This window comes from Aricia agestis, chromosome 1 (assembly GCF_905147365.1).
Source record: "Aricia agestis chromosome 1, ilAriAges1.1, whole genome shotgun sequence".
Taxonomy (NCBI): domain Eukaryota; kingdom Metazoa; phylum Arthropoda; class Insecta; order Lepidoptera; family Lycaenidae; genus Aricia; species Aricia agestis.
Genome location: NC_056406.1, coordinates 21793518 through 21937696, shown reverse-complemented (window position 1 = coordinate 21937696; position 144179 = coordinate 21793518). Strand labels below are relative to the sequence as shown.

The 144179-nt window shown below is 37.1% G+C and overlaps 5 protein-coding genes, 1 long non-coding RNA gene and 3 other non-coding genes across 13 annotated transcripts; 6 read left to right on the top strand and 3 right to left on the bottom strand.

Annotated features, from left to right (window-relative positions):
* The first annotated feature begins 13297 nt into the window (after positions 1-13297).
* Trnai-uau lies at positions 13298-13389 on the top strand. The gene is given in 2 exon segments: positions 13298-13335; positions 13354-13389. It is a non-coding gene; the product is annotated as a tRNA-Ile (tRNA).
* Positions 13390-68448: 55059 nt separating this feature from the next.
* Positions 68449-72452, bottom strand: LOC121733034 (programmed cell death protein 10). The gene is made up of 5 exons (XM_042123123.1): positions 72220-72452; positions 71909-72086; positions 71528-71660; positions 69134-69295; positions 68449-68607 (listed from the first exon to the last, which is right to left on the bottom strand). The coding sequence occupies exons 1-5, from the start codon at positions 72289-72291 to the stop codon at positions 68523-68525; spliced, it is 630 nt and encodes a 209-aa protein (XP_041979057.1). The 5' UTR covers positions 72292-72452; the 3' UTR covers positions 68449-68522.
* Positions 72453-75923: 3471 nt separating this feature from the next.
* Positions 75924-78677, top strand: LOC121733083. Of its 3 annotated transcripts, none has more exons than XR_006036496.1 (4): positions 75924-76140; positions 76368-76644; positions 76735-76856; positions 78374-78677. It is a non-coding gene; the product is annotated as an uncharacterized LOC121733083 (long non-coding RNA). The 3 variants fall into 3 exon arrangements; XR_006036495.1 differs by lacking the exon at positions 78374-78677 and adding an exon at positions 77483-77777 and having other exon boundaries at positions 76735-76923; XR_006036494.1 differs by lacking the exon at positions 78374-78677 and having other exon boundaries at positions 76735-77137.
* Positions 78678-81327: 2650 nt separating this feature from the next.
* Positions 81328-83517, top strand: LOC121733041 (actin-related protein 2/3 complex subunit 5-B). The gene is made up of 3 exons (XM_042123136.1): positions 81328-81532; positions 83049-83121; positions 83203-83517. Exons 1-3 carry the CDS (start codon positions 81393-81395, stop codon positions 83440-83442), a joined length of 453 nt encoding a protein of 150 aa, XP_041979070.1. The 5' UTR covers positions 81328-81392; the 3' UTR covers positions 83443-83517.
* A 1327-nt stretch (positions 83518-84844) lies between these two features.
* Positions 84845-86065, top strand: LOC121733021. Its single transcript, XM_042123098.1, has 2 exons — positions 84845-85158; positions 85437-86065. Exons 1-2 carry the CDS (start codon positions 85000-85002, stop codon positions 86034-86036), a joined length of 759 nt encoding a protein of 252 aa, XP_041979032.1. The 5' UTR covers positions 84845-84999; the 3' UTR covers positions 86037-86065.
* Positions 86066-89479: 3414 nt separating this feature from the next.
* On the bottom strand, positions 89480-122555 carry LOC121732903 (protein timeless). 3 transcript variants are annotated; one of them, XM_042122936.1, is made up of 17 exons: positions 122471-122555; positions 112660-112764; positions 111088-111638; positions 110344-110497; positions 106918-107138; positions 105975-106222; positions 104680-105040; positions 103116-103307; positions 101384-101481; positions 100389-100587; positions 99472-99659; positions 97923-98374; positions 96365-96565; positions 95632-95806; positions 90962-91060; positions 90510-90671; positions 89480-89834 (listed from the first exon to the last, which is right to left on the bottom strand). In XM_042122936.1, the coding sequence occupies exons 2-17, from the start codon at positions 112754-112756 to the stop codon at positions 89648-89650; spliced, it is 3585 nt and encodes a 1194-aa protein (XP_041978870.1). In that variant the 5' UTR covers positions 112757-112764; positions 122471-122555; the 3' UTR covers positions 89480-89647. The 3 variants fall into 3 exon arrangements, with proteins under 3 accessions (XP_041978870.1, XP_041978865.1, XP_041978876.1); XM_042122931.1 differs by lacking the exon at positions 122471-122555 and adding an exon at positions 115098-115229; XM_042122942.1 differs by lacking the exons at positions 111088-111638; positions 112660-112764; positions 122471-122555 and adding an exon at positions 110790-111021.
* Positions 122556-124657: 2102 nt separating this feature from the next.
* Positions 124658-124779, top strand: LOC121734631. Its single transcript, XR_006036770.1, has one exon. It is a non-coding gene; the product is annotated as a 5S ribosomal RNA (ribosomal RNA).
* Positions 124780-124854: 75 nt separating this feature from the next.
* Positions 124855-124976, top strand: LOC121734591. Its single transcript, XR_006036760.1, has one exon. It is a non-coding gene; the product is annotated as a 5S ribosomal RNA (ribosomal RNA).
* A 3153-nt stretch (positions 124977-128129) lies between these two features.
* On the bottom strand, positions 128130-142586 carry LOC121732974 (WD repeat-containing protein 55 homolog). Its single transcript, XM_042123027.1, has 5 exons — positions 142304-142586; positions 141809-142158; positions 137928-138045; positions 135708-135876; positions 128130-128672 (listed from the first exon to the last, which is right to left on the bottom strand). The coding sequence occupies exons 1-5, from the start codon at positions 142401-142403 to the stop codon at positions 128174-128176; spliced, it is 1236 nt and encodes a 411-aa protein (XP_041978961.1). The 5' UTR covers positions 142404-142586; the 3' UTR covers positions 128130-128173.
* Between the last annotated feature and the right edge of the window lie 1593 nt (positions 142587-144179).

Sequence of the window (144179 nt, the reverse complement as noted above, 5' to 3'; positions counted from 1 at the left end):
GCAACATAAAGCTTATTGCCCTTATAAAGAACGAGATGAGGCATCGATACCGACACTCTCATTAATATTTTCAATTGAATTTAAAGTCACTCGCAACAATGCTAAATTTCCTTAATTTGGGTGTGAAACAGAAAAGGAACATTTATCATACGCGTGTAACAGGACAACGGCTGGCGAGGCGCGAAGCCCGAGGTTTTACATGAATGTGTAATCAGAGAGTTTATTGATCGCGGCGAGATTAACACCACTTCGCATTGTCTGACTTGGCACGTCTTAAATTTTCACTTTTTGTGCCAATAACTTAAGGAATTCACGAATTAATTTTTTTCCTCACGTTCATGAACGTCGCCGTATATCACAACAGAAAGAATTATTCCTCCTTGTGTTGCACTTTCGCAACCGATTTTACTTGTAAATTGTCATGTTTTATTACTGGCCCTCGTACGTCTGAATAGAATTTATTCGTCCGACCCGAGAAGTTACCGAAGGTTTACGCGCAAATTAGGCGGGGGAATTTTGAAGACTGGTAATGTACTAATAAATAATGTTTTAATACTTAAATAACAACGTCATTGCTTATAAAGTCGTCTGCTCGACCTCTCTAATCAATGCCGTTTCATGGGAGCGGAAGTCAACGAGTCGGGGATCGAAAAAGAGCGTCGCTACATAAATATAGTTTTTATTGTAATGAAAACATGTGATCCTTTTAGTGTAATTGCACGGTAGCAGGGTGCAAGGAGCAGGGAGCAGGGAGCAGGGTGCTCGTCGCTCGAGGGCGAGGCTCCTACATGCGCGGGCGCACGCGCCGCCACGCGGCCGGAAGCGCCCGCCGGCCCACTTATCGCGACCTTCGCGAATGTTTGTTAATGTATCATTATCTCGCTGTACTCACAATAAAGTACATAACATACGGTCCCTCGTATATAGGAGACATCCGTAGGGAAGTAGCCAGTTCCACTTTCAAAATGATTTATTCAGCGTGAATTTTTATGGACGTGATTTGTGTTGAAATAATAAAAGTAGATTTGTTGATTTAAACCATCTACAAGGAAAAAAGTAATCGATTTCCTTATTCTCAAATATTCAGTAGAGACTCCTGCTCGATTTGCCTATCGCTGTTGTCATCTCAGTTATCTACATGTTTTTACTTGTAAATATCCACACCTTGCTCTTTAGCTCTTGTACTCTAGTTACCATTTCGAGATGCCACCTTTGGACTTTTTTAGGATATTAAGAACTGGATGGAGTTTCTTCCAGTTTCTTCGTATTAGTAATATATAGATTATAGACCCTGTGTTTATATAGACTTTGTATTTACACAATTTATTTTCTATATCTCACACTTAGTGATCGAAGATCTCACATCAAAAAAATCGTAAACTGGGCCTAGCATAAAAAATTAGATGGGTGATATTTATTTAGTTGCAATACATTTGTGGGTTTCTGGACGTGTCGTATTTGCATAGGTACTGTTGACAGAGCTGATAGAGATAAGTGTGGACAGGTTGGTGGACGGTCGTATCTGCGGAACAACCGCGCGTCGCGGCGTGTCATGTGTGGGTCGGCCACGGGACGTGCGCTATCGCCCATACACTTCTCAATCTCTACGTACTCTATGCCAGGGGTTTCCAAAGTGTACGCCGCGGCGCCCTGGTGCGCCGTGCAAAGGCAAGAGGGGCGCCGTGAGTCGATCCTCCATCATTATCCAAAACCACAAATATTATAAAATAAAATAATAATATTAATAATGTAAAGCCGGTAGATGATTAAATATTTGTTTATTACCTACTTTATTACTATTTACCTGCTTAACCTAACTATATATAATCATTCAAGGTGTTATGTATCTTTTTGTAATAGCTAGGTAGAGTACGGCGCCGTGGCAAAATATTGCCGTGTAAATGCGCCGCAGGCTGAAAAAGATTGGGAACCCTTGCTCAATTAGCATAATTTACATGCTTTCATTTTAAAATCATTTGGTTCAGCATTATATTATAGTAAAGACTAGGGAGGATTACGATAAGAAATGAATCTAAGATTCTGCTAGTTTAGAATTACAAAAACTTTTAAGGAGAGTGTTAAAAATCATTAAACTGACCTCAAAAATATCTGATGATTTACTTCTAAATTCTAACACATATTATAAATTTTTCAAAAGAAAAGAATAGAAAGTGTCTAGAGTCTAGGCTGGTACTAATCAATTAATAAGTCAATGAGAACATGATGATATTTGAATATATTTTAGCAAAATTTAATTTTAAAAATACATAAAGCAGATCTTCCATGTCACCTGTACTGTTTTGCTACGTTGCAAAACGAAATTATGTTTGTGGGAGCACGTTTACAAACACGTGAATTTGTGGATCACCAGACGCAGGGAGTGTTGCGAAATATTAAGGTTGGGTTGCACCAGAGGCGTGGTCAAAGTTATGGTTAAAGTTACGATTATAGTTAAGGCTAAATTTAGCTTTAACTTTAACCTTATCTTTGACCAGAGAAATTGACAGATGACAACTGGTCCAACAAGGTTATAAATGAACTTGGGCGGGGGCGCTGCTGGTAAAGGAGAAGTGTCAAAAATGGCTTTTTGTATGATCATAGCGTTAGTTCCTTTTTTCGCCACGTGCATTTAAAACCTTGTCAAGCTCTATGGTTATGGTTAAATAATTATGGCGTCTTGATGGCGTCCATTTTTACTTTAACCAATGATTTGACATTTTGCATTGTAGTTAAAGTTATAGTTAAAGTTACAGTTATAGTTAAAGTTAGTTTATGCAACCCAACCTAAACTAAGTAAAAAACGTGATTGCACATATTAGTTCACTAGGACTTTGAACTCGACGTATGTTTTGTACCCAATAAGCATTTGTTACATATAAACTGCTGATCCATACATTAGACGAGGCGCCACAAGATAATATAAGAAGCTCATAATATTAGCCAAAAACGTAAAATCATCTTACTCGGAACCCTTACTTGTTAAATTAATACAACGAAGCTTAGTAAGTATTTATCCATAACAATTTCACAAACTGACTTACAATCATATTTTTAATCCTGAAAAATGTACGGTTCCAGGATATACGATAACCGGATTTTGTTATCATGAATTTCAGGCAATATCTAAACAACGGATAACTATACAAGGTTCGCTGTCTTTGGGCGTTATGTGCCTTTTTAATGCATCAGATTGTCGCTATCATACTAGCTGGCTTTTTGTGGTATAAAAGAGTTTATGCCCGCAAATAGACGTGGCAGAGCCATGCTTCGGCACGAATGGGCCGGCTCGACCGGAGAAATACCACGTTCTCACAGAAAACCGGCGTGAAACAGCGCTTGCGCTGTGTTTCGCCGAGTGAATGAGTTTATCGGAGGCCCAATCCCCTCCCCTATTCCCTTCCCTTTCCATCCCTACCCTGCCCCTATTACCCTATTCCCTCTTAAAAGGCTGGCAACGCACCTGCAGCTCTTCTGATGCTGCGAGTGTCCATGGGCGAGGGAAGTTGCTTTCCATCAGGTGACCCGTTTGCTCGTTTGCCGCATTATTTCATAAAAAAAAGGTAAGTCAAGTGATAGAATAAAATTTTAAAATTTTCAATCTTAAAGTAATACAGGTTTACTTGAATTTCATAAGGTTTACACGTTCAGGTGAGCCAAAAAAAGTTAAATCCACAGGTAGAGTCGCAGTTTGTCACGGTTAACTGGAAACACAACAGGCGGATTGTTCCTGCGGCCCAACAATAACCTGTTCGAGAGCGGCGTGTTTTTTCCAAAATGTTCCTTCATCGGCATTCAAAACGCTTAATGGAATTTCGCATTGCACCATTCAGCGTATTGTACAACAGTGTAGAATGTGGATAAAATCAACAACGCACTAAATCACACACACACCCGATTATTCGTCGACGCAGGCTTTGTTTCCTGACAGACCAGCGATTCGGAGAGATCTCCGAAAGCTTAATACTGAGATTCTCGAGATTTCATTGTTACACATTTCTTAATATTTCATAGGTTTTCAATGTCTTAATAGTCGAGTAAATTGAGTTACTATTAAACTTCATAGATTTTATGTACCCTGGTACCATCGAGGAAATTGGTTCCTAGGCAGTTGACAGACCTACGTCATGACGGCTTATGTCAATTCAATGTTAGCTGTGTTAGATCTGATGGGTTTGACTTAACGCGACCAAATTACTTAGGTCCGCTATCTGCCTGGGAATCAACTTCTCCGTTAGTACCATCGAGGAAGTTGATTCCTATGCAATTGATAGACCAACGTTATTTGGTTATCAATTCAATGTTAATTGTGATCTGTCAGTTGGGTTTGACGTAACGCAACCAAACTACTTAGGTCCCCGATTTGCATAGGAATCAACTTCTCTGATAGTACATGCGGCATGGGGATCGAGTCAAATATGATAAGTATAATTTGGACAGATACCTGCTTATAATAATCATTTCGAAGTAAAATCACTATATATTTACCTTTAGCAGGTAACGAGCTAGTATGTTAGATGTGAACACAGCTGTTTAGAGTACGAGCGGTCGTAAGTCCTAGGCGGAGGCGGAGAGCGGGCAGCCGGCGCCGCGCCCGCTTACTCTCCCAGCGTGTGCGCCGCTCGGATCACCACGTTCTTAGCATATCTGAATCTGTACACACGAGGCGGCTCACCGGCCCCACCCTATATGGGCAAAAATTGAAACACGGAAAGTACATATTTGAGTGGGCCTCTGCCTACACGGAGTCTTTCGTACTTTCTTTATGTCGCGCCCCCGTATGGTAAGGATAATAAAATCATGTGAACGATCTAAATTCCTCGTCGGCTGCTATATATTTTTCCCTTTGACATAAAAAGTGAAGTGTCGCGATTTTACCGCAACTTTCCTTGCATTGTGTAGCTGGAAATTGGTTAAATAAAACTTGTACTTGTATAAAATACACCTTCTATTGATGCGCTAAAGTAAATGGTACAAGAGAGTATCTAATAGCAGTAAAATTAAAAGTCCTAAAGCGAAAACCCTTCTCTCGCACTTACGTCTACGCGCGGCTACGAACACGTAGCTTAACAAATTAAGACATCTTAGATGATCTACGCCATCGCTACGCCACTTCTACGGAATAAATTAATATTTTATATGAAAACTTCAGCGTATGGTTTAAAATTTAAGATTGTTGTTTGCGATACGCTTTATATCTAGACTGGTTTGGCAATTTTAATCTGTCGAGTGTCCTGTGTTCGTAATGTGCAATAGACACTTGCGCTATTTTTTGCGTTACCTGCCGTAATCCCACGGCCTCGGCGCCTCAACAGGTGTACCTGAGCTGAGAGTAAAAGCGCTTTTTCATTAAGGACCGAGCAGTGGTATGTCTGTACATTCAAAACGATCGCTCACAAGAAATATGGCCGCTTCATTCATTGTCGCTCGAGGAATTCTTTTATGCACATTCGACGTATTTTATTCCTTTTTTTCTAAGCCGACCAGTATTTCGATATGGTTTCGACGAGTATAATATGAATCGCTTAGAATATATTTGGAATTCGGCATTTTAAAACACTAGGTAGGCGCCTCCGGCTTTTGGCATGTCTCTGCTTCTGCGTATTAGCTCTTCTCCTCTGCTTCTGACTTCTATTTTCTGGAATAATAATGACGTTAGAAAAAATACTACAATAGTTTTTATTATTCGTATATTACAACATTATTTTTGTTGGTGAGTAAAATTGTGGCGGCATTTTTTTAACTTCATAAAATAATCTATTACACAATATACAGCAGTACAAGCGTTGTACTCGTATGAAATTTGAGAATACAACAATTACGTTATTATGACATTTATATAATTATTTCAACACTATTATATCATGTTTGGACAAAATATACGAGTCAGCACACATGACATACGTTTATTATTTTCGTAGATCACGTGTCAGGCTGTCCTCGCTAATGAATGATATGAAACTATATTAGCCATGTAAGCGATTATGATTTATGTTACGTTTCACTATGAAATGCGTAATTGATAAATAACTCAAAATTAAAATGAGAAGTCAAGAAGGAAAGCAAGTGCAGTCAGCCCAAAAATCTATTTTTATTGACGATTAAATGTAAATAAGTTGTATTTTTTGTGCATTACTGAGAATGAGTTATCGAAGTGTGATGGATAACATTAACCTTGAGAATTTGGGTTAGATAGGTGTTGATGATACACAAGTATTGACATTTACACAGGGATCTGTGGAATATCTTGAACAAACACACCAACAAGTCTCACTGTTAGCTCTACAACATTTTATCGATGAATTTGGTCTTGATTTACTGTGACCGTAGAGATAGCGCGGCCGTAACCTTGATCTACACTCCACACCCCGATTCTGAACGATATTAATATTATAGCTTCTCAACTAAGTTCAGTCAGCGTCAACGCCTCCGTGGTCCAGTGGTTTATAGCGTGGCTCTTGACTCGGATCTCGTTTGTTAGATTCCCGCGTTGGAAACATGCTATTTCCACGTTTGGTTAGGGCAATGCAGGCTGATCATCTGATTGTCTGACAAGTAAGATGAGCATGTAAAAAGTTGGTCCTGCGCCTGATCTCTCGCCAGTGGTGTCGGTCTTCCGTCCCACTGGGTTATGAGAGTAAAGGAATAAAGAGTGCTCTTGTGTACTGCGCAGTGCGCACACACTTGGGCACTATATAATTACTCCTGCGTAACTGACATGGTTTCAATGAAACCGGCTACCGTCATCGAAACCGGTATGCGAGTTATTATAATATAGCTTAGATCCACTCCGGATACTGTTAAACACCAAAATAGTATTCTCATATAAACGACAATTTTTATGAGTTTTGACTAATAACAGCTTTACATTATTCCAATGCAATTATCCAATCCAGCACTGGATTGCTGGATGCATGGAATGATGTTAAAGGCCACTGAAATCCAGTAAACCGGCCATAAACAGAAATCAGAATGCGTTTGATGTCTATTTGACTCATTAGAATACATAATATTGTTATTTTACTACACCGAGGCTACTTCAAAACGATATCGAACAATCAGGGTAAGTATTTAACATAATCAACCCGTGGATATTCAAAGCGTGTGGAAATAAATGTGTGTACATGGCGAATTCCGGACTTCGTACGTCTCAACGCGAAGTACTCTACAATCTACATACCTTCACTAGCAAAAATTCAAACATAAAGTAGGTGTAATGAGCTGTCAAATTTATTCTAGAACTATTTCGTTTCACATATTATCTCCTAATAATATTGTAAATTGTTTAATAATAATAAATGAATGATGGGAGGTCGATTCTTGGGATTCGATGGCAATTATTATTACAACCAACGATTGTAAACCAGAGGGGTTAGTGCGAATTTTATTCGATCATACGCATCGAGCGCGTAAACGCGAATTTATATGGAATCAAAGCAGTATCTACGTTAGCCATTAGATGGCGCTGCTTTGATCCCATATAAATTCGCGTTTACGTGCTCGATGTGTATGATCGAATAAAACTCGCACTAACCCCTCAGATAACATTAACAAAATTAGGATATTTCGTACAAATTCATAATGTAATATAGGGCTACTTTTAAGAAGGTTAGATACATCAGGATTCAGGTGATGTGAAGTAAACCAGGCCAATTCATTTTTTTTTCGTGTGATAGTTGCGTTAAACCTTTTCCCAAAATCTCTCACGAGTTGGATTGCGAGTGCTAATAGTTTTGTAAATAGCATCTCATTGAATAATTCTACCTGACCATCATCAGCTGTTTCTAACAATGAGCACGTCAGCCCGAAGATGAAGTTTCAAGATTTTTTATACACCAGTAGGTAGGTAAGGTATGAGAAAGTTTCTTATCCATGATTGTTGTTTTAATAAAGGAACACGTGTTTTGTAAATACAAAAACGGCCACTCGTAGTTCAAACCTGTGCTTGACTATCGTGTGAACTAGTCACAGGATATTCAAGCATACTAGGATAAAATTAGGAATAAAATTAGTTTTAAACATTTTATAGGTATAATTACTGTCATGCAAGACCTGTAGCGGTAGCACGGCGACCAGCGGAAATGCGAAAGTATGGACAAACTGTGGAAATAAACCTAAGGTGCCGTTCCGATCTTTTTTCGTTCCGAAAAATTCAATTAAAATGCCACTTTATGACACACTATAGTATATGTCATAATGTAGGATATTATTTGAATTTTTAGAACTATAGTATATAAAGCAATGATATTCTAAAGTGGCTTTTTAATTGAATTATTCGGAACTAAAAAAGATCGGAACGGCACCTTAGGTTTATTTCCACAGTTTGTCCATACTTTCGCATTTCCGCTGGTCGCCGTGCTAGCACTACTGGTGAAACTAACAGCAATTTTGATAGAATACCCGCAGCTTGCTTCAATTTACAATAATTAACAAATGGCCGGAGAGCCAAACTTACCCGAACTTGATTAAATGAAATTCGAGTTGAAGGTGCAATCGACGTATTTTTAATTAACAGATTCATGTCGTAATGGGTGCGAGCGTGGCCCTTTAGCCAAGACGTTTTCTTTATCGCTTCTTTATAGAATCGCCGATCAAAATGAATGCAATTGACATAAGCGTTTGATAATACGAATGACGTTAGACTTATGTTATGTCAATTCCATACATTTTGATCGTTAATTCTATAAAGAAACGATAAAGAAAATGTGTTGGCTAAAGAGCGTGTGCTGCGGAGGGACACGCGGTGCGCGGGCGCGCGCGGCGGGCCGCTATCACGCGGGCCGATCGCGTCGTGTTAATTACTTTCATTAGGGCCAATTGTCCCGTTCAATCGCCCCGATCAGTCAGTTTGCCGCCAACTAATAAACCACTATAGGAAATAAGACGGCTTACACGTTACGCGGTACGATATCGCATGTCGCTGCAATAAAACACATATCCATGCGACCGTACAGGGATATGTTTTAGTTTAAGCGTATACCTGTATTCATCATTTTCTATGCGGTAAACTACTACGAAGGACTAAATTAATATATTGAAAAAGCCCTCTTATGTACATAATATAGCTTCCGATGTGTCGTATATCGCATAATGTACAAATGCTGTGAGGCGACGACGTGCGCGGTGCGCTACACCGCAGCGCGCGGGTCCAACGTAACCGCGATACCGTAACAATTTTCTCGACAGTTTTCCGGACTAGGTAGAAATTGTTGGTGCATAACCTGGTTAATGAAATCAATATGAAAGTAGAACGTAAAACTTTTGCTCAGTGTAAGACTAGTACAATTTAATAAGACTAGATGTTTGACCGAGCTTTGCACGGTATTCGATAAAACATGAATAAAATAACATTTTTTAAAAATGATTCCTAGCTAGATCGATTTATCGCCCCGTATCCCCGTATATATATATATATATATATATATATATATATATATATATATATATATATATATATATATATATATATATATATATATATATATATATATATATATATATGACATACACACATATTATATGATTTGAAAAGATTGGATCCGTCAATTATACATAATATTAAAAGTCATGAATATCATTTGAGTCCCCGGGAAGAACAAAAGGATAGTTTGTATCAAAATAAAATGTACTGCAGCTCATGATACACAAAATTCGAATTTGGAAACAACAAAGTTGCGAGTAACGTTTAGAAATTTAAGGGCTAGATAGGGTTCTAAATGAAAATAGCAATGATTTAAGGTTACTCATAATTTTCTTGGACGGTAATAGGAAATCTCGTCGGTCTGCTTAGGTAGTTGCTGGGCGCTGGCCGTAAGGTAGCAGAGCGCAGGTACGATAGTAATATATCTTCGCGGAGGCAAGAAGCACAGAACAATAAACTATATTCCCGATAGACCATTAACATATCATTTCGCTGTGCGCTAATCGAATGGCCGCGAGCGCCGCGCCGCGCCCGTCCACGTGGTGTGTCCTGTATCCATATTTTACTACATTGTAGGACAAACTTATTTATGTAACTTGTAAGTAATAAAAAATTACTGATAATATCATTAATTTTATATTTATGTCAAAAAAATATTTATGTAAAAAATATTTAGGTAAGTAAAATTAAAATAAATAATCGAACTCGCGCACGAAGGGTTCCGTACCGTTTTAGAGCAAAAATAGGCCAAAAATTGTGTTTTTGTATGGAACCCTTAAATTTTTATTTCATTTAAAGATTATTGTTAATTATTAAAGTATACTTACATATAATTAAGACCTTCAGGGTCCAAATGTGCAATGTGTGCAATGTACACGGGCGCCATCCTCTAGGGGCGCCAAATCGCCATCTTTAGGGGCGCCAAAACCAAGGACCCAAAAAATTTGCCTAAAGGTGCGCCAAAATCTTTTTTTTTTTGCACACAGGCGCCAGTAGCCCTTACGGGGGCCCTGAAAGCCTTAGTGAAAATTTCAATTGCCTACCTGTTGCCATTATTGATATCGAGAAAAAAAGGCCAAAATAAACACGTTTGTTGTATGGGAATTGGGAGCCCCCTTAAGTATTAATATTATTATTTTGTTTTTACTTTATAGTATTTGTTATTACGGTTTTTGCGGCAACAGATATACATAATCTGTAAAAACAGACGTCTGGCTACAGCGGTTCTTGAGTTACAGCCTGCCTGCCTAGCATACGCCAACGAGATATCACACTCTCGAGATAATTAAAAACTACTCGTCTCGTAATGTCAAAATCTCGACATTATCTCGACAAAACTCTATACAAATGTGTTATTTCGATGATAGATCTACGCGAGAAAAAATGTTTATCATGCTAGGGTCAATAAAGATGAAGAGACAAACCATCAAACATCGAGAAAACATGTAGAGTGAGATATCTCGTTGGCGTATGCTAGGCAGGCTGGAGACAGACAGACGGAGGGACGGACGGACGGACCGACAGACGGACAGACAACGAAGTCTTAGTAATAGGGTCCCGTTTTTACCCTTTGGGTACGGAACCCAAAAAATTAGATAATTACTTATACAGAATTGTATTCAGATTTTTCGACAAAGATTGTCAAGTAATTTTTTATTGCATGTTACAAAATATCACTACAATAAGTTTACAGCGACCTTCACATAAATTGACAGGGTGTTAGAAAATTGTCTTTTAACCCGACTACGGCATACCAAAATCAAGGGTTTTTAGATTTTAATTTATAATTTGGCAGCCTATAATAATATGTTAGTAGTAAGGTTTTTAGTTAGGTTTTTTTATTTGTAAGTATTTGTTAGGTGTTTGGGTTATAGTTTTTAAGCTCCTTGTTTGTTAATAAATTATTAAAATGTGATCGTTGATATGTCAGTGCGTTTTTTATATCGGTTCAAACGAATATGGCCACCCTATCGTCCCGTTTGTGCCCGTCCACCCACCCACAACACAGTGTTTGTATTTAATTATACAGCTACAAAAAGAACAATGCATTAATATGATAAGATATGTATTTTATTTGTTCTACCTTTGGTTATAACCTAAAATATATTGTATTGTGCATATGATTGATGTTCAAAATGTCCTCAATAATGGGAAATTGATCCGCTCTGTTCAGTTATGATCAATTTACTTATACAGGGTGTACCAAAACTACGTGATAATACTTTAGGTGTGTATGAGTTGTGTTATGTCGTAGAGTTCACTGTGAAAGTGGCAGTTCTAAGTTTTTAGGGTTCCGTACCTCAAAAGGAAAAAACGGAACCCTTATAGGATCACTTTGTTGTCCGTCTGTCCGTCTGTCAAGACCCTTTTTCTCGGGAACGCGTGGAGGTATGAAGCTGAAATTTATATCAATTACTCAAGTCTACTGTCCCTTGAAGCTGTGAAAAAATCAAACTTCTAAGCCAACGCAATCAAAAGATACAGCCGTTTATGCCGCAAATTTTCGACACTTGCAAGGGAATCAAAACCTACAGGGTGCTTCCCGTGAACTCAGAATCTTGAAATTTGGTACGAAGCAACGTCTTATAGCATAGATAAAGGAAAAATTACGAAAACCATAAATTTTTAGTTACATCACATAATATATATTTTTTTAATAATTTTAAACTTACTACCCATTTCCTCATAAACGCGTAGAGGTATTTGCAATAAAAATACCATAGTTATGACTCGATTGTCGTAATGAACGAACTTTGTAAACCTTGCAGGTTTGTACGGAACCCTCGGTGCGCGAGTCCGACTCGCACTTGGCCGGTTTTTTTCTTTTCACTTTTGTATGGGCCAAATCACGGAGCTGGGACGGTGGCCCATTACAAATCACACAAAAAATGTGCTTTTCAGAGCTGCTACTTTAACCGTAATTATAATGAACCTTGCTAGCACCAGCCGGCAGGCAACTTGTGCTTGGCCGATTTCCATTATTAGGTTCTAAGTTCTAAGTAAGTATTATTGGTTAAGTACTCTGAAATAGATTTAGAAAAAAACTATTTGAAGATTCATTAAGGATTCCGTAACGCATATTTTCCTTTTACTATAAAAAATTTTACTTTAAAATGTTAATTCTACCTAAATCTCGCTAATACATCGTGTCTTGGTATATCAAATATGGGAGCTTGGTATACCTTTTGTACTGGGTAACTACTGTGTTTAGACTTATCAAAAAATCAAAATCAAATCAAAATATTTTTTATTCAGAGTAATTTTTTTACAAAAATATTTCCGAACGTCGTTACTAAGGTGCCTACCACTGCACCGGTTCGAAAACTAACCCGGCGAGAACCGTCGTAAGAAACGGATTACTAAACTCTTTTACTAAAAAGATGGAAAATTACAATTTAAAACATATAAAGTGCACCAAGGCTTTAAATAAATATGTCAATGGGCGCTGCTTGTAAAGGAGAACTGTCAAAAATGACGTATTTGTATGAAAACCATTTGAAAACAGCATCAGTTCCTTTTCTCGCCACGTTCATTTAAAGCCTTATCGAACTGTAACAATATTATGACTTAGAAGTTAGAGCTATTTACAACAGAAATTATAAAAAATATTCTAGTAGCCTGTTAAAAAAAAAAAAAAAAAAAAAAGTAGCCTGTAAGAACCACCCTATTCCCAAGGTGTGTTGTTGATTTTATATATTAAGCTTCAGCACAAACGTTATTTTACTACTACTAATCAAGTAGAATATACAAATCATACACAAATCCAAACTTGAACTAAACCAAAACTAACTTAAATAAACTATGATGAGTCACAAGGTCAGTGGGAGGGGAAGGGAAGGCTAATATAATCTATTACATAATTTCGCTACTCGACTCATCGCTCCAGTGGCGCAATTGGTTAGCGCACGGTACTTATAAGACAGTGTTCGTGAGCAATGCCGGGGTTGTGAGTTCGAGCCTCACCTGGAGCATATTTTTTGTGAAATGTCCACTTTGCCTATTTTTAAGTCGATTAAAAAATGCAGATTAACATATTTACCATGACAAATCATAAAGGATACTTTTGTTTTTTTAACTAAAAAAATATTTTTTTCTTACCAAATATACATTAATTAAGTAATTTTATAAAATATTTTTAACACAAAACTATTTATTTTAATTACTAAAAAAAATCGATGACTTAAACTTTTGTTAGAAATCCTCACAGTTGAATAAAAAATTATCTCGTTGACCTTTGATTCTAACGTTCGTTTTATGTTGCGTAGTTAAAGTAAACATGTTAAAGCATTATGAACTTTAACTTCTATCAAATAAATACCCTTTCAGCTTGCATATCTTGTGGCTTATTTAGTAGTAATAAGAACAATATGGCCAACCAATTACCTTATAATTAGCTAGCAATTTTATTGTGTACTAGATGTCCCGCGCGGCTTCGCCCGCGTAAATTAGGAATTTCACAGAAACCGTACATTTTCGAATAAAAATAGCTATAAATACTCCTTTCACGTGGTCTACTATAAGTGCCAAATATTGCTATAAAAATTGCTCCAGTAGTTCGTGACTCGTGAGATAAGCCCTTTCTAATATATTCCCCGTTTTTACCACATTTTCCTGAGTTTCTTGCGTCGTATTAGTCTTAGCGTGATAATATAATATAATATAGCCTATAGCCTTACTCGATAAATGAGATATCTAACACTGAAATAAGTTTTTAAATCGGCCCAGTAGTTCCTGAGATTAGCGCATTCGAGCAAACATACTCTTCAGGTTTATAATATTAAGTATAGATTTTTTTAAATTATTGCTTGACAAACTCGAGCCTCGATCTAAAAGACTATGAAAAGGCTCATAATCGTGGGACGATGCATGATATAATATTTATTTATTTATTTATTTTATTAAAAACTTTATGCACATACAAGACGTACAAAGGTGGACTTAATGCCTTAAGGCATTATCTGCCAATCAACCTTTGGGCGATAGTCGATACAGAAACAAAATTGTATAGGTGCCAGTCAAGTTACAAGAATAAGAAAAAAGAACTAACTTACTAAAAATACATCATTATATTATATTAATTATACTAATAGAGTATATATTAAACTTTACTAATATCATAGATACACTGATATTATATAAGATAATATAATTATATAAATAATAAGACTATAAATATATTAAGTATATACTTAAATATAATATACTTTATTATATACTTACATCAATGAATATAGTAAAAATATTTGCCAAGATATTATGGGTATTAAATTATATTAGATGTGAATAATGAAATATGAATATACTTACTGTAGAATATCAAAACTAAGAGTCCGTTAACTGCTTCGAGTAGAAGTCACGTACTCTGCGCTTAAAAGTGTCTCTGGTTTTTGACCAGTACCACAGTAACCAGTGCAGCTTAGATTAAATATTATGGTAGTGATGATGATGATGATGAATGTAATTTGCATAGTAGCATATGCTTTCCCTTCTTAAAACAACGCCGAAACTCCCAAACTTGTATCTATAAAGAATCAGGAGTTCTCTCAGCACCTTCCGAACCACGGTATACCAGGTATACCTCGGTGCAAAATCTTACTCGTTGGTAGCATATGCTTAGAATACTTCTCACGAAACCGAAGTCACCACATGTTTCCCCATAAATTTTGAGGAGTTCCCTCGATTACTTATGGATCCTTCATCAGATCACCACTTTTGTGAATATAATACCAAATTGGGATGATACCCTAAATACCAAAAGAAAAATTTTGAAAATCGGTTAACAAACGGCGGAGTAATCGAACATAAGAAAACGAACATAACACCTCCCCCATTTTGAAAGTCGGTTAAATTTGAAGCCTATGTGTTATTCTGATGTATAAGCTATATTATTGTAAAGTTTCATTAAAATCCGTTCAGTAGTTTTTGCGTGAAAGAGTAACAAACATCCATACATCCACACATCCATACATCTATACATCCATACATCAAACAAACTTTCGCCTTTATAATATTAAGTAGGATAGGATTTACTATTTACTTAAATTTATAAAAATATATTATGAAATGAAAATTGTTGGCCCCATTCAATACCTATCCTAAATTGTTACTTTGTGAGAACTCATAGACGTAGACTACGATCGCTACGGAGTACGGACTACGGACTACCGCGTAGTTGTCGTATATCACGAATTTAAAGCCTAATAAAAACAATGCGTAAAATATGCGCATGATAAATTTAATTTCAAATCTCGATGCATTAAAACTCTGGCCAAGTGCGAGTCGGGCATTAACGTCAACCCAAAAATCTTTATGCTTCTAGTAGAGGTAAGGCCCCAATATCTGTGGTTAATATTAATACTGTCTACGAATTGTTTTGCTTACTTATTGTACTCGTTATATGCATAATTTTATTGTAATTCCAAGGATAATAACGCAAGTACCCATTAGGTAATGTATAATCACAAAATGAAGTATTGCCACAAAGACACTGATTATATGACCAGCGTCCTACGCTCCGAACTAATGAAAAGGAAACTGATACTTGATTGTAAATGATAAAATGATTTGATCGTAAAATAATGATACTGTTTGCAGTAAACCGACCACGGAGGTCGCCAACTACAATGGACATAAACTATAAATTAAGAAGTTTAAACACAACATAATCCCGAAAAAGGAGTGACGCAAGGATGCATTCCATCACCTATTCTATTCAACATATATGGCGAATATATTATGAGAAAGGCCTTATCAGATCGGGGTGGTGGAATCTCTATCTATACCTGAGATATCGGACGACACAACTCTCTTTGCGTCAACAGAACGCTGCTGAACTCTTTACAAGAGTGGAATATGAGAGTAGACTAGTTGGACTTACTATCAACCAAAACAAAACCAAGGTAATGCTCATTGACAGAACTGGTCAATACGGTAGAACCGGAGAACTTGCAGGTTTAGAGTTTGTTAATGAGTTATTATTTACCTAGGATCATTGCTCTCGAGCCAGGGTGGTAGCGATGGAGAAATCAAAAGAAGGACGCAAATGGCAAAATCAGCTATGAGCCGACTAACACGTATATGGCAAAACCGTAGAATATTATCAACAAATACGAAGAAAAGACTCGTCCAAACATCTTTTTCCGATCAACGGTTTTCTTTATATTTCTTTACGCTTCTGAGTTATGGACCATCCGGGCAGCAGACCGCAAAAAGATCGACGCATTTAAAGTGTGGTGTTTGAGAAGAATGCTTCGCATACCATGGACAGCCACACACAGGAGTAACAAATCTATTCTCGACCAGCTCAGCGCTAAAGTCGACCACATGTTACAGGAGAATTTTATCCTATTTTGGTTACATCGTTCGCCGGCACCAGACAACCTCGGAAAACTAATAGTCACGGGTAAAAATTGAAGGCAAGCGACCCAGAGGTCGATCACCTATCCGATAGTGTGACCAAATTACGGCACTCACTGGACTGAAAATAATAGCAGCCCTTAGAGAAGCAGAAGACCGAACTAAATGAAACAACCATAGTAGAGGAGTACTTTTCCAGGTGCGTCCTTCAGTAATGAAGAAAACGACAAAGAGAAAGAAGAAACACAAAAGAAGCTAAAACTTATATTACATTAATCTTCAGCACTTCTTACTATTAGCCGAGTATTAAATAAGGGAAAGCCGGCATCTTCATTCAGACAGATCAGACTGCAAGGGCGGGATCGTCAGACAGTAAGACTGGGTTGCACCAGAGGCGTGGGTAAAGTTAAATTTATGGTTATAGTTAAGGTAAATTTAACTTTAACTTTATCCTTAACTTTGCCAGGAGAAATTGACAGCTAATCCAACAAGGTTATAAATGCGCGTGGGCGGGGGCGCTTCTGGTAAAGAAGAACTGTCAAAAATGGCGGTTTTTGTATGATGACAGCGTTAGTTCCTTTTTTCGCCACATGCATTTAAAACCTTGTCGAGCTCTATGGTTATGGTTAAATATGGCGTCTTGATGGCGTCCATTTTTAACTATAACTAAAGATTTGACATTTTGCTTTGTAGTTAAAGTTAAAGCGAAAGTTAAATTTACAGTTAAAGTTAGTTGGTGCAACCCAGTCTAAGGTAGTTACTGTATCACAGTTATAATAACAAGTAGTGTAATAGAAGTCTTTTTAAACTTGTTTTCTTCCTAATTTTAGGATTCTGTTACCCGAAGATTAAAGGAGCCCGGATTTTTTTAAACCCTCCTATCGTTATATTTCTGTACCAAACCCCATACCAACGAATACTGGTAGTTCGTACTGAACGTCGGTTTTTTTCTTTTTTCTTGTAGGTTTTGTGGTCTGTAAGCAAGTTACTTAATAAGTCTACAGACTACACGAAATTGTTACCAACAACTCTGGTCGATAAAATAAATATGGAGCTCGCCAACGGTTCATGCCCATTATGGGAACAATATAAATTGTGTTAATTACAATCGGGCTGGCAAATGTGGTAGTGGGGTCTCGGCACGGGCGCTGGGCTGTCCCGCGCACGACCGGCGACTAATCTCCCGGCGACCTCGTGATCCCGACCCGGCCGCGGCTCCCGCGCATCGCACGCCCTCGCCCACCGGCTATTTGTTTCGCCCGCCCTGATCTGATTACCGCAGGAGAATGGTCCTCTCCGACACGCCGATCCCGTTACCTTTCACCCGCGTCGGCCTGAGGTAGCCCTACGTTTTTTACGAACTCTTTTTCAGCCACATATCTCGGCCGACTCCTGACCCGCCGCCGACGTATCACGATTCACGATCGTGAGGAATGTAAATCGCCGACCGTGCGCGAACATCCCTCTGACACAATTATACCCCGATATTTTTTCTCCTCCGCACGAGAATCCGTCGGATACATGTGAATGAGATCCGTGACCGATACGAGGAATTTATCTTCGACGTGCCCGGCGAAATAGTTCGAGCCGAACACGCAGGGAGGGACATCGGTCGGACGATATAAATATTAGATTCCCGTTCGATAGAGTAGAAAGCAAACAGAACGAACCTGAAAAGGCAATAAAGATAAAGACTCAGTCGAGATATCACATGATCAGCAATAAGGTAGTCTACGCCGGTGATATACTCCACTGTACTATTGTCAACGATAATTTATATCGAGCCGTTCATTTTATATTATTATAACTAAACTTTATTCTACAGCATTAATGTCATTCACGTGTTCAGTTAATTTATAAGTAAATCTAATATAGTTTCCTTGAATACGAAGTAGGTTTCGATCCGGAGCGGAGTTATTGATTCGGTATTTGACACCGAACTTAATCCAGCACAAGTAGATCACGAGTTGATCTCATTTGCTTTCTCGTGAAGAGGTCAGAGCTTTTGTACTAATACGCGTGGAGGTACTTAAGTATAGACATTAGAGTCAGACGATGTTTGTTTAACTTAAATTGACAATGATTGGTTTTGTAACTTTTAAAAAAAGCTAGTTCCTTATTTTCATGAAATAGGTAGGGTGGGTAGGCTCTAGGTAGATGGGTATACTACAGTTCTAACTTCTAAGGCACTAGGTTCCAGTACGTTCCAGTTCAGTGAAACTGCAAGAATCTTTGCGTACCGTATCAACTATCAATTACCTCGGGCCTCGTAATGAAGATGCTCGTAAGTCGTAACCTTTTAGAGACATTTTGTCAAGTCGCTCCCCGGCGTTCTTGCGACACGAGGCAATAAAATTTGAGTTAGGGGCTATTAACAGTACGAGCTAATAGGGCCTACATTGTCGTTCGCTCCGATATTTACGCGCCTAAATCAGCGTCGACGTTTATCGCCGAACCGTAAGTTCAAAGACAATGCGTTGGCAGATCATTTGGGCATAATGCTCCGGAGATAGTGCGGTGGTAGGCAGCGAACAGGAATCCACAGGCGTGAGTCAGCGCGGTGCGGCGCAGGGTCGGCGCCGGTGCTGGTGGCGCAAGCGCCCGCCGCCCCCCGCCCTCCGCCCGTCGCCCGCCGCTCGCACCTCGTCACATGGCATGTCGCCACGCCACCATGCCACCCGTTTGCTTCGATAAACACTATCTAAACTGTGCTGCACGACTGCCCACTTGCTCGCGAATATTGCATATTGTTCCCATATTTTGACCGACAACGTTTCACGTTAGATGCTTGTTAAAAACTACAATAGCACGTTATGTTCGTGTTGAGATGAGGAGGATTGTTATAATTTGATGAAATATTGCTAAGCACTGGTCGCCGTTAGCATGCCAAACTATTCAACCATATAAAATCTGAGCGCTCTAACCAACCATAATATGTACGTTTTAAAATGTATATCATCAAATTATATTCAAACCTATGTAGTCAACTGTCTACTTGTCCCTTTACATCCGGTTTCATGCCAACGTGTAAGCAGTAGCTAAAGCTCGATATTTGCTATTATTACAAAGCAATTGTAAAACCAACATCGAACACAAACTCCCAATCGCTCTCGTGTGACTGGCGACTGGGCAGCGGACCGTAATATGATCTTTATTGATTTCTGTCGGAGCATCGCCTAATGAATGCGGAGCACATCGGAGGTTTTCTCACGATACGTTTGGGAACCGCTCTCGACAAACAATACATCACCGAACGCGGATGGAGGGTTGGAAGTGCGCGGCGCTGCACTGTTGCGACCACTGCGCTACATACTGTCCGTTGTATGCATTGGCCGTTGCGGAAATTGGGAATGTAGAGTGGAAAATAGATCGTAATATTTAAAGCATTTTCACAACTTGGAATATATGCGCCTTAAAATTCCCTACAGATTTTTCTAGAGGTTCTGAATTTTTTTAGATACCATAACATCTGACAAGGCGACTTAATTAGGACTCAAACTAAGATGAATAAGTAAAATAAGCAATATCGAATAAATCCACCTACTAACTTCGTTATATCTTGTAATCCTCGAGCCAAAATGTCAAGTGCCAATCGTACTTGCAGCACTATACCGGGGTCCCGCGCTCCCCGGCGCGACTAACTTGTCGCGCACTGGTTCCACTCCACGTAACCTGTCAATTTACTTCCTCGTTTAATTATGCATTCAAAATCACGCTGCAATATTCTTTGTTGCGACGCTGAACTTATTTAGATTATGCGTATAATTTTGCATCGCTTAAACGCAAACTCGAATTATTTCTTTCATAATATGTAACTAATGCGGGATTAATATTCATGCGGGAAGCGAGGTACGAGGCGCTGAAGGGTTGTACCTGTCGGCTGTCGGGAGTGGCGGGCCTATTCACCTACATTGCGCGATTATCCCGGCTCGGAGACGGCGGAACTGCTACCTGTCTCGTGAGAAGCGACAGCGGATGTTGCAAAAGGTGTCCCGTTTTTTACGTGAGATTTGTATTGAAGAAAGTGGAATTTAAGGGTGATTCCGATTCCCGGCTCGAAAAAACAAATTTCACATTGTACCAGTTTTATTGTATCGATTTAAATGCTTTTATAGTGACTAAGCCCTTTAAATAAATAACCTACAATTTATTGTTCCATTGAAACTTAAAATTATGTAGGTACCGGATTATTGTGATGTTGTACTTTTAAAGATTTAAATTGTTTAGATACTTTATAAGTTATATATTTTTTTTTCTTAATAACAATTTTTTTTTTCTTTTTTCTTCTTTCAAAAATTCTTTATAACAAATAAATTAGTATATTTTAACTAACGATAAATAGCAGTATTATGGGTTTCCGATTGTCGGGGAACTGTGTTAATTACTTAACATTAACAACAATATTTTTACCCGAAACTTCTCGCCCACAAAAAAAAGTAACTTGGTCTTTACACACAAATAACAATTTTATCAAGTTTGTTACTTGTGTAAGTTTAAACAGTCAATCACTTTATCAATAGTAGAAACATTACCGTGAGAATATGTAACCCTGGCGTACACCTGCTACGCACCGAGTACATGTGCGATAAAAAACCCGCTGTAAAAACCACCGACTTTTTACCGACGTTTTTACTCGTCAAATCTGAAACTATCCCGCAGTATCTTTGGGAACAACACATTTGTGAGAAAACGGAAATACATTCTGAAACCCGATACGAAGATAAGCTACAAGTGTTTAATTGGATTTTTAGGATTTCCTTCTTAACTTTTTACATCTTTTACATGTGCTTACAGTGAGGTGGTAGCTATTTATTGTGTATGTGTGTAGTTGTCTTGTTGATGTTGTTGTTATGCAATGGAAGTTGATTCAATTTTAGGTCATGTCGGCTATTAGAGCTCAAGTCAAGCTTTCATGTTACGTGTAACTTGGATGAGCTTAACTAATTTTGTAAGGAGTCTGTGTACATAATACATAATATTGGAATGAACAAAAAGAATTGTGCCAAACCCCAGCCTTTACATCCACAAATACCGTTACAAAATTTTATGTAAAGAACATTCCAAACTACAAAGGTGCATCGACCCAAAAAGTACAAAGAAGTAATTAATAGTTGACTTTCATAATTCAAATCACAATGTGACTTAAAAAGTAGAGTTCGTTCCCACACTAATCGATCACGACGCTATCCGTAAACTATTATGAATCCTATCACTTAATGCGGTAGAAAGTTCAGCGACCTTGATATCGCTATCTGCATTATAGTAAAGCATTAAGAATATAAAAGCAATCTATCATTCGAAATTAATACGATCGGCGATCGGCACGGCGCGGCGGAGATATCCGCGCGCCGGCGAACTGACTAATCAGGTGGCCCGTTAGCTCACATTGTGCTGGAACAGGTTGCTCGATGACAAAGGAGTAGGTTCCGGCGGCCGGAGATTATAAATAGTCCGGAGCGCCGGAGACCCGTCGGCCCGTCACGCGGCGCCCACCAACGTCGCCGAGTAAACTGTAGCTTTTAATTTGTCTATCGCGGAGCCTACGTCCGCGGCACCATTATTAATTGTTCCCGACGATGTTGCATCCATTAGGCCGCGTTCGTTGATACTTTTTAACTCGGCTACAGTTTAACTGTTTAACTGTAGCCGAGATAAAAAGTATCAACTGTTGGGTTAAAACGGTTGAACTAACTTGCAGGAAATGATTACAATCAGTGAGCAATAAAGTTTTTGTAATGGTCGCAAATGACCAAGACTGGGCGCTGGTACAAGTGACTTTCATTCTCAACAAGGATCTGTGCGCCACCTGCGGGCGCGGCGGCGGCGGCGGCGGCGGCGCGCGGTGGAGCAACGATTGAAGTCGATACTTTACTGCCAGCCGGAACAATGGAGCGAAGGCCAGTAATAGTATTGTTGTAACAGCACGTGTCGGCAACGAGGTAGGCGTACTATCTCGTGGCAGCACCTGATTTAAATTACGTTACGCACACAAATTCCTAAAACTGCCCGAGGTATAACTTCAAACAATGTCAAATACGTTTCGGTCGATTATTACAATTCTGGTTTTTTTAATTTTAGTGAAGTGAAATGAATACTTTCAATTTTATCCATTGTTTAGGACTGACATTAGAGATTAGAATAACTAGTTTCTAAGTTACGGAACCTCTGCAATATATTATTAATAAATATAATAAATAATTTCGGACATCGGTGGAATTCTGATGACTGCTCTACGGTGTTCCTGCAGGGATTTCCAAAGCTATCGGTCTGTGAACTTTGGGAATTCCTGAATTAGACAACGGCACATCTTACAAGTAACAATTAACAACTGCGTTTAACAAAAACTAACAACTGTAAATTCGGATTAACGAGACACCAGGCAGCAGGCAGCAGACAGCAGGCACCAGCTGCTGCACCCGAGCATCACAAGACACAATATTACACAGCACATTAGAGCATAATCGCTCGTAACGCCCGCCTAAAAGGGTTAACCGCCGGAACGGAAATTGATTTAAATTACACTATTAATAATTTTCATATAAAACACGACCACTTTTTTGGGTCTGTTCTCGAATAATGAAATTATGCTAACGCCGTCGAGCACACAAAAAATTAATAAACACTCGGCGGCACCGAAACCCTTTTACGACGCGGCTACCGATACTGATATTGTAACTGCATAAATTTCCCCAAAACAAATAAACACGCCTTTTTCATTATTTTTGACATTCTATTAAAATTGGTGTATTTGATTTTCTGTTGGTGTAGTTTTTTTTATTGTTCTTCAAAATATTAAATTCTGCAAATACTGTTACATCATTTTCATTGGTATTTTTATAATTTTTATACTTGATTTCGTTTCATTTATGGTTTTAAATTTTATATCATGTATTTACTGTTATTAAAAATAGTAACTACCAGGGTTGCTGAAGATTCCTCTTCCGCTTCCTCACAATGAGGAAGTTACGCAATATTTTGGGTTCCTCAACCGTTACCGCATCCTCATAAATAAAAATAAAAAAATCCTCTTCCGCTATCGCTTCCTCAAAATTTAAGAGGAATTTATGAGGAATTGACTGCGCATGCGCGTCGCGTATCCAATCATGGCAACACACGCCAGAGCGCGAGAATTGTATCATTCACTCATCTTTTTAGGGTTCCGTACCCAAAGGGTAAAAACGGGACCCTATTACTGAGCCTTCGATGTCTGTCCGTCTGTCTATCTGTCTCCAGGCTGTATCTCAATAACTGCTATAGCTAGCCTTCTGAAATTTTCACATATTGTGTATTTTTGTTGCCGCAATTTATACTAAAAACAAAATTAAATTAATATTCAAGGGGGCTTCATTTTTTTGGCCTTTTTGCTCGTAATTAGGGAATGCAAATCTCGCGAGATTAGGGCTCAAGCGAGATCTCGCGAGTTTATGAATACAATACCGCGAGATCTCGCCAATTTCGAGATCTCCCGAGATTAGCAGTTTGGTGGTTTTTTTTTTTGCAAATAATTAAAATTATATTTGAATAAAAAGGGCATTCCACGCCGGCTTCCACGATAAAACGTTGGGTGTACGTTATACACCCAACGTTTGTCGTTTTATCGTGGAAGCCAGCGTCCACGATAACGTGACCTCCAGAATTATAAAAGCGCACTATCAAACACAAATCTTTTACTAATAAAATACTAAATAGTTATTTTATAACTAACAAAACAACGAGAAGTCAAAATTCAGAACCCAGTTGAGAATCACAGTGCACAGCTGCAGCTGCTGTTGCTTAGGCCAGCTCCTCTTTGTTTTGACTCCGTGATCGCATCTCCGTCCGTGTCAGTCCGCGCTTCAAATAAGACGTTTTTATACTCAAGCGCAATCCCGTCAAACTCGCGAGATCTCGCCTTTTTTTTCGTCCGAGATCAATCTCGCTAAAAAAGGCCGAGATCTCGCGAGAACGAGATTGCATTCCCTACTCGTAATCAATAATGGCAACAGGTACGCACTTGAAATTTTCACAAAGTCCTTAATTGTATGATTATTATTAAGCATTAAAGTACACATACAGTATGTGTACTTTAATGATTAATAATAATATTAAAATAAAATAAAAAATTAAGGGGGGCTCCCATACAGAAAACACAATTGGTGGCGTATTTTTTTTCTCTATAACGGTACGGAACCCTTCGTGCGCGAGTCCGACTCGCACTTGGCCGATTATTTTTGTGTGCGTGTGTTGTGTATGTTACTGAGCTCCTCCTTAACTGCTGGACCGATTTTGATGATTTTTTATTGTGTGTGTTTTGAGAATGGTTTAGATTCATAGTTTGGTCCACTGGAAAATGCCCTTTTAATTATTTTTTTGTGTAATGTATGTACCTAGTTATGTACAGACTGGACAAAGGCTTTTGGTTTGGGTCCGCTAGTATTTATAATTTCCTATTATCAAATTCCTCATCCGCATCCTCTTCCTCAAAAAATAACCTCTTCCTCATCCGCATCCTCTAAATTTGCGCGTGGCAATTCCTCTTCCTCCTCCTGTTCCTCATAATCACTTCCTCAACAACCCTAGTAACTACGCCTCCGCTAGGAGTGGGTTGATTCAGACCGCAACGCGACGCGTAGATGTATTTCTAAATTTATATGGATTTGACAGATCTTTAAACGAGCAATTCTTGTATGTATTGTATATATAGTAAATTTTTATATTCTTAGAAAATTTTTCGAACATTCCCTACAATTGGACTACACGGTTAAAAATGTTGTTTTTCGCTATTTTCGTGCGTCAAAAACCGACAATACGTGTATTTGGTACTGGTCATATTTGTCAGATAGGCAAAATAAGGCCAATACAAATAGCCATGTGAAGTGCCAGGAATAGAAACATGTTTGTTTGTTTGTTTGCGTGCGTGTGAGATATATGATATAGATATATATATTATGCCATAAATATATTATGCCATATTATATACCACCAACAAAGAAACACCTACAAACACTCATAACCACCCACAAACATACACGAACAGCCACAAACACCCACGAACGCCCACTAACATACATAAACAGCCACGAAAACTCACGAACATCCACAAATACCCATGAACATCCACGAACACCCACGAACATACACGGACACGCACAAACACCCACGAACACCCACAAACACCCACGAACACCCACAAACACCCACGAACACCCACAAACACCCACGAACACCCACAAACACCCACGAACATCCACGACTTTCTACAAACACCCACAAACGCCTACGAACATCCATGAACACACACAAACGACCACGAACTTCCACATGCACCCACGAACATCCATATACACCCACGAACATCCCTAACACCTACAAACGCCTACGAACATCCACAAATACTCACGAATATCTACAAACACCCACAAACGCCTACGAATATCCACGAACACACACAAACAGCCACGAACATCCACAAAGTCCTACTATCGCCCACTAACATCCACAAACACCCACGAACGTCCACAAACATCCACGAACATCCAAAAACACCGACGAAGGCCCACGAACATCCACAAACACCCACGAACATCCACAAACACACCTGAACATCCACAAACACCCACGAATTCCCACGAACACCCACGAATACTCACGTTCACTCACAAACTGCCACGAACATGGTCATCCACTAACGCCCACAAACACCCACGAACACACAAACACACACGTACGCACGCACACACAAACACATCACACTGGCACGGTGGCTGGTGTTGGTATCATAGATTAGATTTTTTTATCAGAGAGAATCTATTTGCTGCCATATAATTAAACCTTCAAAACCATAGACACTGCTAAAAACAAAATATTTCTGCAGTAACAACTGAAGAAGGACTAATTTTTAACTATTTTTAACTTAAAAGAAAAAAGGCTTTTTATGATTTTACCTCTTTACAGTGCCAGTGAACACACGTAGCGTGCTACGTAATTTCATCCTACAGTGCCAAGAGCACACCTTTTGCGTTTTTTATAGGGCGGCATCGCTGGGAACTACTAGAAAATCTTGGTAGCATTGAATGTGTTAATGTCATGATCTATGGCATATTTATCGACAAATTGGCTCTCAATTTTTTTTCTTTCTCACGGTTGTAAAATGGCAGCCATTTTAGTTTTTCTCGGGCTTTCACACTAATCTGACCAGTACTTCTCATGTCAATCCTATGAAGATAAAAAAGGTCTCATTTGATAGCTAAGCTTGAGGAATATGTTACACAAGCAATCTTAATATATATATTTCTTGTGTGCGTGTGTATGTGACTGAACTCCTCCTAAACGACTGGACCAATTTTGATGAAATTTTTTGTGTGTGTTCGTGGAGATTCGAGAATGGTTTAGATTTACAGTTTGGTCTACTGGAAAATGTTTTTTCAATTAATTTCTTATTTATAAGGAGTTGTTGATTTTGGAATGTTTTACATTAGATCCGGCGGACGGCGCTATCATCGCATTCAATATTATTCTATTTCAATTTTACTTTGTCCTGACAGATGGTGCTACGATTAATTTGAAAAAAATTTTGTTATTAAATTCATGTGCTGATTAAAATATTAAATAAATAACACATAGGCTACAATTTTAACCGACTTTCAAAATGGGGGAGGTGTTATGTTCGTTTTCTTATATTCAACGATTACTCCGCCGTTTGTTAACCGATTTTCAAAATTTTTCTTTTGGTATATAGGGTCCCAATTTGGTATTATATTCAGAAAAGTGGTGATCTGATGAAGGATCCATAAGTAATCGAGGGAACTCCTCAAAACTTATAGGGAAACATATGGTGACTTCGGTTTCGTGAGAAGTATTCTAAGCATATGCTACCAACAAGTAAGATTTTGCACCGAGATATACCTGGTATACCGTGGTTCGGAAGGTGCTGAGAGAATTCCTGATTCTTTATAGATACAAGTTTGGGAGTTTCGGCGTTGTTTTAAGAACAGAAAGCATATGCTACTATGCAAATTACATTCTTCATCATCATCATCATCATCATCATCACTACCATATTATACCATTTCATAGTCTTTTAGATCGAGACTCGAGTTTGTCAAGCGATAATTAAAAAAAATCTATATCTACCTAATATTATAAACCTGAAGAGTATGTTTGCTTGAACGCGTCAATCTCAGAAACTACAGGTCCGATTTAAAAACTTATCTCAGTGTTAGATAGATCATTTATCGAGTAAGACTCGTCATTTATCGAGAAGGTTATATTATATTATTACTCTAAGACTAATACGACAAAAGAAACTCAGGAAAATGTGGGAAAAACGGGGGAAATATTTTTTATGGGAAAATGTACCTACGGATTCTGTAAAATTTCTAATTTACGCGGGCGAAGCCGCGCGGGACATCTAGTATGTTATAAATTTCGTGAATTAAACATAGAAAAACCGGCCAAGTGCGAGTTGGACTCGCCTATGAAGGGTTCCGCAGCAGCAATAAGGTTTATTTTTATGAAATTAAAAGGTTTTTGAATTATTTTTAACCGACTTCCAAAAACGAGGAGGTTATACGTTCGGCTGTGGATATGTTTTTTTTTTATGTTTGTTCAACGATTACTGCGCCGTTTGTGAACTGATTTTCAAAATTTTTGTTTTGTTATATTAGGTTTCACTCCAATTTTGTCCCATTTTCATAAAAGTGGTGACCTGATGATGGGATCCATGAGTAATCGAGGGAATTCCTAAAAATTCAAATGGAAACATATAGTTTTTTTGGTTTCATATGAAGTATTCCAGGCATATATTACCAAAAAGTGGGATTTTGCACCAGGATACGCCATGGTTCGAAGGTGGTGAACAGAACTCCTTACTCCTTATAGATACATATTTGGGGGTTTCGGCGTTGTCTTAAGAACTGAAAGCATATGCTACTATGCAAGTTACATTCATCATCATCATTATCATTACTACCACCAGTCACCAGACCATGAATTATCTAATTATAACCCTATTATTGGTACTTTTAATCGTCTTTAAGATCGAAACCCGAATTTGTCGGACGATTTAAAAAATTATAATGTTAATTCAATGTAAATTATTGGTGTTTAGGTTACCAAGTTAGCAATTTGATCATGAGATCTTTGAGGTATGCTAATCTCCTAAAAATTTATACGGACGAATATAGTTATATTTGAGCATAATATTATATTATGTTGAGCTGATGATGTTTTTATTAGTGTAATGATAGAAAGAAAGTCACTGAACAGAACTTTAGAACCTTTAAAGACAGGCGTATGAACATAAATTTTATCATTGCTTGATTAACGCCAAGCAACAATATTATCTTCATTATTTTGAAGTCGATACCAGTTTTAAATACAGCAAATATTTTGACATAGAACTCAGTATAATTAGCTGGTACCGTCTTCAAAATAATGAAGATTGTGTACAGAAATAGTTGAGGTTTAGGAGAATTATGCCTAAGGCACGTCAAAGAGTAAGAATTATTTAATTATTTAATACTTTTTTGTTCATTAGAAATTATTATTGTTTTTACCCTGGAAGTTGGTTTTAATTTTTTATTAAAAATAATTATATTTCAGTTGATTTAATGAAAGTTAATTTAAGGTTTACCATTTATGACGTATAAAAAAACTACTTGCTCGTTCTCGTTCAAACTAATTTTCGTTGGTAGTTTTTATAGTAATATACATCATATATTTTTTTAGGCTTATGATGCGCCTACTTTAGAAGTTAGAGGGGGGGACACACATTTTACCACTTTGGAAGAGTCTCTCTTGCAAACTGTTCAGGTTAGAAAAAAATTATATTAGAAACATCAATATGATTTTTAAAGAGCTATTCATAGATACACCACACGCATAGGTTAGATGAAAAAAAAAATTGTTTCAGTTGTCCCCTAAAATTTTTAATAATTTTTCAATTTTTGTATCAAAATCTTAATGCGGTTCACAGACTACATGTACTTTATACTTACCAAGTTTCAATAGCTCTTATAGTTTCAGAGAGAAGTGGCTGTGACATACGAACGGACAGAACAGACATACATACAGACATACAGACAGACAGACATGACGAATCTTTAAGGGTTCCGTTTTTTGCCATTTGGTTACGGAACCCTAAAAACCAAAGTTTAAGCAAAAAATGTGTATTATTTAATAAATGGCTTTTTGTGAAAAACCTAGTACATAAAGTTTTATGTACTAGATTTTTCACAAAAATCTAGCACATATAAATCTTTATTTTAAAAAATTTTCTTTTCAATCTTTCTAAGATAATAATCTTTTTATTTTAAAAAGATAAAGGAGGTTTTCATCTTAAATTAATTCCTTCACCGCTATGCTCTAAGTCAGGTACTTTAGAAGTTATAACGATTTACTTAATATGAAGTATTGGTCAGATTAGTATGAAGCCAGAGTTTTTTTTTTTTTTTCAAAAGTTGGAGAAAAAAATTTTAAAGCCAATTTGCCACTAACATATGGCATACTTACATCTAAGGATCGGACACCGGTGTCGGGACACATTGTATGGATTGTTCTATCTGTAGGACAATATTACTGTTAAATTAAATAAATAATAACCTAATGCCATACAAAAAATCAGGTGGTTCCGTATTATGGTTTTATAAGTCCTCGTTGAATTCTAACGACTAAAACATGGTCAACGGCGACGATGAATAGTCGTATATTCATTTGTTAGCAAATAGATTTTTATATCATTAAAGATCTAAAAAAATAATAAATATTATTTTTCTAAAATAAACTTAATTATGTTATTAATCCATATTAATTTTATGTGGTAATAGCATTTTAATGAAAAATAAAATATTCGAATAAAGGAATATTCGAATATTTGAATAATATACCCTGAGCAATTGGCATATTATGCCAATAACACGTTTATTCGCATAATACTACATTCTACAAGATATCAAAATCAAATCAAGTGCAGCCAAAGTAGTAATTAAACAATCTTAACGAATCAAATGATCCAAATGTTTTTATGTTTATAAAACTGCTATCGTAGGAGCAAACAATCTATTGACCCATCTATAATAGACTACGAATGAAAAAAACTTTAATTTAGGAAACAGTATTTCGGCGGTCAATTACTGACCCAGCAGGCGTTATCCCGATTAGGGCACAACAGATGGTTATTTTTTAACACTCGGTCCGTGACGATGCGCGGGCGCAGGCGGGGGCGCGAGCGGGGGCAAGGGGTGCGGGGTGTGTCCTAATACCGTAATATAATCGTAGTTGCGCGCACGCCGCACGCTTTATTGGTCTAAAACTCTAAAGTCTAAACTATTAGTGTCACCGCAGACTTGGGTTGGGCAGCATTCAGGAAGTTAAGCCACATTCTCACGTCGCATATTCCGCAGAGCTTGAAGACGAAAGTCTTCGACCAATGCGTGCTTCCCGTTATGACCTACGGGGCGGAAACCTGGCCTTTTACAGCAGGGCTAGCTCGTAAGTTTTCCGTCGCTCAACGTGCTATGGAGCGCGCTATGCTCAGAGTTTCTTTGGCGGATAAGCTTCGAAATGAAACAATTCGTCAAAGAACTAAAGTCCAGAGAGCCAGTTCCACTTCAGCGTACTGATTCTCTCATAGTGTAGAGAATCAGTACGCTGAAGTGGAACTGGGCTGGTGACGTAGGTAGAAGAACAAACGATCGCTGGAGTAAACTTACTCTGGAATGGAGACCAAGGCTGGGAAATCGGGGTGTAGGTCGACCTCCAACTAGGTGGGACGACGATCTCCGCTTAGTTGCAGGCCCATGTTGGATGCGAGTAGCAGGAGATCGGTCATCTTGGCGTTCATTGAGAGAGGCCTATGTCCAGCAGTGGACGACTATAGGCTGATATGATGATAGCTATTAGCTTACACCAATTTCACTCCAAACATCTGAGAGATAATTAGCTACAAAAATTGACACTTTTCTCATTGATAAGTAAATAAATACCTTTGTAATTTCCATAATTACTTTTGTTTAATAAATATTTATTTATAAAGTGAGTGGACCGCCAGACTTCATTCCTTAAAATGGACCCCGAGTGAACTAATTCGTGACCCCTGATATAGAGAGTTCTATGCAAACGCTATTAGGTTAGGTTAGGTTGAACCGGAGTTCTTCGTAGAAACTGTTTTATGTACGCAAGTTTACAAATATTATTTCATCGACATTTCCTCTGAATCCGTTATTTTTTCAAAAAATAATAATAGTTGACGACGTGCAACACGTGCTAGTAACTTTTATAGTTACTAGCACGTGTTGTTTTGTCCCTATTTAGTTGATATTTTTCTAGGCTAAGCTCAACTTAAACTTAGAGAGTTTTTTACTTCTCCTAGTAAGAAAATCATAGTATTGCTGTTGATGAAAAAAGAATAGAACCTAAACAGTTTCAAACTGAAACACAAAGGCTCTACGTAGGAGCTACGAGCTCTATATAAGAGTTCAACGCGTAGTGTTCAGTATTTAAAACTATTACACATATATTTCCGCAGTCGCTTAATCAAACTTTTTATCGGATCATCGGTATAAACATACGTCAATTGAACGACTCACTAACTATCTATGTCATCTGTAGTTTACAGTTATCGTGCCAAATGCCAAGGGCTGAATCGATCAATCCAATGTTGTCGCAAGTGATTCTTAATCGACGGCCGCAGTCGAAAGTTGAGCAGTGACATCGTGATACTGAACTTAGCCTCCTTCGCCCCGACTAGCGCCGCGTTGTGAAAACGTCCACCGCGTCGGCATAACGAGCGCAGAGCATAAAAACAAATTATTAATCTCTCGATCGTGACTAACGTTTTTGGATCATCGTTTGCCGAAAGTGGGTCGAAATTTAAAGATTACTGGATCAATATTCGCAGTAATGCTTTCGAATGTCGCTGACAGTTGTCATCGGGCTCGGCGAAGATTTGACATGTCACGAGCGCGCCGCAATCCGCATTGCGTCCACTAATCAGCAGCCGCGCGGCGGCGGCGGCGCAAGTGACATGACGACAATCATATTTTGAAATTATCTCGTGAGTTCATGACTTGAAACATTTAAGCGGCGTAAATTACCTCATATTTCGAACGACTTTTTATTGAGCTCTTATCACAGTCGAGCGTAACCCATTAGGACTATTTCAAAGTATTTTTGAATGATGATAAGGTTATTTTATGAAAACGCCGGAACAGTTTACTATTTTTGCAGTTTGATAGTCTACTAAACAATATTTTTTTTTTAATTAAAACATATCTTCGAATTAGCTCAATATATCCGTAGAACATTCATCGTAGGAAAAAGTAGTAGCTTAAATAAAATAAATAAATAAATAAAAAATGTTTTATTTCTGAGTAAATTTGAATCAAATTTTTTCAGAATGTCTACCTGATGCCTACCACCGGTTCGGGAACTACCCCGGCGAGAAGAACCGGCGTAAGAAACTCGCCGGCGTAAGAAATACCATAAGACGTAGATGTTAGCATTAGTTTTCTTACAAAATCATAAGTTTTAGTTACTAGCTTTCTTTCTCGAATGAAGTCTCGAAATCTATGCTATGAATGCTACTGTAAGCGGTGAAGTATGATTTAAAAATTACACCTCGAGGCTTTTCAACTTACAGCCGAAGTAACAAATCGTTACAATAAAAGCGAAACAACAGCTCGTTGTATTAATAAAATAAACGGACAATAGCGATGATTTAACGATAATGCGGCGAACGGTCCAACACCTATGAGATTGGATAGCGTTTATCGATGGCAGGTGTCGATCGGCCCGAACGAAGAAAGCGAATAAATAACCCGTGGATGCGTACCGGGTCAAAAATGATGAGTCTACTTAGCACCTTGATGGATCGTTTTGACGGTTTAGATAGTTTACAAGGCTAATGAAACATAATAACGGCAGATAAGGATCACAATCGTATTAATCATAGAGCGGGGCTGCCGCGCCGATATAGTTCGTGATTTATTTCCACCTGTTATGTACTCGGCCCGTCGCCCGTCAGTCGGTGATCCAGCTCCGAACTTCTCACATTACCTAGCTTTTATTACGAAATACATAAATGCATTGCCTATATACGGAAATGGCCAAATATTACAATAATATTATTGAAGTACATTCAATATGAGTTTGACCTGATTCACTTAATATTAATTAAATACCTAATTCACAATTTTATTATTTACTTAATCATATTCTATTCATACCGAATTATAAAACTGAAAACATAATATTTTCTATCTATTTATATTTACTCATAGACTCTATCATTTTATTATAAACTAGCAAAATAAAATTTTACCTATGTTACTCGTGGATAATGTAGCTTACAAATGGTGAAAGAATTTTTAAAATCGGTCCAGTAGTTTTTGAGCCTATTTATTACAATTAAACAAACAAACAAACAAAGTTTTCCTCTTTATAATATTAGTGTACATAGTGTGATATTAGTGTATATACGGTTTTATCAAATGAAGCGAGCAAAGTCAAATTAGTTTTGGTTCGACAGCGTTACAGACTACAGTTCGTCCTTAGCCACGAAAAGAAAAGCGATCGTACCTCATTCATCGAATAAGGTCACATCGAATACCAGAGCTCAATTAATTCCATTAATATTTTAATTGATTGCAGGGTTTAAGGTCGAATATCAACAAAAGCGAAGATTTAGATCTCCACGACTCATTGGAGAGCCGAAAGCCCCCGACGTTACACAACGTCATTGAATCGCGGAGTCGCGGGGAGCGCACTCTATTAGAGCTCATTGTTTCAAGAGCGTATTGCCCCATACGTTATAGAATACGTCAGTATCTGGGCTAGCGAGATAATGATAGATACGGCACAATGCAGCACGCGCCGCACTCCACACCGGTTCGTTAGTGTAACTGTTGAGTCACGGCCCGCGGCCCGGAGATCACCTGACGGGCGCCTGCGTGGCCCGCGACTTGCGCCAGCGACGGTGACCTGAACAGTGACCTAGCAGCCTCACGTCCCACCACATTTCACTGAAACCATCCCGCTATTGATGCACGCATCGATTTTCATAAATTAGGAAATAACAAATTTTCCACAGAATAACTAAAATTGGTCCCCAAAGCTATCAACAAATTCGGTTAACAAATGTGACCATTTTAATTTCAATATTAAGTATAGTGATAATAATCTGTTTTTGCGTTTTTCGTTTATCTGAAGTATAATAATAATAGCTGAATAAATTATTGCGCCACTTTAAATCCATAACTTAAGAATAAGAAGACCAGGGACTAGAGAAATTAAAAAAAAAGTACGTGTAATATCTATAGCTGTCTCCCTTACCTCAAGCCTATACCGCAGAACGCGATAGAGACAACTGCAGAAAATCAACGATTCGTTGTCCCCTGATTCCTTCTCCAAAACTTAACCGATTTAAGTACTTTTTTCATTAAAAATTAAAGAAAGGTTTGAGCTGTGTTCCTATGTTTTATTTTTTTTGTATAATCTAGCCAAATCTGTTTTCTGGATGTTTGAACACAGCGGAAAATCTGGCTATTTTTTTTGGGTTTTTGAACGTTCATATCTTATTTAAAAATTAAATTAAGTATGAAAAAGAAGAAAACATAGGGATATTGTCTTAGTGGCCGTAGATACTCAGGAAAAAAATTATAACTCTACTAGCATTATCCAGGGAGGAAACAGGGGACAACGTTTGTATGGAAAAAAGGGCGGTGTGGACTCCTCTTAAAGATATAACTCATACATAATTCATAAAATACTTTATAAACACTTAAATATACTGTATTAACAGTAACTAAGATGCCCACTTCTAACAAATGGGCAAGTTTAGCGGGAACCCTATAATAGCATAAATCCATCTCGCTGATGAAAGGGTGTTGCTCGCTAACAAGGGTAGCAATTTAAAAGGAGCGCTTCTACATCGATAGCCCCGGGATTGTAATCATTAAAATCTAATAGGTTAAGTATATCACGTAACAAATTATAGGTTCCATGAATGAAAGTTTATAAATCCAAAGTTATACAAAGAAACTCCTTGACTTATTCCGTTTGATCGAAAAGATTGCGGGTTAGAAACAAACAAATGAAATATTATACGGAAAATAAGAAATATTGTCGTGGACCCCGGTAATAATAGAGCAAAGGGTGGATTTAGAATCACGCTTTATTTATAGTGGCTGTTAAAAATAATTGTAATATACATACCAACAATATGAAACTTATAAGAAAGAATCGAACAAAGTTAAATTACAAGCAGCTTTGTACGCTAGATCAATAGCGTCTAATGAAGCAAATTAATTCGCTCAACATTGGAAGCTCATAAAGATCATGGGCTAAAATAGTCGTTGAAATTGTGAGCGAATATCTCAAGAATTCTCGTCTATTATGAGACTGCGACCTTCGGCCGCGTGCGGTAACTTCACGACTTCACACAAAGACTGTCAGGAATAATTAAAGTAATTACTGTTTACAGTAATTAATGGCCCACATAACGTGATACGGTTTGATTGATCTCGCGCTGACGGGATAATGGAGCCCGCTGGACCCTGTTGCCACACGCCGCTGTCACTTTTCAATTGCTGACATCGCGAGCGGCCAAACTTTGACATTCCTCCTATTGTGGCGCGCTACGAATGACAATCTGAGGAGTCGATTTAGCAGTTAGCACTATGCCTATAATTTGAATTAATTCTTTTCGTAATGGCGATATTTATGGTCTCCAGCTCGAGAGCATCGTTTAGGAATCGAATTATGCAAAGTAGAAATGGCCGGCGATAGAATATATCGCTACAGTTAAACTCGCACCCACTCCTCTCCTTAGTTAAAACGTCGAATGAGACAAACTAATCAATTGTCACTCGAAGCGAGTGCTAACACCGGCTCGGAGCAGGCGGTGACTTATAGGTCGCCCGGAGCTGTCCTCGACGCGGCCCTACGTTCGGGATCGGGCGCCCACGCCGGCGGTGTCTTTACATTAAAAGCGCCTCAGAAATCTCACTCGGACCACTTCCTCCTCGAGATATCGCCTCGGATTTGATCCTTTTATTCGAGCATTCGCTTCGGTCGCTTTCCTTTAATTGCCCCATAAATATCGAGCAGATATAGAACAATGTACCTAGACTGTGGAGGCAGATAAAACTTAATTCGATTCGATTATATAGTTACAGCTTTTCTCGCTTTATCGCCGTAAAGATTAACCGGTAATAGCCTGGACATTATTATTGCCTTTAATCGTCGGAGACTGGAGTACGTCTCTTTTTGATGTCATAAATGTTCATTCAACTGGATTTATCTAAAAACTATCGCTTCTACATTATTATTATTTAATTGTAGATCCATCTCTACATCCACTTAAAGATTTATAATATTAGCATTTAGCAATCAATAAACACTATAGATACTAAATCGAGCAAACGGCGCTGAGCATCGACCTAATGCATTCGGTTTAATATATTCTGTTATCTCAGCATTATTCAAAACACCTTACGGATGCCTAAGCGAGTATAATGAACTACCATTTGAGGATGTTCAGCGGTAAATCACGGCTCATTCGATAATATATCGCCGGCGACCGCTACCGGCCTACCGCGCGCCGAGTGCCGACACAGGGCGCCCGCTTAGTATTCCACGCAAAATTTTATTGCACCAACAATTATTGCCATTTAAATCAAACCGACTCGTTACTCCTTAATGAAATTTAGCATTTACATTTTACGTAACTGTATTCTGGGGTACAGTTATACAGTTTGAAATTTTTAGTATGTAATCTTTAAAACTATAACTTGCGCAGTAACCTGATGTGCCTCCCCGGCTATTTCTATTTAAACAAAGTAACATAAAAACACTATAAACTTTTAACATAAAAATAATCTTATCTTTAGGATAAGTAATTTATTTATGCACTCCAACATCAACAAGTAGACCGGATAGACAATAAAACAAGTACTTTTCATAATACGAATAACATAATGTGGAGCAGCAACATCTTATTATAATATTTTTTTAATCTTCAAATTATAATTTTCCATTGCACTTAATAGATCAAAAGAATCTTTTCAATACATGTAGATATTGACATGTTACCGCAAATGTGATGAGGAACTCGAAAGGAATCTCTGATTTTCCATAAATTAGAAATATCACATCTCTACATTCGCTCCTCTAACTCCTACTCTACCACCAAATGTTTATTTTGTCCTAAGCTACTATAACTTCGAGTATACGTCCAAAGAAGTATTTAAAGCAGCTAATGAATGAATTCAACATGTGTAATGTTAGTGAGGCAGCGAGATGGTATAGAAAGCACATCTGTACGTGGGCGCGGGTGTTACGACTTACGATTGACTTGTCGGGATATCAAGCTACACGCCGCCCTATGTCACTGTGACTGTACATTTTGTTTTAATTGGTTTCATCTATCCGATTCAAATGCGTATTCAAAAAAATGAATTATTCTCGTCTAAGCGGGCCCTCTAGACGATCAATTTTATGTGCAATATTATTGATCGTCTAGACTCTAGGGTTAATATTGAACCCTTTCAATCTTATTGTCAAATAAATTGTTCAATAATATTGCACAATAAAATTGACCATCTAGGGGCCCGCTAACATACACCAAGAGTTAGTTAGACAATAAAAATCTAAAATAACAGAGTATGTAAATTAGATATTGCTCTGAAATTTTGAAAATACATATTTTATAATATTAAAACTCTAATATGTATAAAGGCTCTCCTTCACATACACGTTAACTTATTCTTATAGCTTCCTTAATAGAAATTATTATTTCCAAACAATCGTAAATCCAATATATATACAGTACTCCCAAATTAATAATGGGCATGAATGACCGTGAATAATGACCGTATTACCAAAGCTACAGGAATATCACGACGAACTTTGACTAATACATGTATCTTAAACGCAATGCAATTAGAAAATGCAATATCGTCTACCGTCACTCGGGAAATACGACCATTGTCGTAAAATTTCGAAAATTTCTATGCGCATTATCACTTTGGGAGCACTGTACTATTAGTTACCGTGTGGGAAAATCGTGCTTAGTGTAATTGGAATATTAAGTGGCTCACCAGCCACTAAAGGGGTACAAACTGTACAATAACAGGGTAGCACTTACAATACGGTCGCTACAACAATCGGCCTCCAATATAATGTAGGCGATTAACGACTCTCTCAGTTTAGTGCTCTAATAATGGTATTTTAATGTAACGTACACCGACTTCCGTCACAAAGGCGATCATCGAGAACAATAACATAACACAAACGAATAGGTGGGAACTCAGATTTTGTACTCTTTACCATTTTGTTCTCGGTTAAACTAACAATAATGATTATTCCAGACTCAAAGGACTTTTGTTTAGGGAACTTCTAAGTTCTAACTTTCACAAACAGAATATTTTAACATTATAACGGTCATTTTATGTATATGTAGAGTCAGTTCGATTCAATTTTCTTTCTTCTATCGTTTTCCTTGCAACTTTTCGAATACGCAATATTATCCTTAAATTATATGAGTTAGAACTTAGAACTTACACAGAAACGACAAACTTAAACAAATTAATCAGTCTGAAACTAATAATATTAATTAATACTTAATTTCAAATATTCGTAGTTTTATTAGAAAACTATAAAATTATACAGTATCATCCTACATTTATTAGAGTTTAATTAAAATTAATCATGTTACGTGTATCGAAGGGGTGGTCGCGATGTGATGAGCCTGCGCAGGTATACTGGCGCACCCGCCGGGTGAAGCTCACTCACTCACCCACTCATTCACTCACTCACCCGCAATACCACACGCGGAACTCATTACCGCATCCCTCCAATCAATTTGATGATTCACAAAATAAGATATCAGCCGCGTTATCATTAATAATCCTTTGCGTGTGTGTTTGTAGAATAATGGAATCGTATCGAACTTTTTCAACCAAAATTGCCTCTAATGTGTTTGTCTAACATTAATAGTAAGTCTTCTCAGTTATTTTAACAGGTAAGTGGGAATATTCGCATGTCCATATCTATTTCAAAACTAAAACGTATCATCTTTTCACAAAGACGCTCATAATGTTAACATGAGCGATAAGAAAATCACTTATTATAACAACAGGCCGCTTGTAATATTGTGGTGCACCTGAAAGCAGGGCTAAAAGGTACGGTCGAGGCCTTCGATAAGTGGGTCGCAACGGTATACGGCTGTACGGCACAGTCGTAATGTATTCAGGGGTACCGACCGTGCATTTCAAAACTGCTGGTAGATAAACAGATATCCGCTGACCGGTCGGGGCTTACTCACCGCGCGCACGTGCGCGGCGGCGGCGGCGCGCGGTAGGGACGCGGCCGCTAATCGCAGACCTAGTGATTTGCCCTTAATCATATCGATACAACTTATTGCACAACCGCTTGAAGTGTATTTCATAATGACATAATTTATTAGCTCCGAAAATCATGCTGCGTGTCGGCCGGCTCCCCGTCAGTAAAATATGGACTGCTAGTAGGGAAAGCTCTACGTGGCTCTATAATGAAAGCCTAGTAGTTTCCTGCAGTCATTACGTGCTTCTCGTAGTTCTTATCTAAAATCTCGTTTTTATGGCGATCGTAAGCTTGTCGCTTGATATGACTAAAATCAAGACTAAAAAAAAATTTCAATGATTTATTTTGAATACTCTTTTGAAGGTATTGTAGTAAAATATATTATGTACTATCAGCAACTATGTACCATCGAAGAAATTGATTCATGACGGATCTACGACATTTGGAAGTGATCTAGTTGTTGGGTTTGACGTAACGCGACCAAACTACGTAGGTGCACCTCTGCCTATGGATCAACTTCTCTGCTAGTACTTTGGTCCAAACTGAGAGACGACTGACGAGTCAGTTTAATGAATTGTAGAAATTATCTCATGTATAGGACATCCCTAATTTATATTATTCCAAGTTTAAATTACTATCAACTGGCCGTAACAACTTTATGTTGTAAAATTAAGTTGTGATTAATGACATAAATTCCGCGCTATCGTCGAGGCCCGCCGGCCGGCACCGCACTAGCCAGTGGTCGTAAATATCGGACATTTAACACACAGTGGTCGTTATAAACAGATATTGCGATACGGCGACGTGTTTACAGGCACTTGCTGTCCGACGTCACGTCAGACAATTAACTCGACAAATAAGCTTAAATAACACCAAATCCAGATTTGCAAAAACTTTGAATTATATAAAAAGTTGAAATCATATCCCCTATTGTTGTTAGTGACACAGCAGACGATTCCACTGGGTTTAACTAATAAAATAACCGGTAAAATTGTAAATAACGCTAGGTGTGTCATTTTCAAATTACAATATTTATTTAATTACAATACGTTTTCACGTACTTACTCGCTTTATAGACGAGTGTCTACTACGGTATCTATATTATACGTGGGAGAGCCATGCTTCGGCACGAATGGGCCGGCTCGACCGGATAAATACCACGTTTTCACAGAAAACCGGCGTGAAACAGCGCTTGCGCTGTGTTTCGCCGAGTGAGTGAGTTTACCGGAGGCCCAATCCCCTACCCTATTCCCTCCCCTACCCTCCCCTATTCCCTTCCCCTCCCATCCCTACCCTCCCCTATTACCCTATTCCCTCTTAAAAGGCCGGCAACGCACCTGCAGCTCTTCTGATCCTGCGAGTGTCCCTGGGCGACGGAAGTTGCTTTCCATCAGGTGACCCGTTTGCTCGTTTGCCCCCTTATTTCATAAAAAAAAAGCTGGGTGACTCCCACAAAACCCTCACACATGAAAACAACACTTATATCTTTCAAGATATTACGTAATTAATTCCCAAGCTCGTTCGCAACTGCAGTTACCACTAATGGAATGTAACGCAGCCAATATCCTGTAAACAAGTGCAGGAACATACGCCGTTAGAAAATGCTCTCATAAATCTAATATACACCAATTAATTAGCAAAAAAGGCTAAAAGGCGACGTACCTTCACAATAATCCTGGTAACGAGATATCTTCACTTAGTTATTTGTACTGTCGGCCGCTAGAAATAACGATGTAGGAAGAACATGGCACTGTTGCGTGTACAAAACGATTGTAACAAATACCGTGACATTTCGTGTGTGGTCCAAATTACGAAAGGTACTTGCCAATTTTTAGACCGCTATTTTTGGTTGTTGTTTATTGTCGTAACTTAAAAAAAGTATTTGTTATCATCATTAATTATTATTTATTATAATTTATAATAGAACTTACATTTTGATAAATATAAATTATCTCATGCCCATTTTGGAGTTTCGTTGCCAAATGGCAAAAATCGGAACCCTTGTAGTATGCGTCATGTTATGCATCATGTTTGTCTGTCAGTCGCTCCGTCCTTATGTCACAACTCGCAGCTCCTTTTTTTCCAAATCTAGTACCGCCACAAGAAGTATTCAGAGTATACTGTTAAAACTTGATAAGCAGACAGTCTGTGAACCTCATTAAGATTGCACACAATAATAGAAAAACTTTTTTAAAATTTTTGCTGTTTACTTGCAAATAAATAGCATAACTTTTAAAGATTAACAATAATCTTTATTAATATAAATTATTACCAATCTCTATCCGCTTATCACTTGCGTCCTATAATCCAGATCAAACAGTACGGGCCGGGCGCCACTTGCCGATTGTTCTGCCGACTGCCGGCCGCGGCCCTTCGGACCTTCTACATCACCACAATTATAGCTAAATCGCAGTAATAAGACAGCCCTTTAATATTTATGTTATCAAACGGTTACTTCTTATAAAAGAATCTCGACTGCAACGTAAACACTACTTTATAATATAACGATACAACTATTATATGGCGTAAAAATTGACATTTGTAAAACTGTATTTTGTGATTTCATGATTTCAATTCTGCTACTACTTTTATTTCCTAACTTTCTTTTCAAATATATTTGAAGTATAACTGCGAACCTCGTAAACCGATATTAATTTTATTAGAGGCATTTTGCCACAATGTAGAGTTCTAGGTGTCGCATAGAAGTCCGGCAAAGCATTAGATTACTTTAATTGTTAAGTAAATCAGTGGAGTAGGCCAGGCGGGGCTTGTAATTTCTTTGTTATCGTATAATTATTGACCGGGCGTTATATACGAGGCGGGCAACGTCAACTGTAACGAGTCGGTGTTATTTACACCTCTGTTGCACCGCCGCGCCTGCGCCACTTGTCCCATTGTTGCCAATCTCATTTTATACTATCGGCCTAACTACACAACTGTTTACTACTAAATGTAAATTCTAAAATCGTTGCCCGCTACAATTCTCTAGCGCTGTTGTAAACTGATATCTCGTGACAGTATGTTTATTATAACAATTAAGTATTTTGATGATGATCAAATCAAATTGATGAAGCATTACGTCGGGTCTAAAATCTGTTAATTCAGTACAAATCTAGAAATGCATTGCGTCGCTTTGCGGTCTGAATTGACCCTTATAAGTTATGACTTATGACAGTTGGACTAAACTGAATAAGTTATAAGTATACCAACTAAGGAGAGCTATTCACATGTGACGTAAGCCCGCTGCGGCTAATACGTGATGCCGTATCAGCGGTGCAGCCAAATTGATAGACAATGTGAGGCATGCGAGCCAGCGGCTTGTCAATTACGTCCCAGCCGCGGCCGAACCGCCGTTGTTATCAGCTCTATCGTCGCTGCGCTAACGTTAACAAGAGAAACCGACCAGATAAGGGATTTGCATTTAGGGTCCGATTCTGGTAGCTCTGATATAAATATGTAAGCGAGTTATAAGCGGACCACACATGAAGGGATCGGTGCCTTACGTTCGTCATTTGCCCACTCAAAATGCGCATCGTAAATAACGATACATAAAACATACAGTGAGAGCAAACCTCGATTATTATTATTTGTTTAACGGTTTTAGGATTTTTAATGCTGAGTACCTATTGCAATTTTTTCTTTGATTCATGAAACGTACGTATAGTAATATTTTATATTATTATTACTAGCTGTCCCGTCAAACGTTTCTTTGCCATAAGTATAAAGTATTTCACTCATATTATTTTATTGACGTGACTAAATAAGTATGTCACCATGGCAACGTCCATCGCTATCCCGTCGCACAAACAATGGTCGCCGTCAGTCTCGAGTTGTAATAATTTACTATTATTTATTCAACAAATGCACTTGTCAATATAAAAAGTACCCAGTAGCCGATTCTTAGACTCACTGAATATGCATATAAAATTTGGTTAAAATCAGTAAAGCCGTTTCGGAGGAGTAGGTATGCGGCCTAACATTGTGACACGAGAATTTTATATTATACTAGCTGTTGCCCGCGACTTCGTCCGCGTGGACTTTAGTTTATAGTTGTTCCCGTACATCGATTGAATCGTTTACGCGCAAATCAGAAAAGTATATTATGTGGGAACCGCACATTTTTCCGGGACAAAAACATTCCTTGTCCCAGATTCAAATTAGTATCTCCAATCTCCATGCCAAATTTCATCAAAATTGATTAAATAGTTTAGGCCAGGGCTTCCCTAACTTAACCATATAAATGTCCAAATAGTGTTTTATGATAACCTATGTTGGGTAGCTAAAATTAGAAAGTATTTTTGGGGGCTGGGTTGAGGGGCGTCGTAAAGAAATGGCAAAGTCCCAAGGGCGTCACAGTACAAATAGTTTGGGAAGCCCTGGTTTAGGCGATAATCACAAAAGTTTATTGTGCGGGAACCGTACGTTTTCCGGGACAAAATTAGTATTCCTTGTCCTTTCCCGAGACTCAAAGTACATCCATACCAAATTGCATCAAAATAGATTGAATAGTTTACGCGAAAATCATAAAAGTATATTGTGCAGTAACCGTACATTTTTCCAGGACAAAATGTATCCTATGTTCTTTTTTGGGACTCAAAGTATCTTTATACTAAATTTCAGCAAAATGGGTCCAGACGTTTACGCGTGATGTCGTGACCACGCGAAATATAACATTCTGCGCGGCTTCGCCCGCGTAAATTAGATATTTCACAGACAAATTAGTCCACAAAAAATAACCTATGATTCTTCACGTGGTCTACTTCATATCGTAGTAGTTCATGAGATAAGCCCTTTCAAATAATTTCCCCCGTTTTTCCACACTTTCCTAGCGAAGGAATAGTTCCTTCGCTCTTATTAGTCTTTGCGTGATAAGATATAGCCTATAGCCTTTCTCAATATTTAGCCTTTCAAATAATTTCCCCCGTTTTTTCCACTTTTTCCTATATTTCTTCGCTCCTATTAGACTTAGCGTGATAAAATATAGCCTTTAACCTTCCTCAATAAATAGGATATCTAACATTGAAACAATTTTTTAAATTGTACCAGTAGTTCCTGAGATTTGCGCGTTCAAACAAACAAACTAACAAACTCTTCCGCTTTATATTATTAGTATAGATAAGATTTTAGATGCATAAGTAGATAACGTAACCGAGCGCGGGAAACACTGCCTTCTATAATAGTTAGACAAACTTGAGAGCAATTACATAATAGATTTTTACTAAAAACTACCTAACTCCGGTAGATATTGTACTGTTTTGTTAAAATGTATATGTTACGCTCAAAGACCGAAATCGCTCAATGAGCGAAAAAATGGCTCACAACGCGTTGTGTTCACAGTGAAACAGCCACGACGCGAAATTCGCGTCGTGGCTCTAATGAAAACGGCCACGACGCGTTCTGGCAATCACAAAAAGACCATAACGCGAAATTCGTGTCGTGGCTGATTGCTATTCATTTGTTCTTGATTGATTAATCGTCCATAGGTATGAAAGATTATACAGTGGATTTCGTTAGTAACGACCTCGGTTGTAACGACATTTTGGTTATAGCGACGCCAAACTTACGCCCCTTGAGTTTAAAGCATACTTTCGTAAGAAATTCTTTCGGTAATAGCGACTTCGGATGTAGCGACGATTTCGGGTGTAGCGACTTTTTTTATGACCCCTTTGTGACCGGTTCCTAGAAATCCCATGCGGATATTGTGACTCAGTTGACAAAGGCAAAGACTCGTTTATAAAACTATTAAGCTTTCTTATTCTTTGTTTACGTTCACAGATGTTCAAACAAATGCTTTGCTTGTTACATGTAGGAATGCTAAGCATGCATTTTGTTAAAAAAATTAATCAGTAAGACAACAAATTCCAATGAGTAAACAGTGTTTCTTAAACTTGTAAATATGGCTCCTAGACGTAAATTTACAACCAATTACAATTATTATCAGCGGAAGCGATAAAAATAAATAAAGACTCTCAAACAGTTCTGTTTATTTGGTGAAGGCTAAAATAATTTAGATTTAGAAGGAATTATGACAATGGAATACACCTTACAGCGTGCACTGAAAACTAAACTTAAACAGTGCACTATAACACGTTTTTCAATAAGACCCATGTATAATATTATAATTGAATAATTAATAAGTAAACACATAATATGCATCTGTTTTTTTTTATTATTTCGTATATTGCGACCTCCGGATATAGCGACGACATTTACATGGTCCCTTCGGCGTCGTTACAACCGAAATATACTGTATTTAAATTACCACGCGTACTACAAAATATTTTTTCTGTTACTACAAACGTGTTTTTCATTATTATTTGAAAATATCCATAGTTCCATAATATCCGTGCTAATATTATTGCTGTCTGTCTGTCTGGCGCTGGTTATGGATATTACTGTGACCACAACGCATTGCGAGCCATTTTTTCGCTCATTGAGCGATTTCGATCTTTGAACGTAACATATACATACGACAAAGCAATCTAAATAAGCGATCATTGCGTCTTGACTTTCTGCGCGTGGCTCCGGCAGCTGCTACGGAGTCGGCATTCACAATGGACCATTAGAAGGTTCTGCTGGGCCAAAGGACTCCTCATAAAAAGAATTCACGGCCTTTGCCAGTAACCCCATTGTATGTATAGAAATATCGCTATACCTTTTACACGATTATAAGACGTAAACAAATAATGCAAATAATACGCCAGTTTCTGTTAGCAATACAAATAATCGACCAAACGTCATCTACAGTCTTCATACTATAGCGACGACCTCTATGGCTCAGTGGTGAGCGCGTTCGTAGCTCAAGCCGGGGATCGTGGGTTCGAATCCCGCCGACGGAACAAAAAAGTTTTCAATGTTCCCGGGTCTGGATGTGTATTAAATATGTGTATGATATAATAAAAATCTTAAATATATGTATAGTATAAAAGTATTAAATATATTTCCGTTGTCAGGTACCCGTAACACAAGTCCTTTAGGTACTTAGCACGGGGCCAGACCGACGTGGTGTGAAGCATCCATAGATATTATTATTATTATAGGAAAAAAAAACGCATATACGCTGTAAGAATACTCAATCAAATGTAATATCGTGAATGGAGCGATTACGGTTTACCGCGATGGAGAAAGTGCTATAAAATATCGCCCTACATGAACTGTACTTGTGCTGAGCCAATATTGTATAGTGTTATGAAATTATACACGCTCGTATCTAGATTATTTAAAAATCATTTTGAAAATTGCAATTATTTAAATTGCAATTGCAATTACTCATAAATTAGAAATAAAGTAATAGATAAGAAAGCGTCAACACTAATTTGTATACTAACCTTTATCAGTCACTATTAAAGAGACAATGATATCCCACCAAAAACATTTCTTGTAAAATGTTGCCGAGACGACCACATAAGGTTTACCCTGTGAAAAAGATATCATGTAGAGCCAAGCTTCTGAATCTACACGGCCTTTTTTACCATGGGGAAATGCTTTACGCATCTCCGGCAAATTGGGGATATCGGCCGGGGTATGTGGGACTCCAGCGTAGTCTGCCCACTAAAACCCCATGGTGCTCCACTCATCGCTTAAGGCAGAGTTGCGGGTACGATAGAACCTACCGCAACAAATCTTCACGGCCTAACAGCGAACTTAAACAAATTCTACATACCAGTAAATATGTATGACTTCGCCGTTTCGCTACCATCGCAAAGGTGATGCGAATATTTAGTTTCTGATCTGAAGTTAGTAACGAAACAGACAAGTTATACATATTTACCAATATCTAGAATTCATTTAAGTTAGTCACTGAATATTCTATGGAAGTAAGAACATTACATTCAGATTTCAGACGTACAGCAAACACGAACTAATTAGGGTACAAACAAAAATTAGAGTGTTGGTTTCCTAGGATAACTACAAACTTATAAATGTTGCGCAACATCACAAAACATACAGTAGCGTGTCTTTGCCTTGTATTTATAAAAAAATAAAATATCTTTTTACTCAAAATAGGTATCATGAATATACTTTTTGAACGTCGTAGAGAGAACGTAGAAATTAAGATGCCTACCACCGATTTCATTTTAAAAAATCGTGCAACACAGAGCACGCGTGATACCGCCTCGTTCTCTCTCAGGTTTTTTTAAATCGAACTCGGTTCAAGCGCGATTCTGGCAGTATGAAAATGGTCCTACTGTATATAATGTATAGTGTGATAAAGCTGTGCGGAGAGCTGTGGGACAGCTGTGCGTCCCCCTCACCTGAGTACTGAGCACGTGTTGTGAGTCGCTTCTTGGACAAATATGACTTAGTCCTCACTTCCGGAGTGGTCGGGGGACGGACTTGGTCACTTCCATGTGTGTACTAGAAACACAAATAGCATAACACTTCGCATACAATATATTTTTTTACACAAAACTTTATAAATGTTTTTTTTTATTATGAAATAAGGGGGCAAACGAGCAAACGGGTCACCTGATGGAAAGCAACTTCCGTCGCCCATGGACACTCGCAGCATCAGAAGAGCTGCAGGTGCGTTGCCGGCCTTTAAGGGGTAACAGGGGAGGGTAGGGAAGGGAATTACAGGGGAGGGTGAGGAAGGAAATAGGGGAGGGTAGGGAAGAGAAAAGGGTAGGGGATTGGGCCTCCGGTAAACTCACTCACTCGGCGAAACACAGCGCAAGCGCTGTTTCACGCCGGTTTTCTGTGAGGACGTGGTATTTCTCCGGTCGAGCCGGCCCATTCGTGCCGAAGCATGGCTCTCCCAAAACTTAACTGTAATTCGTAGTTCAATATTAATTTGATTACATAAATCAGCTGCGCCTGTCGTGTTCGTCGTGAAAAGTAATATGCTACCTAGAATCTAGAAAAACGTCCTTATAACCTGCGCCTGAAAAAAGGTCCTTATATAAAGGTGTACAGTAAATTTTTACTGACAATCTTAATAAACTGATTATTCTAGCTACTAATATCTAGTCTTAGTATTTTGTTAGTCTTTACTTACAACCTATGATTTATTATTTTTTCAACACATTAAATCATTTGTACAAAATCAAACTTAATTTACCAGGGTGCATGTGCTGCTCACATTGTTAGAACAGTCAGCTAAGTGGGAAGGGCTGAATTTCATCACACCTGCTCACTATTTCCGTAAACTTACTTCTTTGTTATGTTTTTATACTCACCCTATGTGATTTACTGTCAGTGAGTGAGCAGCTTTGCTGAAAGTTGAAATATTTTATTATGACGTTTTAGTTTGTAATGTAATATTTTGTAAAGTATGAACCAAAAAAGTAATCCCTATTTTCTCGACTTTTTAAGGGTATAAGTTTACTCCATTAAAAAAAAAGCCACAACTTAGGATTTGATCTCAGGAGTCGGGACAATAAATATTAAATCACATAAGAACTTTTTAACACTTTCTATAACTTTTACTACTTTTGAGCTTTAGAAGCAAACGGTTTTAGCTATGATAACTGCCTGATATTTAGTCATTGTTTACAATCGCTAACAGATTTTGAAATCTGAACTGTATTTCCTAGCAATAGGATCGGGAGATTATTTCTGTGGCCGTTACTATCTCACAGTATTAATTAAAACTCGTTCGGTAGTCGGAACACCTGGTGGTGGTGGAACAGTAGCCGATGTAAACAAAACCAGAACTCTCACTGATAAACGATGTGAACTCCAACGGCCTACCTTTAACAATCGAATCATACAAAAAACCGATCATCTCATTTAAATAAAAAAAAGAAACTGTTACCGTCACCTTAATTTGCATTATCATACTCGTTAAAATAGATCCATACATATTAATGAATCAATACTCCTGTTAATCACGCATCCGATCCGACAAAAGGAACCGGATCAAAAACTAGTGCATATTTATAATGAATAATTATAACAAGTTTTCGATTGTGTCTCGTCTTTGTATCTGTGGCAGCGGCTCCCTTTACAGAGTCAACGGGCGATCGGAAGCCGGCGCAGGTGTGTTTAATCCGTTTCCCATGTCTATTGGTTTCCAGCAATGCCTTACTCGCTTCTAGTGTCGATTACCATAATTTTTAATAAATCACCAGTATCAGGTTTACTTTCTCATGGTGCAATCGGACTATGAGAAAGTAATCCATCTGAGGGATCAAAATGTTATAATAACTCCCACACCGGTTTCGGTGACGGTGGCCGGTTTTATTGAAACCAGGCCAGTTACGCAGGAGTAATTTTATAGTGCCCAAGTATGTGCGCTACACACAAGAGCACTCTCTATTCCTTTTACTCTCATAACCCAGTGGGACGGAAGACCGACACGACTGGCGAGAGATCAGGCGCAGGACCGACTTTTTACATGCCCATCCGACGCATGGATCATCTTACTTGTCAGACAATCAGGTGATCCGCCTGCATTGTTCTAACCAAACTTGGAAATAACATGTTTCCAACGCGGGAATCGAACCCACGACCTCCGAGTCAAGAGCCATGCTCTGTACCACTGGACCAAGGAGGCGTCAAAATGTACCTAAGTATCGACTCTCGAATTTTCCAATTTCTTCCTTAGGGTCTTTGAAATGCCTCAGTCGTGACCGTCACAAAATTTTAAAACTATCGAGCTCTACATTACCGAATAACTTATCCTGAATTATAATCTCTGAGAAATTATTTTCCGTCTAACTAGGTATACAATGACCGGAACAATTACAAGGTTCGAAAATAGTTATACAGTCCATTTCGAAGTCTATTTTATGCATTAGAAATAATTAATAGCCGCAAGTTTATGTGGATCGTAAATTACAGAGATTGCGGGGCGCGAGATATGGCCGCCATAAGTACGCACGTGCGCCGTCAAGTGTCGCTCAAGATGTATGGTAATTGTCGTATTGTCATAATTTCCTCTATCGAGAACACTAAAAACCACGTCTTTATCGAGTCGATAAGGAATCACCAAGATCAGCAATATCGTCCAAAAGATTTATTTTCAGGTTTCATCTATTATAAGATTATGTAGTATGTACTGTTTCTTAAAAGTAGCTACTAAACTTATATACCGCAGCGGCAGTCTTGTAACATTCGACAAAGAACTCCTCTACGACTGTACACCTATCGTAACGGTATCTTAGATTACCATAAAATTTTGACCTCAATCCGGTGAACTCCTTGCATTTCACACCCCTTATCTAATCAGGTTCTGAAAGGAGCCGGTGTGAGGAGCACATGTGTTCGTCGCACGTGCACGATCGGAGGGACCGCAGGAGTAGCGACATTCAGCGAGCTCTAAGTAAACACTCTGCCCCTTCGCGCATAAAGAAAATCCTTATGAGCTGTCCCCGATTCTGAAATTATAAACACGTGAGGCACAGTTACATACGCTATCATTTATTTTATTGCAAAATATTGAAGTAAAAAGTTAATAGAAGACACGAAACTACCGACACTTCTGTAAGCTTAGCATGAGTTGAAATACCAAAGAGTAGAGAATACAAATTTCGCGAGATTAGGCTTTAGGCGAGATCTCGAGACTTAATAAATCATTCTCGCTAAAAAGGCCGAGATCTCGCGAAAACGATATCTTGCGAGAACGTGATTGCATTCCCTACCAAAGAATATAATTAATTATAATATTCTCTAATGACAGATTTTATGTGCTGCCTATGGGCCTGTCCACATCTCCACGTCACGAGTCACGACGCGACGTCGTCAACGACGTCGAGATCCGAGATGTGGACAGGCCCTGATTTATTTTATCAATCTGTCACTATGTCTACAGTTCCGTAGAAGGAAACCTCCCCCTCTAAGGTGGTGGGTAATGCTGCGACTTGCGAGGTTGAGTAATGTACCTACTTGTTATTACTTGAGTAACATGCATTATGTAGCCTAGAGTGGTATCGCTTTGTCCATTTTACATCATAAATATTTTATGATCGGTGAATCAACCTATCTATTACATAATAATTAACATAATGGAGTATAATATACATACTCAGCGAAACGAAGCGTAAATCCGATAACTCAGGTAGAGCGGCAGCAGGTAACATTAAACGTAATTTATTTGCGGCTGGACGAGGGCACACAAACACACGAATTTTATAATTGTTCGTTTTTCGTCGGTCATCCCCATCAATATGGCACAACAGTCGTTAATTTCATTAAGAGCTTATTAAGCGGGCACGCGACCGCCGACAGTTGGCCTGTACGCCGGCGCTGCGCACGCGCGCCCACGCCCGTCACCCGCCGCGCCGCCCGCCCGACGCTCGCGTACGATACAATCGAGAAACTTATGGACCGGAACGACTCTACCATCATACCCGCTGCACTAGACATGTTTATTCTGCTCATCAAATTAACTTTATATTTACTTACTTAAAATGGGTGCTACTTTAAATTGTGTTAAAAATTCTTCGATTCTCTCCCTTAGCAAAAAATTATACAGAGCTATAAAATATATGAAATAACTGAATTTAACACAGTACTTTTATTGTTTTTAAATTTTAGTTTTCGTTAAACTTTTTTCAGCTTTTGCTTTTATGTTAAGAAATCGTTGCTATCTAGTAGCGCCTTGCAGCTACCACCGCGCCGGCTACTTCGAATCTAATAAGATTTTGTGGCACAAAACTTGTTTTTAAACTGTTAATGTAAAAGTTATATGCAAATGTTCGAAAACATATCTGTAACATCTAATAGCTGATGAGCACGGTACCCGCAGCGGTCACGCAGACCGGTCGCGACTCCCGGCGTCAGGTGGTGCGGGACCCCTCGTTTGTTTCAATTGAAATATAGACCCGTCATCGTGCTAAAATGTATCGAATTAGATCTACTCGTCTCCCTAACCCCACAACATGTTGTTCTAATGATGATTATAATTAAAATAGAAAAAAAAGCTTACAACGATTTGAAACAAAAAGTTTTATATTCGTTTATTTAGAATGCATGCGTAAATAAATTATTTTTTAAATACTGCATTAATTTTATTCAACATTTTCATTCAACCTCATTTGCATGCTTTATAAGAAGTGTTGTTCTTAGATTGAAGAATGTGTAAGTCGCAAAGGTGCCAAACTCGTATCGAGTTTGGCAGCCTAGATTTTCCGCCACTGTTCAAATTAGGAATTTCAATTGCAGAAACTCTATTTTAAGTGATAATTTTATAATAATATACTAATTACATCACTACAAACAACATTAAGTATTAGACGTTTGAAAATCATCACTCATGAGCACTCGATTTCGTATGGGCAATGTAATAAAATTAAAATGATAAATAGCACAAAAGCATGGGAAAGTAATGAATGAACAATGAAATGCACTCGAAGCGTTTCGCGACGTGTAGGCGATCTCATATTCGTATTGTAATAGGGATTAGTTTTGTTATTAATCGGGCGGGTCGGTTCCCGGTTCCCACAGCTTCCGAGGGGTCCGGGGGACCTGTCAGGGACGTCTGCGTTATTGTTTAGTGCTGCGTGCGATCGGTTACCGCGCCCGCCACTCCCACGACAGCAGATGGGTCACCCTGCAACGCGGACAATATTGTATCACTCACCCTCGCACTCTTGTGGGAATATCGGGCCCTGGGAATTAGATTTATTATAAACAACAATAACATAAAAGGTCCGCTACAATTTATTATCTTATCGTGTTGCATACATTGGTAACTGTTAACCATGCAATCAGATAGAAATTTAACTGATGTGAGTTTAAAGACTACCACGGTAATACAAACTATCCAATCAGATACTTACTATATAAGTAGTAGCCAGTAGGTATTATCGTGGTGCTACGTACCTAGCTGTAGAAACAAAAATATAATAATTTCAGGCACCTACTGAAATGAAGATCTTTTTCTTAAGTTTTTTTTATAAAAAAATATACAATATTATGTACAAACATGCTGATTTTAAACAGATAACTTTTTATTTTTCTTGAGGTTAACGCTAAATTACCTACTTCGGTGTCACAAAAAATTTTCAATCGATCTACTTATCTATCTTCTCTTAATTTTTAGTTTTTATCGTGTAAATTGCGAGATGTATATTCTACATGATCAAAAGAAAATTGTTTATGTCGCTGTCTTATGAGAGCATTCGATTCCAATGACCAGTGGATTTTTCCACGTATACATGATCGAACGTTCTAGCTGTGATCGATGTCGGAGTATGTCAGTCACACAGTCACTTGCTGTCGACAACCACCAACTCTATTACAAATTGATTATGGGCATTGTTTTTAACCGACTTCCAAAAATGAGGTTTCTTTTTTAGACCGTACCCACATAATAATATGTTTTTTAGGGTTCCGTAGCCAAATGGCAAAAAACGCATAGGTTAGATGATATTTTTTTTCATCTAACCTATGCCAGTGGGGTATCTATGGATAGGTCTTCAAAAATCATATTGAGGTTACTTATATCTTTTTTTTCTAACCTGAATAGTTTGCGAGAGAGAATCTTCCAAAGTGGTAAAATGTGTGTGTCCCCCCTCTAACTTCTAAAGTAGGGCGTGATAAGTGTAAAAAAATATATGATGTTTATTACTATAAAAACTACCGACGAAAATTGGTTTGAACGAGATCTAACAAGTATTTTTTTTATACTTACGTCTTAAATGGTAAACCTTAAATTAATTTTACATAAAATCAACTTAGTTATAAAAATAAATCAAAAACCTTTTAATTTCATAAAAATAAACATGTTTTGTTCAAGTAACTTATATCCGTAGTGTACAAAGTAATATTATAAACGCAAAAGTGTATACATATTTGTCTGTATATATATATATATATATATATATATATATATATATATATATATATATATATATATATATATATATATATATATATATATATATATATATATATATATATATATATATATATATATATATATATATATATATATATATATATATTAGTATTTTAGTATTTATACATATTATAAGTATTTTGTGTTATCTTTGACAAAAACAATATTAAAATATATAATATAAGGGGAACAGTAACCGGAATTTGCAACAATAGGAGACTTCGAAAGCGCTGAAAGGGGTTGCGAGATTTTTTCATAAAAACTAAACTGCGTTACCGACCTTGTTTACCAAGTAACCGACAAACAATCAAGAAATTATTTTAAGAACGACCTTTATCCTTGATATTGAAGTGATATGATTCCGATGAGCGAGGTTGCCCAAGTCGCTTCTTGGCTTTTAATTCGTCTGAAGCGATCAATTGTTTTGATGTTTTAATGCAGAGAATTTATTATTCTGAAGCAACAAACAGACACTTGACCCGTCAAAATAAGTGATTATTCACCGTCAGCAGGATTTGCATCGATTACCCGCGGCCGGCGCGAGGAGCCGACATTGGAGTAATTCGGTCGGTCGTCCCACAAGATCTTGTCCTAGTAGGACGAGTTCCATTCAATTAATCATTTATTTTCAAATAGAATGGAAATATGCAAAATCGGTCAAGTGCGAGTCGGACTCGCGCACGAAGGGTTCCGTGCCGATATAGAGCGCAAATAGGGAAAAAATTGTGTTTTTTGTATAGGAGCCCCCCTTTATTATTTACTAGATTTCCCGCGCGGCTTCGTCTGCGTAATTTAGAAATGTCACGGAAAGCGTACATTTTTCCGCAAAAAAGAAACCTATGTCCTTTCACGTGGTCTATTCTTCATGTGTGCCAAATAACATTTTTTTTTAACAATTATTATATTAAGATACTAAATATTTTAAATAATTGCCTCCGTTCTTTCCATATTTTCCTCTATTTCTTCGCTCCTATTAGTATAAGTGTGACAAAATAGAGCTTTCCTCGATAAATGGACTATCTAACACTGAAAGATTTTTCCAAATCGGACCAGTAGTTCCTGAAATTAGCGCGTTCAAACAAACAAACTAACAAACTCTTCCGTTTATAATATTAGTATTGATTTTATCGAAATTTTATTATTTTATATTAAATTACACATACAACTGAGGATTTTGTGAAAATTTCAAGTGTCTAAATATTGCCATTATGGATTACGAGCCAAAAAGACCAAAAAAAATAACGTTTGTTATATGGGAATTTAACTCTATTAACTTTACTTTGTTTTTAGTATTTGTTGTTATAGCGGCACTAGAAATACATAATCTGTGAAAATTTCAGAAGTCTAGCTATAGCGGTTCTTCAGTTACAGCAGGACAGACGGACAGACGTCGAAGTCTCACTAATAGGGTCCCGTTTTTACCCTTTGGGTACGGAACCCTAAAACTATGTTAAGTTGCATGTAGCCCACGACTTTATTGCACCGAATCATACGTATCGCGATTCCCACGTAACTCGTAAATATTTTTGGTATGAATACTATTCTAATATAATAATTAATATTCTTTTCCGAGACACAAAGTATATACCAAAGCTTATGACTTACGAACGTAAGAGACAGACGAACGGACAAATACACAAAAAGACAGACAGGCCAACACTCCTTCACATTTATTTAGATAATACAAGTACAGATTAACGTTTGGAAAGTCGTCCTACTGGGACAAAATTTTGTAGGACGAACAAACTACTGCAACATTGCATATGCTAACGCCCGCCGATCGCCCGTCTTCAGCTAGCAGATGCTCCATTAATATTTTATGACGAATCCCATTTCGGACGCGTTGCTATACAGTCAAACTTTTCATCCACATCTGTCTGCTGAAACATGGTAATTCATCACCTCGGAAAACATTTACGGTAATATATGTGACCGCCTAGCCGCGTCTATCAACATTTCGATAAAAATTATTCGTCTGCGGCAGGAAATCTAGTGGTGTGAATTAATCACTCGAACACCTGGATCAGTATTTGTTATTTTTATTGAAAATCATCTTAACTTGGTGTATTTAAGATATTACTAGCTGTCCCGACAAATGTTGTTTTGCAATAAAATGATTTTCCCAGTGTTCCTGCTTTTCTCTTGAAGATTTTTCTAAATTTTTTTTCTATAGACCTCACGGAACCCGAGACCTTTTCAGCGGATGTAAAACCGTGGAAATCGGTTCGTGCGTTCTGGAGTTATAGCGTCAGGAAGGAAAACCCGACTTATTTTTATATATTAGTTAATAGATTATGTATTAAGTTCTAGTGTTAATGTTGGTAGATTCAATCAAAATTCAATCAATTTAAATATCTGTTTGCCTTGTTTGCGGCACTACATGTGCATGTACCTTACATGCACATGTATACGTACCCAATGGCGTACAATGGGACAATCGAATTTGCCACTAATTATCCTCAGAGTGATTTTGTGTATGCGTTACAAGTTAGCTGATTGGGATGGGATGCGGTCGTTTTTTGCATCCTATCCTTGGGGGCACGTGTGCTTCTCGCCGGATGATCCCGACAACACTGCCAACTCTGTTGCCAATGTGGTGATGCAATTGGGATAGAATTTTCATTCCGACCTCTGTAGTGCCAACTGGCGGCAGATTTCGTCCCTGGTTTGGTTCAACTTCCAAAAAAGCTTCTCGCCAGTAGCAGGAGGCTTACCAATCCTGGGCCAATGCAGTGTCTGCTCGGGATTTAAATACCACCACATACAAAATGGAGTACAATCTTGCCTCTAGGTCCCTCAAGAAAGAGATCACTCGGGCAAAGAAACAGCACGTCAATAAAATTGGTAAGAGACTCGAGCGCCTCCCCTCGGGAGGTCCCCCGTGCATTCTGGTCTCTGGCCAAGGCTATTGAAGGGAATTTCTGCAAGCCAACCCTACCATCCCTATTCCCTACACGTAAGAAATGGATCATTAGTCCAGGACGCAAAAAACAAACGCGACCTTCTGGGCAAGCTTTTTGCGTCAAACTCGACCCTAGATGACGGGGGGCAGTAACCGCCGACCATACCGCGATGTTCGAGCATCATGTCGGATGTTCGGTTTCATCAGCGCTCAGTGCGAAAAGCCCTCCGTTCCCTTGAAATCCAAAAGTCGAGTGGGCCTAACGGAATCCCTCCTATTGTGTTGAAAAAGTGTGCTCAAGAGTTGGCTGCGGTCTTGACGCGTCTTTTTCGGCTCTCCTAACATTAGACTCCTGACATTAGACAGCCTTGGTGCACCCGATCCCCAAAAAAGGTGATCGCTTAAATCCTTCTAACTACAGACCAATCGCTATAACCTCTCTCTTCTCGAAGATAATGGAATCCATTATCAATAGCCAGCTTCTTTGATACTTGGACGGCCAGGGATTACTAAGCGACAAACAGTACGGGTTCCGTAAGGTTATCTCTTGGCGTACCTAACTCAACGTTGGCTCGGGCAATAGAGTCGAAGGGAGAAGCATTGGCTATTAGTTTGGATATTGCGAAGGCATTTGATCGGGTTTGGCATAAAACGCTGCTATCAAAGCTTCCATCATACGCGCTACCCGAGAAATTATGCAAGTGAGTCACAAGTTTCTTAGCAGACAGAAGCATAAAGATCGTAGTTGACGGAGAATGCTCGGAAACTCAATCTGTTGATGCTGGTGTCTCTCAGGGCTGTGTGCTATCGCCTACCCTATTCATACTGCATATCAGTGACATGTTACAGACCAACGGCATTCATTGCTATGCGGATGATAATACAAGTGATGCTGTATATACCGGCTACCCCAATATTTCTCGGCAAAATGTCACTGAGAGTCGAAACGAACTTGTTTCTAAAATAGAGAATTCGTTTGAGAAAGTCTCTGAATGGGGTAGACGTAACTTAGTCCAATTCAACCCCGCCAAGACACAACTGATTTTAGATTTAAGACACAATTTATACGTGGGAGAGCCATGCTTCGGCATGAATGGGCCGGCTCGACCGGATAAATACCACGTTCTCACAGAAAACCGGCGTGAAACAGCGCTTGTGCTGTGTTTCGCCGAGTGAGTGAGTTTACCGGAGGCCAAATCCCCTAACCCCTACCCTATTCCCTTCCCGACCCTCAACTATTCCCTTCCCTTCCCTTCCCTACCCTCAACTATTCCCTTCCCTTCCCTTCCCTACCCTCCCCTATTACCCTATTCCCTCTTAAAAGGTCGGCAACGCACTTGCAGCTCTTCTGATGCTGCAAATGTCCATGGGCGATGGAAGTTGCTTTCCATCAGGTGACCCGTTTGTTCGTTTGCCCCCTTATTTCATAAAAAAAAAAGTCTGCGCGATCACCACTAAAAAGTCACCAATGGTCCTATATCCTCGTTTTGAGGGCACATTTTTAACCATCTTCCATAGCATTGAAATACTTGGCGTAAACATATCAAGCAAAGTCTAGTTTCGATATCATCTAGAGGGTAAGGCCAAGTTAGCCTCGAAGAAGCTTAGTGTTCTGAACAGAGCGAGACAGTACTTCAATCCGTACCAACGCCTACAACTCTACAAGGCGCAGGTTCGGCCTCATATGGAAATTGGAATATTGTTCTCATCTCTGTAACTCTACCATGAGTTTAAAGCTATAGTATTTTTCGATACTCGATACCGACTACCGTAAATTTTACAGCGCCTCTAGCGGTTACTTGCGGAACTAAAATCACCATACTAAATATTTACGTAGTCGGTATCGAGTATCGATAAAACTGTAGCTTTAAACTCATGGTCCGTACAGTACTTGACGAAATGCTTGAGAGACAAAATCGCACACTATAGCATAGCCATACAACAAACATGATTTTTTTTGCTCCTCCCATACAAAAAACGTGACTTTTTTGCCGTATACACACGTTTTCCGTATTCGTATTCCGAATTCGTATTCCGTATTTGGACATAAGAATGCATGGAATGAGTAGAAAGTGCATTAAGTAACCGCTTTTTTCCAAACGGAACGAATTCCGCACGTTAGTACGTTTCGAGTGCAAGCCGGCGCGTTCATGAGTCAAGAAAATCGGCCAATTGCGCGCGAATGGGGCTCGCGCACGAAGTATTCCGTAAAATTATATTAATTTTTATGGGAGTCCCCTCCCCCTAAAAGATTTAATTTTATTTATTATTAATTATTACAGTACAGATACAACTGAGTATATGTGATGCCGTTATTGATATCGAGCAAAAGATAGCAAAAAAAAAACACGATTGTTTTATCATTGGGGGGTATGATACAGCAAACGTGTTTTTTTTTGCGCGATATCAATAATGGCAACAAGTACGGAACCCTGCGAATCCGACTCGCACTTGCTTTCGACGATAGCAAAAAAAATACTTATTGGTTGTGTCTTTTCGTTTAAGGAGTTCCTACTTCCAGCACTATATTTACATCGATGCTTCCAGCCTATACATTTCAACTACATCGTTAGAAATTATCTGAAGACAAAGTACTCTTCAAAACGATTCAAATGAGCCCTAACTCGATGGGGTGCTGCAAAATTTTATTATAGACTAGCGACCCGCCCCGGCGTCGCACGTCGCATGATCCTTCACGTGGTCTACTTCTTATCTGTGCCAAATAACATAAAAATTGCTCCAGTAGTTCGCGCGATAAGCCGTTTCAAATAATTTCCTCCGTTTTTTTTCACATTCTCCTATTAGTCTTAGCGTGATAAAATATAGCCTATAGCCTTCCTCAATAAATGGGCTATCTAACACTGAAAGAATCATCAAAATCCGTTGCGTAGTTTTAGAGATTAGGGAACAAAGGCATATGAGGGAAATAAGCGACTTTTTTATATAAGTGACAAGGGAAAAATATACACGACTTTTTTTAAGTCGGTTAAAAACTAACTTGGAAATATATTATGCTCCAAAAAATTAAGTGAGTTTTTCGACGAACGCGAACACTACTTGAAATTCAGTGATATTTGGCTGGACCGGAAGGAAATAGTATTCCAAAAACGTTTTAAAAGGCCGAAAAAAATACATCAAATCAAAACTTATGATAATGATCAGTGATCACCTTACCGACCCGTGGACCGTGGTACTAGTAACGAGCCGCACACGACCTAAGGAGTGTTCTGCAAAAATGCAAGGGGAAGGTCCAATGTTTCATTTTTAACTCCTTTGACGTTCCAGCATCCGTGTAATTCCAGTCCCAATAAGTAGATCAGTGATCGCACTAAGAATTAGACTATAAATCTGTGAGGGTTTATGCAGATGCGTCGATCACTCCCTCCAGTTTGACTGAACGATCATAAAGTTTTGCGGGCCCATGACAGTACCGCCGATACACATCCATCTTGGCACGAAATTCATCGTTGAACTTTCATGCATCTGTATTATGTTAAACTCGGAATGGGCCGTATAAATCAAGTTAGCGCGAGCGTCCTCTGTTATCGAATGATAATATCTTCAATAACAAATGCTTTGTTTTTGCAACTAGAAGCGGAGATTGATGTGCAGCAATCAGGGATGCTCCTCGCCTCCCATACATAAGAATGTGTTGCATCAACAACTAGCTTTTTTGAAGTCTGTAATGCTAATTTTAAATGGATACAAATGATACTTCAACGTCCCATTTATCCTTATCACATATCTATGTATTTTGGGTTTCGTATATTATATACGCACGAATTTGAAGATATTTTTGTATAAGTAGTCAGTAGACGTTTTTACTTACCCACATTATATTGGTAAGATATACCTACTCAAATTAAAGTAAAATTTTTAACGTGTAACATATTATAATTGTAACATATTCAAATTAAATCTGGCAGACTAATTTCTATAAAGACACCAGCAACATGAATTCCCTACAAGCTTATTTTGAAATCTTTGTGGTCGGCCGTTGGAGAAATGGAGATCCTATAAACGATCACTTAGGTAGTAGGTACTCACACACTTGCAACTCATATGGGTAAGGTAAAAGCAGGGCTCGAAAACCTGACTGAACCTGTTCATCAGATACCTATAATAGTCCTATACATTTCAAAAGGAGCATTTTTATAGCAATTCCGATCGAACAGAAACAGAATCGATATCGCGAATATGTTTGCCTCGCCTACTGCGACCCTCACCCATCTCTTTTAGAATCATCTTTCTTCAATCTTTACTTTCCTAAAAACTAACTCTTTATAGGTCTACCAAAATCTGATGGCAAAAAGTGAGAAATGAAATTGACTCTAGCAATACCGGGCCGGGGTTATTGGAATAAAACATTTTGATCCATTTTTTCCTTATAGCGACTTATTCTGTGTACGTGAAACATGCGAATATAAAAATGTATCCAATGATAAAGGATATTTTTTGAAAATCTGCCGTCAAAATTTGCGATCGGATTCTGGTAGAACTAAGTTACATTTAAGTTACTTACTACTACTTTACTGAAAGTCTTGCTGGATTTTAAATTTTAAAATAGGAATAGTCGTATCATCTAGATTTCGGTTTTGATTTAGATTTAAAAGCTAGTTTTCTTGAACGGGGGGGGCTTACGTACCTACACGTTGTCTTTTAAATCTATTCTTCAAAGAATCGCCGATCGACACAAATTAATGGAATCGACAAAGGTACGCGTTCGATAATATTAAGACCAGACGCATACCTACACACGTTTTTCGTATGTGATTTCTGAATTCCTTTTCCGTATTAGAAATCGGTATGTATGGAATCAGTATAAAATAATAATTAATACATTACGTTTTTAGGGTTCCGTAATCACCAAGGAACCCTTATAGTTTTGGTCTGTCCGTCTGTGTCCGCAGTTTTGCTCAGAGACTATAGGAGTTAGGAGTTAGGACCTAACGAACGTGGTATTTCGTGGGAGAGCCATGCTTCGGCACGAATGGGCCGGCTCGACCGGAGAAATACCACGTTCTTGGTTTTTGTTTTGATTTGGATTGAGTTTGCATGACAAAAAAAAAATCAGCGACACAATTCCTTCAAGCATATCATCAGTCGATCCCACAGATGTAGAAACCCTTGTGGTACAGTAAATTTTGGCTTGCAATTTTGATTTCTTAATTATTGTGCTGCCACATTCATGGTACACGTAAAGCTCTAGCAACTTGGCAAACACTTTGTAATAGGTAGTTCTTCATTTTCTTTAAAAGATAGCAAGATGAAGTGTGTGCGCCGCACATTGAACAGTAATAATGTTTGTCAAACTTGTATTTGTTTCAGCGGGGATAAAATGGTCGCTTTGGAGAATCATATTATGAATCATAATATCAATTCATATTTTTTTAATCGCAAAATGCAAGTCTGCTTGCAATTCATGTCTAGTAATTCGTACTAATTTGACATAATATTTTGTCAGTTTGACAGTTTTGACAATTCATTTGCTGAATTGATTGAGAGGAATTGCTAAATGTCATCATTTTAGCCCCGCAGAACGTTGTCTAGGAATTTCATCGAACTGTGAAACGTATTATGTGTTGATAAAATAATAATACCTAATAAATTATTTATTTGCACAAATAAAACATAAATCAATTAATAAGTAATACACCAGCCGCGTGCGTATCGGGCAACGTGCATTACTTATATAGGGTTCCGTAGTATCTACCGTACCGCTCGTTTTGATAATTTTTGTATGGTCAATGAATGTACATTTATATGTACCTAGCGTGTTTCACACTACTAACATCATCTCAGTTACGTTCACGTACGGTTGAGACTTGAGAAGCTAATAATCAGCCATAAACATCGGTTACGGTGACCGGTGACGGTCGCCCGCCATTCGCCAAAAGTATTAGTGCTCGTGTATGCTGTCAGTACATACATGTCAGTACTAAAGGTACAAGTTGCAAGCCGGCTACATGAAGTTGCATGTATTTCAATTTTCAATAGCTTTCTCCACACTGTGCCTTTTACTGTTCGTCAAGGGCATGCGTTATAGCACAGTCAACAGCGAACGTGAGGCATGCCCGCGACGCATGCCCTCTGGCCGTATCCAAAACTTCAAAAATGACAATATTGGCATTGCGTTCCTTGACGCACTCAATTATTGAATGCGCCAATATGAAAGTTGATGACGAAAATTGAAGATGAAAGTGCACAGTGTGGACATAGCTAAGCATGATCTTGTAGATCTCTTCTAGACTAGGGAGCATACAGATTACAGGCCGTCTAAAAAGAAGAGCGATTGGTGCGGTTACAGACGACGCGATTGGACACATTTTTTAAATACTGACTTCGTATTTGTATACCTTACCTACTTACTTTTTCTGGGGTTTACGCCATTCAAATGGATTCCACATACAAAAATTGGTTCGGAAGAGGTAAAAAATGTGTACGCGGAAATATGTCAGGTCGTGGATCACCGGTCGCGGTGTGTCAAGTGTCACCGGCAGCGGGCGGCGGGGGCGGGGGGGGGCACACGCGGCACGACACCGCGCCATTGTCCGCGCCGCACGAACTGACGAATCACAACGCAGCCTTTATGACCCATGCACCAGGGTCACGAAAACCATTTTTCAACGCTTTTTCTTCGATAATAAAAAGCGAGGCAAAAACAAAATATTGTAGGGTTCACTGAGTTTACCACAGAATTCCTCGACTCACTCGCGGGGAAAGAGTGACAATATAAAATGCTTAACCTTTCGACTGACATTTCTGATGGAAACTAAAAATTTTAGAACCTTTTAAGGCTTTTTTGCATTTTGCCAATGATATTCTACTTATACAGATATGTTACGTCCATACTATTTTACGGCTTAAATCTCTTCCGAACAATTTTCAAATTCAAAATTGCAGACATTGACAAATTTGACAGATAAGTGAAACAAAAGATACGAAAAACCATTTACATAAAAGAGACAGTTCTATTTCGATATACGTCGAATCGTATCGCTGTCTCTTTCTTCGCCTGAGCTATGACAAAAATTCGATTTTTCGAGATTGTTCGAAAAAATAATTGAAAATGTAAATAATCGAGGTATTTATTGCAATCAAGACATGTGGTAAGAGATTCCATGTGTTTTGTTTACTTTCGAGTCATAATTGGTACATTTTCAAAACACGCACGACGTCATTTTCAATTTATTTAGGTAAGACAAGACGCGGCACGTTCGTGACTGCGCTCGATGCAGACTAAACAACAGACGGCCCAATTGGGCCGTATTTGAAGCTTCACAACGCGCGCGGTGGTAACATATCTGGTTTGAGTATTTCATCAGTGCATTTTGCAACCTAGATGGTATGGTGGAGGATGTGCCTGAAATATGTAATATATAGATAATTAATAAAAAATAAACAATATTTTTATGTGTTTATTAGTAAAATTAACAACTCTTTAATAATAATATGTACTACTAATAAAAATACGACAATACACTTCTTTGTTTACAAGTTTATATTAGCAGTAGAAACCTAAAAGGATACTATAGTCTGGTCCACAAATGCCATTTTCCTCAAAACCTGATCACATGCACCGAAAATTATGATTTTGGTCTCATTCGACTCGGAATACTATCTAGAACATTCTATCAAAATTCCAAGCGGAGCTGAAAAAAATGCAAAAGTTATAAACAATTAAGTAAACAAAAAGAAGGATTTGTTTTTTTTATATATTTCGAAAACTATTTTGAGATAAGTAATCAAAAATTGGAAAATAGATCCGCTAAATTAAAGTCATAAGTATTGTTGATAAGGTTCCAGGATCTTGGACTTTTTTTTAGGAAATTTCCTGATCTTTATGGATCTATTTTCCAATTTTGATTATCTCAAATAGTTTTCGAAATATTAAAAAAAACCAATGGAATTTTGATAGAATAATCCAGATGGTATTCCGAATCGAATAAGACCAAAATCATAATTTTCGGTGCATGAGATCAGGTTTTGAGGAAAATGGCAAGTGCCATCGTATTAGTACCTACTCTGGTTCACAAGTGTGAACCAGAGTAGGTACTAATACGATAATAATATACCTACTAGGCGTAACTGCAGCCGCAGAACGACGAAGCGACACTTTACATCCTATAGTATCTACTAATGCCCGGGCCGCACCTGCGTAGTGCTTCGTGCTTATAAGTTAATACGATACAATTGGACGATCTGCGTGTATCGTTCAATGGCATCGTCTCATAGCACGAAGCTTAACAAGAACAATATCTAGTAAAACTAAATGTATAAAGTTTACTTTGCCCAATGTTAGGCAAGTCCAAACCAATGTAGTATTAAATGATGAGAAGATGAATTTGGTAGACAACACTGTATTCTTAGGTATTACACTTGATAGTAAATTACAGTGGGGTCCTCACATTGTTAATCTTGCAGGTAGGCTCAGTTCTGCAGCATATGCAGTCAGAAAAATTAGGGAAATTTCTGACGAAGACACGGCACGATTAGTATATTTTAATTATTTTCATAGTAGGATGTCGTATGGAATCCTTTTATGGGGAAACGCTGCCGACATTAATACAATATTTGTGCTGCAGAAGCGAGCCATACGTTCTATTTATAAAATGTCTGCTTTAGAATCTCTGAGAGATAAATTTAAAGAAATTGGTATTCTAACTGTTGCTTCTCAATACATTTTGGATAATGTAATATATGTTAGAAAAAATATAAGTAAATTTAAAGTTAAAAGTGACATTCACTCTAGGAATACTAGAAATAAGCACAAGCTAGATATGCCGGTGATCAGACTTAGTAAAGTCAGTAAATCTTTTAAAGGTCAATGTATACGCCTTTACAACAAAATCCCAGAAAACGTTCAAAATCTTTCCATTAATAAATTTAAAAAAGTAGTTAAAGAACGTTTGTGTGCCAAAGCCTATTATAAGGTCAATGATTTCATAAACGATGGCACACCTTGGGAGTAGGATGGCTTCTTGCAAGGCTACTTCTTCATTATTATAGGACTTACAATTATGTATGTGGATATTGTATATAATATTTAGTTACAAAATTGTAAACTTTATTTTAAAAGATTAATTTTTTCTCACTTTTTTTGGTAAAAAAAGTGGGCCCCGTGCGAGTTTCTTACGCCGGTTCTTCTCGCCGGGTTAGTTCCCGAACCGGTGGTATGTATCATGTAGGACATTCTGAAAACATTTATTTAAAATTTATTCAGGAATAAAACAATTTTGATTTTGATTTTTTATTTTGCTTCGTACGATAGGCGCATGTGCGGCCGCGGCATTAGGCTAAGGACTGAACTGATCGTTTAAGCGCCAGTCTTGCGATTTTCAACCGCCAAGTTTGAGTGTGATAATGGCAACCGCGACGGCTGTGTAACTTTTTTGAAAATAAAACTTCAATACTCCTTAGCCCATTAGAGCGGCGTATCGCATAGCTCCGATGCAGTGTAGTTAGTTTTATTTAACATGTCATATTAAGAGGATTCCACACCACCCTTTTTTCCATACAAAAGTTGTCCCCTGTTTCCTCCCTGGATAATGCTGGTAGAGTTATAATTTTTTTCCTGAATATCTACGGCCACTAATACAATGTCCCTATGTTTTCTTTTTTTTTCATAATTTAATTATTAAATAAGATATGAACGTTCAAAAACCCAAAAAAAGGTCAGATTTTCCGCTGTGTTCAAACGTCCAGAAAACAGATTTGGCTAGATTATACAAAAAAAGCAAAACATAGGAACACAGCTCAAGCCTTTTTTTAATCTTTAATGAAAAAAGTACTTAAATCGGTTAAGTTTTGGAGAAGGAATCAGGGGACAACGAATCGTTGATTTTCTGGATTTTCTGCAGTTGTCTCTATCGCGTTCTGCGGTATAGGCTTGAGGTAAAGGAGACAGCTATAGATATTACACGTACTTTTTTTTCATTTCTCTAGCCCCTGGTGTATCCTCTTAAATAACTTTTAAAACCTATCTCCAGTTGTCATATTTTCAGTATATTGAATAAACTAGTGTTAAGTATGCTAACATTATATTTTAAAATTTAAATGTGTGTAGATTCTCATGAAGCACTTCTATTATAGGCATAATTATTTACGAAACATAATGTAAGAGTACTTTTCACACTACAGTCACACCAGACCACACAGACTATGCTATGAGTCTATGCAGATTGATTTATAAAGTAATATGAACCACTAAACACCTTCCTGGCTGTGCCTATGATAGCATAACTAATTAATAAATGTTTTAAACATAAGTCGTAACTCATAACTTCTATATTATGGATTCTAAAAATTGAATTTAATTTATTAAAATTTATCTTGCTATGTATAGTTCCAAAGACAATACCTAATTGTATTTTATTTTACAACTTCAGAACTAATTAGAATAGTCGTAATATAGAATTAATTAAAATATAATATGTATATTGCAATTAACCCATCAATCCCCAAGCTGCAGCCGGCTGCCGTATAACAATTGAAAATCTATTGTGTCTGCGATACCCACAATGGAGGTATTAAGTTGATAAAAAATGTATACCATAATGCATACTCCTATTAATACCTTTTATTTACCATACCACATTAACAAAAACTTTTTACTAAGTTATATTTAACTATTTTATACAATAATTATTATTACCAATATATATATATAATATATAATTCTTAGGAATTTCCTTCATAATACTTAACATTGTTTTTAATTTGCAAAACTCCCTCAGTGGACTTTATTCTGATTTATTCTTCACAGTGTAGAGGATTTGATTTGTTTGATGGATCAAATAAAGTGCACTCACAAACACTGCATTTGCTCTGAAAAAAAATATATTTTATTAGCTTTAATTTGAAAATGTTCATTCTCTTGAAAAAAATATTTGAAATAAAAAAATTGGGTTTTTATGTATAATTAAAGGAAAAAAATTAGTAATAGCCCTTATGTTATAAAATGTTAGTTATTGACTACAAATAATAAAAACTAAGAAAGAGTAACTGTGTCAAAAAATTTGTTCCGATTCTACAAAATGTGACCCGAATACATGCATACTTTATGCAAAAACAGGCCCGAATATGTGCAAAAATTTTGTGTAATTATTATAGAAGTGGCAATTATTGTCAACGGCTTTAATTTGTCAATTTGAATGTAGTGTTTTGTAGCTATATTTCCTTATTTTAGTGTGTGAAAAGGAACCAAATTCAAAACGATTGAAGTACGGGAGTTATGTTTCCTTAGTTTTTAATATTCGTAGGTTATTCACTTCATCCAATTACGTCCTCAATTATTTATGTCAATAAGTGAAGGGAATTGAATCCCAAAAAATAATTGTTTTTAAAGACTTACTGTCCCTCTTTAAAATACTCCTTCAAAGTATTTGAAAACCGCTTAGAGTATTTAACAAATTCTCTCTTTCTCTGCTCCAGTGCTTGTTTCCCTGGTCCTGGAGTATAAGTTGACACCTCATTGACGGCATCAAGTAACTTCTTGATTGCAGATGCAATTTCTCTGAAAATTTATTACAGAATTTATCATGGACATTATAAATGATTATCTTCAAGTAATAGAGATTGCACGGGTCTGTACACCTTACACGCTGATAATGATGATTGATTATCGAAACAGCCATAAAATGATAACTGTTTATTGATACACTAACAAAGGTACAGTGATATAAGAGTAATGATATAAGATTAATGATATAAGAATAAGTGCTATAAGTATAAGTGATATAAGTATAAGTGCTCGCGTATTATAGCAGACACATTTTATATACACAAAGATAATGATGAGTATAGCAAAAATTAAAACTTTACGAAATCGTTCAAATATTGAGATATTTACAAAATTGATAAACTAATTATTATGCTGACCTAGGAATGTGCGATGCTTGCATCGTACAGAGATTTAATGATGAGAAATAAATAAAACATGTACCATAAAAGAACTTTATTCATAGGCAGTTGACGCACCTACACCAACCAAGTGGTGGTTGGAATTATGGCCAATCAATATTAGTCATTAACTGTTGGCCAAGTTTGACAAAATGCTTACAAATTACGAAGGTCCACAATCTGCCTGTAAATCAACTTCTCTGATAGTAGGTACATACTGTTTTACATTATTATAATAAACAATGATATAAGGTCAATGTGTCGAAGTCCGTCTGGGAGGTAAGTCCGTCTAGCGGCAATAACTTCCACATTTGAACGACTAGTTTCATATGGCTCAGTGGGTAAAACGATATTGCAAAGTTAGTTTGACCTAAGAAACAGACATGTCGCTACTAACTACCTGTTACGAAAATAATGATCTCAAAATTTTTTCCCGTTTTGTACTCGCAGTCGGAGTCTCTGCCAAAAAAATTAAAAAAAGTGGCAATACGAAGGAGTTTTTGGGATTTCTTGGATTACATAAGTAACTTAGTGATCCTTTTACTTATTACTAGTGTTCGATTCGTTAATATCCCTTTAATTTCGTTATTATCGCCTGCAACATGTGTCTAACCTAAAATTGCAATAATTGGGAGTTTTTGTAAGGAAAGGCCGTCATATGCCGGTCTTGCCTCGAATCAGATATTGTCCACCTTTTCAAATATACATGTCTTTATTGTTAATTTGCATCTAAACTTAGGACTACTAAATCATAGCATTGCCCAAATTTTACTGCACGAAAAGAGCATACAAGAGGGGCTGATAAAAATTGCAAAAGTTATAAACAATAAAGTAAAAAAAGAAGGGTTTGGTTTTTTTAATATTCCAAAAACAAAAATTATTTGAGATAATCAAAATTTGAAAAAAGATCCATAAGAGCAGGAAATTTCCTTAAAAAAATCCTATCTCCCGGACCAACAACCCTTATAATTTTAATTGAGCGGCGAAAATAATGGTAAAAACGCGTAACTTTCGCGTGCATGGCCCCAATCTGCCACGTAAACTAAAAAGTTATTTTAACTAACTAAATATTAATATGACTGAATAAAAAAAATTGGTACTAAGTATACATATCTATAACAATACTTAATCAAATCAAAATTAAGTAGGGGAGTATGTTGAAAAATATCTTATCCCATAAATGATGATGAAGTAAAGTTGTAGATTTTACCGGCACTAGTTATTATAATTTTGTTGTAATAAGCATTTATGTTTATACTTAGTATTTAATTTTTCAAAAAAATCACTACAATTTTAATGAAAATGTTTGCAACCACTTAGACTCACGATATGCCGGATTTGCCTTAAAATGATATAAAATTAATTTTCTCTGGAATGCGAACCTTATTACTGACACCCTAAACACATATTTGAATGGCCGTTTTGCGGCTTTGCTAGAAACCATTGCCATGCATTTTACTTCACAAGTTAGGGCTATACTGCTGCTAGACGGACTTACCTCAAACTATAAGGGAAGTCCGTCTACACGCCGAGATTTACCACGTAAGTAAAAAAATACGGCAACTAAGATTATTTTTAGATCATTATAGGTCTAATTAATATTATATAGTCTATAATTTCCGATGACACGAGTTACTTTAAAAAGCGAATTTCGTAACAATAAATTATGTTAAACTTTAATTTTAGAAAAGTATGCCGGACTTCGACACATTGACCTTAATATAATTATTGTATTTATTTTAAAACAAAATTTGAGCACCACTGGCTAAAGGATTAATTTCAAACATACCATTTGTTGTATGTTTGATTCTTATTCTGACAAATAAATTGTAACTAATAAACTTACTTGATTGTTTCAAGGAATGTTTTTCTGTCAGTTATTTCATCAGGAATTCTGCTTAAAATTTTTTTTAAAGATGCTGACTTTTTGTTTAATTCTTGGAATGCTTCCTCTGACCGATTTAAGCGTAAGTCGGCACCTGTAAACAAAGTCATTTGAATAAAAATTTTGTGACATGCAGAAACTTTCACATAATTCCAGTTTAAATTTTTTAAAACAATATATATAATACAAGTACCGTACCTAACAACATTAATAATAATTTTATTCAATTACCACCTTATTTTTAAAACAACTAACTGTTTCAATCTTAGTGAAAAATATGTTTAGTCTTATTAATTCTGAAATATGAATCTTAAACCATAATAATACATGTTATAATTTTACATTCAGCTTCAGAAAGTGTTCCCTGCAGCCGAAGCAAGCTCTCATTCATGTTCACAGGTATATCAGCTCTTCGCATAATACCAGCAACAAGATCATAGTTTAGTCCTGGCACTGCCGCTTCCGCCTTGGTGAGTGCAGCTCGTAAAGTTTGTGACGCTCCCAAATGATATTTTTCCAGCTGTAACATACGTTATTGCGTAAATTGATTGTGACATCAATACACATGATTGGATTTAGGTTTCTCACATTACGAAAGTTCATATAGTATGAAAAATTATACACATAATTACACAAATAATCGAATTGTTTACCTGGGATAAAACAGGACGAATGAGAACAGGTAAAACTAAAGAGGTAACAGGCAGTTCATCGCCCATGGTCATTATGGCTAAACAAAAGTAAATTGAAAACACTAAACGATTTTTTTCAGATGAAAGCTGTAAAATTCAGCCTTGAGGTATTGCGAGAAATTGAATATTAACAATAGATAATTTACAAGATATGAAACAAACACAAATTATTTTGAGAAACTACAAATTACAAATTTTTTTTTTTTTTTTTTTTTTTGGTGTTTTTGGCACTGACACTGGCGGTGTACTTTGCCATATACAAAGGTAGGGAATAGGCGGTGGAAAAGCAAAATAAGTACGGAATTCAGGATTTCGGATCTAGTTAGGAAGTTTCACTACAAGGTATAATAATATACTAAAGGTTAATGGAGTTGCTACGTAAATATTGAGATAAACATGAATAAACTAATTTGTTACATGAATTTAATAAAGTTGGTACGGAAGTAGGAAAGGGTATAGACATAGAGGAGAGACTATCATAAAGGTAGGAGTGGTCATACAGAGGACAGGAAAGAATAATATGATTCAAATCTCCCACTTCCAAACCGCAATCGCAAGCATCATTGTTGCGAATTCGTATCCTTTTTAGGTGGGCCGGAGTCAGGACATGTCCTAACCTCATTCTTATTAAAGAAGAAGTTGTGCTTTTTGATAATTTAATTTTGAAAAACCAAGGTCTGAATTGAATCTCAGGTTGTATTAGCCTATATTGTACACCTTTTTTATGACTCGTTCGTGCCCAGTCCTTACTCCAATCCTGTTGGAGAAAGTTCTTAGCAAGGGAAGGCAAGTCATGACAGTAATTCATATACGGAAAAACATCTCCACTAAAAGCAGCATCTTTGGCCAAAGCATCCGCTTTTTCATTTCCAAGAATGCCGCAATGACTCGGTATCCAGACAAACGTAACAGATAAGTTAGCAACAATACATTTCTGCAAAAGGTTTCTAATTTGAATTATTATGGGAAAACATTTTGACTTAAACGTAAATCCATTTAATGCTTGAAGGGCACATAAAGAATCTGTAAAAATGACAGTTTTATTAAGTTTCGCTAGTAAAATGTAGTCGACCGCTTTAAATAGGCCATAACATTCCCCAGTGAATACAGAAGTTTGCGGCGGAAATTTGACTTTTTGGACTATGTTGTATTGGAGATGGTATATACCAACTCCAACACAATTATTATTAACGATTGATATTTTAGAGGCATCTGTGTAAATGTGATGCCAGCCTTCCCAATTATTGGTTGTTAAATAATTGAAAAATGGTTTTGCATAATACTTATCTGATTTTTTTATACCTATGTCGTAACGGATATCCGGATCCAAAATAAGGGAATCAAAGGAAGATTGAAACAAAGGATACACCGGTAATCTAAGTGTAGGGGCGTCAAAAAATGAGTATCGCACATAACTATTTACTAAGCAAGGGCGAGATTTGTGTAGCCAAAAATTATCCTTGTTTACTAAATCTAACAGTTTTTTCAGTTTCGGAATAAGAGGATGGTTTGAAAATTGCAAACAGCGAATGAAAAACTTGTCAGCCAGATATTGTCGCCTGAGGTAGAGCGGTGGTTCACCACATTCTACCTGTAATGCATTTATTGGGGAGGAAGCCATGGCTCCACAAATGATTCTCATAGCTTTTGCTTGAATCTTATCTAACTGTTTGAAACCAGCTACATTACAGGGTTCAAGAAGGAATGTTCCATAATCTAACACACTTCTAATCAATGCGTTATACAGTAATTTTAAGTTAAACGGATGAGAACCCCACCACACTCCTGATAGGCACCTTATTATGTTTAAAGTGCGTTCACACTTAGACGCAACATACTCATTATGAGCATTACCATTGAGTTTTGAGTCTAAAATTACCCCTAAAAACTTTGCCTCCTTGTCGACTGGAATTTGCATTCCATTATATTTTACCACCACAGGCGGAGGTAAGCGCATACGGGTAAATAGAACAGCGGTACTTTTATTAACTGAAAGATCTAATCCATTTGCATCTAACCATATTTTTAGTCTTGCTAGACAGCGCGATAATCGAATAGAGGCTCTTTCAATGGATTGGTCTATGATATAAATTGCTAAATCATCGGCGTATTGCAAAAGATATAATTCATCATCTACATACTCTATATCTGTTTCCAAATCTGAAGTCTCGCCAATAACTGCTTCCTCTAAATCTGATGTATAAATATTGTACAAAGGTGGACTTATTACTGCGCCTTGGGGAAGCCCTTTATCTACAACCCGCAATTCTGTTGACGTTTCATTTTGCAAAGGCAGAGCAATAAATCTTTCAAGTAATATGTTTATGATAAAATTACTTAATGTTATGGGAACACCTAATAAATGTAGCTTTCGTCGGAGTATATCTATTCTTACGTTATCATATGCTGCATTTACATCTAAAAAAACAGCTAAAACAGATTTGTTTTCTGTAAAAGCGATACGAATATCTGTGGTAAGAAGTGCGATATTATCTATAGTACCTTTTCCTTTGCGGAATCCATATTGACTTTTCGATATGAGGTTATATTTTTCAACATACCATTCTAAGCGATTCTTTACAAGATGTTCTGAAATTTTTAGTAACACTGACGATAGAACTATGGGACGATAGGAGGAAGCAGAAGAGGGAGATTTACCGGGTTTTAAAATGGGAATAACCTTCTGGGTTTTCCATGAATCTGGGATATTGCCTGTCAACAACATAGAATTAACTAAATCCAAATAATAACATAAAACTTCGTCGGAAGCGTGTTTAAAAAAGGAATATGGAATTCCGTCCATGCCAGGAGCCGAATCATTTAAGTTTGAGACAACACCTTTTAGCTCTTGAAGTGAAAAGAGCGCATTAAGGTCTTTAAGGTTAACTTCGCCTAAAGGTGATGGACGGAGAAGTGACACAGAGGGAGGTGCTAATCTCTTTAAAAAATCATTGGCTAGAGAGTCTGGCATAGGGTGAAAAGGGGGCTTGTATGCAGACCTATACCTTCTAATGCCGGCTCTTGATATAGGCGAACGCGTTGGCCAACGCGTCTGCAGACGCGTTGGCAGTGCGCTTGCAACGGCGTTTGTGAGTAATCCACACATAGGAAGGTCGTTCAGTATGCTTTGGATCGCGCCAATGTGCGGACGGATTCAAAATGGATGTTTAGTCGCTAACAGCTGCAGCTGTTTATTTATTCACAGCTTATAATTACTTTGTAAATGTGGACAAGAAAAAGTTTTTAAAGAGTATTCTGGAAATAAATAAATAAAAAGCGAGAAAACGTAACAAACAAAGAAATAAACTCACTTTTACATAATATTTTATAATATTAAAATAATATAAGTAATTATTTTATTACCTACTTATTATTTATTAAATTATTACATACAAAAATTATTACATATTATAATAATTATCATAATTATAACTCCGGGCAAACTGATCGCGCGGCCTATGTGTGGATGGAGCGCGAAGCTTGCGACAAATGTCCTTTGATCTTTTGCCGACATTTCCGACCCGCGCGGCAAGCTCGCAGATGCGTCGGCCAACGTCTAAATACCTACGGCCAACGCGCGAACGCCCGTTCTACACATTGGGCCAACGCGTCCGCAGACGCGTTGGCCAACGCGTTCGCCTATGTCGAGAGCCGCCATAATATTGTTCCAAACTATGGAAGCATGTGTGTCCGGGCTAATAGATTCGCAAAACTTTTTCCAGCTTGCGGACTTCTTTTTCTTAAATAATTTTTTCGCGTCGTTAACAGATTTACAATATATAGTGTAGTTTTCATATGTAGAATTATTGTTATAATTTCTTTCAGCCTGTTTTCTTTTATTTATAGCGGCTGAACAGTCAATGTCCCACCAAGGAGGTGATGGTATGTATTGCTTAGATGTCTTCTTAATAGGAAGAGTTTCATCTGCAGATTTGATTAAAGCAGATGCTAAAGCAGCAGCACAAACAGACTCATTTCCTGGTGATATACTAGGAAGAAGAGACAGTTTATTTTCTAGAGCATGATGAAACTTTTTCCATTCTGCATTTTTTAAATTATATTTTAATGATGAAGAATTAGTAGGATGATTCTGATTTTTATTTTTACAGGGGAGAGAAATGAGAATGGGAAAGTGATCACTACCGTGACTATATGATAAAACTGACCAATGTAAAAGAGATGATAGATTTGAAGTACAAATAGATAAATCGGGAGCACTATAACCCTCATTGGGTGCAGTATGCCTCGTTGGAAACCCTGTATTGAGAATGCATAACTTGTGGAAATCTAATAAATCTAATATTTCGAAACCCCATTGATTATTATTACTGCTACCCCAAGACAAGTGTTGAGCATTAAAATCACCAAGAATTATAAAAGGTTTTGGTAAATTGCTTATTAAATTTCTAATTTCTAAAAATATAGAATAGGATGGATGAGGAATATACAATGACACAAAACAGATGTTATTTACAGATGCAGCAATTATAGAGACATTGGGATTATGTAATGGAAGTGAAATATGTACATATGAATGATGATGGTTGATGAGTAAAGCGGTACCGCCAAACCCATCGGATCTGTCCTCTCTTATACAGGTATAGCCAGGAATCTTAAAAAGAGAATCTGGCTTGAGCCATGTTTCTTGAAGAGCAAAGACAATTGGTTTATATTTGTTTATTAAATGAGTAATTTCACTTTTTTTGCTCGCTGCACTGCGACAGTTCCATTGGATCAGATAATCCATAATGGGAGATGGTTTTAGGCTTGGTACTATTAATAGAGGCTACGTTGGACGGTGTGACTGATGTAGATATAATATTTGATTGAGTTAAGTAACTTAATATAGCTGATATCAATTCCGGTACTGAAATATTATTGTCGCTGTTTGCTATTAATGCTGAACCATTTGAACCCATTGGTGGATTATAGTCTTTAATTAAATTAAAATGGGCTGTTTTATCATATCCACTTATTGTCTTAGGTGGTGTCCTAGGTTGTCTAAACACAGTTTTCTTGTATGATTCTGTGGTTGTTTTATTTACAGAGTTATTTCTGGGTAAATTTTGTTTTTGTTGGTTTATGAAAGCTGGTGGAGAACTAGGAGAAGATAAAACAGTTGAATACAGTTTTGAGATAGGAGGGTGGAGTTTTGAAGCTTCAGCATATGATAAATTTTTGTGAGCCATGGATTCTTTAATTGATTTTTGTCTGTGAAACTCAGGGCAATTCTTACTAGTAGCTATATGGGAAGCTTGGCATAAACAACAAAACACAGAATCCTCATCTACTGAACATTTGTCACCCGAGTGACTCTGACCACAACGAAAACATCTGGGAGTCGATCTGCACTGTGACTTAACATGCCCATACCTACAGCAATTGTAACACTGTATGGTAGGGTAAATGTATAAGTCAACAGGCAAAGAGTTATAGCATATAAAAATTCTTTTAGGTAATGTTTGGCCATCAAATGTAAAAACTACTGACTCAGTATTAACAAACTGTGCAGTATTATTTACAACGCTTTTTTTCTTTAAACGTCTTAATTTTAAAATTTCCCCACAACCATAAGGCAGAGTAACGTTAGCCAGAATGTCATCCTCAGTCCAATCTGCTGGTATACCTCGAACCAAGCCTACTCGACAAACTTGGAAAGAAGGAAGGAAAACCTTGTAATTATTCTGCTTTAAATTTTCATTATTAATAAAATTATTGGCATCAGAAAACACTGAGAAGGATAATGATAATCTATTTCTGCCAATCCTTTTAAGGCTGCCGTTCTCCACATTTTTTATATTATTATTTTTAAGAAAACGACCAAATTCTACAGGATGTAAGGAGCAATTTCCGTTAGAAGTTGAAATCTCCTTTTGAATATGTACTATGTAGGGTGTAGAGTCAGTGTCTGTGTACAATAAACGACTAACACGGAGATTAGTCAAGCCCTGATGTTTCTCTATAATACCAACTCCTTGTGTTTCTTGGATATTATTTAAGCTTTCTTTGTTTTCTGTATCACTTAAACACAGGCAGTTGATATCTGGTTTAGTTTTATTAGGATTTTTCTTAATTTTCTTATTACATTTTCTGCAAATTCGTCTGGATGTTGCAGGGCGTTTGCGGTTTGAAGATGAATTATTATTAATCGAAGAGTCAGTGTCCATAGAAGAATCATTAATTTCTGTTGTCTGAACAGTTATAAATTGGCCAGCAGGGGGGCACTCCGGCCCCCCCGGGTCCACATCCATATTTACAAAATACTATATACAAGAGACTTACCAAAATGCGCAGAAAACAATAAAAACTAAAAGAAACTAAATAAATATAAAAAGAAAACTAACTAACTAAGATATTTACAATGAATAATTCGAAAAATTAAATTTTTCCAGAAAAAACACGACCGCCCTTTTTGGAGATTCCCGCGCTTTTTTCCAAATTACAAATTGAAATTATTGACATTTGACATCCTAAATTTGACAACCTCAGTTATGACTACTATTACTTATTCTATGGTTATGACAACGTGACAATGGCGTCTACTGTCATATTAAAAAAAAAACATTTTTTTATGGCAACTGGGTCTAAAGTTTAGACCCAGTTGCCATCAGCACGTAGCATCGGCCCCGCACGTCAGCTTATCCGACTCACTGGATCCCGTGCAGCAGCTTACAGTTCCGACTCACTGAGACTCACTGCAACAGTTCCGACTCACTAGAACTCACTGGCACTGGCGACTCAAGCGACAAGACTTCAAGATTCGACCTCCGGTCTTCGGGGGGGAAGTGATGTGGGCTGTGGCGGTACCCACAATTCGCCTAACATTCCTGCATCGCGCTATCCAAGTTTTCTGAGCGCGTCGGTATATATACGACAGCTGAATTGTAACCACGTGGGCTCCGGCCTGACCAACCTCGCTCGGTCGGATGATTTTCCTTTGTTTGGCCACCACATATCCCCACAATAATAATATTATTATTAATTATTGAAATTAAATAAAAATTTAAACTCATACAAAAACACAATTTTAGGTCTAATTTTGCTCTATAACGGTACGGAACTCTCCATGTCCGACTCACACTTGGCCGATTATTTTGTTATTAATATGCTTACATTTTTTGTCAATCGTAGTGATTTATTTGGACAGAAATATCGCATTGATTTGCTCACAAGGATTTGGTGATATTTACTATATTTGGTGATCATTTAATTTATTTGGTGTTAATTTACTATATTTGGTGGTAATTTACTATATTTGGTGGTAATTTACTATATTTGGTGATCACTTATACCTTCATGGGTGATCACTGATCAGTTACTTTATTTGACATTTGATTACAATTTGAAGTGTTATCATGACTAAAATATACTGGTATTATTGCAATTTTAGACTTTATTTTTTTGGTGTTAATTATCTTTTTTTGGTAAACAAGTTTAGGTGCATTTTTTGGTGGTCATTATATTAATTGTTCCCTTTAATTACACTAGCCAAAAACCACATGAACAACAGATGGCATTGGTTTGGGTTAAAACTAGCGAAATTAAGGGGAAACACTATTTTGGAATTCAGAACACAATGACACCAATTAGGCCATGGTTTTTTAAATTCAAACAGGCAAGTGAATGAGACTGGGACACTGTTGCATGCCAGTTTTCTTGGCCAAGATTAGGGTGAGAGATCACTCCTTATGTGAATGCGGCCTAGACGAGGGCACTCTAGACCACATTTTCTTCTCATAACCAAGGAACCAACCTTCCCTGTATGATATCCTCCTCCCTACCATTCCTCGCCCTATCAATCTATAATAAAATCTGTTTTGTCCTTTGTAAATACTTCATTTGTTGAAATATAATCAATGTTCATAATATAATCATACTAACAAAATAAAACTGTGAGGTGTATAGTACTAACTACTAACCCTAAATGTTTGTGCTTGTTTTAGATTTTCCAACATCCGTATTCCGTACGCGTCTCAAATTAATATGTACACACTTTGACATTGGCAACTCACTACGGGGCCATTTTTAAAAAGAAGAAGAACTGACAAGTGACAACTGACAACTCAATACTCACAAGTGACCAGTGTTGCCAACTTAGTGGAATTTCCACTAGATCTGGCGGTTTGGACGTACCTTTCGGCGGGAAAAATTTGGTTTTAGTGGCTAGTGGATTTCTTAGTGGATTAGATTATTAATTAAGTTAGTGGTAGCTTCGAAGTTAAACCACTAGTTTTTTTTATTATGTTTCTAACCCTTGAAAACGCACACTGGAAACTTAATTATATTATTATTATCTTTATTCGTTTTGCCGCATTCTAACGCTGATATAGAGCGATTATTTAGCATGATGAATGTTGTCAAGACTTTACAGAGAAACCGGATGAAGTTTGATCGCCTTTCTTTCGTGCAAGGTTGTAATAAGAACATAATACCAAATACCGTATTACAAAAATTAGAACTAAAGAAATTTATTCTTCACAAACTGAACAAGTAAATGACAATGATTCCTCTAAAGACGTTCATCTTTACTCTTTAGGAACCTACTTATACATAGGTACATAGGTAACTAAAGCTTTCTTTTTTGTAGTAACAAAAATAATTAATTCATAATAATATTGTATTATTTTCAAATTATATTCAGATAGGTTGTTGTTGTCTTTACGTTATTTAGTGGAATTCTGGTGGTTTGAGAGGTCATTACTGAGCCACAGAGGACGACCTCTGTGGCTCAGTAGTGAGCGCGTTGGTAGCTCAAGCCGGAGGTCGCGGGTTCGAGTCCAGCCGACGGAACAAAAAGTTTTCAAAGTTCCTGGGTCATGGATGTGTATTAAATTTGTGTATCATATAATAAAAATCTTAAATATATGTATAGTATAAAATTATTAAATATATTTCCGTTGTCTGGTACCTGTAACACAAGTCCTTCAGGGCCAGACTGACGTGGTGTGAAGCGTCCATAGATATTATATTATTATATTTAGGTTTTAGCGGTTTCTGGTGGTTTACGCTGCTTAATTTGGTGGGTTATTAAAAAAAAAGTTGGCAGCACTGCAACTTGCAAGTGACAAGTCACAACAAAAAAATTTTAGTGAAACCGAACCAAAATTAGTAAAATATTGTTTTTTATATTGATAATGGCCAAAAATACTTCCAGTTCTGCTTTTCGTAAAATCGATATCGATCAATACAATGAAGACAATTTCCGAGAAGATGAAGCAGAGCAATCTATACCAACTGGACCCGATGAAGCCGAAGTTTGCGCTTTACTCAATCAATATCCTTTTATAACGCACAAGTATTTTGTCACTTTACCGTAAATGTGTTTATTTATTTTCGAAAAACTCTAATTACACAATATTATTATGTTCATGTCAATTAGTTGAACTATATTTGACTAGGTACTTTATGACTCAGTAATGATGTGATAAAAGTAACCAATTATTATTAGTCATCGCGAAAATGTTGCCTTAACATGTATCATAACAGCCTGCCTGCCAAATTTGAAGGAAAAATAAAAAATAAAAACATCTAAACACTTAATTCAGGGGTTCCCAATATTTTTCAGGCTGCGGCGCACTTACAAGTCAATTTTTGTTACGGCGCCCGTCTTTATTACAAAAATATACATAAATAAACACCTTTAATAATGATTATAGTTAGGTTAAGCTAGTAAATAATTTTAAAAAAGTAATAAAACAAATATGTTAATCATCTGCCCGCTTTGTATAATTCATATTTAATTAATATTATAATTTTATTATATAATATTTGTATTTTGTGGTTATGGCGAATCGACTCACGGCGCCCCTCTTGCTTTTCCTTCAGCCCTGGTGCAGCGCACAGTTTGGGAACCCCTGGCTTAATTCATTCATTCAAATTTCGGCACTTCGTACGTGCATATAATCCGATGTCTAATAATAACTTAGGAATTCGTAGACATGTGAACACATCTTTATGATTATGAGATGTTGTCCCTCTAATTAATGAAGTTAAATCTATGAAATCAAAGAATTTTTTACTTTTATAAGTAGTGCAACAATAAAAATGTTTAAATAAAAGGTTTTTGTGTTATAAAAACTTCTTTAAATATGTTAAATATTACTTACTCATGTAAAAAAATGAAAAATAACCTAGTTGGTTGGTCACATAGTCACACTATGGATTGAAAATAATTGCTACTCTTGTTAATCCTTGAAATTATCTATATTTTTTAAATAAACAATTAAATATGCATTTCACTAGATTAAATAAACGAAGAAATCCATTTACTGCTGTATTTTTTTGTATTAAATTATACTTTACATTTAGTCGCACAACGGAATCTGTTTCGTCGAAAATTCGATTTTGTTTCAATAATATCAGAATAATATAACGTTTTCGGCGTTCTTTTTAACTTATTCCATTAGTTTAATATTTTTCCTTGTAGGTATATGACATTCAATTAAAGGTAAATAAATGACCTTAAAAAATATAGACATATTTTTGCAAGGGTACACGTTTTTTTGAAAATGCCCAAGTATTTTATTTAATTTTAATTCTATAATATTATGAACTATGCAATTGCGTCCATATTTTTTTTTATTAATGGGCAGTCAGTGTCTTACATCTCGCAACGAGTTGTAGGTAACTGTTGGACCTGCCATGAACCCTACGCATACTTTACTCACTACACACTTCAAGTCATTCAGCATAATATTCAATTTGCAATTATGTGTAGCAATTTTTAAAATAACAAATTTTAGGTTTGATGTTGGTATACAGTAATCTTTATTTCCTTACAAATAATATACAGGACGATACATTGATGCCCTCAAAAATGTACTCAACAATGCTCCACTTGGCTCTTCCAATCAAGTAGTCAAAGTATGTACTTATTATAATTTATATTTTCGCATCGATTTTGGAATTTTCAAACCCCTTATTTTAAATCTCCTTTTTTCACAGGATAGTGCACTGACACTTACATTAAAAGTCCTTCTTGCTATAAAATCTGCCCAAATAGAAGAAGCTGTGGGTAGTCTCTCCTTGGACGACATCGATATTCTCATGAAGTATATTTATAGAGGCTTTGAATACCCAACCGAAGGTTCCAGCGGACATCTTTTACTGTGGCATGAAAAAGCTTTTAATGTTGGTGGATCGGGTTCTATTGTAAGAGTACTTTCCGATAGATTGAAAGTATAAATATATCAATTAAATACACAAATATAACTGTTTTTTAAATAATTTTAATGTATTATAATATTTTAATCTTTACCATTCATGTTTTTTTATTTTATTCACCCATAACCCTTTTAAAAGTATGTGTCTGTCGACTGTAACATGTTAAGAAAGCTTTATTTTTATGTGACACCAAAAATTAATTCATATTTCTCTGATTATAATACATAAATTATAATATACTTACTGCGATTAAAATGAACATGCCTGCTTGACAAATTTAATTAGATAGTAATAACATAGACTAAGGAAAATATACGTAATAATAAGTCTCCTATTATTTCGCAAGACGCAGCCACAGTAAATATAAAGTTATAGCTTGCATCGTGCTGCCGACTATGTACCATCGAGGAAACGCCTCCGTGGTCTAGTGGTACAGAGCGCGGCTCTTGACTCGGAGGTCGTGGGTTCGAATCCCGCGTTGGAAACATGTTATTTCCAAGTTTGGTAAGGACAATGCAGGCTGATCACCTGATTGTCTGACAAGTAAGATGATCCATGCGTCGGATGGGCATGTAAAAAGTCGGTCCTGCGCCTGATCTCTCGCCGGTCGTGTCGGTCTTCCGTCCCACTGGGTTATGAGAGTAAAGGAATAGAGAGTGCTCTTGTGTACTGCGCACACACTTGGGCACTATAAAATTACTCCTGCGTAGCTGGCCTAGTATCAATGAAACCGGCCACCGTCACCGAAATCGGTGTGGGAGCTAGTAGTACCATCGAGGAAATTGATTCCTAGGCAGTTGACGGACCTACGTCATGTTACGTCGGCTTATGTCAATTCAATGTTAGCTGTGATTTGTGATCGGTCGGGTCACAGGCAGACAGGTGTTTGACTCGCGAGTCGCGACCGAATTACTTAGGATCGCCATCTGCCTCGGAATCAACTTCTCTGAGACTCTGATAGTACTTTTTGGTGTACATGTACTATCAGAGAAGTTGATTCCTATGCAAATCGGGGACCTAAGTAGTTTGGTTGCGTTACGTCAAACCCAGCTGACAGATCACAATTAACATTGAATTGACATATTCGACCAAATAACGTTGGTCTGTCAATTGCATAGGAATCAACTTCCTCGATGGTACCTACATATTATATATACTAAGCATAGTACTTATAGTAATTACTATATGTATACATGTACTCTGTACCATCAGGCGAACCGTTTGCTTGTTACCTAATTTTGCATCGCAAAAATGTTTACAATCACTGCATTTTTGTGAGTTGCAATCAGTTGCAAGTAGTTAGTGTGTAACTTATACAATAGTTATTATTACCTACTTATTAATCTCGTTTTTTAGTGTAAAAATCTTCTTTAGGTAAGCATTAACTTGTTATTATTTTCCTTTGACTATAGGCAACTAAGGCAACCACCAACCAGTTTCGGTTTTCGTCTAAATCAGTAATCTTTATTTAAAAAATTCACCTTCACCTATCCAATCTGGAGAGAACAACACTTCCTAGGAAGTAATCAGGGGTTACCCAATTAAGTCCAAGCCCCACTTCTGTCCTAACAATGGTGAATGTTTCGCACCTGCACTTCATCTAGGTACCTAATGTCGAGTAACCGAGCCTCTCTGAGCCGTAGAAAGGTGCCGTATAAAACTACCAGGTACAACCACACCGCGACAGTGCAATTTGATAGCTCGGTCCCCGCTCACTGTAAAGCAATGGATTCGCCGGTCAGTATCTGTTTATTTTTTGTTGTCTTCGGCGGTAACCGTAGTGAATGCTTCTGTATTGGGTTATATAAATTATTGCATAAAGAATTTTTTTGTTTTTAATATTACATAACAGCGTGCAGCGGCGATTATGTAAATGATACGAGATAAAAGTAAGACATAGTCGGGATAGGAAAGTACCGTCTAAAATCTAAACACTTGGCTTTCACTTTATTAGATCGAATGTTATGTGGTATCTGGACCCTGATTCAAAACTGATAACTCCATCATTTTTCCAGATTCTCATATTAGCAGTGTTCAGTCTGAGCATATGTTTAGGACTGACCGAGCATGGCTCCTATACTATTCCCGTGGAGGGATACGACTCGGAGCTGCAGGACCTCGGCGAGCACGTGGACGTGCCGGAGACCCCCGTGCGGGTCATCAAGATCACCAAGACCATCGCCGTCAAGGTGCCCGTGCCGTACCCGGTCAAGGTCATAGAGAAAGTGCCATATCCTGTCCACGTGAACAGGCCTTACCCCGTCCCCGTGCCGCAGATCGTCAGAGTGCCCCAGCAGGCGCCGAACCCGCACCACGAACAGCAGATCCAGCAGCACCAGGCTCTGGACGTCGCTCACGCCCCGTTCCAGAACATTCACGCCGGCGGGAACTCGTACCGGGTGCAGGAGGGGTCCCCGCACGATAGCCCGCAAACTGACGATCACTACGAGGTGAACACGGGCGACGGAGAGGGGTATAGCGGAGCGCTGCACGCGGACTACTCGGCCGACGGCTCGCCCGGCAGCTACTACGGCGGCTCCGATGACTACTCCGGTGACCAGGACGGTCATAACTCCAACGTCGCCTTTAAACAATTATTCAACTCGAAAAAATAAGTTTGGTAAACACTACCGTACACTTAATAGTAAAAAGGACAGTAACCTCGTAGAAGTTATTTTGTGTGTTAATATCAGATAGAAAGCTAATTATAAAAAACATAATTCTTTCTATTTGATAATGAAAATTATAACAAAATTTTAACATAGTTACTAACTAGTAACTACTCAGTAAAATGATACTAAGTAGGTAGTAAGTGTGTTCAATTTGTTGTTACAACTTTTTATTGTAAGCAGTATATTTTGTTGAAGCTATTGAATACTCTGGTTTATTTAGTTATTAGTGGTGTAAGTATTCTTTAATTGTTGTTATGTGTTGCTATATTGTTGTAGGTATACTCTAATAAATTATTGTTGTTGTTGTTGTTGTTACCTCGTTACCATTTACTTGTTTTATTGTGTACTTGAATAGCGCATAAAATGGTCTCAACCTCCAACCGATTTCCTATTATAGTCTGGCAAAAAACTGAAGAAATTAAAAAGTGGCAGCATCGTAGTGGCATCCTTTTTTCCGATTGATTTGAAAGGGATGCCACTACGATGTTGCCACTTTTTAATTTCTTCACTTTTTTCATCGAACCTTTTTTCCCAGGCTATTAATAATTAACGAAAAATTAGTCACGAATAATTAACGAAAAAAATGTATGCAACCAAACCAATATTTATTATTTGAAATACCCACAATAAGTATTGGCATCTTCAAAATAAGCTATTATTAATTAAGGTGCCAGCGAGCGACATGAAGCAACCGCGACGACGTGTCGTAGCGACACTACTATTTTCTATGTATTTCTATGAAAATGAAATACCCTCCGCAGCTAGCGACACTTTTCATAGAAATACATAGAAACCAGTAGTGTCGCGACGACACGTCGTCTGCTGCCGCTTCATGTAGCCATGTAGCCGCCTTCCAACTTGTACCTTAAAGTTTAAGTAAAAAAAAACATTGTTATTCGGCACATTTCTTTTAATTATAATAAAATCTGTAATAATAATAATTATCCAAACTAAATTTATCAAACTTTTTAAATAATATCTTAAAAATAACAACATATTATATGTAGAGAGGTAAATAATTACTATTGTTATAAGTACTTTGAACTTTGTTCGTTAGTACCTTTAGGAGATTTTATTGGAAACAACAGCTAAAAATGCCCTAAAATTGTTTCTTTAGAATATTTATTTATGTAACTCTTAAAATTGCAGGAAACTGTTACCAGAGACCAGATATGTTACCCAAATAAGACATAATAATATTATGTAACAAAAACGTATACATGTTATATTAGACTACAATTAACCGTTTGTAAGTTGTAAGACATTATCAATTATGATTAGCAACATAGACATAATATCATCTGGTCCATAATCTTAATCTATCAATCCCCAAGCGGCAGCCGACTGCCGCATAACAATTGAAAATCTATTGTGTCTGCAATACCCACGATGGAGGTGTTAATAAACCAACTATTGTTTTTTTACTAAGACTGAGTTGCACCAGAGGTTTTTTTTTTTTATTAAATAAGGGCGCAGACGAGCAAACGGGTCACCTGATGGTAAGCAACTACCGTCGCCCATGGACACTCGCAAAATCAGAAGAGCTGCAGGTGCGTTGCCGGCCTTTTAAGAGGGAATACGCTCTTTTCTTGAAGGTTTGCAGGTCGTATCGGTCCGGAAATACTGCTGGTGACAGTTCATTCCAGAGTTTTACAATGCGCGGCAGAAAGTTACGCGAAAAACGCACTGTGGAAGACTGCCACTCATCAAGGTGATGAGGATGGTATGTTTTTCGCGTGGGACGATAGCGAAAAGTTGCAGGTGGTATGATTCCGAACAATTCCTCAGAGCACTCCCCGTGATACAACCCATAGAGGATGCAGAGTGAAGCTACATCTCGGCGTAATTCCAGGGGTTCCAAGCTGTTTGAAACACTAAGGTGTGGTTAAAGTTAAATTTGAAGTTAAATTTATGGTTATAGTTAAGGTAAATTTAACTTTATCCTTAACTTTGCCCGGAAAAATTGACAGATGACAGCTGATTCAACAAAGTTATAAATGCACGTAGGCGGAGGCGCTGCTGGTAAAGGAGAACTATCAAAAATGGCGGTTTTTGTATGAAGACAGCGTTAGTTCCTTTTTTCGCCACATGCATTTAAAACCTTGTCGAGCTCTATGGTTATTGTTAAATATAGCGTCTTGATGGCGTCCACTTTTAACTTTAAGATTTGACATTTTGCATTGTAGTTAAAGTAAAAAATTAAATTAAATTTACAGCTAAAGCTTTAAAGTTAAAGTTGGTGCAACCCAGTCTAAGTATAGTAGAGCAAACCATCCTTGTCATTACTGTAATCGTTGGCATTTCTCCCAATTATAACTGGGACCATAAAATTTAATTTCCTATTAGTGTAAGTATGTACGTAAATCTTTTGATACTAATTTGAAAATACTTTGTAAATAAATCTGTCTAAAATAGTACTCACATACATAGCTTTTTATAGATTTTTTATCGTATATTATGTATAAAAATATAAATTAATGTTTTAATCTCTCAACAGATATTCTTAATTTTTTCCTGGTAAGTAATTACATTTTTTTACCAGATTTTTTAATACATAATAAATTGTATTTAATAACATTTTATGTGTTTTGTGATAGGCGCAAAATTTTACGAATAACAATTACATACCTACTTAATTTGTAGATTTTATGATTAGGATGTAAATATTTGTACATTTTGTAATTCTACGGCCAGACCAAGGCCAGGCCGTGCCTAAACTAAACAAGTAAGTTCTTGTGATTTATTATTACTGTTGGTAACAAATAATTACTTTTGGTAGTAGGTACATCATATGCGATAAACTAGTTATTTTCAAGAAATAAAATCTTTTAAAGTAAAAAATTAATCATAATCATAGTCATCTCGACACGTAGTAAACGATTGAGATATATTATTACGTCGTTTGATCTTATGAAATCGATTTTATTTTAATAAAATCACTGCTCATATCTACAACTTTGCGATAAATGCATTATCTAATTCTAACATTACACTTATAATCAAACTATAAAAACTAATGTCGGTTGGAGACTATCTGACTCCAACCGCGCTTACATGTTAAATTCGACTACATTATTGGCAACTATTACACTAAAATACCCTAACATCGTTAAAAAAGAACGCGATTTCGTAGCAGATTACCTACAGGAAATACGCGCGCACAATACGTCATGTTGTAGCTAAGTAAGATTCTAGATATCAGTTATCACTAAAACAACAAAGATATGAACGTCCAATGTAGTCAAAGAGAGATCTGATATGTATCAACTTTATATTAAACACACTTCATAGCAAAATTATACTTAATAAGTCTTGTTAAAAATAAGTGGATAGCTAACGTTTTACTTTGCTTTGCGATTTTTACATAAAATATTTTATGTATTTTTATTCCTAATTTATCGATATTCCAGGATCATATAACGCTTGTGGACAAATTATCTCCTAGTAATTCGATAGCTATAGTAGCAATGTTTTTATCATCTCTCTCATTTAGGTCTCTGTCAGTATCTGTGAGCCATCGGACAAAAATAATTCTCTTATTCGCGTAGTAGTTCCTACAGCGGCCTCACGAACTGGACGCGCGGGCGCTTGGGCGCGAAGCACTCGAGGTCACTGCAGCTGCGGTCGTCATCCTGCAGCTTCATGGGCGAGCCGGGCCGCGACGCGATATCCGACTTGTCGTCCTCGTCGGACACGTACATGCGCGTCAGGTCCGACGCCACCGACGCCGTCTCGCACACGCTGAAATTGCGTTATGGAAAATAATTTATTAAAAACTATACCAGCGCCCCCCCGCTCTGGTGCGTTTCGTCGTCGGAGAGAAGTAGCAGATTGTCAAAACAATGCATCCGACCCGACGACGCAACGCATCAATACGCATATCATGTTTGTTTGACATGCGAAGGCAACGATTTGACTCGTTGCGTCGCTCTAACCTGCTTCCGAAAATGCCAACGATCAGCAGGCCCGGATCTAGGGGGGGGGCGAGAGGGTGCACGTGCCCCGGGCGGCAAAGATCCCGGGCGGCAAAGATTGGGGGGCGGCCGGAGGCCACCTCCCAATCTTTTGCTGCTTTCTTCACCGCCGCGTGCGCTACCGGTGGCCCACCGCGCTACTCCGTCAATGTTGTTTCTCAGAATTCTATCTGTTGTTAAAAGACTTGGAGGCGTCCCTTGTCACCAGGGACCTCGGCCTGACTTCTCATCACCACCACTTCAATTCAACAAAGTTCCGTAGAACTCGTTCTGCGGTTAAAACCTATGTGACCATGAAAATTATTACCTATTTTTGCTTGGAGGGCGGCAAATTGAGAAATTGAGATTGCAGGCCCGGATCTACGTTTTAAAAAGGGGGGACCTTTTTAAAACGTAGATCCGGGCCTGCAACGATGCCATAAATAGGACATTGTTATGATACCTGTTGTTGTTACATTCGAAGTCAGTCTGCACGTCGAGTTTATCGTCAGGAGGCGGGTCCTCGTCGGCCTCGCCCAGCGAGCTCCCCGCCCGCGAGCTGCTCGACCGCACGCACTTGCTCGACTTCGCCTGCTCCAGATTTATGTTTGTCTCAACGATCGACCTACAAATAATTATTCTATAAGTTACAATAATGTTTACTTTGGTTCAGTTACGTACACTTTTTCTATTGTTTTAAAAATACATCTTTATATCAAAGCGTTCGACTATGGTGGGTGCTTATAGATTACTGGTGAAAATGGCGATAACGGGGGTTATAAACAGCAACTAAGATACCTAGACAACATCGTAACGACACTTTTTGTGTCTGGGGTTAAAATAAATATGCTATCATCACTAGATTGAAAATGAAAATTTTTGAGACATAATTTGTGAGTTTTGCAAGCGACTCACGTTTCTAAATCCAGCGTAATTGTATACTCTTGAGCTTTTTTGACCAAATCCAGCCAGTTAGGTTTACTTGCTTGAACCGGGTTGAAGGATGATCCAGGCCTATAAAAAATGTTTATGTAATAAGTTGCTATGGCAACTATTATGACATAGTATTATGTATATTTACTAGTTTTGCATAAAATATTAACACACATGCCTACAAAGTTTCCCGTCTATAACCTTTCTTGCATCGTAATACCTCTTACCCTACGAATAATAAAAACTAAGGAAAAGTAACTCCGTCAAAAAACATGCTCTACAATACTTGTCAACCAACCAGGAGGCTTTGCTGACAGACTTAGACGTGGGAAACCTGCCCGAGACAACCGGCGAGAACACCGTGCACACGGTCACCGTGCTGGCCACAAAATTAGGCGTGCAACTGAGTAGTGCCGACATCGTATTCGCCGAGCGGGTCGGCGCAGTAGAGCGGTCCCCGACGGGTGACGTCACCGCGGCGGAGGAGCGGCGTGCGCGGCGCATCGTGGTGCGGCTGGCGCGTCGCGACCTACGCGACGAGCTGCTACAAGCCGCCCGTGTGCGCCGCACGCTCAGCAGCACCGACCTGGGCGCGCCCGGGGCGCCACGCCGCGTGTATGTCAACGAGCGGCTGACGCGCGCTAACCGCGCGTTGTTTCACCAGGCTCGCGAGGAGTGTCGACGGCTGCAGTGGCGGTACTCGTGGACAAAACGGGGTCGCATCTTCGTGCGCCTAGCTGACGGGAAGCCGGTACATGCAATTCGAACCGAGGCGGACTTGACTCGTGTTTTTAATTCAGCTAACGTTGGCTAAAAATATGTCCCCTCTATATTATCTCTATCTACATATCATAAATACTATTTTATTATTTTTTTATTTACTGCTTTACTCACGAACTTTTTATTCTTCTGTTATTCTTTCACCTGCAATATATAAACTCTGTCGGCGACATGCAACTTTATTAACTAGGTACATTTTAAATTCTAAGTTCATATCAATATTTATAGCTTTTACAATAAGATTTTTGCAATATAAAAATATAAAATTAGGTCTACTAAACCCGGGATCACTCTGTAACAAACATGACGAGTTCATCGCTGCATTAGATCGCCACCATGTTGACATCCTCGCCATCAACGAGACCTGGCTTCGGGCGGGTGAGGAGCTCCGGGCGCCGGCTCCTGCGGGCTACACGCTCCGCCACAGGCCGAGGCCGGCCGGCACGGGACGCGCGCGGGGAGGCGGGGTGGGCTTTTACATTCGCCGCGGAATTACTATTAAAGTGCTCGATCACCCGCAAGATCAAATAGTAGAGCAAATGTGGCTTTCCACAAAACTAAATAATATTAAATTTATTATAGGTACCGCCTATCGTCCCCCGTGGCTTAACGTTGACAGTTTTCTACATGCTATTACCGATTCAGTAAGCTCATTTTCCGGATACGATCACTTGGTACTCCTTGGTGATCTGAATATCAACTTATTAGCGGTGCAAGATCTGAACACCAAAAAATTCACTGATTTCCTAAACTGCCTATCTCTTCATCAATTTGTTAACGTCCCAACCCATTTTACAGACCATTCAGAATCACTAATTGACACCATCTCCTCGGACTACAATTTGAACAACATACTCGTGAATCATATCCCTGCTTTAAGTAATCATGCACTAATTACTTGTGAACTAAATTGCAAAAGGAGTAAAATAGACAAGAAATGGATCTGTTACCGACCAATGAAAGATATTAATGAACAAAACTTTGATAAAGATGTGAAAGATATCAACTGGGAAGGATTAATAGAATTTAACACGGACATTGACAGTCTTGTCACTAGCTTTAACGCATATCTTACCATCCTATTCGACCGTCACGCGCCATATAAATATACTTACATTCATCAACGGAATTACCCGTGGATAACAAATACTATCAAAGAAATGATGAGGATTCGTGACAAAGCCAGGTCCACATATCAGAGAACTAAAAAGGAAGCCCACTTATCATTCTATAAAGAAATGAAATCCTTGGTATCCTCAGCACTATATAACGAAAAGGTAGCATACTTCGATAAATATATTAACAACAATTCTAACAAACCGCGTACACTGTGGAAACATATCAAAGAAAATATTGTAGACTTTAAAAATAAAAATCACACTCTACCAACCTGCTTAAATGACCCCATATCAATCAACAACCATTTCACAAACATACCACAGTTACAAAACAAAAACCTATCAACTCTCACATATTACGAGTTTCACAGGTTTAATGACAAGACATTTTCCTTACAGACAGTTAGTGAAAATGCCGTCCTTAATGCTATCCGCTCAATAAACAACAACGCAAAGGGTATAGATGATATTAGTTCAGAAATGATACTATTAACACTTCCACATACTCTGAAAACTATAACACATATGATCAATAAATCCATAGAATCCTCTACTTTCCCCGAATTATGGAAGACAGCAATCGTTAGACCTTTACCAAAAAAACCAGATCCAACTTCACTTTCCGACCTTAGACCGATTAGCATTCTCCCTTTTTTATCTAAGGTACTCGAGAGAATAGTCAGCAAGCAATTGGTAGAGTTCCTTGAATCCAATGACATACTTCCTAAAAAACAATCGGGGTTCCGCAGGCAACATAGCACTACCACTGCACTTTTTGATGTAATCGATGATATTCTGAAAGCATCGGATGAAGGAAAAGGAACTCTTTTAGTCCTGTTGGATTTCTCTCGTGCTTTCGACACCATAAACATCAATTTACTCCTCTCTAAATTAGCTTATTACGGTTTTGACCCTGATACAATTAAATGGTTTGAGAGTTATCTGGTCGGTAGGTTGCAGAAAGTACTCACTCAAAATTCCAACGGTTCCACTAACTTTTCAGATCCTATTGCGCTAGAATGTGGAGTTCCACAAGGCTCCATACTGGCCCCAATCCTCTTTATCCTATATGTTGCAGATATGACTGATAGTATTAAAAACTCAAAATTTCACATGTACGCTGATGATCTACAAGTATATATTAATTTTAAACCACAGAATACGCAAGAAGCTGTCCAATTGCTAAATGATGATCTTAAAAACCTGGTAAAAAAATCAAGAAACCACGGCCTCATCCTAAACCCTCTCAAATCCAAACTTCAAATTCTAGGTACAAAACAACAAATAAAGCTTACACAACAACACCAACCAGTAATAAAAATACAAAACAATATCCTGGAACATGTCACTATTACTCGAAACCTAGGACTCCTAGTAGATAGTGAATTAAATTTTGAAGAACATGCATTGCATATAGCCCGAAATTGTTTTTACAGACTAAAGGTGATTTACGAAATACGTCAATTCATTTCCACAGAAGTCAGGGTAAAGCTCTGTGAAGCATTGATTCTATCAAAATTAAATTATGCCGATACAGTCTCTGCAGGCTGCCTCTTGAACCGTAGCAAAAGAATACTACAACGAGTACAAAACGCTTGCATCCGCTTCTGCTTCCCTGTCCCACCTAGAGGTCACGTAACTCCCTTCATAAATAACGCCAATCTGTTAAAAATGGAAATACGTCGGCACTTTCATCTCGCTACACTAATGTTTGGCATCATTAAATCTCGCCATCCCTCATACCTATACGAAAAACTCGTATTCTCCAAGCGAGATGCTAGAAACCCCGACTTACTCATATTCCCCACTTACACGAAGTCAGCTTTTCGTGGCAGTTTCAGATACTCTGCTACAAAATGTTGGAATAATATCCCACCACCCCTTAAAACTTGCATCACCATTGGAGTTTTCAAACGTAAATTAAAGGAATATCTTTTAAATGAACAAAAAAATTCTGCATAATTTGAAATAACCTCCCACAGCTTCCTGCCACTAACTTATATTTTTACTTACCAAAATAAGAAAAAAAATTATCACGATGTAGAAAACTTAAATAACCTAGCATTTAGTGTGTCGCACCTATTCTATATTATAATATTTTATCTATGTTGTTAGTTTGCTAATTATTAATAAATAACCAAAATATTATACCTAAGATGCTGTATACTGTACTTAGATAACTTTTATAATTATGTTAATGTCACCAATGCCTTCAAGAGTTGTTTTATTATAAACTTATATACATACTTATTTTTTAAAGTAGCTTTAAATACAATAATATTTTGTTACATTATGATTAGTAAGGATTTTTATAATTTTTATGTTTTTAAGTAAAAGTAAGGTGTCCATTGAAAATCAGCGTTGCGGATCCGTTCGCAACATTGCTGAATGGGAACCAATTTGGTATTACATAGGATAGTATTAGTAGTTAAGAATTATTTTTGTAAGATGCTAAATACCAAATAAATTTATTTTTCTTTCTTTCTTTCTTTCTTTCAAAAATGTGTACCAGGTACACATTTCAATATATTTGCAATATTTAGGTGGCCTTGAGCGGTATTAAAGTAATAGTATGGGAATTACGTTTCCTTAGTTTTTATTATTCGTAGTTACTACCCCTTACTAATTAACAAACTGTGACAACGAATAAGCTGCACCATTGGACCAACCATCTGACAAGGAAAAATCTTTGTACAACTTTAGCGCTTACACAGCTATCAAACACATATTTTGGTTATTATTTTAAGATCTTACATGGGAGTGAAGTTGAGTATGTTGGCGAGATGTTTCTCCTTGTGTACTTGGTAGTGGTTGTCTACGGCGGGCAGCATGTCCGCGGCCTTGCTCGCGCCCACCGCCGGCGAGTAGCCGCGCCTCGACTTCTGAATACTGCTCTGTGATATGTCGCTCAGGGAGAATTTCAGCGTTGCTAAACCGAACGAGATAACAACATCAAATTATAAAAATCGGTCCACAAACGGCGGAGTAAGGGCTCCCCCACACAGGCACGTTATTATCGGTCGATAATATCGTATGCGTTATTAAGATATCTGTTTTCAGTATATTTTGTATTAGGATGGTCAGTTAGTTACACACTGCTGAGATAAAAACGCCGCAAATCGCAATGGAAGTAGCAACAGATATCGCAATAACGCATGCGATATTATCGACAATAATAACGCGCCTGTGTGGGGGAAGCTTAATCGTTCACAAAAAATATATCCACAGCTGAACATCGAACCTCTTCCTTTTTTTAGAAACCGGTTAAAATAGGTTAGCAAATAATAATTATTATTATTTTTCCGAAGACCATCATAGAACTAGTATAAGTTAATTAACTTGAAAATGTAACTTAACGGACTAGGCAACAAGCTCGTAATCTTCTGTAAATATATTGATTACTTGCCTACATTACTATAGGTATTATTATATATCACATTTATTATTACTAAAAGTAAAAACTTAAATATCCATCTGATATACTCACAGGGGTCTATGGGCGTGATTTTTCCAGCGACTTCATACAAGACGTCGGCCGTCCAGAAGTTGGGTATCCGTATGAACAATTTCCCGGTGTCGACCGGCATGAAGAAGCCCAGCTTGTGTATCAGCTGCAGGAACTTGAGGTCCCTGCAGATCGCCGCCTGCTGACAGTTCCACGGCACCAGCGGCACGGACTGATTGAAAACTAAACACGACATACACTCCAATTAGTATCTAATATATAAAATTCTCTGAAACGGCTCGACCGATTTTCGTGAATCTTAGCGAGCATATCGGCTAGGGTTGAGTATCGGACAACATCTACTTTTTATATTTGTAAGTGCATTTGTTGAATAAATAATAGTAAATTATTACAACTCGAGACTGACGGCGACCATTGTTTGTGTGACGGCATAGCGATGGACGTTGCCATGGTGACACACTTATTTAGTCACTTGAATAAAATAATGGCAAAACAACATTTGCCGGGACAGCTAGTTAATACTAACATTAAAAGTATATTCAGAGTTGTTGTTGTGTGTGAGTGCTGTGAGTCAAAGTCGATACCTAGGCAGATGCCGGACCTACATACTTTGGTCGCGTTACGTCAAACGGCTAGCGTTGGATCGCGATTAATATTGAATTGACATGAACCGACCAAATGATGTAGGTCCGTCAACTGCCTAGGAATCAATTTCTTCGATAGTACAATTCACAAAAAATAATATTAAAGGAATGTGCGTACGTAATTCGATTAACTGGGAAGCGGCAATATTACCTACTTCCCTTCAATACAGGGTGCAATTAAACCTTCCTGCCATTTTTTTTTCAGGGCTTAGGTATCATTAGGAAAAAATTGAGTGTTATTTTTTTTCATTGACATATTTTATCCCATTTAAAATCGTTGCAGAACGGTCACTCGCGGCGCGGGGGAATGAGCGGGGGTGGACGGAGGAACGCGCGCGCGGGGGCACGTCACGCGCGGCTGACGCATCGTGTCCATTAATTTTAGTGTTTTTTAGGATAACTTTCGGAAGCTATTTCTCAACATTTTAGTACTGAGTGATTATGAAAGAAAAATAGCGTGTACTTTTATTTTTAATAAGGATCAAAATATCAAAATTTGGCAGGAAGGTTTAATTGTACCCTGTATAAATATTAAGTTCTTGTTTTTTGAATTATTAATGAATGAATATTCTAATTAAACAAACTATTTAACAAAATATAAATTGGTCGCTGTTAAACATTTGTGTATTAACCCACAAAAATTGGTGTTGAATGATGAATGCAGTCTTGTTCTAAATGATCCAAAGCACATGACTGCATTCATATCTCAATGCGTAATTTTTTTGTGGGATCATACACAAATGCTTAACAGCGTCCAATTATAAATACAAAAGGCGGCTTTATTGCTATGCAGCAATGTTGTCAGGCCTACTCACGTCAAAATACAGTGCGTTAAATTATTATCATTCATTTTACACATACGGAGAAAGAGAGGGAAAACGTAATTATTACGTAAGTGTAGACCTACGGCAACAAAAACCAAAAAAAAAACTCACTCAACGCGTGATACGGCACAGGCGACACGACCGGCTTCGGTTCGAACGAGTCAAACTTCGTACTGGTGTCCGTGGACTCGTCGAAGGTCCTCAGCGATTTCTTCTCCAGGTAGATCTTAGCGTAGCACGTCTCCAGCAGCACCGTCTGCACCCAATGGAGGAACTTGGCCTTGCCGTCTTGGGCCAGCTGGTCGCAGAGCTTGCCGATCTCGTTGTCGCGGGACTTCCTCGTGTCCTGCAGCTGGCGGCTGGACTCCGCGTCCTTCTTTAGAAGACTTTCGTACTCCTCCTTGTTGATCACGTACTGGTGGAACAGCTCCTTGACGATGGCCTCGCCGGTCTTCACGATGCCGTCCTCCTTGAACAGGTTGACGATCTCGCCGATGACGTTGGGCTTCGTCTTGCACTGCATGTAGAACCAGCTCAGCGACGACAACTCGCTCTCCGACCAGCTGAAATTGTATCGTATCGATAACTTTATTGCGCATGTCCAAATCATGTCATGCCATGACAACGTCACCAACAAGCCACTGACCTCCATTATACAAGTACGCTGGACCTATGATAGCCACTTTTTTGTGCCTATTTGAAGCGGAATCAGCGACCCCAGTAAGAGGGAAGGGAACTAAATTTGACGTAACTTGCAAATGGCCGCTCAATCGCTATTGGTTGTAGAAACCAAAGATAATATAATGACTACGGTGGTAGAAGCTAGTATTAGTTCCAAGTACTCCCACTACTGCTATCGGCGCCAATATGGCGACTTTCAAACGTCATTTTACGTCAAATTTAGTTCCTATCCCTCATATTGGCGGAGCTGATTCCGCTTCAAATAGGCACAAAAAATAGCTGTCATTTCAAAGAGTATCATTAGTCCAGCGTACTTGTATAATGGAGGTCAGTGGGTCAAGATGTAAACACTTGGCGTTGCCATGGCGTGACATGATTTGGACATGCGCAATAAAAGGTTTTGTGGCATCGTCTTCTGACGCTCGGAAAAAAGGATCATTGCCCAACAATGACGAAAATTTCTATGCGCATTATCACTTTGGGAGCACTGTAAATATTGTGTTATCTCTTACATTCTTTTAAATATATTTTACGAAAGAGATAACGTTTAATTAACTTTAACCCAGGTCTGCGCAAGTGGGCCTTACACAGTTAATCCCTAAGCTTTTAAATTATTTACGTAGCGGACGACAGTAATCATTTACAATTTATATAACAATATTAGACGCAATCGAATAGCATAGTCGAAATACAACGCCAGAAACGACGCTGTTGATTCGCTCCTAAATATGCGTCAGTGCATTGAATATAATATGGCCTTTCACCTGACGTTCAGAACGTAGGCATACATACTTTGTTATCTTTGAAGGGTGTAAAACCAGTAGCGGCGTTAGAGGGGGGGGGGCGACGCTGGGCGACCGCCCAGGGCGCCAGATATAAAGAGGCGCCAATTTTTTCAGCACTACCAGCACCCTGGGCACCGAAGAAATCTCGCCCAGGACGCTGGTGGTGCCGGCCCTGCGTAAAACGCTTAACTTACTTATCCTTAGTGTAGGACAGAACGGACTTTCTATCCAGCGTCGCTATCTCGGCATCGTCGGTGTTATCTTTGTGTTTCTTGTCCTCTGGGCTTTCTGCCTCCAGACGCATGTTGCTGCTATTCAAGTAAAGCTTGTGGGGCTTCTTCACAAAAGTGTTGATGGCATACTCGATCATATCCGACCAATCCTAGAAAATAATCCAGTAAAGTTATAGTGATAATAAATTACCCACCGATTACCAAACGAGCCATAAAAAACACGTTAAATTTTTAAGATTCTGTTGTTAAAAATTCATTTTAATTTAAAATGATGAGTTACTAAATATATATTTTTTTATTAATCAAATAATTTTAACATGCTTAAAAATGTTTTGATGGAAGTTTCTAAGAAACATGTTTAATTAAAGTATCTGATTCGTCTAACTGTAATGAGTGTGGTATGGTTGAGGATGTTCATCATTTGTTACTGGAATGTGTGAAAGGTGCGGATGAAAGGAAGGAGTTAATTGATAAATTTAAGGTTAATATTATAGATTTATGTTGGTATGTAAGCATAATATCCTCACCTGCAAGTGTTGCGGCAGTGTGTTTGTATAGGATATTTAATTAATTGTTAATCATAGCTATAAGATACGATGGGGCTGGCATGCCATGTATGGCAAAGGCCCTTTATTTAAATAAAGATTAAAAAAACACGTTTTAGGCACTAGCAGAAATAATTTTGACATAAAACTTAGAACAGTATTAAACATACGTAAAAGTAGATGACGCTCGCAGCTCCGTTGCGTCAAAATTAGTTTATCGCGCAGGAACCGTACATTTTTCCGGGATGGAAAGTATCCTGTGTCCTTTCCCGGGACTCAAGGTATCTCCATACTGTTGTATTTCGACGTACGACCTTAGGAAGTGGAACTCACGTCGCATATCTCGAACTCGGACTGCCAGATCGCAGTGAAGGTCTTCAGTATGCGGGGCTGGAAGAGCGCGAACAGGCCGCCCAGCTCGCCGGTCACGTGGTGCATCATCGTGAACACGCAGTCGTTGACGAACTCCCCGTTGCCCTCGTAGTCCTCCAGAAGCAGCCCGTACTGCTGCATTATCTCCGGCGTCGAAAACCTATGGTAATATTACACCCTTTCAGAGAAGTTGATTCATAAGCACAGGACCGGTTTTGGCACTACCAGTAGGGCACTGGTAGTGCTAAAACCGGTCCTGTGCTTCGAGACACATTTCTTCGGCGCCCAGAGTGCTGGTAGTGCTAAAAAAAGGCGGCGCCCCTTTTGTATGCGTTCGGCGCCCCGCTATATCCGGCGCCCTGGGCGGTCGCCCAGCGTCGCCCGCCCCCCCTAACGCCGCTACTGCATAAGCAGATGGCAGACTGGTTTCGGTGGCGTTTTCTCACGCGTTGGTCAACACACACAAAATTGCGAAATCGCATCGCATCGCAAATATATCCGCCACAAAACTCATACTAAAAATGATATTGCGATGTGGGAATTCGCAGTTATGTGTGGCAGGCTGGCAGCCCTAAGTTGACATATTAATTCAACCAAATGACGTAGGTCCGCCAACTGCCTATGAATCAATTTTTTCGATGGTACCATGGGCGTACCCAGGTAGGGGCAGGCGATATCTTGTATTGAATAGCAACACCACGAAGAACGTTCTAGCATGGACTATAATTCTGGAAAGGTATGAGCTGAGTTAAGTTTTATTTGATGGTAGTGTAAACTTGTCTGTTTTTACTTGTAAATGGTTCTTGACTCAGTAGATCGTGTTATTGCGTTAGTTGCAGCATTTCACGTATCTCATTTATTCGAGATTCGCCTAATTATTATAGACAAATAAATTCTTCTTGTGAGTATTTCTGTACTTTACATGTACTAATTAGGCAGATAAAGGATTTACTTACTGTCGTATGTGTTCCACCATAGTTGTTCCCTTGTAGTCCGACGAGCGCATAACCGTATCCAGGCACATCAGCAGGATGTGATTTGTAACTATTATATCCTGTAACAATTTATTATTAATATTATGTCTCATACTACTACATACTTTGATGGAGCCGGTGTGTAATTTCTAATGTGCAAATCATATTTTGTTGTCTATATAATATGTAGTTAAAATATTTTTGAATTTGAAAGGAGAATGAAGTAAAGTGGTCCAAATGTCCACCACTAACGAGACCCATATTATTGACTTATTATCCATTAAATATAGAGTAACTTTTAGTATGAGACAAAATAAAAATAAGTTCTCAGTAAAAAGTTATGACTATAATATGAAAAATGATTTTTTTTTGTGAAAATATTGGTAAGTATTGATATTCAATATTCATTTATTTCAGTGAAAAGTGAAAACCTAATAGGGAATATCAAGCGGCATAGCATAACATAGATTAAGTAGTTAAAATGCAATGGATTATATCAACACTATTTTATGTAATAAAATATTAGAAAACTTTTTAATTCCGTCATAACTTTTTACTGACAGGATATTTTTGGTTGCGGTCCATTTATACAGGGTGTAACAAAAACAAGTGATAATACTTTAGGGTGTGTACGTGTTCCTTGTAGAGAGTTCACTGTGAAAGTAGCAGCGCTGAAAGACAAAAATTTTTTTTCACTTTTGTATGAGCAAGGGCCCGAGCGTCACAAGTTTCCCCATACAAAAGTGAAAAAAAATTTTGGTCTTTCAGCGCTGCTACTTTCACAGTGAACTCTCTACAAGGAACACGTACACACCCTAAAGTATTATCACTTGTTTTTGTTACACCCTGTATAATTGGACCGCAACCATGATGATTCATTATTTAGCAGACCATTACATAAGTATCATTAGTGGTGGACATTTGCACCAAACTCAATACATTTTCATTACATCGACAATATTTTTCGTACAAAATGGTAAAAAACGTGACTTTTTATTAAGCCATAACTTTTCACTGACAGGATAATTTTGAATGAGGTCTGGTTATAATCATTCAGTATTAAGTAGACAATTTTACAATAGGTCTCGTTAGTGGTGGACATTTGGACCAAACTCTATACATTTTATGTCATACTCCTTTGACATACCTACGTTCTACGGCTGCATCAGACTTATCGACGCATGTACTTATCCACGGTCTACATAAGGCGAGTGCAGCCCAGTTTTATTTGAATGCGAATACAAGTCTTCAAGAGAGCAAAAACTCTACGCTTAACTTAGTAGGCGGCATTGGGGACTTTTCCAATAAGCCAAATTAACGAGTTTGTGGCCACCTTTTTTCAAACAAAACAAAAGAGTTCGAACCTTTTTGTATGGAGCGTGGCATACCTAAAGTTTATTTCGTGTACACCTATGAAACATACGTCAATCGACAGAGAAAATAATTACAAACAACAAATACACTCCTTGACAAAATGTCGTAAATGATATACTTTTTGAAATATTTCAGGTTGTATAATATCTAAAATGTTATTTATTTCACATTTTCAAAGTGAAATAACTCAGAAAGTATATTATTTACGACATTTTGTCAAAGAGTATTTGTTGTTTGTAATTATTTTATCTGTCAATTGACGTATGTTTCATAGGTGTACACGAAATAAACTTTAGGTATGCCACGCTCCATAGAAAAAGGTTCGAACTCTTTAACGTACCTGCAAATACTGTTTAGAGTGGTGCTTGGGGTTGTAGTATCGCAGGAGCAGCACCATGAGGGAGCGCAGCTGCTCGGTCTCGCACATCTGCAGCTGCAGCTTGAACAGCTCGCCCTTGTCGCCGTCGCCCACGTGCGCCGCCTTCTTGAACACGTCGATAGCCTGCACGAACTCTCGGATCGCGGTTACAGCCTGAAAATCCATGCTTATATTAAAAATTGACCTCTGTGGCTCAGTTGGTGGGCGTGTTGGTAGCTCAAGCCGGGGGGGTCGCGTGTTCGAATCCCGCTGACGGAACAAAAAGTTTTCAAAAAGTTCCTGGGTCATGGATTTGTATTAAATATGTGTATCATATTATAATAAATGTTAAAAATCTTAAATATAAAAATATGTATATAGTATAGAATTATAAAATATATTTCCGTTGATTGGTACCCATAACACAAGTCATTCTGGTACTTAGCACGGGGCCAGACTAACGTGGTGTGAAGCGTCCATAGAAAAAAAATATGCGAAAGTGTGCTCTTCACGAAACGCTGAACCGATTTTGCTGAAATTTGGTATGGAGATACTTTGAGTCCCGGGTAAGGACATCTAAGGATACTTTTTATCCCGGAAAAATGTACGGTTCCCGCCCGATAAACGAATTTTGGCGCAAAGAAGTTGCGTGCGTCATCCAGTTTAAAATACATACATATATTAACCCATCAATCCCCAAGCGGCCGGCTGCCGCATAATAATTGAAAATCTATTGTGTCTGCGATGCCCACGATGGCGGTGGTAAAGACGATCGGCGCAGACTTTCAGTGTTTGGATTTTCAACCCCAAAGATAAGGATAGAAGAGGCATGCGTGTCAGCTTCCACACATTACGCGACAACGATATCTCATATCTGAGATCTGACAAAAAAAACTGCTAGCTTTTATTTATTTGTGTGATGTTTTATCCGAAATCCAGATATTTGTCACATGTCGCAGACCGCAATTAGCGCCGATGAATAATACAATTATACCATACCTATCTTCAGAATATTTCATATTTTTATAAATAGCATGGTTAGAAAGATGGTGCGTTATCTGATATAATTACCATCATAGGTGGTCATAATAGTGGGCGCCGCTTCCATATGGATGGACACCACAGACATAGATCAAGATAGATACCGCATGTCGCTCCATTTGTATGAAAACGAGCGTGCCACTTTTTTACTACCTACTGTGACGTACCGATGATAAGAAACGTGCCCATTATCAAGGCCAACGTTTCTATTTGAATTTCTACAGCTCAATACGGCACTTTTAGGCATTTAGGCATTTTAAAAATTCCGTTTGATGTCCGATTCCGATAGCAGACTAAAGAAAAGACTTTCGAAAGACGAGCATTGCTCGTCGTTTGGGAACGCGATATGGCACGCGAAGTAGATACATACACATGCGGTATCTATCTTGATCTATGTCTGTGATGGACACACTTTAAAATTGTCCATATCATAGATTCGTCATCACCAACACGCTTGACAATTTCGGAAGTCACTAAATATCGGTAACTGGAAGAGTTCACTCACCAAGTGGAGTCTCCTCACGCAGGGCCTGAGGTCGTTCCCGTCCATCTTGAGGGTGAGCTCGAACTGCTCGCACAGGTTCACTCCCTCCGCCGTGAGGTACGATATGATGTCGAACGACAGCACGTTGCTCACGTGCTCCAAGTCCAGCTCGATCTGAGTCGCGAACTTCAAGAAATACGTCACCAGCCAGAAGAAATGCGAAGTGTCGATTTCCAACTCTACAGTCGTGAGGATTTGCGAGTGAAGCGTCCGCACTAGGGAGTTGTAACCCTTCAGCAGGAAACAGACCGTGAACTCCTTCAATACGATGGATATGTCGTCGTCCGTTGGCGAGGTTTGCGTTAGTCCTTTTGCATTTAGTCTGAAACACGTCCATTCAATGACAGTGCGAATATTCGATAGACAGATACTTTTTATATTGAATAGTGTAGCGCCACCTATAATTCAGTTGCCGCAAACTACTGCCTCGGAAAGGCAAGTCCGTCCGCCACCAGAGTACCTGTAGTTTTTCGCTAGATGGCGACGCTTTTTTTTTGTGTTACCACTTTCCAGAGAGTTCGAGGAGCGCGCGGGCAAATGGCGGGTTGACTTGCGTCTCCCGTTTTATTTTATTTAGTTTTATTATTTTAATTCATGTGGAATACAGAAATAAACACAGTTTCTGAAGAATAAACGCGAGTTTCTATATAAATATTAATATTTTTAGTAAATATAAATATTTTTGCTTTTGGTGTCATAGCATAGGTTAGAGCAACGATATCAAAATACTTAGATACGACGTATGCCGTCAAAACTGTAGCAATGTTTTTGCATGCAAAATTTGCATCGAGAAAATATTGCCGTCCTTTTTTGTCTTACAGTAATAGCATATACTACTTTCTCTTTCGCTCATTTTACGCTTTAATCGAATCGAGAAAATATTGTCGTCCTTTTTTGTCTTACAGTAATATCATATACTACTTTCTCTTTCGCTCATTTTACGCTTCGTTTTGATTTTTCTTTTAAAATAGAAGACAATAATTTAAATATTAATAAAATCTTAGTAATTACGTGTGAAATATTACACCTTTGGATTTATTTGTATTCCTCGTTTTGTTACTGCACTGTCGGAAGGCACATGACGGCATTCTGGAGTGAAATGTAGCTAAAAACAACGCGGTAATTAATGATTTTCGCGCTGACGATTGTATGGAATGCTTTTTCTAACGTTCTAATTCTATGAGTTAGAGCACCACTGCCTCGAACAGTTTAGTGGATTAAAAAAATATGAATAATGAGATGTATTATAAACTTACATGTTTAGCTTTCCACGTTTGACGATCTTCTTTCTCTTTCTGTCCTGGGGCGTGGCGCTGGGCGGGCGCTGTTTGCTGGTCATGCGGGGTTTGGAGTTGTGCGGCTTCTTGGCCGGCAGCTCGTCCTCGTTGCTGGATGTCGTCGTCGTCTCCTGATTCTTTCGCCGACTGATAAATTCTATATTCCGCTTGTTCTTTTTGTCGGAATATAATTTTTCCTTCATGACGGTGTCTTTCGCCAGCAAATCCTGCGTTATTTATTTTATATCATTAGAATTGCGTTGGGTCAACACATATTGCATATATTTTATAGGTTCAGTATTTGAAAACAATGCTCAGTATTGTAAAAGACTGCCTCTTTCTGGTCAGTTAAAATTAATAGTCATGTAAAAGAAAGAGCATCCCATCGTAAGGGAAATTAGGAGGGTTCAGGCGATTGCTAAAATGTTTTACTTAAACATCTTCTATCGAGCTTATTAGCTGTTATAGTTTTTCCAATATTCCAAATTTTTTATTCCTACCTTTTCTTTTATAGGGTGCAATTAAACCTACCGGCTATTTTTTTAGGGCTTAGGTATCATTAGGAGAGTCCATCGAAAAAATAGGGTGTAAAATTTTTTACAACATAATATTTTATCCCGCTTAAAATTGTTGCAGAACGGTCACTTCGCGGCGGTGGGTATGAGCGGGGGTGAAGCGGGGGGTGGCGACGGAAAGGCGGCGACGTGTAGTGTACATTAATTATTGTGGTGTTTTTAGGATAACTTTCGGAAGCTATTTCTCAACATTTTAGTACTTACCTACTGAGTGATTATTATAAAAGAAAAGATACGAGTAAGTATTTTTATTTTTTACAAAGGATCAATATATCAAAATTTGGCCGGAAGGTTTAATTGCACCCTGTATTAATTTCTATGCTTTTCCGAATCGTAAATTAACTTACACTCTCAGACGACCCTTTAATATTGTGGTCGTCACTGCTGGTATACGTCGACTTTTCATTCATAGCCTTCTGCTGGATTTCATCGTTGGTCTCTTTATTTTGTGTGGTCGTGTTCTCCCAAGTGTTATTGGGCATATCCTCGTCACTTTTTCCGCTACCGACGGTATCGGACGAGTCTGAAGTCGGGTCCGACGTTAAGATAGGTGAAGAATGATCACTGCCTGCAATGATAAAGACGTGCATATAATAATAATAATAATATCTATGGACGCTTCACACCACGTCAGTCTGGCCTCGTGCTAAGTACCTGAAGGACTTGTGTCACGGGAACCAGAAAACGGAAATATGTTTAATAATTTTATACTATACATATATTTAAGATTTTTATTATATCATACACATATTTAATACACATCCAGACCAGGGAACATTGAAAACTTTTTGTTCCGTCGGCGGGATTCGAACCCGCGACCCCCGGCTTGAGCTGCCAGTTGCCACACACTCAACCAATTGAGTCACAGGCTAGGTCGTCAAATTGTTTACTCGATGAGCTCCAGTAATTCATGTTCGTGAATCGTGTTACATAATACATGGCCGTGTTCGCGTGTTCGCTACGAACACCTCAATCGTCGAGCGCGGCTGTCGGCGCTCTTCCGTCCCACTCACACGCACGGGAACATTCGCGGCGCGGTACGACTAACGAGGTAAGGCACTACCACACCTACAACCGCCGTGAACGCTCATAGTTTCAAAATTATAATATTGTAAAACTGGAATATATAATATTATATGTAATATGTATATTGTATAAAAAGTAGTTTTTCTTTTTCTCTTACGTTCGACCGAACAGGCCGTACCATAGATGATGGAATTCCTGTGATATGATTATTATGAACACAATTATATTATAATACTAGCTGTTGCCTGCGACTTCGTCCGCTACTGTATAGAAAATCTTAAGGATAACGAATAAGAGTAAAATTATTATTTTTAAACAAAAATTGAAACCGACTTCCAAGGTAAAACAATAGTAATTTTCTTAAATGAACTAAAAAGTATTAATTCATAATTCATATTATTCTGTAGGTACCTACTGAATATTTCTGTTCTCAATCTTCATAATTTGAAGTCGGTACTAGTCATATAAGTTGCAGTTTATACGTGGGAGAGCCATGCTTCGGCACGAATGGGCCGGCTTGACCGGAGAAATACCACGTTCTCACAGAAAACCAGCATGAAACAGCGCTTGGGCTGTGTTTCGCCGAGTGAGTGAGTTTACCGTAGGCCCAATCCCCTACCCTATTCCCTTCCCTACTCTCCCCTATTCCCTTCCTCACCCTCCCCTATTACCCTATTCCCTCTTAAAAGGCCGGCAACGCACCTGCAGCTCTTCTGATGCTGCGAGTGTCCATGGGCGACGGAAGTTGCTTTCCATCCCGTTTGCTCGTTTGCCCCCTTATTTCATAAAAAAAAAAGTTATATTTTGTCATGGAACTGGTGATTAGGTTAGCTGGTAGTTGGTACCGACTTCAAAATAATGAAGACTGAGAACAGAAATACTGAGTACCGAATATGAATTATTTAATACTTTTTAGTTTATTTAATCTACATCTACAAAAAAAGCGGTAAATTGCACATAGAAATTGCGCTAAACTTGGATGCTACGAAGTAAAAAATTATGAAGATTGAATACAGAAATAGTTGACGCGTCTATGTGTGTCCCAAAAAATATCCAGGAGTTTCCTCTATATCTCACGAATTGCAGTATCAGATCACCACTTTCGTAATCATTGTACCAAATTCGGGTTATTGTCCCTCCACATAGACAGTAAACACTAAATAGCAAATTAGCAACAAAAGAGTTTTGAAAATCAGTCAACAAACGGTGGAACAATAATATAATCAAAGGCAAGATTTTTGATAATTATGTGATGATTCATGGCATAATTATAGTGATGATGATGATTAGTATTATTGACACATTGACATAATAATATGCTTTTAGTTGTTGAAACAACGCCAAAATTACCGAACATTTATCTATGAGGATTCAAGAGTTCTCTACTGGCATCTTCGGAACCAGGGTGTACTTCGGCGCAAATTCTTATTTTTTGGTAGTTTAAGCTTAAAATTAGGGAATGCAAATCTCGCGAGATTGGGGCTCAAGCGAGATCCCGCGAGTTTATGAATACAATACCGCGAGATCTCGCCAATTTCGAGATCTCGCGAGATTAGTAGTTTGGTGGTTTTTTTTGCAAATAATCACAGTATTTGAATAAATTACGAAAAAAAAGTAATAAAATATAATTAAGTTTTTTAAGATTAACATTCATTTTCACAATTTTTTTCAATACAATTTTATGCATCAAACATTGTTTGATGTATCTGTCTATAATTTTAAGTAGTAAACTTTGACATACGTATCTACTATCTATCAACAACGTTTTATCGCGGAAGCCGGCGTCCACGATAACGTGACGTCCAGAATTATAATAGCGCACTATCAAATACAAATCTTTTAATAATAAAATAGTTCTTTTATAACTAACAAAACAGCGAGAAGTCAAAATTCAGGACCTAGTTGAGAATCACAATGCACAGTTGCTTACTCCGTCCGTGTCAGTCAGCGCTTCAAATAAGACGTTCTTATGCTCAAGTGCAATCTCGTCAAACTCGCGAGATCTCGCCTTTTTTTCGTCCGAGATCAATCTCGCTAAAAAGGCCGAGATCTCGCGAGAACGAGATTGCATTCCCTACTTAAAATCCTTCAGAAAAACGTAAAATCACTATATTATGTTTCCATATAAATTTTAAGGAGTCCTGTCGATTTCTCATGGATTGCATCATCAGATCACCACTTTTGTGATCATGTTACCAAATTCGGACTACATCTCATACAACAACAAAAGAATTTTGGAAATCGGTCTACAAACGATGAAGTTGTCCACAAACCAATATAAAAAAACTGAAATATATCCTCCTCCTTTTCGGAAGTCGGTTAAAAAGCAGCCTAAGTTATGCCTTACTACGTCAGCTATGTGCCAAAAAAGGTCCCGTCAAAATCGCAATCGTAAAAAATGTTGTTTTGGTGTATGTACCCTATATACATTCATATGCATTTAGTTAAAAACGGTTCTTTCAATATTACAAACAGACACTCCAATTTTATTTATATGTATAGACTAGCGATCCGCCCCGGCGTCGTACGGGTATAAAATATATAGCTACTGAAAAAATGATTAGAATCGATAGCCTATGTCTGTCTGTTACCTCTTCACGCCCAAACCGCTGAACTGATTTAGCTGGGTATAGAGATACTTTTTATACCGGAAAAACGTACGGTTACCGCGCGATATCCGGATTTTGGCGCAACGCAGTTGCGGGCGTCATTTAGTATGTATTATTTAACGATGGGTGAACTTATACCTCCATTCTGGGGCGAAGTGTTGCTTTCATTGTCTTCCGAACTCTCCGACAGTGTGGTTTCTAACCATATATTCAATAGTTTGTGTAGCGTCGTCACATGCTGGTCTTTGTACAACAATGCTATCAATTGTACCATGGTCACTGCCCAGTGCACCTGTAAATTACATAAAATACAAACACACACTTTGACTCTTACAACTAACTGTTCTGTGTCAATTGTCATTCGGAACAGAATTGGGATTTAGGTATGTTAACATTTCTTGTACTGATATGCATTCCAATAAAACATTTAAGATTAATTAATGTTATTTAAGTATGTAAGATCAGCATTTATATTTACTATATTAGTCACTTATATCTGTTGAGTATTCTAATAATTTTTATTTTAATATTTATGATATTATATAAACTCAGGAATGGCCATACCGTACCACTCTGATTTTTACCATTTTTGTAATGTCTAACACTCTTTAATAACATCGATAGCTAGCTACACTTCCTCAGGTAGAACTTAGGTACAAGTAGGACACTTTTTAGTGTCTGCTATTATTTTATCACCGAATTTTCTCTCTCGTCCAGGATTAATTTTGTGTTTTTTTTCAGGTTCATCAACGTGACATGCCCAAATTCTCACAACCCAAACTATAGCGACTTCGCAAAGTTTCCGATTCAGTCTCGCTCATTTACCTAAAATAAATAATGTTAGCCCACTAATAAACAAATCAACATTGAAAATGAACTCACCGCGTCCGGGATCGTAATAAGTTTGAGTAGAATTTTGTCAAAACTATGACTGAACAAATTCCACAGTATTTGATTTTGAACCGAGTGAGATGGTCCGCTATAGCTACAAGACAGGACGTTCACTTCCTCCGGTATGTGCAACACGTTCCGCAAGAACAGGAGCGTGTTGCAGATGTTGGTGCGCTGTTCCATCGACAGCTTGCCGTTGGGTCCGGATTCGGAGTTTTTCTTTAAAAATTCGATCACCACTTTCGTGGCTCGATGGTCGGTTAGAGTCGTTTTAGTCGAAGCGAGCAAGCTATTTATTTCGAAAATTGCGTGTCTACCGAAATCTGTTTTGGTGGTCGTCTCTAGCGAGAGGAGGCACTCGACGGGTATCGACAAATTAACGAATATCTTTATCAAAAGTTCGACGGTCTTCTCGTCTTTGGTATGAATCAGCAGGGGAATGAGATCTTTATTTATGTTTTGTCCGAATCGAATACTTCTGCGGTAGGTTCGTTGTAATTTGTCTTCTGTTAGTATATTATGCAGAATTAACTCCAGGGCCGCTAAAACAAAAGTTGTAGAATTATCACAAATAAGTAGTACATAATAATAATTATATTCGCCTTTTAATAATTATATTTTTTATTTATCAAATTAGTCGGGGTACATAAATCGCCTGATACGTTTGTGTGGATCGTACAACAAAATATTAGGTATATCATAGTAAGATTCGTCTCGACTCTCGAGTCCCAGCTTCCCTCTTCGCCTACTTTCACGAGCTATTATTATTGAGTATAAAATAATTATATTGAGTATTTAAATTATTTTCTAATTTAGAAATTTTGCACAGCGCATGTAAAGACGAAATTTAGATATTAATAACTTAACTGTAAGTAATTAAATTTAGATTTTGATAATATGATAATATAAGTAATTAAATAAACTGTCAAACTCTTCATTAAATTGTTTGAATGTCTCTGAGTGTGGCAGTTTCTACTTTAAGCTGATTATTAACTTTAGAGCCCCGTTCAAAGTAGAAAAAATACATTATAATTACTTTATGCTTAAGGGTCATCCAACCTGATTAAGCTGGTGAACCCCTTAAATGCCAAGCACGCAATTTTAGTAACTTTCTCGGGCTGCTACAGACAATAAAGAACATATTTTATGTAGCGAGAGTAAGTAGCTTCATTTTGATAAGAGGAACAACATTTTTTCCGTGAAAATTCTCGAAAGTGGTAGGCGGTAGTTAACAGAGATAGAAAGGATTTAATATTTCGATTTTATGGTAAAATATTGATTGTTCTTGTTATTTATTGTTATTTAATTTAAGAGTAACATTATCCTACAATTAGTAGGACAATGTTACTCTTAAATTAAATAACTATTAACCTATCAATACACAAAAAATCAGCTAGTTAGCCCGTAGGGGTCCGTAGTCAACCAAGTTTTGTTGATAACGACCCATATACGGTCTCGACTCTCGACTCCGGAGTCGTGAGTCCTGAGTCAGTCTCAGGACACCTGATTTTACTTTAATTACTGTACGAAAATAAAAGTAATATATTTATAATTGTACTATACCATTGCAATTATCGTTTATGTGATATCCATCAGGGTGTGAAAATCCGAGATTACTGAATGAGCTATGTATTTGGGGGGTGCGAAGGACCCACGCCATCTTCTAACCTGTGAAAAGTACACAAAGAATCAAAAGTGATATCATTATTACCGTGATTACTGATTACACAGGGTTACGATAAGTGACCTTACAGGTTGACACGACGTCAAGGATTTCTAAAATAGATACCTATAGAAATGGATAAAAGTCGTTTTAAAGGACATAAAATATTGGAAAAAATCTAAAGTACGTCACGAAGCTTCCATTAAAATTTATATCCTTTCCGAATGAAAAGTCATAAAATAATTATTCGAGCCTCACATGACGAGTCCCAAAATGACGGAGAATAGGGATAGCAATACCACAATAGACATTTTAGACATAAACCTATAATGCATATTAAGTCTATGGGTTTAGATATACCTACTAGCTATTTGACCGAGCTTTGCTCGGTATTCGTTGCAACACGAATAAAATGACATTTTCTAAAAATGATTCCTAGCTAGATCGATTTATCGTTTAAAGATTTAGATATACAAGAATTGTTCGTTTAAAGATATAAGATAACCCTCCTCTGTTGCCCCGATGTGACTATAAAGTCTGATTAAAATAATATGACCTCTCCGATCGTGATCATTGAGTACAGCATTGTGTTTAGGGCCCCCGCTACCATAAATCTTTAGGGGCGCCAAAACCAAGGACCCAAAAAAAATTGCCTAAAAGGGGCGCCAAAATCCTTTTTTTGCACACAGGCGCCAGTAGCTAGGGATTGCAATCCGGAAAACCGGATCCGGAAATTTGCCGGATCAGGCGTCATTTTTCGGGTACCGGATCCGGTCCCAATATACCGGATCCGGTGTTAGCAGCAGCTCTATTAGAAGTTATTTACTAAGTGACGCTTTTAAATGATGAGCAACAAATGGATGTATATCGTTAAATATCAACTCGCCATTGACAACAGCTACGTATGGTGGTGGGGAGGGTGCAATTAACCTGCTCATGCTCTACAGTTTTTAAAGAGTGGCAGGCCCGGATCTAGGGTGGGGCGAGAGGGTGCACTTGCCCCGGGCGGCAAAGATTGGAGGGCGGCCGGAGGCCACCTCCCAATCTTTTGCCGCTTTCTTAACCGCCGCGTGCGCCACCGGTGGCCCACCGCGCTACCCCGTCAACGTTGTTTTGCAGAATTCTATCTGTTGTTAAAAGACTTGGAGGCGCCCCTTGTCGCCATGGACCTTGGAATGACTTCTCACCACCGCCACTTCAATTCAACAAAATTCTGTAGAACTCGTTCTGCGGTTAAAACCTATGTGACCATGAAATATATTACCTATTTTTGCTTGGAGGGCGGAAAAATGGGATTCTGCTCCCCTACTTGCTATATTTATAATTACATAAACTAAAACATAATAAACAAAATAATAATATAACATGTATATTGCCACTTCCAGTAATATGAGATCCGTGATGTTATTCTGTGTTTACGTAAGTTTTTACTGTCCATCCACAAAACGAAAACAAGAATTAATTAGTTATGAATAAGTGTTGTAAATTGTAATGTTTTGAGCAAAGTTTATAATATTATAATGTATTATTGTAAGCCTGTACACGCGGTACGCTTAGAGCTAGTTAACTGATAATTATTGTATATTTTCTCAGTTAAGTGAATTGTGTAAGTTCTTTTGAGAAAATAAATGTAAAAAAAAAATTAAATCTTGATTAAATCCGCCATCGTTTGAAATAATTTGCCAAGGGTAGTGTAGTACCTACATTTTTTTCAAAATGAAGTATCAAAGTTAACTAACAATATTTATGTGAACCATGACTAACTAAAATTTAACTTATTTTTTAAAATTAACAATGTTTTTTGCATTAATTAGTAGTTGCCATTAATAGCATCGTTAATGAAGATCTCGAAATTAAAAAATCACAGCGAAATTGTGACATTTGTGATCACAGGACTTGAAAATGCGACCAATGGTATCGAATTTTGACGTTTTTACAAATTTGTCTATTATCGCTGAACTGAGTGATATGGAATTTTTATTTTATTTTTCCCTGAACTGGTGTAACTTGGCCATTTATCCGGTCCCAGATTATCGTTGAGTTTTGGGACACCTGTATAAGCGTGAGCCATACTCTACGGTAGCAACTAGCAAGCAAATGGCAGAGAACAACTACCTAGTACCTACTACCTACCACTGTATCAGTCGCATGACACTGAGAAAATACCTACCTACTTAGTTTACTGACACCGATTATATTAACACCTTTGGCATACCTAAGGTTTCTTGAAACGGCGACGATAAGAGCTACCGCAGACTTACAATTTGGCGGTGGCGCATTGGTGGCGCACGACAAAGGAGTTGAAGGACAAATTGATTTTTATTGGGGTACTACCTACCTGCTAATATGAGGTTCCTCCTCAATTTTATTTAAATACAAAATAAAATTACGAAATTAGACGTAAGACGAGAAAACGTGATATTTGAGAACAAATACGCTGGGTAAAATAGCCTTCGCTCGCACGTGGGCGGTCTCGGCGACCGACGACGTAATGTTGTATGCGGGTCACGCGAAACCCGTGTTCGATACACGTGACCGTCGCGCGGCGTTCGTGTCGTAACCGACTATAAGGGTGTTTACACACGGGCGATGCCGTGCCGCTGCCGCTACGGCAATAGAAATACATACAAGGATGAGTAAGTCTCACGAAGCGGTTTTGGCCCGCGCCCGCCGCGGCTGTAGAGCTGCGGTTTTATTTCAGAACTCACGAGACGGCGCGGGCGGGCCCGCACAAATCGGCGGTCTCGATCATCAGCAGGAGCCACCGCGGTCGCGATCATCGCCCGCAAACTCTGCGAGCGATAATCGCATGACGGGCGGTTTCTACTACGATCGCCTATCTACGAAGGCTGCGGGCCTGCAACCGCGGCGGGCGCAGGAAAAAAACGCTTCGTGAGTTCTTAGCCTAATGTAGCGGCAGCACCGCCACGGCGCCGTGTGTAAACACCCTAACGACGTTTGTACTGCCACTGCCCACTGTACAATGTAGACATTATACAGTACCTAGGTAATAGGTTCTAACTTAAGTTTAACTAATATTTTTTACTCTTGTTAACAAGTGCCATTTTCGTCAAAACCTGATCTTATGCACCGAAAATTATGATTTTGATCTCATTCGATTCGGAATACCATCTACAACATTCTATCAAAATTACAAGAGGGCTGAAAAAAAATGCAAAAGTTATAAACATTTAAGTAAACATAAAAAGAAGGGTTTGGTTTTTTGAGATAATCAAAATTTCTGATGATTATGAGCAGGAAATTTCCTAAAAAAATCCTAGATCCTGGGACCTTATCGATAATCCTTATAACTTTAATTGAGCGGCGAAAGTAACGGTAAAAACGCGCGGTTCGGGTTTCGCGTGATTTGCCGCAATCTGCTACGTGAACTAAAAAAATATTTTAAGTGATTAAGGACGCTATCACAAAAATTATTACAAAAATTAGCAGGTCAGTACAAATATCGACGTTAAGGACATTAAAATAACATTCAATATCAGCGCGCCTTGTACAGTGGCGGTTACGATGCTCGCCGCGTTCTTGATAGGGCGAAAATGTATGAAGAAATTTGAGAGCGTTTCTTATTTTTCTTATAAATGGAAATGTTATTTATTTTTATATAAAATAGTTAGCTATTCGTACAGGAGACTAAATAAGCAACATTTTTTTGTATATTTATTTTCCTTAGTTCAGTGTATTTAACGGTTTAAGACTTTATTTCTCACAAAATAATTTACAAATTATATACACGGCGAGAAACACGTGTTACAAAAATAAATTGAGTGATACATTTGGCAAACACTTCCTAAGTATAGACAATTACATTTTTTGTCTTTTACATGTTCTCACAAAACATTACATTTATCATCACTATTTCAAAATTATACATCATACATTCTCTGGAAAACAAACATTACAAATTTTATCATTCATCATTATTTCAAAATTATACATCATACATTTTCTGAAAAACAAACATTACATTTATCATTCATCACTATTTTAGAATTATACATCATACATTCTCTGGAAAAACATTTTATTATAATTTTTTTTATTTTTTTTATATATAGGATCATAGAATATTATAATTGGTAGTTTATTACTATTTTACATTCATTTAATTAATATCAGTTAGTACATAAAATTTAAGTTTCTTTTTGAATAATGGCAGTGATTTTATTTCTTTTATATCTTTAGGCAAGCTATTATACATTTTGGCACCTTCATACATAATATTTTTAATCCCATAGTTTGAGCGTGGTGTATATAGATTTATATTATTTGCATTTCTCAAGTGGCGAGTGTGGATTTGCGATTTTTTAGTAAAGATGATTTGTGAGTGGATGTCTTTGGTTAATATTTTTCTTATTAGTAGGCAGGTGTGGAATTTATGTATTTGTTTTACAGTCATTAGTTTAAGTCTTTTGTAAATAGTTTTAGTAGGTGTCATGTATTCATAATTAAAAAGAGTTTTTATAATTTTATTTTGCTTTATTTGTAGTTTTTTAATATTTTCAAGTGTAGTGGATCCCCATACTTCAATCAAGTAGGTAAGGTGTGTTTTGATGAGTGAATTGTATATTAGATATTTTATGTTAATTGGGAAACAGTGTGTATTATTCTTAAGAACACCCATCAGCGACGACAGTTTGTTACATATTTTATTTATGTGCGGTTTCCAAGTGAGATGATTATCGAGAGTTAAGCCAAGATATTTCTCTGATTCTACTTTTGTTATCATTTCCTTGTCAATTGTTAACGGTGTAAAACTACCTAGTTTTTTATTTTTTGACGAAAAAATAATATAATTAGTTTTTTTGACATTAATAGTTAGCAAATTATACTTGAACCATTCATTAAGCTTATTTAAATCTTTCTGGGCTTGTGAAACTAGAGAGTCCAGTTTTCGTCCAAAGTAAAAGAGACAGGTGTCATCTGCGTATAGAGTTGTATCAGCCATTAGATTTAAGTCTTTTATGTTATTAATATATATTAAGAAAAGTAGGGGTCCGAGAATTGATCCTTGTGGGACTCCGCAAGATACTGGATTAGTACTACTCAATGTTTCGTCTATTTTGACTGCCTGCTTTCTATTTTTTAAATATGATTCTATTATTTTGTAAGCCGTGCCTTTTATACCAATCTTTTTTAATTTATTTAGAAGGAGTTTATGGCTGATTGTGTCGAAAGCCTTTTGTAGATCTATGAATATTCCAAGAGCCACTTGTTTTTTATCAATAGAACATTTAAGTTTTGTTATAAGGTCGATACAGGCTGACAAAGTATTAGATTTATTCCTGAAACCATATTGTTTTGAGTAAAGGATATTGTGAAAATTTAAGTATCTCACTAGCCTAACGTATATTACTTTCTCTAATACCTTTGATAATACTGGAAGGACTGAGATGGGGCGATAGTTTCCAGGTTCAGACTTTTCGCCTGCCTTGAAGATTGGGGACACTTTTGCCACCTTTAGTGAATCTGGAAATTGGCCCCTTTCGAGACAGTCATTTATGCAATTTGTAAATTCAGTTATGATCACCTCTTTCACACACTTAAGAGCCTTACATGAGATCCCATCAAGTCCTGTAGCAGTATTTGTTTGTAAGCTGTCTATTATTTTACTAATTTCTTGAGTATTTAGCTATAATGGTACCTAATCAAACCCCATTTTTTTCATCTTTTGCGATTATTGTGATGGTTAAAACGTATTTATATGAAAAATTTTTACGCGGCTATACAATTTTTATGGTGTAGACGTGGAGATGAATATATTATCTTTCATTTGAAACCAAAATATCCTCGCAGTGTGACTCCTAATTCTTTAAAATTGTACCTGAAAATCGCTGATATTTGTGAAAAAATGTGATAGCGTCCTTAAATATTAATATTAAGGAATAAAAACAATTGGGTACTACGTAGACATATTAATAAACAATAATCCGTTAGCAAAAATAAATTATCACAATTTGTTTAATTGTTATGCTTTTCTTAATTTGTTAATTAATAGTCACCATTTTAATGTTAACGTAAAACGCTGATTATTTCAAAACAAGAAATCCAGAGTTTTTTATTATTCTTTTGAGCTAATCTTAAAAGGCCTTTTAAGAGATCCCCGTTGAAAAAATTCAAAATTTTTTATTTTTCACTTTTTTATTAACAATCAAAGGCATTCCAAAATTAGTCATGTAAATAAAGCAAATACGGTATTTTTATATCCAATGTTACTATTTTGTTTTGTTATTGTCAGAAGCCAGATAATATTTTTTTTTTCTTTATAAATAATAAAATTTAAATAATAATTTTTATTGACGAAAAAACCCTAATTACTATATTTACATAAAAAATTCATGATTGCCTTTGATTGTTCATAAAAAAGTGAAAAATCAAAATTGTTGAATTTTTCTAACGGATATCTCTTCTAAGCCCTTTTAAGATTAGCTCATAAGAATAATAAAAAATTTTAAGATTTCTTGTTTTGAAATAATCAGAGTTTTTATGTTAACATTAAAATGGTGACTATTATCAAATTAACAAGAGCATAACAATTAAACAAATTGTGATAATTTATTTTTGCTAACGGATTGATGTCTACTTAGTGCCCAATTTTTTTTATTTCTTTATATGAATATTTAATCACTTAAAATATATTTTTTAGTTCACGTGGCAGATTGCGGCAAATCACGCGAAACCCGAACCACGCGTTTTTACCGTTACTTTCGTCGCTCAATTAAGAGGATACACCAGGGGCAAGAGAAATTGAAAATAGGTATTTGAAAATGTATTGCTGTCTCACCAATCTCAAGTCTCCCACCGCAGAGCGCGATAGAGACAACACGACAAAAGTTCTAATAAAAGAACAGAAAATCTTCGATTCGTTGTCCGCTGATTCCTTCTCCAAAACTTAACCGATTTAAGTAATTTTTTCATTAAGAATTAAAACAAGGCTTGAGCTGTGTTCCTATGTTTAATTATTTTTTTTTGTTTTAATTCTTAATGAAAATATTTTTTTCATTAAGAATTAAAACAAGGCTTGAGCTGTGTTCCTATGTTTAATTTTTTTTTTTGTATATTCTAGCCAGTTTTGTTTTCTGGGTGTTTGAACACAGAGGAAAATCTGGCCATTTTTTTGGGTTTTTGGACGTTCTTATCATTTTTAATAATTAAATTATGAAAAAAAAAGAAAACATAGGGACATGCTAATAGTGGCCATAGATATTGAGAAAAAAAATCATAACTCTACCGGCACTATCCAGGGAGGAAACCTGTTTCCTCCCTGGATAATGCCGGTAGAGGACAGCGTTTGTATGGAAAAACGGCGGTGTGGAATCCTCTTAAAGCTATAAGGATTATTGATAAGGTTCCAAAATCTAGGATTTTTTTAGGAAATTTCCTGCTCTTTAAGGATCTGTTTTTAAATTTTGATTATCTCAAATAGTTTTCGAAATATTAAAAAAAAACAAACCCTTCTTTTTATGTTTACTTAATTGTTTAAGTATAACTTTGCATTTTTTTTCAGCCCCTCTTGTAATTTTGATAGAATGTTCTAGATGGTATTCCGAATCGAATGAGACCAAAATCATAATTTTCGGTGCATGAGATCAGGTTTTGACGAAAATGGCACTTGTTAACCAGAGTATTTGGCGCTTAGGTCAAACGAATCGCCTTGTATACAATTATGATTTTACCGATATAGATAATGATTAATTGATAATAAGAGCGCCTGGCTAGTGCCAGCTTTGATTGTTGATTAATTTAATGTATGTAAGCCTGTTTGTTTGGCATAAGTATTGAGTACTTACATAAATCCTAAATAGCTTGTAGAATTTGTGATGCATCATTTGATTCCTCTTGATCATTGAAACAGACAATAGCTTAGATATGACAGCCGAAGATTTTTTTTCTTTTCGATTAGGTATTAATATGCTAATATTATAAATGCGAATGTGTGTCTGTCTGTCTGTTACCTCTTGATGCCCAAACCGCGAAACCAATTTTGCTGAAATTACGTACGGTACTGACATACTTTCAAGTTTGAGTCCTGGCAATGAAAATAGGATACATTTTATACCAGATAAATTGACCAATTGGGTCCAACTTCCAGCGTAATAAACTACATTTGGCACAACGGAGATGCAGACATCGTCTAGTTTAAAAAAAAAAGAAAAGGTCTCCAAACTCCAAATGAACAACAGTAGTTAACAATGCTGTTGTTAATTATTACTTACTGTTGTCTCAATTGAAGAACATAATTTAAAACAACATAATAATATTATTAAGGCCACTAGAGAATATGGTCTCAAATTTTTTTGCCTATTTGTGTTTTGAATTAATTAGAGTAATAAAAAATACTCCTTGACAGTAAGGATAAATTAAAAACAATATAGAATAAAATAAACGACGTTTATTTTGGACAAAATTGTTAAATAACAAACACGAAATTACAGCCGGTCTGCGCAGAGGTCTTTGAATTATTGTTAAATATAACAAATACGAAATTAACATACCTATGTAAATAACTACCTAGTTATTAATTTACTAATTATTTTTTAAAATTATACACCTACTAATTTAAATTTTTATGAAAGGCTTAACCCGTCGATCGTGAAAAAACGAGACACAATAGAAGTTCTATTGTGTCTCGGTCACTAGTGACCGTATGGGCCTATGGGGCTTGATGAATTAATTTATAATTTGACTTTTCGATCCGAAAGTAGTTTAGACCTAGAAACTATATAATTATAAATACAACACTATAATCCAAATCTCCAATACAAAATTATCTGTTTATCTTATATCTTTAAACAAGCAATTCTTACAACTTTTAAAAAAAAAAAATTCTCTGGTTTCATACTAATCTACTACTACTACTAAATAATATAATAGTTTAATACTAATCTGACACATTGAAGTAAAAGAATTTTAGAAGATGAAAACTTCCTCTATCTTTTAAAAATAAAAAAAAGCCAGTTCAATGTGCTAGATTTTTCATAAGAAGCCATTAATAAAAAATACACAATTTTTTTTCTTAAACTTGGGTTTTTCTATGTTTAATTCCACGAAATTTATAACATATTGCCTGTGTAAGCGTAGTCCACAAATTTAGCTATCAAATGAGACCTTTTTTATCTTCATAGGAGCAGTTCTGGTCAGATTAGTGTGAAAGCCCTAAAAAAACTAAAATGGCTGCCATTTTACAACCTTGAGAGAGAAAAAAAATTTGAGGGCCAATTTGTCGATAAAATATGCCATAGATCACGACATTAAAGGATCGGACACCGGTGTCGGGACACATTGTATATACTTATATGTAATTGGAAATTGGAATCTTGGAATCGGCTCCAACGATTCTCATGAAATTTAGTACATAGGGGGTTTTGAGGGCGATAAATTGATCTAGCTAGGAATCATTTTTAGAAAATGTCATTTTATTAGTGTTTTATCGAATACCGAGCACAGCTCGGTCAAATAGCTAGTATACTTATAATTAGTGAAACCACTAACCAGCAAGGGTGAATGAATTGATAGATACTATAATAATTGCTTTTCAAATGGAACCCTAAAATATAACAAAAGACAAATGAAAGAACTACACACTGAGCAGGCTAAAGTCATATTTTTAAAATAGTTACTGTAATATTGTGTTCATGTTTTGCTTAAGATTTTTATACCTACAGACAAAAAATACAGATAATTATTTATACTTACTGTAATTAACCTCTGCTTGGAACTACACTAAACTAACTTTGATTAGATTATAATTTAAGAAAGTATTAATTAGCTTTGTAAATTTTTCTTAAATATCTTATCAGAAATCAGAAATATTAATTATTACTAAAAAAAAGTATATTTAGTACATTTCGTTACAAAGAATAATATCCACTGCATAGGTATTAGGTCCACTGCCAGTCTGCCACAGTTGAATGTTGATCACAGATGTTGATCATTGATGACTGATGTCATTTGTCAAATGTCAATCTTTATCAAAGTGTCAACTGTCAATAGTCAAAACGTCAAATGTCATAATTTTTTTTTTCATATAATGGCACTTCGGCTATAACCATGGCATGGCCAGTGTCGAGTATAATATTATGGCGGGAAAACAGTATTCTTTAATACAATTTTTCCAATATTATCGTCAGGTCAGTCAGGTCTAAAGTCTAGTCAAAGACTGTATTGACTTTATACTTAGTATAAAGTCAATACAGTCAAGAAGTCAAGTCAGCCGATTCAGTAAAGTGGTAGGACGCTTTACTGAAACTTTTGATGGAGTTTTGGAGGGAACACAAAAGAGCACGTTACTGGTTATTACATCACTTTCCCACACTTGTGCACGATAACGAATATTTAATGGTTAATATCCTACCAATATTACACATTATAAAGGGTTAATCCGCCGAGCTTAAAATCAATTGTCGTGCCTCTAGCGCCGGCACCATAAATTCACTATGTCTAGGTCACACAAGCACACACTAGGTCACAACACTTAGCACTAAGTCCAACCACTAATCACTAGGTCTAATCACTAAGCACTATCACTGTCCTAGGTCGTAGCCAAGTCGCAGGTTTCACTGGTTCACTCACTATTGATCACTTGTTGTCACTCCAAAATCGCCTTGATGATAGCTCGAAACGAACTGAGCTGCCGGGCCTGCCTGCAGCTTTTTATATGGCGAGACGAATTCCAGAAAGTTCCCGATTCGCGTAAACAAGTAAACAACCGTGGGAACTTTCTAGGAGGCTCGAGCATGTACCACAATAAAAGTAAACAAAATAAACCGGTAAACACGTAAACAAAATGTTGGACTTTTCTAGAAGGTTCGAGTATGTACTTGCGCACTTCATGCCATCTAGTATTGAGTAGGGGATTTATGTTGCCTGTGCTCCCTCGGTAAGTTTCGCTGGTTTGTCGCTAGATGGAACCACGTGTCCGTATACCATGTACCGCAACAGTATTTATAACATAAAGTAATATACCTGTAGGACGTAGGTATTAACTTTATGATTTATTATTGGTAGGCTGTTGTTTCTGATATCTATGTTGGTAGGTGAGTTATTTAATAACGTGTATAACAATCGAAAGAATCGAAAATTTAACTTAATACCACCTCTTATAAAAATACGTATGAGCAAGCGATAGCGCGATCTAGGCGACTCTTGGCACCAACTGTTATGAGTTTTTGGAACTAACTTAATTTGAACAAATTTACGCATTTTCACCCCCTTACAACCCCTTTTTCCAGTTAAAAAGTAGCCTATGTTCTTTCTCAGGCTCTAGACTATCTGTGTACAAAATTTCATTACAATCGGTTCAGTAGTTTTGGCTCTGTTGTTTCTGATGTCTATGTTGGTAGGTAGTTATTAATTAATAACGTGTATAACAATCGAAAGAATCGAAAAACCCGATTCAACATGATACCACCTCTTAGAGAAATACATATTATGAGCAAGCGATAGCGCGATCTAGGCGACTCTTGGCGCCATCTGTTATGAGTTTTTGGAACTAACTTAATTTGAACAAATTTACGCATTTTCATCCCCTTACAACCCCTTTTTCCAGTTAAAAAGTAGGTAATCTATGTCCTTTCTCAGGCTTTACACTATCTGTGTAAAAAAATTCATAACAATCAGTTCAGTAGTTTTGGCGTGTAGGCGAGACAGACAGACAGAGATACTTTCGCATTTATAATATATATAGATAATAGAACAAAAGCTCTGATAAAATACACCGGTTCTCGTCCGATCACCGAAGTTAAGCAACGTCGGGCGCGGTTAGTACTTGGATGGGTGACCGCCTGGGAATACCGCGTGATGTTGGCGTTTTGTTGTTATATTTTATGTTGCTCTATGTATAACATCGACATCAGCTGTAGAGTCGTTTGCGCTCAGTGAATCGCCAACGTCCATGATACCACGTTGAATACACCGGTTCTCGTCCGATCACCGAAGTTAAGCAACGTCGGGCGCGGTTAGTACTTGGATGGGTGACCGCCTGGGAATACTGAGTGATGTTGGCTTTTTATTGTTATATTTTATGTTGCTCTATGTATAACATCGACATCAGCTGTAGAGTCGTTTGCGCTCAATGAATCGCCAACGTCCATGATACCACGTTGAATACACCGGTTCTCGTCCGATCACCGAAGTTAAGCAACGTCGGGCGCGGTTAGTACTTGCATGGGTGACCGCCTGGGAATACCGCGTGATGTTGGCTTTTTTGCTGCTAAAACTTTTTTGTAGAATCATCACAATTATTAACTAAAATAAGAGCGTAAGGCACACATTTGACATTACTTCTGAGAAGTAAGCTGCTTCGATAATACAAGTAACATTAATTAAATAATTAATGTTACTTGTATCTCTCAATTAAATAATAATACACTTCCCTTGCACTTATTCCACTTTATTTTAAGATATTTATTACAAAATTGTTAAATACACGACCGGTTTCGAAAAAATACACACCTGATGATGAAATACACACCAAATGTGTGCCTACGCTCTGGAGTTAAGGCTGAATTTGTTATGTTCAATTTTGGTGACATTGGTCACCCTGACGTGGTAATGATGATGATGATGATGAATGTAATTTGCATAGTAGCATATGCTTTCAGTTCTTAAAACAGCGCCTAAACCCCCAAACTTGTATTTATAAGGAATCCGGAGTTCTCTTAGTATCTTCGGAACCATAATATACCTCGGTGATCATTAGGTCACCACTTTGTGAACATGGTACCAAATTGGAGAGAAACCTAATACAACAAAACAAAAATTTCGAAAATCGGTTCACAAACGGCGGAGCAATCGTTGAACATACAAAAAAATTAATATATATATATATATATCCACAGCCGATATATAACCTCCTCGTTTTTTGGAAGTCGGTTAAAAATGTATGATGGAGAGCGTTTCTTATTTTTCTTATAAATGGAAATGTTATGACTAAATAAGCAACTATTTTTTTGTACTTATATTTATTTTCCTTAGTTCAGTGTATATAGCTAGATTGATTAGGTATACCTCATGGTACCTAATCAATCCCATTTTTTCATCTTTTACGATTATTGTGATGGTTAAAAAGTATAATTTATGTGAGAAAAATTTATGCGGCTATAAAAATTTTATGGTGTAGACGTGGACCTTTCATTTGAAACCAAAATATCCTCGCAGTGTGACTCCTAATTCTTTAAAATGGTACCTGAAAATCGCTGATATATTTATGAATAAATGTGATAGCGTCCTTAAGGTGACGCCGTGATAATAATTTGGCTGCAGCGATATCGATTTTTCTCAACAATGACTAAAATCTCTACGAGAGCGACATGGTCTTTTTGTACCTAACTCTCTATAAAAAATAAAGATTTAAAAAAAAAAACAATGACTAAAGTTAAGAAATTAAAGTTCATTGTCAGTATTCATCATGTCTTTATCTTTGAATTACCCATAGCCAAAGACTTCTATTTAAACTGAGGTTAAACAGAATTCTATGCCCATAGCAACACAATTGGTCAACTTCTAATAACACGGAATAATTAATCAAAAAGAACTCTATAAAAACAGGGATTCTAATTTTGCCAACTAATCTTTATCTCCATGCCGCGAGCACGCCTGGCGCCTGGCGCCTGGCGTGCTCTCCGTTTTTCATCAATATCTCAAAGAATCAAAGAAGACAATGTTTTTCACCGAAACGCTCAGAGCATAAACTTTGTGCCGTAAGCTAATGAACTCTTAAGTGGTTCCATGATCTAATATTTTTTATGTCATCGAAAATAATTTATCATATAATGCCGCGAACGTGTTTCACACGAATTCTCAACCTTTTATATTGTTTGGTCAATTTACTAAATTTTTAATGCGAATAATAAAATATAGTGTATTTTTTAGAATTTGAAAAAAAGAAGATATTATAATAAACTAGATGTCCCGCGCGGCTTCGCCCGCGTAAATTAGGAATTTTACAGAAACCGTACATTTTCCCATAAAAAATATTTCCCCCGTTTTTCCCACATTTTCCTGAGTTTCTTCGGTCGTATTAGTCTCAGCGTGATAATATAATATAACCTATATTCTTACTCCATAAATGATCTATCTAACACTGAGATAAGTTTTTAAATCGGACCTGTAGTTCCTGATATTGACGCTTTCAAGCAAACATACTCTTCAGGTTTATAATATTAGGTAGGTATAGATTTTTTTTAATTATCGCTTGACAAACTCGAGTCACAATCTAAAAGACTATGAAATGGTATATTAATATGGTAGTGATGATGATGATGATAATGATGATGAATGTAATTTGCATAGTAGCATTATGCTTTCTGTTCTTAAAACAACGCCGAAACTCCCAAACTTGTACCTATAAAGAATCAGGAGTTCTCTCAGCACCTTCCGAACCACGGTATACCAGGTATATTTCGGTGCAAAATCTTACTTGTTGGTAGCATAATATGCTTAGAATACTTCTCACGAAACCGAAGTCACCACATGTTTCCCTATAAGTTTTGAGGAGTTCCCTCGATTACTTATGGATCCTTCATCAGATCACCACTTTTGTGAATATAATACCAAATTGGGATGATACCCTATATACCAAAAGAAAAATTTTAAAAACAAACGGCGGAGTAATCGTTGAATATAAGAAAACGAACATAACACCTCTCCCATTTTGAAAGTCGGTTAAAATTATTGTAGCCTATGTGTTATTCTGATGTATAAGCTATATTATTGTAAAGTTTCATTAAAATCCGTTCAGTAGTTTTTGCGTGAAAGGGTAACAAACATCCATACATCCACACATCCATACTTCCAAACAAACTTTCGCCTTTATAATATTAGTAGGATTACATAAAACAGCACAAGCACTGGGTACGCCATGCTGCCGTGATACTTAAAAAAGCTTAAATACGTAAATATTGACAATAGTACAATGTGCTATCTATAGGTCTATAGGTATGTCATAAAGTAGGTAGTACCACATACCTAGTCACTACTCACTAGGTACCAAGAGGTATCGAATGATTTACAATTCATCACTAATCCACCACGTCACAATAAGTGCACTAAATTTTTTTAACAAATTGAGATGAGAAATATGAGTTATCAGCTCACCTTCTAATTTTGGACGTTTCTTTGATGGGGGACTACCTGCTTGCGTCGCATCATCATCATATTATATTCCCCTATTTCTAGCTCATATTTTCTAGTCTCTAAAAATCATGATAAAGTAACCAAAGGTTGATACACTGATCAAATTACAATAAATACTTACTGCGATAATTAAACCTTCAAAACCACAAACAATGCCACCCACCCACATACCCACCGCACATGTTACACGGTACACCTTAATATGATAAAAACAAAATAATTATTGTATCATAATTATAACTTAAACTTTATTGTACTAAAAATTCATACTAATCCGGAGAAGAAGTCTGAAGCATTTTTAATATTGCTGGACGGTAAATTATTCAGTAGGTCCTTCTTTTTGTCTTGTTTTTTGTTTACATCTATAATGGAGTCTATTGACTCAAAGTAAGAAATGTTCCAAAACTTTATATCATTGTCATGTGACGAGGATGCTATATAATTGCCATCGTGGCTTATGTCTATACATTCGACTGGTAAACTATGCTGTCCCACAATCCCTAATTGCCTCTGAGGGAACAAGTGTGCAGCTCTCAGTATCCCGTCTTCACCAGAACTCACCACTATATTTTGAGTTATAGGGATCATGCACTGCACTGAGCTCTTGTGACCTACATACTCATCGCTATGTAAGCCAAATTCCTTCCAATTAAACAAATAAAATTTTCCACTTGACGATCCAGCAACCAATTTTGTGTCTGATCTAAACAGACCAAGGCATGTCAGTTCTGTATCATATTGCTCTGATGTAGTGTAGATTTTACTGAAAATGAAATAATCATATTATTTTATTACACATAATTCTTATGGGGGGTATTACATTATCATTTATATTGGATCATTTCTATGATCATATATAGGATCCAATATATATGATCATTTGATCATATCTGCGTATTACATTATCATATTTCATTGATCCTATTTTATGTCATATGTGGTTTCAATAGCCAATGGAGAGCGCTAACGCTGACAGGTATTGACGTCAGGGTTACTAGATCTCAGAGAATTCGATTTGTCAAAAGACATCGTCATTTTTAATATGGCTTGTTTTTTGTTATTTCAGCAAGATTATCTAAGTATATAATTAGAAAAATAATTACATTACATTATTTGAAACATATTAACGAACAAGAAATTATAAACTTTTTTTATATTAAATAACTGGCAACACCTATTTCTATGACCGTATTGGATCCAATCTCTCAGCAAATGTCAAAAATCTATGATCAAGGAAGAAATGAATCATAATTATGTCTATATTACATTATCCAATATCATTGACTCAATGATCTCGGATCCAATATATATGATAATCTAATATCCCCCTATGTAATTTTATAAAGTGGATATTGCACGCAACCTTGATGCGCCAAAATTCATTCACAATGAGATGTGGCCGCTAATTTTTAACTCTAAGCATAATCCTAAGCATATGCTACCAAAACGCACGGAAAACAACCTAATTTCAACCTTTTGCATTGCGTTTATCGTTCATCATAGTACAATAACTGTCTGTCGTCTCGCTTCAATCTGCCAGCTTATATGTGACTGTTAACAAATTGTAATTACTAATAAGATACGTAGAACTAACTATTACTAATAATATGCAGGTGTGTTATTCTACGTAAGTATAGTACGCGATGGTTTACTAGATAAGTAACTAAAAAGAGTGAAATTATTATTTTTAACAAAAAATTAAAACCGACTTCCAAGGTAAAAACAATAATAACGTCCATATTATATGAACTAAAAAGTATTTAATAATTTTTCCTATCTAATAGTGCCTTTTTCCGAATTCGGCTAAAAATCAACTGTTTCTGTACTCAATCTTCATCATTTTGAAGTCGGTACGAGATATAGCTCTGAATCTTCCATCTGCCAGAATATTTGAAACTTTTGGAACTGGCACCGATAATAATTCAGGAATAAAGATGTCCTTTTTAACCGACTTCCAAAAAGGAGGAGGTTATATGTTCGGCTGTGGAGATTTTTTTTTATTTTTTTTTTGTATGTTCAACAATTACTCCGCCGTTTGTGAACCGATTTTCAAAATTTTTGTTTTGTTGTATTAGGTTTCACTCCAATTTGGTACCATGTTCACAAAAATGGTGACCTGATGATGGGATCCAAGAGTAATCGAGGGAACTCCTCAAAATTTATAAGGAAACATATGGTGATTTTGGTTTTATGAGAAGTATCCTAAGCATATGCTACCAAAACGCAAGATTTGGCACCAAGGTATACTATGGTTCCGAAGATACTAAGAGAACTCCAGATTTCTAATAGATACAAGTTTGGTGGTTTCGGCGTTGTTTTAAGAACTGAAAGCATATTATGCTACTATGCAAATTACATTCATTATCATCATCATCATTACCACGTCAGGGTCACCATCACCAATGTCACCAAAATTGAACATAACAAATTCAACCTTAACTCCAGAGCGTAAGACACACATTTGACATTCCTTCTGAGAAGTAAGCTGCTTCGATAATACACTAATTGCACTAGTATAAATTGAAAGGAAACTGAAAAACAATCTACATCGTAGTAGGAATAAGAAACATAATCGCATTTATGAGTAAAAAAATACTTCGTAATTGTATTTTTATTTATATTTACACGATTTTGCACCTTATTAACATACATATATACAGATTGAATTCCTATGTGAGTTTTATGTTCATACAATTTTAATCTGTTTAGTGTCTAAACACAGTAGGCTGAATTACGCCGGCGTAAATTCCGCCGCGTTTCAAACGCATACAAAATACGGACGGAACGCGATGGACGACACACTATGCCGAAATTCCGTCGCGAGCCGAACTTCCATCAAGCCGAGTCGAGCGTAAAGTTCGGCAGCGATTCGGCACTTGGTCTTATTAATAAAAATGGCCTACATCCAGCATAATCCGTCCTTACACTCGGAGTTGTTAATCCAGGAGTACGGCCGACTTAGCTCTGGTAATAATTTTTTATTTATAAACGTGGAGTAAACTTGGAGAAACAATACATTCCTTACATCGGGGTTAAGGAGTGCATTATGGCAACTCTTCCAATTTAAAAGTAAATAGTGTCACTGAGGGAATAAACTAACGTCAGAAATGACATTTATGACACTGACAGTCAACATACTTTGCCTGTTATTATTTCAAAATTCAAAATATGTGCGGGTTTTGCTGTGGTGCATGCCGTGCATGTGGTGCTAGGGTGTTTACTGTTTTGTTCTTTGGTTTTGTTAGTACTGTTATTTTGTTCAAGTTTGTAACGTTACTTCTTTGAAGTTTTGTACTTCGAATCTGTGTTGAAAACAAGTAAAATATATAAATTATCGAATACAATGAGCAAACAAACAACGTATTCGTTCCAGTAATTGGGATAAACTTTTTTTTGTTCGCTCATTCAACAATATCAAAATACGCTCATGGTATTTGGTAATCTATATATATAAAAATCAATTGCTGTTCGTTAGTCTCGCTAAAACTCGAGAACGGCTGAACGGATTTTTCTTATCTTGGTCTTGAATTATTCGTGGAGGTCTAGGGAAGGTTTAAAAGGTGAGAAAAATTCGAATAATTGCCGGGAAAATCCTCAAAACAGCATTTTTCTATTTCCCATACAAACGTTTTCTAAATAAAATGGAGAGTCAATTTGTAATTTATTACCGCTGCATAAAGTTCAAATTCGCGTGCGCGTTGGAGGACCTAATATCGCGTTCTGAAACTCAACAAAAGTGAAAGTGAATCGCGAACGCGACAAAATTGCATAGTCTCAAAATACATAGTACATAAATAAACACAATTTTAGCTAACTTCAGTTGTTACTCTGTCCGATTATTTTTTTATTTTAGCTAACTTAAGTTGTTACTCTGTCCGATTATTTTTTTAATAAGACTATAATATAGAAATCGAAAGATAAATCTATATATATAAAAATCAATTGCTGTTCGTTAGTCTCGCTAAAACTCGAGAACGGCTGAACGGATTTATCTTATCTTGGCCAATTTTGATGAAATTTTTTGTGTGTGTTCGTGGAGATTCGAGATTGGTTTAGATTTACAGTTTGGTCTACTGGAAAATGTTTTTTCAATTAATTTCTTATTTATAAGGAGTTGTTGATTTTGGAATGTTTTACATTAGATCCGGCGGACGGCGCTATCATCGCATTCAATATTATTCTATTTCAATTTTAGTTTGTCCTGACAGATGGTGCTACGATTAATTTGAAAAAAATTTTGTTATTCAATTCATGTGCTGATTAAAATATTAAATAAATAACACATAGGCTACAATTTTAACCGACTTTCAAAATGGGGGAGGTGTTATGTTCGTTTTCTTATATTCAACGATTACTCCGCCGTTGGTTAACCGATTTTCAAAATTTTTCTTTTGGTATATAGGGTATCATCCCAATTTGGTATTATATTCAGAAAAGTGATGATCTGATGAAGGATCCATAAGTAATCGAGGGAACTCCTCAAAACTTATAGGGAAACATATGGTGACTTCGGTTTCGTGAGAAGTATTCTAAGCATATGCTACCAACAAGTAAGATTTTGCACCGAGATATACCTGGTATACTGTGGTTCGGAAGGTGCTGAGAGAATTCCTGATTCTTTATAGATACAAGTTTGGGAGTTTCGGCGTTGTTTTAAGAACAGAAAGCATATGCTACTATGCAAATTACATTCTTCATCATCATCATCATCATCATCACTACCATATCATAGTCTTTTAGATCGAGACTCGAGTTTGTCAAGCGATAATTAAAAAAAATCTATATCTACCTAATATTATAAACCTGAAGAGTATGTTTGCTTGAACGCGTCAATCTCAGAAACTACAGGTCCGATTTAAAAACTTATCTCAGTGTTAGATAGATCATTTATCGAGTAAGACTCATCATTTATCGAGAAGGTTATATTATATTATTACTCTAAGACTAATACGACAGAAGAAACTCAGGAAAATGTGGGAAAAACGGGGGAAATATTTTTTATGGGAAAATGTACCTACGGATTCTGTAAAATTTCTAATTTACGCGGGCGAAGCCGCGCGGGACATCTAGTTTATAATAATAAATATTATTATATTTATTTGATAATTTACAATTAAATATTATTATATTTATTTGATAATTTACAATAATAAATATTATCATATTTTAAATAAAATATAATAATATTAATTTATTATTGTAAATTATCAAATACAATGAGCGAACAAACAAAACATATTCGTTCCAGTAATTGGGATGAAGATGAAAAAGTAAGTTTTTACGAACGTTAGACATCTGGTACCTATAAAATGTTGGGTCGTGTTATTTTTTGTTCCAATGTTTTTTTTTCAAATGCCAAAATACACCTTTGTTCTATACTTAATCTCTCCTTAAACTAGGTAGTGTGAAGGACCAACTTTTATTCCGAGAGTAGATTCGGATTAGTTTACTCCTTCCTTACTCCATGTTTATTAATACTGAATTTTATTACTCTTACCTTAAGCCTAGGAGTAAAGTTATTCTTGCTTGTTGTTTTGTTAAAGTTTGGATGTATGTATGGATGTATGTATGTATGGATGTTTGTTACTCTTTCACGCAAAAACTACTGAACGGATTTTAATAAAACAATACAATAATATAGATTATAGTTTAAACATCAGAATAACACATAGGCTACAATTTTAACCGACATTTGAAATGGGGGAGGTGTTATGTTCGTTTTTTTATGTTCAAAGATTACGGGTCAATATTAGCGGAGAAGCGAAGTATCAAAACCGAACATAGCAAATCCAACCTTAACTCTAAAGCGTTAACGCACACGTCATTATAAAATAATATTAAATATTTTTTTTAATTCTCAGATGCAATGTGTGCGTTAACGCTAAAAAAGTTTCAAATATTCTGGCAGACTGAAGATTCAGCTAAGTATATCTGGTACCGACTTCAAAATGATGAAGATTGAGTACAGAAATAGTTGAGTTTTAGCCGAATTCGGAAAAAGGCACTATTAGATAGGAAAAATTATTTAATACTTTTTACTTCATATTATAAGGATGTTATTATCGTTTTTACATTGGAAGTCGGTTTTAATTTTTTTGTTAAAAATAATCCAGGACTCGAAGGTATTTTCATACTTTTGATTATAATATTATATTATGAAATAACATTTTTAACAATTATTATCTTAAGATAATAAAATATTTTAAATAATTTCCTCCGTTTTTTTCCACATTTTCCACTATTTCTTCGCTCCTATTAGTCTTAGCGTAATAAAATATAGCCTATAGCTTTCCTCGAAAAATGGGCTATCTAACACTGAAATAATTTTCAAATCGGACCAGTAGTTCCTGAGATTAACGCGTTCTAATAAGCCCTTTCAAATGATTTACACCGTTTTTTCCACACTTTCCTCTATTTCTTCGTTCCTATTAGTCTTAGCGTGATAAAATATAACATATTGCCGTCCTCGATAAATGGGCTAACACTCAAATAATTGTTCAAATCAGACCAGTAGTTTCTGAGATTAGCGCGTTCAAATAAGCCCTTTCAAATAATTTTTCCCCATTTTTTCCACGCTTACCTCTATTTCTTCGCTCCTATTGGTCTTAGCGTGATTGATAAAATATAGCCTATAGCCTTCCTCGATAAATGGGCTATCTAACACTGAAAGATATTTTCAAATCGGACCAGTAGTTCCTGAGATTAGCGCGTTCAAACAAACATACAAACAAACTCTTCCCAATTATAATATTAAGTAAGTATAGATGTAGACATATTTTACGAATTACGTATCATTTAAAGTTCTCTATTCGCCCTACAATCGCCCGTAGCCGCATATCGTTCCATTTGTTAATCCACTAAAATCTTAGCAATCTGTAATCGATCCCTGTTCTAAATAGTGCAGAATAAATTGTATTTTGTACGAAGTTGTTTTGAATAAGCAATTTCCAAGTATTTTCTTGTTTCTAACAAGAAAAACGAAAAAAAAAGTTCTTCAATTCATACCGGTATACTCTAGTTAACTGACTTCCAAAAAACAAAAACATGAACACCAAAAAAATCTATAGCCGAAAATAGCGGTCCTATTTCCGCAAAGTAACGCCTGATTTCATTAACTACTTCGTTTATGTTTATTATTCAAAATTCTATTACCATTCTATAGAAAACTAGCCCAGTAAGTACTATGGGTTCAGCGCTACCGAGGCTTATTCAAACGGCTGCAATTCCGTTGTTTATGGATTTGTAGTAATGATATTTTAAAGGCTGATAAAAATAGCCAAATATTTTACAATAACCTATATTTCTATTATCCTGACGGTTACCAAGTTATATAAGTACATAAGGATTTTTTTAAATTATGTTTTTCCGAAATATTTCCCTTGGTACGTAATTTACAGTGATAGTTCTTAGGAATAAAATGATGCTTATTTCATTTGACACCCTACTTAAGGAAATCAGTTCAGTAGATATTAAAATAATCCACACAATAGAATAGGCCCGGCGGCCATCTTTGTGACGTCATAGCTACCCCCCTTTTTTTCTCGTTTCACCCGAACATAATACAGTCCGACAATTTCTACAGGTTTAGCTACCCCCTCCATACGCTTAGGAAGTTACAACAGCACTTTTCGTGTTCAGGAAATTATGCTACAATATATAATAAGTACATACTAATAATTCGTAGGGCGGAGATGAGCTGAACGGAAGTTTACTGTTTTGGTATTGGGGACCGTACTATATGTTTGTGTATATTGGGTTGTGTACATGCACAATCATTAATGTAATAAAAAATACACACCTTCCCTTCAAATCAATTGTTGTCAATAAACCATCTCCACCAGCACAAACTAAGTATTTTTGGGATTCATTTGTTATCATATCAGCCACATGGTCCTCACCAACTTTAATATCAAAAATTGGATCTTGTTTCCGCAAATCCCATAATTTTACGACACCATTGTCATCACCTGTAAAAGGAAGGGCTTGCTATTTGTTACGCAAACTACCGTCATGTAGCTGACTTGGGTTGGCATTTGAATCACGCATTATAGGGAGAGGGGGAGAAGGGGTGGCATTTCATAGGGGTTAGTTACCCCTTCCAAATGACACCCGATTTGGTTCTAGGAGACGCGTAGTTTCTTTTATACGTGTTTGAAGTTACGGTGTTAAGAAACGTTATTTTTGAGAAATGAATGTAAAATGATTTTTTCACTATAGTTTTACACGTAATTTGCCGTAAAAATATGTTTTTAGGTGTCATAAAATATGAACAATAGAAAAAAAAAAACAAAAAAATGTGCAAAAGGCCGTCGGCGCCATACGACTTCATTTATGTTAGATGGCTAAGGCGGGAGCGTAGCTCAGCAAAGCTCCCGCCTTAGCCATCGTAGTTATTTTTTTGTAATCCATCCAGAAGTAGGAGCCTGTTGACTCATAATTGACGCTCCGGATTTTTGGTCGCCTTCGCTGCGCCAGAGCTGTATATTTACAATATGCAGCTCTGGCTCATAGAACTGAGTTTGCTCACACCTTAAAAAGACTAATTTGGTCGTAAGTCCACTAATTTGATTGTTTTATTGAACATAGCCTCAAAAAATAAATAAAAATGTTTTCTTGGTAACTACTGATTTCCTAACTTTAGGGAGGGGTCAGGGGGGGTCCACGCCCCCTCCCCTCCCACCTCCTCCCTATAATGCGTAATTCAAAGGCATCCCCCAAATGCATGTGCATTTGTAATCTGCAGTTGTATGAACACTTGCTGATAAAGAGATGCTGATAATGAGGTTGACTAGAAAAGGATAAGCTAAAGCTTTGTCTTGTCCTTGTAGGATATGAGTAGCTACAGGGTGCAAGTGCTATAACACCTACAGCATTTACCTTTTATTGCCAACAAATAAACAGAATAGTATAAAAATGATACTACAGTGTGTAACAAAAATAAGTGATAATACTTTAGGGTGTAATTTATATAGTTAAGCTTTCGTCCATGCTGATACTATAGCAGGGAAGTTGTTGGCAAGTTTTAGCCTTTAACACATTCAGTGCCACTAACACACCTTATGTGTCCACACCAATCTTTATCTCCATGCCGCGAGCACGCTGGGCGTACCCTCCGTTTTTCATCAATATCTCAAAGATAAGACAGTGTTTTTCACCGAAACGCTCAGAACATAAACTTTGTGCCGTAAGCTTAGGAATTCTTAAGTGGTTCCAGGATCTAATCTTTTTTTACGTCATCGGAAATAATTTATTATGTAATGCCACGAACATACCAGGCGTGTTTATCTACACGAGTTCTCAACTTTTTATATTGTTTGGTCAATTTACTACATTTTTAATGCGAATAATAAAATATAGTGCATCTTTTATAATGTTTTACTTGAACTTGGCTTGACACGCTACCGCGTATCTAGATTTGAACAAAAAAGATATATTATAATAAATTACATAAAACAGCACAAGCACTGAGTACGCCATGCCAGCCGTAATGCTTAAAAAGATGAAATACGTAAATATATTGTGCTATCTATAGATTAGGTATGTCATAAAGTAGGTACCAAATACCAATAGGTATCGAATGATTAACAATTTAATAACTAATCCACCATGTCACAACAATTTTTAACTAAGAAAAAAGGATTTTTATGATTTTACCTCTTTACAGTGCCAGTGAATACGCCTAGCGTGCTATGTAATTTCATCCTGCAGTGCCGAGAGCACACCTAGCATAGTTTGCGTTTTTTATAGGGCGGCATCGCTGGGAACTACTAGAAAATCGTGGTGGCATTGAATGTGTTAATAAACTTAAATGTTAAGTACTACTCATCTCATACTCTACTAGTACAAGACACAGCTTTTGCTTATCCTTTATTTTTTATCAGCAGTTTGTAATTTGCAGGTATGCAACTCTCAGCGACACACTGTCTATGTTGCTCCTAAGTATTTTGTGCATTAGAAAAGTCATGTCGCCTTGAGATGGATTACAGTCTTCTTCGAAAATAGTAAAATAAAAAAATACCTGTTACAATTTTGTTGTCATCTAGAGATATGAGTCTATAAACTGGTACTTCGTGTGCATTTTCATAGCATTGCTTCAATTTTCCTGTTTCAAAATCAGTTGCCATTATTGTTTTGTCCTACAATGAGAAGCACAGGAAGGTTAGTTAAGATAATAATATCATATTAGCCCCTTCTGCCATGGCCGGTGGCCTCAAAGCTTACTTTGGTCAAAGTGTAAATACCCAAACTCTTTAACCTAATAATAATAGTACTTATTTTAAAAAGATAAAAACCGAAAAATTAAAATTCCCTATCTCAAAAACTACTGAACTGATTTTGATGAAACTTGCAATATTGCCTAAGTTGAACAATACCTTTTTAGGGTTCCATACCCAAAGGGTAAAAACAGGACCCTATTACTGAGACTTCGATGTCTGTCCGTCTGTCCGTCCGTCCGTCCGTCTGTGTGTCTGCAAGCTGTAACTCAAGAACTGCTATAACTAGACTTCTGAAAGGACAGATTGTGTATTTCTGTAGCCGCTATAACAACAAATACTGAAAATAAAATAAAAATTTAAGGGGGGCTCCCATACAACAAACCTAATTTTTTCTGCCTTTTTTGCTCTATATCAATAATGGCTAGGTACTTGAATTTTTCACAAAGTCCTTTATTATATGTGTACTTTAATATTTAAGTAGGTATTTGATAAAACACGAATAAAATGACATTTTCTAAAATTGATTCCTAGCTTGATCGATTTATCGCCCCTGAAACATATATATATATACAAGAATTGCTCGTTTAACCGATTCAATGCGGCGCACCTTTTTGAAGACTTTAAGTCGTGGCGGCATACAATTTTCCCGTGACACGTGAGCCGTGTCATACGCCATAGAAGTAGATGACACGGCTACCGTGTCATCCGCCACGTTCAAAAAGCTTTATGGTTTTTTTTTTGGTTTTTACGCTTGTATTGACTTGATTTATTTAGTTGATCCCAAACCATTGTTGTTGACGGAAGGCTACATTGTTTTGATTTGATTTCGAGTAATTTTACTAAGTGTAAACCTAAAAATGGCAGGTCAGCGATTTTTTTATTCAGATGATGCAAACCTTTTGTAGGTTTCAAAATTAGAAAAATGAGTACCTACCTATATTAAATAGATCTGGGTTTCCAAAGTAAAAAATACGTTCGGAGATAAATTTAAAGAAGTTCGTTGTTAAGTTTTTTTAACCGACTTCCAAAAAAGAGGAGGTGTGTTCAACGATTAGTCCGCCGTTTGTGAACCGATTTTTAAAATTTTTCTTTTGTTGTATGGGGTATTTGTTCCGATTGATCCGGTTCCGAGTTGGTACCATGTTCACAAAAGTGGTGATCTGATGATGGGAACCATGAGGAATCCAGGGGACTTCTTGAAAATCAAATGGAAACATATTATGGTTATTTTGGTTTTATGGGATGTTTTGATCATATTATGCTAACAAAAAGTAAAATTTTGTACCATGGTATACCACGGTCCCGAAGGTGCTGAACAGAACTCCTGATTCCTAGTAGATACGTGTTTGGGAGTTTCGCTATTGTTTAAAATACCAAAATCATAAGCTACTATGCTGATTACATTAATCATCATCATCAACACTACACCATGCATCATCAAATTATGACCCTGTTATTACTTATTAGTACTTTTCATAGTATTATAGATCGAGACTGATGTTTTCGATCATTATTCTGTAGTTTGTCTAATGATTTTAATATTATTTTGTTATTTTAAAGCATAATACTATTATTCGAATTTGATGTTATGGCTACCAAAGTGTGTTGGTGACAATTATGTTAATAAAAAACGCCAAAACTGTGTAGAAAACCTTAAGAATAACTAAAAAGAGTAAAATTATTATTTTTAAACAAAAAAATTAAAACCGACTTCCAAGGTAAAAACAATAGTAATTTTCTAAACTAAACTAAAAAGTATTAAATAATAATTCTTATTCTGTACTCAGTATTTCTGTTCTCAATCTTCATAATTTTGAAGTCAATACGAGTCCTATAAGTTGCAGTTACATTATTCTGTCATAGACCTGGCGATTGGGTTAGCTGGCGGCTAGTTAGCCGGCAAGCGTTCGAATTTCTGTGATCAGAAATTTCGGATAATATACGGTGGGCTAAGCGCCTACTTTTTTCAATTCACAGAATATTCAGAGAGGAAGCATATAAGCTTGTTTTACGTGGAAAATTTAGACGGTTTTGTTTGGAGTAGAACCTTCTAAAGTGTAATTTGAGGGAGATACAATCGCTTTTTAAATGACACGGCTCACGTATCATACGCCACACGTTAAAAACCCATAAGACGCGGCTGCGTATAATCCGCAATGAATGCACCTTTTAAAAAAGGTTGACGGCCCCTACTTTTTTTCAAATCACAGAATATTCAGAGGCGAAGCCTATAGGCTTGTTCTACGTGGCAAATTAAGATGATTTTGTTCAGAGTAGAACCTTCTAAAGTGTAATTTGAGGGAGATACAATCGTTTTTCAAATGACACGGCTCCCCTGTCATACGCCACACGTTAAAAACGCGTATGACACGGCTCCCGTGTCATCCGCACTGAATCGGTTAAAGATATAAGATTATAATATTAAAATAAAATAAAAATTGAAGGGGACTCCCATACAAAAACACAATTTTTGGCCTATTTTTCCTTTATAACGGTACGGAACCTTTCGTGCGCGAGTCTGACTCGCACTTGGCTGATTTTTTTTACATGGGGTAATGCTTTATGCATTCCCAGCAAATTCCCCAATTTGCGCGAATATCGGCCGGGGTATGTGGGACTCCTCCGTAGTTTACTCACTAAGACCCCATGCAGCTCCACTCCTTGCTTAATGGCACATCCACACATGCCGGCTTATACCGCCGGGTTTGTTGCCGGCTTTCAGACTGCCTTGCCACTGAAGCCGGCGGCATGTGTGGATACAGCATAAGGTAGTACAACAAAAAAGAATCACTTAAATTGGACCTGTAGTTACACAGATATGGGAACACAAACATAAAACATACATAATTTGACACATTTGTTCAGATGCTGATATAGACTAACACAAAAACTGGGCAGTTCTGGATGGTAATGGCAGAGTATTTCGAACCCTTTATTAACTGATAACCACCCCCCCCCCCATCCCGTTAATTACTTAATAAAAGGTTCGCTGTCACCCGGAAATTTAACAGGGGTTCGTGGAGCCAAACGATTGAGAAACCCTGGTGTATAAGAATAATATGTATTTGGAAATATTTACAAACAAAAACTAGAGAAGTTGATTCATAGGCAGATGGCAGACCTACATAATTTGGTTGCGGTCTGTCACTGCCAACAGATCATGAGTTACATTAAACTGACATAATCCGACCAAATGATGTAGATCTACTGCCTTTGAATCAATTTCTTTGATGGTACAAATTATACAAGGTAGCTTGGCAACAAATTGTGACTACAAGACCAGAATTAATTTTGAATAGGTACTTACTTGAAAACAAGGCTCGGAACCGGTATATCTTCTATCCCTTTCTAGTGCACCATCTAATAGCCAATAGGCCATTTGTTTTGAATGTGTGGACAACGGGTGAGGATCGTGGTGTGTGTTAGTAGGCAGGGCGAACATAATTGTGAATGGTTCTAACCGGTATTTTGAGCAGGAGCAGTTTCATTTTGCTCTTTGAACAAAACCAGGAATAATTTCCATACATTCAGAGCGGAATCGAAATGAAAACACTCTTTTGGAAATGTATGGAGTTTCTAACGAACAGGATCGTGAAGATAAACCAGGTTTCCGAGCCCTGCTAGAAAAAACTAACAATAATCATAATTATTGTAGACTTTAATAAAGGTTTTATTGTTTTACCTTAGCTGTTGTAAACATTGTAAGTCCATTGTCATCAAATTCCACATCCCTGCAAGATTTAAGATGCAGTTCTAGGGTATTCACTAATTTACATTCATCATTGTTGTAATCATAAAGTAAGACATCACCAACTATGTTTGCTAGTGCTATAATATTTTTCAATGGATGGAATGAAATGTCTACAACAAAGTCATCGGTTTTAATTGTCGGTGGATGATCTCGTGGCTTGTTTTTTTCGTCTTTAATAGCTTTGACAACTTCATCATCATCATCATCTTGTTCATCATCCTCACTTGCTAAGTTATCATTCTCATTCATGGCGGCTGTACCATCTTCATTGTTGTCTTCATCTGGAATTTGTTAGTAGAGTATTTGTTACAGAAATTTATATGAAAATAGGAATAAAATGTATGTAATAATAGCATTTTTCATAGTATCCAACAGAAACATACAAATGCCATTTGTATTATAAACTTGTTAATTTATATATATTACCACTTCCTGACATCTGAAAATTTTCATTGTCATTTTCACTTGTATCACTAAAACTTTCGTCCGACGAATCTTCATCGAAATCTCGAAAATCATAAGTCATAATATCGATTTAATTAGAGCCGAAATTAATATTTTAACTTCTAGTACGTGATCAAACTTCAAAATTGTACTGATTTAGTCACGGAGGATTTAGTTTAATTATAGAAAATAGAAATTAGACCGAAGACTTTAATGATTACTTGAATCCACGCTTGAATCACAAAAAATTGTCTTCACACCTAATTTGATACATTAAAAAGATATTTTTTAATAATGTTTTACTAAATTTATAAATGAATTTTTTTTTTTTCTTCTATTTTGGCAACTTGACACAAAGGATGCGTATTGTGCCACAGACAGGGTAAAAAGGTAAGGAACGGCGGAAGGAATAAAAGGAAACGGAATTTGGAAGAAAGTTAATTAAAACAGTGAGGTAAATAATTAAATTCTACAATAAACTAGAATAAGTTATATGTCATCATATAACTTATTCTAAATATTAATATTATTTAATGTTAAGTAATTAGATATACAATTATATACATATTTATCATTGGAAGCAAGTAGTATATTTACAGAAGTAGGAAATGGAATAGGGATTAAAGATAGTTTATTATACAGTTGGGAATGATCATGGAGGGAACACGATAGGATAATGTGGTTTAAGTCACCTACTTCTCCACAGTCACATAAATCATCATCTTTAACGCCAATTCTCCTAAGATGCGTTGGGATGCACATATGACCCAGTCTCATCCGAATAATTGATGTTGTTATATTTTTAGAGAGGAATATTTTAGAAAACCAGGGCTTAGTAGGGATCTCTGGTTGAATTTTACGATACTGTATAGCTTTTGTTTGGCTACTCAAGGCCCACAACTTATTCCAAGATTTCAACAGGGAGCTCCGTGCCAGAGCAGCCAAATCATGCGCATAATTATTGTTGGCGACACGACAAACTCGGCGGGGCCGTGGTCGCCGGGTGGCAGAGCAGTGGACTGTATCTTGAAGGGTGAAGGATGCCGGATGGAAGATTCCTGGAGAAGGAGGTGCAGGAGACGAGAAGGAAACACAGGAGTGAACTTGGTACTGCTTGGAGCGGAGTGTGGTGGAGCAGGGCTTACGCATGCATCTGCTTGGCTTGTCGGAAGTGAATGTGTATGCACCGAGAAAGTGCGTGTTTATATAGGAAATTTGTACCGTTAGAGCCCGTGGGGTTCTATCGGTTGTTGTCGAACGAATGCAGTCCGTTTATTGAAATATAACATTTTACACATAATATGACATCAAATGGGATTCTTATAAGCTAATACAATGGTAAACAAACATTCTTATAAGATAAATAAACAATAAAATGTGTAAAACAAAGCCATGTAAAAAAGAGACAACAATAGTTCGAGTGCAACTATGCAAGAAAGATACAGCAATAACAATTGTGTGAAACACACTACATTCCCGTGCGAAAGGGACAGCAATATTATAAAAATGAGACACAAGATAAACATTTTCCAATAGGAATTACTAATATGAAATCTTAAATCTAAGTGTAAACAAAAGAGGGAATAAAACTAAGCTATTATTTACAATTATTATAAGGGAACAAATCACCACTGAAAACAGCCTCTTTTGCCAATTTGTCGGCAATTTCATTGCCAACAATTCCGCAATGGCTCGGTATCCATATAAATGTTATTGAAAAGCCTTGAAGTTTACATTGATATAGAAGGTTTCTAATTTGGACAATAATTGGATAACAATTTTTTGATTTAAAAGGAAATTTAATCAGGGATTGTAGAGAGCTTAAAGAATCTGTAAATATTAGTGTCTCTTTAAGCCT

Excerpts from the sequence above, each read along its gene's own strand:
- LOC121733034 (XM_042123123.1), bottom strand. The coding sequence starts at position 72,291 with ATGACCATGGGCGATGAACTGCCTGTTACCTCTTTAGTTTTACCTGTT. Across the intron at positions 71,661-71,908 it reads AACACTTTCTGAAGCTGAAT|GTGCCGACTTACGCTTAAAT; the intron begins GTAAAATTATAA and ends CTTTGTTTACAG. Across the intron at positions 69,296-71,527 it reads ACATTCCTTGAAACAATCAA|AGAAATTGCATCTGCAATCA; the intron begins GTAAGTTTATTA and ends ATAAATTTTCAG.
- LOC121733041 (XM_042123136.1), top strand. The coding sequence starts at position 81,393 with ATGGCCAAAAATACTTCCAGTTCTGCTTTTCGTAAAATCGATATCGAT. Across the intron at positions 81,533-83,048 it reads GTTTGCGCTTTACTCAATCA|AGGACGATACATTGATGCCC; the intron begins ATATCCTTTTAT and ends CAAATAATATAC. Across the intron at positions 83,122-83,202 it reads CTTCCAATCAAGTAGTCAAA|GATAGTGCACTGACACTTAC; the intron begins GTATGTACTTAT and ends CTTTTTTCACAG.
- LOC121733021 (XM_042123098.1), top strand. The coding sequence starts at position 85,000 with ATGTTTCGCACCTGCACTTCATCTAGGTACCTAATGTCGAGTAACCGA. Across the intron at positions 85,159-85,436 it reads GTAAAGCAATGGATTCGCCG|ATTCTCATATTAGCAGTGTT; the intron begins GTCAGTATCTGT and ends TCATTTTTCCAG.
- LOC121732903 (XM_042122936.1), bottom strand. The coding sequence starts at position 112,756 with ATGGCGTGGGTCCTTCGCACCCCCCAAATACATAGCTCATTCAGTAAT. Across the intron at positions 106,223-106,917 it reads TTAAAGGGTCGTCTGAGAGT|GATTTGCTGGCGAAAGACAC; the intron begins GTAAGTTAATTT and ends TAAATAACGCAG. Across the intron at positions 99,660-100,388 it reads CCGAGTTCGAGATATGCGAC|GATTGGTCGGATATGATCGA; the intron begins GTGAGTTCCACT and ends ATTATTTTCTAG.
- LOC121732974 (XM_042123027.1), bottom strand. The coding sequence starts at position 142,403 with ATGACTTATGATTTTCGAGATTTCGATGAAGATTCGTCGGACGAAAGT. Across the intron at positions 142,159-142,303 it reads TTTTCAGATGTCAGGAAGTG|ATGAAGACAACAATGAAGAT; the intron begins GTAATATATATA and ends AACAAATTCCAG. Across the intron at positions 138,046-141,808 it reads CAATGTTTACAACAGCTAAG|GACAAAACAATAATGGCAAC; the intron begins GTAAAACAATAA and ends TTCTCATTGTAG.